This window comes from Macrotis lagotis, chromosome X, assembly GCF_037893015.1.
Source record: "Macrotis lagotis isolate mMagLag1 chromosome X, bilby.v1.9.chrom.fasta, whole genome shotgun sequence".
NCBI lineage: Eukaryota > Metazoa > Chordata > Mammalia > Peramelemorphia > Peramelidae > Macrotis > Macrotis lagotis.
This window is the reverse complement of record NC_133666.1, coordinates 427,855,020-427,999,198: the sequence shown is the minus strand read 5'-3', so window position 1 is coordinate 427,999,198 and position 144,179 is coordinate 427,855,020. Positions and strand designations below refer to the sequence as shown.

Genomic DNA, 144,179 nt, shown 5'->3' with positions numbered 1-144,179 from the left:
CATTGACACATTCCTCTTGCACAAATCAGTATATTGAAACCTAAAGAGGTGAAATGGTTTGCTCTTGTTCACAGTGATAGTGGTCATGCCAGGATATCAGTCTAAGCTTTTACTTCACTGCTTTTTGTGCTACACCATATTCTCTCTCCATGTGAAAATTAATAATAACAGTTGCTTGGAAAGACAGTGTAGAGGAAAAAAACTGTGTTCCAAATCCCACCTCCAACACTTACTAACTGGATAACCTTAAACTAATTGTTACCACATCTAATATTCTTCTCTTGTATAAAATTAGGGTAGTGATGCACCTTTTTGCAGAAGTTTTATGAGACAATTATTCTATAATATTCAAGTACTATATAAACATGAGTTTAATTATTATTTTAAGACAATAGTATTTCTGCTTGTTTAATGACTGATTTCTTTCAGAATTCCCTGAAATATTTTTCTACTTTGTAATAAAGGCCTGGAAATTCACACACACATACACACACATATATATGCATATATATGATTTATCCGTATATGTATATGTATATGTATATGTATATGTATATGTATATGTATATGTATATGTATATGTGTGTGTGCGTGTGTGTATGTGTATGTGTATGTGTATATGTATATGTATATGTTTCTCCTTATATATACATCTATGTTACTGTAGATATATATTACCTTAATCTTTTCCATATTAATTAAAATTGCTTTTTGATTAAAATGTCCATTAGAAGTTGAAAATCATTATAAAACTTTTAAAATAAGCCAAAGCTGGTAAAATGCTGAGAGACAGGCTATCAAGGGAATATCTGTCACCTTAAATAATTTCATCCCCTGGGATTTTTTTAAACTGCCAGAGTAAGACATTGTTTTCCAAACTCTGCATCTTCCAGAAGTTATACTGTGGGAAAAGATGTGTCATCCCAGACAGCCAGAAGCTCCATGATATTTTGAGAAGTGGCATTTTTATGGGTTGTTTCCTTGCTAATGATCCTATGTAGCAAACTGGTCTCTGCAGAAGAAGAGAAATGACATTTATGTTATGAATTAACAAATGACTTTATGTGTTGACACTTAGTGATGTATTTCAATAATAAAAGTAACAATAATATAATTTTTATCATCAATAAATAATTTATGCAACACTTTTCTCATTTTGGATTGTGTGATTATGAATATACACCTGAAAGTGAGTATCCATGTTTGTGGAAAACATAGAACATTCTTTCATTTCAATAAAAATCCTTTTTTTAGAATGTTTTAATATGAGTGGTATGCGGGTACATGTCAGACAATCCTAGAGGTTCTCAAATGAATTTGATTTGTTTTGTGTCATTACCAACTATGACTTTTCAGTGATTTCCTATTGATTCTAGGAGGAAAAAAAATCCAGTCCTTTCATCTTGGAATTTAAAAACTCTTCACATTGTGACTCCAGTCAACTTTTCCAGAATTATTTCACATGATTCTCCTTCCTGAAGGAGAAAAAGATTGGAGTGGGAAGAGATGGATAGTATACACAAGGGAGGTCAAAGCACTGCCATTACCTTGTCTATTACTTTCTTTCAGATTTCAGTGTGCCCACTAGTCCCCAAAAAATAGTTCTAGCATGAAACCAGAAACAAAAATCCTTATCCTAGACTGGCCCCTACAACTATTTTGAATGGAAGAAACCCTTTATGGATAAGGTTCCTTTTATTCTTGCTATCATTAACACCAATCATTAGCCAGCTGCCATGAATGGGTAATCCCAAGGATCCTAGAAATAAAAGTGGTCCCCAGACTAATAGCCCTATTTAATACTGGTCCCTGCAATCATCATTCAAAGAAGCAACCCTTGTGGTGGTACAACAGCTACTGCTGTAGGCACTACAGTTCCTGTCTTCAAAATAGACATAGCCACAAAAGATCTAGAAGAAAGCTTTATTCCAAATTCCTTGGCACCTTCAAATGATTAAATGAATGTATTTTATCAGTGGAAATGACCTTAAAGAAGATTCATTACCATTTGCTTCCTCCTTGCACCATAAGAACAATTGGGCCTTTTTATTTGACTTACATTTATATGTATTGTCTCTAATATTAGAATATGAACTCTTTGAAAACAGTTATTCTTTTGCTTTTTTATGTTTAACTCCAACACTTGACTGTATACATAGTAAGAATTTAATGAATACTTTTAAAATTAATTCATATAGCCATATTATAAGCAAAATAACCTACTTGTCCCCTTACTCAACTTCCCATTTCCTGCTTCCCATATCCCTTTGCACAGGTTATTTTTGCATTCTATTTTTACTCCTTAGCTGTTTCCTTTCAATGCTCAGCTCAGGGGCTATGGAAGCATTTCTTTTTTTTTTCGTTTTTAGTGAGACTGTAATGGAAAGAGTCACATGCTGTACAAACTTTTAATCAGTCTGAATCAGTTCCACAATGACATGCTCTCTTTCTTAAGTCTTTAAATCATAATTTTAATGATTAATATACTTATAACCCAAAATTATACACATTTACATATATGTAAAACATCAGTATAGATAAAGGAGAGATAAGAGAAAAAAGAGAAAGAATAGACACCCAACTGAGGAGGCTAGGGGAAGTCCTGAGATGTCATGATAGCCTCCAGGATCTCAATTGGGAAAGTCCCCTCAGCAGAGTGTCCTCTCTGAAGGGATGGACTTCCAAAGTCCACTTTCCCAAGTGAGACCTTTACAATGCTCACACGAAAGTGTCACAGATTCAAGCGTTTGAAAGACTGAACTCTGTGACCAATGGGCTCTTGAATGAACTCATTGATCAACAAGTTTTGGCCAAAAGACCCCAAGATTTTTCCTGGTATCTTGTGGATAACACATAGGGATGGGCCAAGTCTCCAGGTGTGGATCCCAAACATGTGTACTTGGAATATTCCCCAGCATTCCCTGCCCCAGAACATGTCTTGTTCAATCATGCCTCAGTTCAATGTGCCCAGGAAGTTCCTTCTCCTTGGACCATGATGACTGATAGGGAAGATCTCAATTTACCAACCTGCCCAAGTTCACATAGCTATTAAGTATCAAGTGTCTGAGGCTAGATTTGAACTCAGGTCTTCTTGACTCCAAGACTGGTGCTCTATCCACTGTGCCACCTGGCTTCCCCTTGAAACATTTCTTGATCTTCCTAATAACTAGTGTCCTCTTCTTCCCAAAATGGCATAGTATTAACTGTTGTATCCCACTTAGACTGTACGTTCCTCAAGAACAGGACTTGTTATTTTTGTCTTTTTCCCCAGAGGCTGGCACAGTGCAATGAACATAGTTGGTATTTAATAAATATTTGTTCTGAAGACCAAAGGTCAATAAAACTGCATAGCTTTTGATCCAGTAATACCACTACTATATCTGTATCCCAAAGAGATAATTAAATTAAAGAGATAATTAAAATGGGAAAATTATCCACATGTATAAAAATATTTATACTAACTCTTTTTTTTGTAGTGGCAAAGAACTGAACACTGAGTGGATGCCCATCAATTGAGAAGTGGCTGAGCAAGCTAAGGTTTATGAATGTAGGTTATTGCTGTTCTTCAAGAAAACATGGGAACTTCTGGGGTGGCATCAAGATGGCAAAGGTGTTAATAACTGATATTAAACAGTGTGGGGAGAATAACAACAAAATTAGAGATCTGTTCTGATTATTTAATGAATCAAAAATGTCAGACCAGTTACAGAATACCTGAACATGCTTCAACTATTCAAAGTCACTTCCAATCATGATCACTATGTCTTTTTGGAAGAAAGATCTTCATTCTTTTTCCATATGAGGGATTGTATCAGCTGAATATGCTGATAGCTGCTCTTTCCTTACATCCATATACTCAGTCTTACTTCTTGTATTTTGAAATCAATCACCTATTCAGTCAAGTACTGAAGATAGTGTGGGAATTAGGACAACAAGTGATTAAATGTGGGAATTCAGTGAACCATAATAAATTCATATATTCATAATATATTCATTTTGTGACTCAGTTCTAGAGCTATCTTGGTTCCCTTTCTATTTATGAGTCTATTCCAATTTCTATTTTATGAGAAAATTCCTTTTTCAAATGTGGGAATTGGGAGATATGATATTGTATTGTTTTAACCTAATCCTATATAGCCTGGAAACTGGACATCCTCTCTTGCTATTTATAGACCCTTACTTAAGGACCTAGGTTATGCTGACCAGAAGCTCAGTCATCCCAAAAGCTTGATGCAAGAAATTTTTTCACAATTATATATCTTATGCAAGCCATATAATTTATCTCAAAATTGGTCCCATTTGATTAATCAATTATTATTTCTCTGTTCCTTTGATTGTTTGTAGATACTTGGGGGCAATGAGATACCTCTTTTTACTGATCACAGGGAATTACACTTATTCACTCCCCCCCATTAGAAAGTAAGTAATCTTTTATCCAATTATACATTAAATTGCCTAACATTATATTGCTTCCTTTAAATTAATTGTTCTTATATGATTGTTTTTAATGTATGAAAATTTATCTTCCCCTATTTTAGGGATACATTACCAATGCTGAGGAAGGTGACTAGTCCCAATTTATTGAATAATTGTCATGTATTGCTTAATAAATCAACATTCTCAAAAGTTTGAGTTTGTGTTTCCTCAGTCATTTCAATGTTTACCTGCCACAGTACCCAAGTGGGCAAAGTGATATACTAAGATTTGATTCTTTCTTTATAAAGAAAGATCTAAGATTTGATTCTTTCTTTATAAAGAAAGATCATATAAAACAAATAAGTATAAGTAAAATTAGTTCATCTGTGCTTGATTTCCTTTGCATAAAGGAAGCTGGAAAAGTCCCATCATTTCAAGGTATAAAAGAGTTTTAAGAGATTGCAGCCCATTCCTATTTCCTTTCCCTTTTCCTTCCTAAGACAAATGCAAAAGTAGATATTGGCCCAGAAGTCACTGGATGATGTAAAATTGGACTCTAAGACAAGTATATCCTATAATTTACATGGTAGTTTGTGTGTGTGAGATTATCATTTGAATTTTTTTCAAGTTCTCATTTTAAGTTCAAAGTAGAGAAGGGGTTCCATGTGAACAGCAGCTGAACATGGATCAGTCAGTCCTGAGAGATAGGTGAGTGGAAGGGAGAGGCAATGGCCTCCATTGCCCTCAGTGAATTGAAAGGGAATTAGGTTCAGATCCTCAAATCTAGAGTGACAGGAGTCATGAAGAATCCAGTATGGTAGCAAGCAACCCTTGGGAAGCTGGTGGGAATCCTGGTGAGAGTTCTCTTTTCTTTGTGAAGGGAAGGGCTACCATGGAACAATTTTGCCCCACAGGATGGACCCCCACTCTGGAAAGTATCACAGTTTGGTCAGCATCCAGTGATCAAAGATGGAAAGACTGAGAAGAATGCCCATACTTACAATTACACCATCAAAAGACAGGTTAAGATGTACCAGGTTGTTGAATAAGATCCAAAGATGATCAGATACCACTGTGGCTCTTACCAGCACAATTCAAAGATGGTAGGTCTGAGAAGAAAGAATGTACTGATGATTAGCCCATCAAGAGACAGATTAGCATTACCAGGTTTGTCATGTAGTGCTTATCTAGCATTGATGATGATGTGCCATGGTGCCTCACTGATATGGGAGAAATTGAAACCATGAGACCAAGGTACTTTTGCAGTAGCCAGATCCATCTCCAATAGTCCTGTTTCCTAAAAATAAATCCCTGGATTGCAATGTTATGGTAAAGGTAAGTGAGAAGGATGTCTTGAATAGCATACCATTCATTATAATAAACATAATTGTGAAACTCTTGCCTCATATCATTTGGTTGGTTGGCATGGTAATTTTCATTATGAAGGACTAGTAATTGTCAGTGTGAAAAGAGATGTTGGAAAGGAGGAGGAGGAGAAGAGGAGGAGAAATATAATCATAGATACATATAAGATGGAATTAGAGAGCAAAAAATCAAGAAAAGAAAATCCCAACTGAAACCTAATATTCTATGTTAAGTCCATTCAAAAATCCCAATATTTGAATTTCATTTCATGGAGAAAATTTCTCAGAAAAAATGATTTTGAAATATGCTCTAGCAGAAGAAAAGGAAGCTACAGCAGTGATTTGGGATATTTTTCTAGATACAGGAGACAGTAAATGAGATAATTTGGAGATTTACATTAAAGAAATAGATGGAGTTAGGTAGTTTTCAGAAATAAGTTTGATTAGAACAAAGAGAAAAACAAATCAAAGCTTTAAGAGTGGTTACAAGGATAGGATAATGTTGGGAATTCTTTAATTGAAAGAATGAGAAGATTGAACTTAATATGGAGTATTTTAGGGTGTCTTTGAAGGGTTTCAGATCAGAGTGGCAAATAAGAATTATGGAATGATAATAAAATGCTAAAGCAGAAACAGTGGGCTTTTTGGTTCCCCCCCCTCGGTTTTGTTGGAAAAGGATCTCTTGCTCCATTTTGTATTTTGTAGGAATTTGCCATAACTACTAAAACCTAGAAATAGAACCAAGAAGTCTCTTTTAATTGAATTTTGTTCTACTGTTCTATGACAATTTTCTCTTTATTTATATTGAATAATGCATTTTTCTTATTTTAAAATGCATTTATAAAACATAGAATGATTATCTTATTAGCTTCAATTTTCATGAAAAGATCATGACTGCCTAATACTAAATGAAGTGGCTAAGTGGAAATTAACCTTACAGTTTAGTCTGCATTGGCTAGCACTACTCAGTAAATTCAATTTTCTATAATTCTATCCTTGGAAGTATTACTTCCGGTAATAGTGATGAATTATCTATATATTTAATAGACTATGCTCATTTGACCTCTTTTTTCTCATTAAATTTCCTTCACTGTCCTCTTAGTCTACTCCATCCTTATCCACACACTTAACTCTGAAATAAATATTGCTGTTATACTTTCTTTACAATCCAACTTAATTCCACCTTCCCTTAATATTTTTACTCTCTAGGACCACAATCTCTTGAATTTTGGGGAGTACTTATGCAGCATCTTCTCTGGAGTTCCCCCAACCCCAGTCTGCACTGGATTGGCAGACTAGGCTTCCAGAAAACATTGACTTCTAATCTCAGGGTTCACAGAGTGATCTTGATTGGCTAAGGTTTATAGTATTATTTTTCATGAACCTCCTGAAACATTCCCATCTGGTATGAATCCTGTTGTTCATCCATGCATCAGATATGTTCTCATCATATGAAGTATTCAGTAAATATTGCCAATCTGATAGGTGTGAGGTGGTACCTCATAGTTGTTTCAATTTGCACTTCTCTAATCATTAATTTGGAGCAATTTTTCAAATGATATATATTGTTTTAATTTCTTCTTTTGAAAACTTACTATTCATATCCTTTGATAATTTATCAGTTAGGGAATGACTTGTAACTACATAAATTTGATTCAGTTCTCTATATATTTTAGAAATGAGACCATTATCAGAACTCCTAGCTTTGAAAATTGTTTTCCAGTTTTTTTATTTTCCTTCTAATCTTGGCTACATTAGCTTTATTAGTGCAAAAATATTCTAATTTGATATAGTCAAAATCATCTGTTTTGCCATTTATAATGTACTTTATTGTTTAGTCAAAAATTTCTTCCCATTCCAAAGATCTGACAGAGAATCATCCTTTATATCTAAATCATGAACTCATTTTGACCATGTTTTGGTATGAGATGTGAGCCTGTGCCATACTATTTTCTTATCCTAGAATTAGTATATTTCAGTGTGTCAAACAATAGATTACTATAGTCATTTACTAACATTTCTTTTGTACCTATTCTAATCTCATCCTTTATTTCTTAATCAGTACTAGACAGTTTTAATGACTACTGCTTTATGGTGTAGCTTTAGATCTGTTACAGCTAGTCCACCTTACTTTGCAAATTTTTTCATCAACTCTTGATATTCTCTTTTTTTAAAAGTTTTTTTTTGGCAAGGAAATGGGGTTAAGTGACTTGCCCAAGGCCATACAGCTAGATAATTATTAAGTGTCTGAGGTCAGATTTGAACTCAGGTACTCCTGACTCCAGGGCTGGTGCTCTATCCACTGCGCCACCTAGCTGCCCCCTCCCTTGATATTCTTGATCTTTTATTCCTCCAGATGAATTTTGTTACTATTTTTTCTGGCTCTGTATAATAGTAGTTTTGTAATTTGCTTGGTATGGCACTGAATAAGTAATTTAATTTGGACAGAATTATCATTTTTATTTTATTAGTTTGGTCTAATCATGAGCAATTGACATTTTCCCAACTATTGAGTACTAACTTTACAGGAAAAGTATTTTGTAATTGTGTTCATACAGTTTCTAGGTTTATCTTGGGATATAGATTCCCAAGAATTTCATGTTGTCTACAGTAACTTTACATGAATTTTCTCTTTGTATCACTTTCTATTGGGCTGTCATTCATATAAAGAGCTGATGTTTTATGTGGATTTATTTTATATCTTACTATTTTGTTGAAGTTATTGTTTCAAGTAGTTTTTTGTTGATTTTCTAGAGTTCTCTAAATATACCATCATATCATTTACAAAGAGTGAAAATTCTGCTTCCTCATTGCTAATTCTAATTCCTTCTAGTTTTTTCTCTTATTGCTAAGGCTAGCATTTCTAATACTATATTGAATAGTGGTGTTGATAAGGGGCATCCTTATTTCAACCTTGATCTTATTAGAAATATTCCTAGTTTATCCCCATTACATATAATGTTTGTTTATGGTTTTAGATAGATTCTGCTTTTTTTTCTTCCCTAAGGAAAACTCCATTTATTTATATACTCTCTGGTGTGTTTTTTTTAATGGAAGTGGATGTTGTAGTCAAAGTCTGTTTCAACATTTATTGAAATATATGATTTGTGTTGGTTTTGCTATTGATATGTTCAACTATATTTAGTGTTATCCGAATATTGAACCATTCCTACCTATCTGGTATTAATTCTCCCTGATTGTTAGAGGCCACTCAAGCAAGTTTGGGATGAGAGGTCAGTTATGGCCAAATAACCTAAGCTCTGATGACCCTTGAGTTGAAAACTTCCATGGAACTCTGATTTGATAACACAACTGCATCATTCCTGGTCTCACCTGGTGTCAAGCCCTGTTTCTGAACTTCTTGACTTGGGTTACATCCTGCTGGGTTAAATCCTGCCCAAACAAACTTACACCATTGTTTTTATCCTGTATGCTAATTTTATGGTTTTCTTCTATAAGAACCATTTGATGTTTTCAATAAACTGGCTCTGTCAGTTGTCCTGCTGGTATTCCCCACCTGGATGTATGTGTATTTCTGTTCTCTCCTGAGCTGAATGAATCTCTTGCTGGACAGGTGATCACAACACCTGATCATGGAGAACTATTCTAATAATAACTTATAATCTCTTTGCTAAAATTTTATTTAAGATCTTTTGTTTCAATGTTTATTATTTATCTGCTATCTGCTTCTGTTTTATGGGAGTGTTCATCCCCTTCACATTTACAGTTAAAATTCCTAATACTGTAATTCCCTTCATGATATCATTCCCCCTTTATATTTTCCTCTTTCCTCTTACTCCTTGGCAATGTTTTTTTTTTCCTTTCCCCTTTGAGTTTTCTTTAAAATTTTAACTTTACTTTTATCTTCAAATTCCCTTTTATCAATTTCTTCCCCGCCCCCTTTCTTTCCATTTCCCCCTTTCTTCACTGTAGGATAGGATAGATTTTTTAAACCCAATTGAGAATGAATATTATTCCCTCTTTGAGTCAAATCTTTTGAGAGTAGGATTTACTCAATGTTCATAGCCTTTCTTCTTGTCCTCTTCTATAATAGGTCTTTGTGCTTCTTCACCTGTTTCATTCTGGTCTTTTTAATCAGAAAATATTGAAAGTCCTCTATTTCATTGAAAATTCATCTTTTACCCTGACAGAATATGCTGAATTTTGCAGGTTAGTAAATTTGTGGTTATGATCCAAGCTTCTTTGCTGGGCAAAATATATTCCATGTCCTCCAGTCCTTTAATTATGAAGTTGACAAGTCCTGTGTAATTCTAATTGAACTTCCTTTGTATTTAAATTGCTTCTTTTTGACTATTGAAGTATTTTCTTCTCTAGCTGAGAATTCTGGAATTTGTATATGATAGCCCTTGGAGTTTTTATTCTGGGCTCTCTTTCTATTTTGTCTTCCTGACCTAATATATTGCAACAATTTTCCTGAAAGATATTTTTTATCCTAATTTTTTGATCCAGGCTTTCTGGTAGACCAACAATTCATAAATTATGTCTCCTGAATCTATTATCCAGGTCATTTGTTTTTTTTCCAAAAGATTCTTTACATTTCCTCAATTTTTTTCAGTCTTTTGATTTTGTTTGATGGAATATTGGTGTCTCATTGAGTCATTAGTTTCCATTTGTCCAATTCTAATTTTTAGGACTTTATTTTCTTCAGTTAGCTTTTGTGTTTCTTTTTCCATTTGATTAATTTTACTTTTAAAATTTGTTTCATTCCTTTTAAGTTCCACAATTTCCTTTTTTTGATGAGTTATATTATTTTTCTAGCTAGTTATTTGTGCCTAGCTCTCATTTTTGTACTATTTTTTCTTCCTTTCTTTGATTTTTAAACTCTTTTTGAAGCTCTTCCATGAGGTTTTGAATTTGAGTTTGATTCATAAAATCATTTGAGAGGGCATTTTTTCCCCATCTTTGTCTGAATAGTAGCTTTCTATGGTTAATGCCCTTTTTTGTTTTTTGTTTTTGCTTATTTTGATAGTTGACTTCTGGGGTAGAGGGTATGGTCCTGAGCTTTTTGTGCTGGGACTGGGGTTTAGTCCCTGGCTTGTTGTTTGCCAAGATGTTGTCTATGCAGCCCCAGCATTGCCAATGCAGAGATTTATTTCCTCCTTTATGTCTAGACTTTGCCTCTTCAGTGGTTTGTTTCCTAGTCCTTTCTGTTGCACAAGTGCTCTCAGGGCTCAGGCTTTGTCTGGGGTTAGAACTTTCCTTGTTGACCTGCTATCTAGCTGAGTTGGGACCAGAGTTGCTATTTAGCTGCCAGGACCTGGATTGTTGTCTAGCTGTCAGGATCTGGATTAGACTGGACTGTCTAGCTGCCAGCACCTGGACAGAACTTCACTGAAGATCCTCCATGATGTCTAAAGTTGAGAATTTGTTTTACTCTTTTTTTAAAATGTGATTTGTAGTTTTAATGTCTATGTAGAGGTTTCATTTAACATATATATATATATATATATATATATATATATATATATATATATATATGTGGAAAAGCTCTGGAAGCATTCTAGCTTCATGCAGCCATCTGTGTTCTACCCAGGAAATCCCTAATAAATGTTTGTTAAATTAAATGGGAACTTTTCATCTTTCAAATGAAGATACTGAGTCCATGAGAGGTCATGTGTTTTATCTAAGATCATATATATATATATATGTATATATGTATTAGAGAAACCCATTTCTCTGATGCTCTTTCCATTGTACAGATATGAAATGGGGATCAAATTGTATAAATGTGGAAAATTAAGAGCTCTATATTAATAGAAGATATTGTTAACTTAGAATTTCATTCAGCATTCTCACCACTGAATCTGTACCTCTTTTCCATGTTATTATTGTGCCTACAAATGTAAGAATTTCAGTTGATTGGAACTTATATATATATATATAATTATAGATTTAATACAGAAAGGGGGGGTAAAATAATTTAGTTCAGCTTTCTTATTTTATAGATGGAGAAAATGATTACGAGTATGGTAATAGTCCTTGTCCAAAGTCACTTGTCAATGACAGAATTATGATTTGACTTTGGGTTATTCATTCAACTTCTCTTTCCACTACACATAATGTAACTTTCCTCATTAAGAGGGTTCTTGATTATCTAATATTTCAAGCTAGACACAGTTTAAAATAGCATGATTGGCAGGCAATCAGGAAGCTTAGCATACACAATGCCTTTATTTTCTCAATAATCACATGATAATAAAGTATATCTAATAACAGGATTTTTTTTCTAAACAAAATAATTTTTTTGACTCAGTGTGATTAGCCAGTTTTTGGTTTAAACAGGAGTCTTATCAATGGCCAGACAGTTGCTTAAACTATGATATGATCATATAGAGAAACAATTATTGTAAGACTTCATTCAATGGTGTTTAGAAATGAGGAAAGGGAAACTGTCTTTGGATCAAAAAGACTTCAAAATATTTCAGAATTTTGAGAATGCAGAGTAAGCCATTATTACATGAGCAAATGGAAAAAAACAATTTAATAATGTACTATATATATTTATATATATTTATATATATTTATCATAATATAAAATGTTTATAACTGAAAAGATTATATATAATGTTCACAAAATTATTGAAAGATATTCACTATGAGTAGACTGTGTCACTATAATAAAAATGATTATACTACCAAATTTATAGATTTAGGACTCTAACAACCAAACAACCAAAAGGTAATTCTATACAACATGATAAAAAGTAATTACATACTTCCTTTGGAGGAACAAAAGGATTAGACTATCAAATGATATAAGGAATAAAAACCAGAAAAGATGGTCACAATAATCCCAGGTTCTGAGCCAAATTATTACATATCAATCATAAAACTCTTTAGTACAGATTAAAACAAAGAGAAATAGAATAGTGAAATTGATTAGATAAAAAAAGACTCAGAAATAATCAGACATTGGTCCAGTGTTGAATGAACATAAAACTATAAACTACAAGAGGTAGAATTAGGAAGAATTCTATTCTTATAATATTTTAATTTTTGTTTTTTTTGCAAGGCAATGGGGTTAAGTGACTTGTCCAAGGTCACACAGGTAGCCACTTATTATGCATCTTAGGCCACATTTGAACTCAGGTCCTTCTGACTCTAGGGCCAGTGCTCTATCCACTGTGCCATCTAACTGTACCATCAAAGGATTCTATTCTTTAAGAATAATTTGGAAGAATTCATAAAATGCTACAAGAATAATTTTTTTTAGGTTTTTGCAAGGCAAATGGAGTTAAGTGGCTGCCCAAGGCCACATAGCTAGGTAATTATCAAGTGTCTGAGACCGGATTTGAACCCAGGAACTCCTGACTCCAAGGCTGGTGCTTTATCCACGAGGTCACCTAGCCACCCCTACAAGAATATTTTTAATGAAAAGTATTAACAGGTCAATGAGAGCCCAGAATTTATCATTATGCTAAATATGTTCTATTTGAAAAAGTCTTCAATGTGAATTTTGGAGCATATATAGATATTCCATAATGGTTTTCTGGTCACTTGCCACATAATAAAGAAGCCTTTTTATTGGGTACCAAACCAGACCTCATGATGCAAGTATTAACTAGATAAATTTGTCTCTATTACCTGCCTGATGAAGATTAAGTCTCCTTGTGGTTTTAAAGTCACATATGACCTCTATGAAATATGGCACTGTTCTAGCTGTTCTTTTCTGCTCTTAGGTAAAATAAAAAAAGTATTGTAGATAAAACAATCTTTGGAGATTTGAAAGTTCAGAAGTGCAATGACTAGAATCCATGCTTCAATTTGCTATTTGTTAAGACCAATGACAATAAAATTCCAATGAACGATCTGTGAGATGTAGTTCAGCAGAGGATGAAGAGAGCAGCATGTCATACCCTTCAAGAAAACAAGCCATTCTAGGGTGGCTAGGTGGTGCAGTGGATAAAGCACCGGCCCTGGAGTCAGGAGTACCTGGGTTCAAATCCAGTCTCAGATACTTGATAATTACCTTGCTGTGTGGCCTTGGGCAAGCCACTTAACCCAACTGCCTTGCAAAAACAAAAGAAAATAAGCAATTGACTTTTCAAATATTCCTCATTTGGAAGTAAATTTTGTGATATAAATTCTTTTTTGGCAGCCACTTTGATTTTAACCTCACTCCTTCCAAATACTGACATGTGTGGAGAGAGTGTGTTCTTGTTTAGGGGAATATATTAATATTTTTTTCCTTGATATGTCTTCTCAGGAAATATATTTTTGTAAAAGTTAGTTGACATTAATTTGTTAGATATTGATAATTTATTGGGCCAATCAATGTTTTAAATGAATTACAAATCACATGAACCAGATTTCAAGTCAATGGCATTGGAAAGAAACAACAACCATAACTTCATAAAGTCCTAAGAAAGACAAGTAGCTAGTTCTCTAGGTATTGAACTCAGTAGTGGGTGTACCAGTTGTTCTAAGTATATTTAGGCTTCACTAGCAAAACAGTTTTCATTATCTAAACATTATTCGAAGATATCACCGAAATATTTACCTTTTTCAGTGTAGTTGAGCCTCCTCTTGGAGTGATGATGACTCTTGAGTTTTTAATAAGGCTATATTAGTAGAAAACAAGCTCTGATAAGGTCTACCAAGCAAGAAAAGTTTTGACTCAGAAATGTTTGTTATATCCAAATCAGTTTAGCTAATTTTGGAAATATTTATCACCAAAAGGTTGACTAAGAAATGATAATTATCATGAATATTACTAATTAATAATCTCCTAAGGTATGAAGGAGTTGTAGTTCTTCACTACTAAATAGAATACTCACACCAGTCACACCAAATCATACTCAACCACACCCACCTATTCCCTCTACATGCACACACTATGTATATGGAGATGAGTTTGTGCTTAAGTGAGTGTATGATTTCTCAATAGGTATGTTGTCTTTACTGATACAGATTGTAATATTTCCATACTTTCTTATCTTCTCTGTTTCTCCACCCTATCCCTATAAATTCTAAAAACAGAATATAACCATTGTGCTGGAAGTTTTCATTCTGGTTTATATTGCAATGGACCTGTCTTTCATTCTTTCTACATGATAGACACAATATATAACCTTAATAATGCTTTTATAACATACCATAACCTACTTGTATAAACTATGTCTTTTCATTGCTTTATGAATTATTTGTAGTTTTAACTATTTTGAAATCATGATATTTTGTTTTCATAATAAAATAGAATCATTGAAAGAATATTGATTGTTCTAAAAGTAGTTTTCCAAGAATCAAACAATTTGGGTTAGCTGAAAACAGCATAGTCCAAATGAAAGCTAGTAGAATCTCCTCAACTTATTCAGTTCTGATCCCAGTTCACTGTCTGAGAAAACAACCTATTGATTTAGATGGAAAAAAACCTTGTATATTAAGGAACTGATTCAATGGTCTCCATAGCTGGACTATATACATATATATATATGTATATGTATATGTATATGTATATGTATATGTATATGTATATGTATATGTATATGTATATGTATATGTATTTGTCTATAGTTTTCTTTTTTGAATCACTATGGTTTTCACTAGCAATATTTGTAATATTCTGGGGATGGTTTGTATGTATTTACATACATAAAATCTCTATATGTTGAGATACATACACATTCATATTGCAACAAAGTATAATTTTATTAATGTAGTCAACTACATAGTACTTTTTGAGAGTATGATCCTAAAACTATAGCTTGAGATCTTACTTTTATGGTTAATCATTTGACAAAAAATATCTCAAAGGAAAGACATTTGCTGAAGAACAATAGCTATATTATATTCTCTCCATAAAACTGGGATCCATTTTCCCACAAAGATACACAGCATCAATAAGAAGTTGGCATACATATAAAGTTCATTAGTTAGAAGACATACATCTATGGAGCAAAGCTGATGAAGACAACTTGTACTTCAAGACTATGATGTATTATCTTTTTTCTTTTTCGTGGTATCATAACACTACACTGAGATATAACTTTATCATATAGGTCACTCCTTTGGACTCTTTGGGTCTGTTCTTTGTAGCTCATTTCTTTGGGCTTTCTATTTCCTGTATGTGAGCATTTCAAAGAGGGAATATTGTTCATCTGCAAGATATATCATTGGTATTAAGAGAAGGAGGAAAAAGAAATACTTTCACCTAACTGTTTTACTCTAGAAGAAATTCAAGGGGAAAATATGAAGAGTTATTACTTCATATCTGACTCTATTCTGAACTCCCAGACATGACTTCTCAGAGAGGAAATTATTTCAGAGTTGGCTAGTTTGCTTTTTCAAGGTCACCAGATGTATGAATGATCTTATCCAAGCAATAGCTTAACTATCATGTAATTCCATCAATTTGAGAGAGAGAACTTTTTTGTTTTATTGCTTCATTTAGTATTTCTAATACAATATTGAATCATAATAAGGATTATAGACATATTTGCTTTGCCCCTTTTGCATTCAAAAGGCTTCTACTTTATTCCCATAATAGATAATGCTTACTCTTGGTTTTAGATAGGTAGTATTTATCATCTTTTTAAAAAATTCCATTTATTCCTATGTGTTCTACTGCTTTTTTGAAAATAGAAATGGGTTTTTTTTGGTCAAAGAGACTTTTCTGAATTTACTGAAATAGTCACGTGATTTTTGTTTATTTTCCTTTTGATATGTATATTATGCTCACAATGTTCCTAATATTGAACCAGTTCTGCATTCCTTGTAGAAATCCCAACATTCTCATAGTATATGATTTTGGTGATACATTGTTATTTGATTTATAAATTTTAGCATGAATGTTCATCAGGAGAATTGATCCTTCATAGTTTTTCTTTTTTTTGCTCTCCCACATTTTGGTATCAAAATTATATTTGTGTCATAGAAGGAATTTGGTAGGATTCTTTTATTTTTAAAAAATAGTTCATATAGTATTGGAATTCATTGCTCTTTAAATTTTTGGTAGAGTTAGTTTGTAAATCAAGTCCTGGGTTTTATTTTCCATAGGAAGCTCTTTTTTGGCTCTTTTTCTATGACTGAACTGTTTAAATGTTCTATTTCTTCTATTAATCTGGGCAAATTACATTTTTATAAATATTCATTCATTTAGTTTAAGTTGTCAATTTTATTGGCATATAATTAAATAAAATTGTTCTTGATACTTTAATTTCATTTTCTTGCTGGTATATTCAACCTTTATATTTTTGATAGTGGTAATTTTGTTTTCTTCTTCCCATTTTTGAACTTCAAATTAGCCAGTTGTTTATCTATTTTATTGGTTTTTCATAAAATGATCCTAGTTTATTAGTTTATACATATATATGCACATAATGATAGTTTACTTATTATTTGTATGTAAACAGCTAGATGGTGCAGTGGAAAAAGAGTTTGTGCTTAAGTCAGGAAGACCAAGTTCAAATCTGCCCTCAGACACTTCTTAGCTCTGTGACCTTGGGCAAATCATTTAATTCTAATTGCCTTGCCTCCAATCCTCCTGACCCTTATCTGGCCACTGATGGTTCCTAAGGAGAAAGTCAGGTTGGTGACTTAACATAGCACCCCCTCATTTTAATTCAATTCATGTGCTTGTCATGACATCATTAGATGATGTCATGGGCTTCTTGGAGAACAAATGACAAACATCAGCAATCTCTCTCTCTCTCTCTTTCTCTCTCTCTCTCTCTCATTCCTTCTTTAACCCATTCCCAATGAGAGCAGGTTTACCAGCCCTCCTTTCCCATCAAATTCCTCTGTATTAATTTTTCTCATATCTCATTTGTGTGAGATATTAATCTTTTTTGTCTTTTCTTTTTAGTTTACTTTTTAGAATCATATCATACTCCCCTCTACCCCAATCTGTCTTTCAAACTATCTAATTACTAATAACAATCTTATAATAGCCAAATTCTAGAACTCCCAAATAAAGGAGAGGATATTGCAAGCAGCAAAAAGAAAGCAATTTAAATACAAAGGAAACAGAATTGGACTCACACAGGACCTATCAGCCACAATATTGAAGGATCGAAAGACCAGGAATAGCATATTTCAGAGAGCAAAGGATTTGGGATTATAACTCAGAATGTACTACCTGGCAAAATTCAACATATACTGTCAGGGAAAAAGATGGATGTTCAATGAAATATAGGACTTACAGAATTTCCTGACTCAAGGACCAGAACTGAACAGAGAATTTAATTGCCAAATACACAACTCAAGTTGCACAAAAAAGGGAAGAAAAAATAAAACAAAACAAATGTTGGTCATGACCATCACATTGTATGCAACCCTAAAAGGAAAGAGATATAACACTTCTAATTCTTTAGAACTTTACTTCTCTTAGGATAATTAAAGGTAGAGTATAACTGAAGAGAATGAACTTAAAAAAAATAATCTTAAGCATATGGTTTATATTGTAGTTTGTCTTATTGAGTCCCTTCTAATTAGTCTTTGATATTTACCTTATGTTTCTCTTGGTTCTTGTTTGTCAAATTTTCTATTAAATTCAAATCTTTTTGCAATAAAATCCTGAAAACCTGGAAATTCTTGAATACACATTTTTTTCTGAATTATGTTTACTTTTGCCTCATATGATATATATAAAGCAATTCTTTTGCTCTTCACAGGTCCTTTCAATGTAGTTTCTCCTAGGTCTTGTATAATTAAAATAATTTCTTATAGCACAATTGTAGTAGATCATGATCATATACCACAACTTGTTCAGTCATTCCCCAATTGACAGACATCTCCACAATTTCCCATTCTTTGCCAACACAAAGAGGGTTTCTATAAATATTTTAGAACATAAAAATTACCTTCATTTTCTCCCTCAATATCTTTAGAAATAGACCTAGTACTGGTGTTGTTGGTCAAAGGATATACGCAGTTTAGTAACTCTTTGAGGGAGCGTCTGTGGCATAATTCCAAAGTTTTCTAATTTTCCAAAACTGGTTGACCAATGGTGATTTAGTGTCTCAATTTTTTCACAATTCCTTCTACATTCCATTTGGTTTTTGTTGCTGTTGCTGTTGTTGTTGTTGGTTTTGGTAAAACTACTGGAATGGTTTGTAATTTCTCTGTCCAGAATCACACAACTAATAAGTGTCTGCAATGGGATTTGAACTCAGGTCTTCCTTTCTCCAAGCCCAACACTCTATGCAATGGTCTACCTAGCTATCTTCTTACTGCTTATCAAAATCCTTTTCATTGTCTAAGTGTCAACTCAGGTCCTACTTATTCATAAAGTTTTCTCTAATGCCTTCAATCAACAATCCCTCTCTTCCCTGAATCAGCACATATATAGTCTATTTCACACAATTTTTCAGTGACATGTAGGAGTATTTTTAGTATACACCAGTTCTTAAATCATGTTAGCTTTTCCTCTTTAGGAAATTGCAATCTTTTTAAGGAAAGAAACATTATCTTTTGTTTTTTCAATGTACAACTGTAGGGCATAGTAATTCCTTAGCAAAATTAACTTGGTGGAAAATTGATAATTTTAATAATACCACATTTATTTTAATTTGTATTTCACAGTTTATAAGAGATATACAGAGTCCTAAGTAGATGGAAATAAAGAGTTCCAAGGTGCCAGATTTATCCAAGGAAACATACATCTTCCCTGGTGGGATGTGCTTCCTACCTTCAATGGAGGGCATTTCTGCTCCTTAATAACATGTGGGACATGGATTAGCACAGATCACCCTGTTCCAAACTGATATCTCCTTGCTCTATTGCAATACTCCTAAACCGTCCTTCCTAATCTCTGTATGAATTAGATCTTGGATTCTGGTGGACTAATGAGCACCAGCTGATAAAACCATGCTCATGATGGGATTGCCATGTGTGTACTCTCCATTTTCTGCACCAGTTGCCATATTCTTCCCTCCCCACAACCCAGATGTTGTTTTCCTAGTTATGACTCATTATATAGATTTTTTTTCAGTTTTGTTTTGTGTGTTTCCTAAGAGACTTTTCAATCAAAAAGGAAAATGGAGATCATAGCTCATATGACCATTTTAATAAAGCTTTCCAAGTACTTTTCAAGGATCCCTCCAATCCTATTCCTGACAAAGTGGGATGAATAATATTTTGGACCAAAAAGGAACCTTAGAGATGATCTAGTTCTATCCTCTCATTTTTAAAGAGGAGGAAATTGAGGGTCAAAAATGAGCATATATTTGTCCAAGGTCACACAGTTAATTCATGATAGAACAAAAAATTCCATTCAAGTTTCTTGACCCTCAGACTGATGTACTTTCCCCAGACAGCTAGCCTTGAATTAGAAATAGGATGTTATTTGAATGGTAGATTTAATTGAACAAATGTTTCCAATATAATTCCCCTTTCTGTTTTAACATAGTACTCTGATTTTCCTCCTCCATCTGCAAATTTATAACAGCTATTAAACCTCAGGGTCAACACCCTCCCAAACAATAAAATTGTAATAAACAGAGTGAATGGCCCTGATTTTCTCTCCTTGAAATTAGGAATTATATATGCAGTATTGAGTGAAAAAAAATGGAGTACATTTCTTTTCCTCTTAAAAGTCCTGGGCAGCAGAAGACATTTTTAATTGCTCATAGGCTCTCCACCTAATAATATTAGAGAACCATATATTTAGAACTGGAAAAGAGCTTAGAGGTTATTTAATTAGGGAAGAAGACATTTAATCCAACTAACTAACTCATTTTATAAGTAAGGAAACTGAGGTCTAGAAAGGAGAAATGACTAGTGAAGGTAACTAAGGCAGAAGTAAGCAGAGTTGGTATGGAGACACATACATTACATTTGCCTTTAAGGAAGGCTGGACTCAGTATCTGTCACTGAAATGTTAAGTATATACAAAGTTGGTCTATTGAGATATTTGATTACTTAGGGGAGGATTTTGCATGTATTTTTTTAACCATTGGTAGAAATCCATTGTGCATAAAATGAGAAAGGCCAAGATATAATTGATTAGGAAAAAAAACACATTTTTATAGTTTTTGCATCTATCTTTTACAAATAAAAATGAACAATGATTTTTGGATGCAATTTTTTAATGCACATATATGTAGATGACTTTGAATTCATAATAAAATAATCACTAGTAGTATTTATTAATCTAAGGTAGGTTTGCAAAGAACTTTATATGTGCTACCACCTTTGATTCTCAAAACCCTTCCATGTTACAAATAAGGAAATTAAAGCTAGAAAAGGTTAAATGATTTGCCCAGATCACTGAGTGTCTGAGGCAGGATTCAAATTCAGTCCTTCTGATTCTAATTCTTACACTCATTCTCCTATATCACCTGGCATTTATGGAAGAAAGGAAAGAAGGAAGGAAGGAAGGAAAGAAGGAGGCACTTCATAAATACTTGTTTCTTCCTTCCCTCTGATAGTACATTCATTCCCTCCTTCCCTTCCTTCCTTCCTTCCTTCCTTCCTTCCTTCCTTCCTTCCTTCCTTCCTTCCTTCCTTCCTTCCTCCCTCCCTCCCTCCCTCCCTCCCTCCCTTCCTTCCTACTTCTTTCCTTCTTTCTTTTCTTTTTGCATTCCATAAATGCCAGGTAACATAGAAGAAAGACCCTTACTAACAGTGTGACCCTGGGCAAGTCATTTTACCACATTACCTCTAAAAAACAAACATAGAAATGGGTCAAGCATTACTGGAGAAATGATCTTGGGGGAAAGATAATCATATAATTACTAAATATGGAGCAAAATTTAAAAGACACAGATTATGTGCAGAATATGCACAGGTTATAATGCAGCAGCTGCTGAAAAAAATTTTCTCTAAAATTACTAAATCCTTATTATTGAATACTGAGTTCCCAAAAGGAAATAAGTACTCTGGAATTCATGGAGAGTTAGCTCTTTATATAAGTAACTTGAACTCACATATGTGGAAAAAGATGTAAAGATTGAAAGGTTAATAAAGACACATGTGATAAGAAAACAAGATTTAAGAAAACCTGAAAAACCAAACTACAGGGCAGATAGTTGGAGATTTATTAAACACATCAACAAATAATATTTTGCTCTGAATTACAGGGCTCTTTTAAATTTAAAAATCCTTTGGAATTTTTAATGGTGCTAACTTACAAGTAATTACCTTATTAAAAACGCCCAGGACAAGTAAATAAAGCTAATAGGTCAGCAGCCACTGATAGCTGAAAAATTATTTTAAATGATAACAAATGAGAAGTTTGGGAAATTGGAAGCTGTAGATAGATCTACCTTAATCACAGAAGGCTTCTTATCTGGCAGGTAAGTGGTTCAGTGGGTAGAGCACTGGACTTATACTAGGGAAGAGGAGGTCAGATAGAGGTTTAGATTCTTACTAACTGTGTGACCCTGGGCAAACCATTTATTGGATGTCTGCATCATATATCATCAGTTGTAAAATTAATATCTTGATAGCATCTACCTCACTGAGTTGTTATGAAGAAAAAGTGAGAAAATCATTGTAAAGAGCTTAGCATAGTATCAGATACACAAGAGTTATTATATAAATTCTTCTCCTCTTCCTTCCCTCAATATCAATAAATATCAATAAATTTGAAATTAAATGACCTAAGTTCAAATCCTGGGTCTGGATCTGTCATAGCAGTGTGGTCTTGGGAAAGTTAGTTCCTCTTTCTGGGCCTAAATTGCTCTATTCCTTGTGTGTGAACCAGGCAATCATGGAATTTCTCTGAACCTAAAGTTTCACATCTTCCAGTCTAAATCTATAATCATAGACATTTAATCATTGAATTTTGTAACAGTCCTCATTATACAGAAGTTGAAGTCATCTTTGAGTGAAGTGATTTGATGTGATTATATAGAAGAACCAGTACCCAGATTGTCCGACCTCTAGTTTAGAACTCTTTGAACTCCCCTGTGATGCAGGACAGATAGGAGAGAGAGAGAGAGAGAGAGAGAGAGAGAGAGAGAGAGAGAGAGAGAGAGAGAGAGAGAGAGAGAGAGAGAAATACAGAGAGACAGAGAGACAGAGACAGAGAGACAGAGGCACAGCCCCTTAACCTTTTCTTGGTTTCTTCATTTATAAAATGGGTATAATATCAACACTTGCTTCTCAAAGCGGTTATGAGGATCTAATCAGATAATATTTGTAAAATACTTACTGATACATAACAAGTGATCTATAAATAAATCTTAGCTTCCAACATCATCACCACCATTATCATCATCATTATAGATAGGTAGATAGTGTAACAGTAAGTCACTTATATTTTGTATGCCTAAATCTCCTCAACTATAAATTTGGAATTATAATAATACCTGCTATCTGAGGCTACTGTGACAATTGAAATAATATTTGTAAAGTGTTTATCATAGTGACTGGTGCATGGTATATCCTAAATAACTGTTCTTCTCCTTCCTTCTTTCTCTCTTCTAGGGGAAGCTAAATCATTCACCTCTTTTTCCATATAGGGAATGAAGTAATTGGGAAGTAATAGACATAGGAAGTAATATGGAAGGGATAAAAGAGATAATGCTCCTCCTACTGAATGTGTGATTCCTGGGATTAGCAGAAAATATAATCATACTGTATAGACTAACTTCATGGAATAGTGGAAAAGGACATTGATCACTGAGTCAAAATACATGGTTTTGGGGGTAGTTAGGTGGTGCAGTGGATAGAGCACTGGCCCTCGCATCAAATTGGACCTCAGATACTTGATACTTACTAGCTGTATGACCTTGGGCAAGTCACTTTAATCCTATTGTCCCACAAAAAATTAAAAAAATGATGTGGTTTTGTGCCACAGTTCTAATAATTGCCCAATAATTGCTTAGCTTCTCTGAGCTTTGGTTTTTTCTTCTCAAAGAAAGATTAGGTAGAATCCTGAAACTTAAGAATCTTTAGGAGATAATGAGTTCAAAAAAGAGACAGGAAACTGAAAATGATATTCTGATAACACAAATACCAATGAATCTGAGGGATATGAGAGATAGATATGGGATGCATAAAGAACTCAATGACCAACATGTTTCTTTTTTTAAAATCATCAATAGAAAACTGAAACAATTTCATCTAGCCAAAGATTAATTTTTTTAATGTTAAAAGCAATACTTATTACTATGATCAAATAGATTTTTATATGATCCTGAATTTTTTACAAATAAGCAGGTCCAGAAAAGTGACATGAATTTGGTTATAAATGACTCCATAGTATAAAAAATTCATATTTTCCATATTTGATTCCAAATTATACTGCCCAACATTTGAGTCCTGTCCCTAAATGTTCTCATAAAAAAGTCACAAAATAATTTATTTTTATTTGGATTTTTTAATTATTTGGATTTTTTAATACAGCAAAGACTTCTAGGTTCAAATCAAAATCTAAAAAAATTACAAATGCATATATGAATAACATTTGTAGAAGTCACACTAAACAAAATAGAAATAAAGCAATCTAAGTATAATCTATATTTTACTGATACAGAATAAATGATTTTGCCAACTCAGTAGTAGAACTGCAAATAAAATAGGCTTCTTGATCCTTTCTACCTATTAGCTAACAGAAAGTAGAAATATTTATGTAAATATATGAACATAGCATTTAAATTATTCCAAAGTTTTGGAAAATTCATAGTCATTATACTTTTTTCACCCCCAAAAGCTGAGAGCTAAGTTTTCATTTCAGACAGAGCAATAATATAGTTCAGTGTCAACTAAAAGACTGATCTGTATATTTAGATTGGTAGATTTCTACACATTTAAGTTGGCAGGCAGACATACAAACATGCTGCTAAGGAATTTAAATTTCTTTTTTTTTTCCCCAAAAATGTTTACTCTACTGAAACTAGGGCTTAGTTCTTACATCTCTAGAGTTATTAAGGCTTTAGTCCTATCAAAAGTCCCTTCAACAAATATCTTGGCTCAGGCTATCATATTATGTCATATTATAGAAGGATGGAACTAGATCATTCCCATGGGGTATTCTGATAAAGTTTCAATTCAAGGATATCCTTCAACTTCATATTCTGGTTTAGAAGTACCTTAATTCCAGTGGAGTGGTTCCATAAAGGAAATTGTAGTATAAGAGAATGATTCTTCATTCATCACTATTTCAAACATATATATATATATATATATATATATATATATATATATATATATATATGTATATATATGTATTTTCAAATTCTATTGATCCTGTGTTTAGATGTTTTGGATTCAGGAATCTAACTTGATTTGTTTCCAGGATTTAGAAGAATTTTTTTTATAATGTTCCAGTTCCTGGTCTTTCTGGGCTCGCATCTCATCAACTTCAGTTTCTGCATACTGGGGGTCTTGGGCTGGGTCTCTAGTCTCTTTGGATGTACTGGCACTCTTTGGTGGAAAGATTTTTTTCATATACTTTTTTCTACAGCTCCATTGGTGTTTGTGCATGAAGCTTCAAAATTTCATTCTCAGAGACAGGGGGAGACCCTATTTGACTTAAAGAATCCAATCCTGCTGGGATAAATAGTTTATTCTGGTCCACAGATATTGATGTGCTTTTGTCAATGCCAAATGCTAACTGATTGATAACACCACATATTTTCAGTAGGAGAGCTTCTGATTTACTGGCAAACATCAATGTAGCTCCATAATAATGGGAAACAAATCGAAGTGTCTTGCAGATTATTTTTCTCTTCTCAGAGTCAAAATCCTGAAAAATATGATATTTACTTCCAATTATCACTAAGGGAATTGGAAATGGGTCAATCAGTTCACGATCTGGATGGTCCTTCTGTATATTACTCCATATCTTCTGTTTCATTTCAGCAGCTGTTTTAGGATTGGTCTTGCCCAGTTTCATTATGAGTTTATCTACATGGGATTTTGTGACTTGCAATAGATTTTCCATGGTTGGTCAAAGGTCATTAGGTTTTGAAAGATCCAAAACAAGAACTAAAGAAAAAGTCCGCAAAGTCTCATTTGTTATTGGGATGCTGATTAAGTCCAATAAAGAGGTTCCTCCACCCAATTCCCAAAAATGAGTAATGTCTTTAGGTGTGTTATGGCCTTTTTTGCCTTTCTTCCATAAGTATACTCCAAAGCTAAGGTTGGTTTTGGTGGCTCATCTCTGTCAAGACATCTTAGAATAATAGTTGTCTTGTCTCCCCATTTTTACTGCCAATGAAGAATACGGATTTTCCACATATTTCTATCCCGTCTCCACCATTTTCAGAAATTTCTTTCTTTTTCACTTCAGCTTTTGCAATTTCCCAGAGTGAATCACTGGGCATCTCGGCCTCCTCTACGGCACCGCTGAGGTGATGTCCAAAGGTTAATTTTTTGAAGAGGCTAATGCTTCTTTTATTTAAAATGTTTAGAGGGCTAAAGTTCAATAATTGATGAAGCTGGCAAAGAATATTGAGGTCATATTTTTTTCCTCTTAAAGATTTTATTTATTTTGAGTTTTACAATTTTTCTCCTAATCTTATTCCCTCCCTCCACAGGAGGCAATTTGCCAATCTTTACATTGTTTCTATGATATACATTGATCCAAATTGAATATGATGAGAGAGAAATAATTTCCTTAAGGAAGAAACATAAAATGAAAGCGATACCAAGATCAGACAATAAGATACCAGGTTTTTTTTTTTCTAAATTAAAGTTAATAGTCCTTGTTCTTTGTTCAAACTTCACAGTTCTTTCTCTGGAAACAGATGGTATTCTCCATTGCAGACAGACCCAAATTGTCCCTGATTGTTGCACTGATGGAATGAGCGAGTCTATCAAGGTTGATCATCACCCCCATGTTGCTGTTAGGGTGTATAGTGTTTTTCTGGTTCTTCTGATCTCGCTCAGCAAATTCCTCTACACTTCCCTGAATTCTCATACCTCCTGGTTTCTTAGTTTGTTTTTGTTATTTTAGTTTTTTTTTGTCTCATGGTTTCTAATAGAACAATAGTGTTCCATGACATACATGTACCACAGTTTGCTAAGTCATTCCCCAATTGAAGGACATCTTCTTGATTTCCAATTCTTTGCCACCACAAACAGGGCTGCTATGAATATTTTTGTACAATGATGCTTTTACCCTTTTTTCATCATCTCTTCAGGGTATAGACCCAGTAGTGGTATTGCTGGATCAAAGGGTATGCACATTTTTGTTGCCCTTTGGGTGTAATTCCAAATGAGAGCCTATTTTTTTTAAATAGAAGGTGACTTTCAGATAAATTGAAAATGAATTGGGTAATAAAAAAAGAATTGAACCTCAATTAGATAGGCAGAGATGGAACAATAAATGATAATGAAGACAAAACAATTTAAATCCAATTTCATTTGTAGTGTTTTTTCCTACCAAGAAAATTGACTTCTAGATGGTCAAATCAGGTCATTTATTGAACTTTGTATCAGGCACCATCCTTGGCAGTGGAGATAAAGTAAAGGCAAAAATCAGTAACAGTCCCTAATCTCAAGGAGTTTACAGTATATACATATATATATATATATATATATATATATATATATATATATGAAAACAACATGCAAATGTCTATGAATAAGCAAGATTTTATATATATATATATATATATATATATATATATATAAAATAAGTAGTTACCAGTTTACAGAGGGAAGGCACTGGAATTATGAGGAATCAGGAAAGAGTGACAAAAATGATAATGAAGATAGAATCAACAGGATTTGGCAGTAGTTTGGATCTAGGAATTGAGAGATAATGAAGAGCCAAGAATGGCACAAGTGACTGAATGGATGGTTGAACCTTCAATATCAATGGCAAAGTTAGTAAGGGAGACAGGTTTTAGATGATAAATTCAGTTTTTGACAAGGTGAATCAGAGAAGAGAAGGGAGCCCAGAACAGAACCCTCGGAGGAAATATTCAATTAAGGGTATAATCAGGATAAATATACAGAAAAGAAAACTGAGGAATGGTCAGACAGGTAGGAGGAGAAACAGTAAAGTGTTCTGAAAGCCCAGAGAGAGGAGAGGATCAAGAAAAGATGATCAACAGACTTAAAGACAACACAGGGGTCAAGGAAGATAAAGATTGAGGAAAGATCAATAGATTTCATAAATAATAAATGATAAGTAACTTTCAAGGGAGTTGTTTGAGTTAAATGATGAGGTCAGAATTCAGAATCTAGAGAGAAAAGTAGTTAGGATACATAGATTATAGACAACATTTTCAAGGATTTTCATCACAAAAGGAAAAAAAGAGAAGGGATGATAGTGGGGTTGGATAGATTAGGAAAGAGACATGGGCATGTTTGTAGACAGTAGGGGAGCAACCAGTAAATAGGTAGTGATTGAAAATAAATAAGATATTGAGGATAAAAGAGAGGGCATTCAACTGGAAAGATAGGCTGCAATGAAATCACTTGTACATGTAGAGTTTTCTGTGCCAGGAAGAAGTACTATTTCTTCACGGAGAAAAAGATGAAGGAGAAGATAATGACCAAAGAAAACTGAGTAATATGAAATAAGGAATCAGGGAGAAGAGGATGATCTTAGCAAATGAACTCTTTTTTTTGTTAAGTAGAGGAGTAGAGGGGGAGTAGATTTGGGAAGGTTTGAGAAGGGATGAAAAGGTTTGGAGGATTCCAGAAAAGTGAAGTGGATAGAGTTTCCTCAAGATAGACCCACAAGTACAAAAATATTTTTAGTAGTTCTTTTTGTAGTAGCAAAGAATTGAAAATTGAGGGGAATCCATCAAATGGGGAAATGACTAAGCAAGTTATGATATATGAAAGTGATGGAGTACTATTGCTATGTAAGAAATCATGAGTGGCTGGACTTTGGAAAAACCTGAAATGGCTTGCATGAACAGAAGCTGAGTGAAGGGAGAACACTGAACACATTAGTAGCAGCATTGTGAGATGGATTGACATGATGGATGCACCCTCTCTCAGTAGTTCATAATCAAAGACAATTCTGAGAGATGTTATGGGAAATGACATCCATATCCAGGATTAGAGACTTTCATATGAAATTTAGATGATGATTTCCATGGTTATTGTAGAAAGGATTCCTTTTTTCAAGTATGGATTGGATTCATTGATTGAGTTTTTTCCTAGCTTTAAGATTCTATCATTCTGTTATCTATAAAATGAGAGGATACTATTTATACTAATAGCCTTAAAGGATTATTTTTTGAGAACAGTATTTGCAGATTTGAGAAGTTGTTATTACAACCCAAATTTCCATACAAAGTTATTGCTATGAAGTTGAATCATATTATCATGATCTGGGATTATTGAAAGCTGCCTATTCTATAGACCTTGGGTCTCCCCTACCTTTCCTCCTTTTCCTCTAATTCTATTTTTTTAGGTTTTTGCAAGGCAATGGGGTTAAGTGACTTGTCCAAGGCCACACAGCTAGATAATTATTAAGAGTCTGATGTTGGATTTGAACTCAGGTCCTCCTGATTCCAAGGCCAGTATTCTATCCACTGTGCCACCTAGCCACCCCACCTTTAATTTTTTTGACTAGAAAAGGATCTTGTGAATTTTGAAGAGTCCAGAGGATTTAGCATCCTAGAACAGATGAAAGTATCCTAATTGTGACTCATAAACTGGACACAGATTCATGGTTCAACAAGAAGCCTAGAAAACAAATCATACCATGCTGAGGGGAAAACTCTTAAGCATCCCACAAATGAGAGATAAGAACTTCCAGCAATCAACGGCTGTTTGGTATCCATTCACCACATATATTCTCTGGGTTTGATCCACTTTTCCCTGGACTCTACATGCACCTACATGCACTTATGGAAAGTGTGTTCATATGTAAGGGAGAAACCATCAGAGAAGGGACTGAGAAGGATGCTTTGAACCAGTTTTTCTTGTACCATTTTTGTCAGCCCATCCCCCCCCCAAAACCCAAAAGTACTTAAACCTGGATGAATAGATTGATTCTCAACTGATTTTATTTCAGTGAAACATACCTTAGGTTTAAGCTGATGACATTAAGAATCACTTCTAAGTCTTTAGGGGTTCCTCTTGAATCCTGAGAATTAGATACAACTTTGCCAAAACTCAACTCTTTTGTAGGGGTAAGAGAGCTAGACTAAAGATTCTCGTGGGTTATATAATGGGAGAATTTGAGGCTCTGAGTGTTTTGCCCAAGGTGAAGTGAAATGAAGGCTTAGTGATTTAAAGTCTTATTCACATAATACTTATATGGGGCAGCCCCTAAACCATTCTGTTCAAGCAGCATCCCATTTTTTCCCCTAAAGATATTTTCAGTTATTCTCTGGTTTCCCTTGTCAGTCTCTCTATGGTAGATTTCTTCAGCATTATTCTGAGTCCATTAATTTAATCACATAACCTGTGGACATAGAGCTCTTCAAATATCCTTCATCACGTATGGAACAAATTTCTGTCTATTCAGAGACTAAAACTGTGTTAATTGTTGAATTCTCCCAGGTTATTTCTAGGAAATGTGGATGGACAGCAACTGTCAGATTAAAAAAACAGCAAAAAGTTATCCTGTACAATTCAGTCCTACTATAAGAACAAGAGTCACTCAATAAGATTAAAATCGTTTTACCTTTATAATTCCTTTTAAGTCATAATCATGAGGAATATCACAGTCAGCACAGCTTAAGACCTACATTAATTTTTTCAGTGGTTTGCAGTAGACTCTCAATTGCCGTCAAAACAAAGGTTATTTATTTTTATTTATTATTACAATGATTTAAATTATTCACAATGATACATCATTACCTGTCAGATGGGTACCAAATCAGCTACTTAAACTGTGAAGTGGGCAGGGGCCTCTGACATTTTTCCTCTTTGTGGAACACAATGAAATCTGATGTCTAGTTAAGGTAATTATTACAGATGTTAAGTACAAGATGGTTGCCGAACATAAATCGAAGGACAGCATGTTCTATTAGTAACTACAGTACAGAGCTGCTCCCTCAGGGAAGGTGAGGCAGAGAATTAAAGCAATTGTAGGATGAATGAATAATGTTAAGCTGTGGAGTCATGGGTTAAGTCCAAATAGCACACCCTTGAGATCAAGAACCAGAGCTATGTGCAGATGGGGCTAGATGAGAGTAGAGATATTAACCCTTTTAGTTCATTGTAATTTACCTTATGCTTTTGCCAGAGAACTTTCCCAACTTTTTGGATAATCATTCCTGTTAAATAAAGGGTATGATAAATATGGATTAAAGATAAAAGGAAAAAATTATTATGCTAAGAAATGTTTCCTTCATTAATAGCTGATTTTGCTCTCTAAGGACTTTCTGGTCATATGTAAGGCACACTGCCAAACAACAAGATTCTTGGCCAATTAAGGATAGATAGGTAAAGCATTTCACAGGAATAGTGCAGAAAGGGGTTCAAGTAAAAAAAGAAAGGGAGATATTTGGAATGTAACAAGCTTGATTTATTATGCAAATAAGGAAAATATAGTCTTTTCCAAGGCTAGATGACAAAGAAAAATGACCAAATATTTTTACAATTATGAATGAAATCCTTTTAGAGCAAACTGCTAGATCTCTTATTCAAGGACAGCAAGTATTTGTGACAGTGAATGAGAACCAGGGGAGCATAATACATAGTAACATTGCACAATGATCAACTACAATAGACTTAGCACTTCTCAGAATGATTCAAGATAATTTCAAAAGATTCATGATGGAACATGCTACCCATATTTAGCAAAAGAACTATGGAGTCTGAATGCAAAGTGAAGCATGCTATTTTCACTCTTTTTTGCCTTTGTGATTTTCTCAATTATTCTGTATCTTCTTTTACAACATGGCTAATGTGGAAATATATTGTACATATATAAACTATTTTAATTACTTGCCATTTTGAGGAAGGAGGGAAAGAAAAAAATTGAAATTCAAAGTATTATAAAAGGAATGTTGAAACTACATTTGCATGTAATTAGAAAAATAGAATTTTATATTAAAGTGATTGAAACGATTAGCTTCATTGCTTTACCATGCCCTTGCATGTTTTGTTAATATATTTGTTCTTTATTATGGGTTTAGAAATTTTTAATATTCAATCTGCAGTTGAGATATTAGCACTTCAAGATGTGGCAAAATAATTATGGTTCCTATTCCTCCACACACATCTATTATGGTATAGCAGGATGGTAAGACGAGGGGGAAGACAATAGTTCAGAAACTCTCATTTAGGGTATCTGTGGGAACTAGTGAAAAGAGAACAATCAAAATCAGAAAATCATTGTCCTGGGACCAAGAGTTAGGTCTGATCCACAGATGGAATATCTATCATCAAAGTTTCTGTTATCTTTTGATATTCCTCATCATCACTGTCAAGCCATTGTCATCAATATTATCATTCTCAAACTAATATCACTTTACATATAAACATCATTTCAAAGACCTTTCACATGTGTTAGTATTAATCATAGTTTATATTTTTATGAATTTTATGTCCACAAAGGTGGTTCATATTAGAATGTTATTATTAGCAGATGACATATTTAATCTATTATGAAATTTTAATATAAATTATATATTACATGATATAATATTGTACAAAATAACATCATATTATGCTGTTATATATTATAATAATATATCATGTTATGTCACATAAAATATTACAAAATATATCACAACACAGCAATATTATATTATGCCATTAATATAATGTACAATTATTAAAATAATAATACATGTTTTATATTTTAACATATCACACAATAATATATTATTATGATAATATATAATATTAATACTTTTAATTTAAAATTTTAAAATAAATATCTAATATTCTCCAAAGCTTGAAATGTAGGTACTATTTTTACCGACATTTTTAAGTTGAGAAAACTAAAAGCACCAGCTGTTAAGTGACTTGTACAGTCAGGACATCTTTTTTTTTTTGACAATATATATTTGAGCCCTTTACCTCTCTGGTCATACCAAGATTTTATGTCACTTGGTCTTCTTGTATAAAACTACTTATTTTTTAAGTTGAAAGTTTAATTCAACACATTGTATTCTTTTTTAAAATTTAACTTTAGAAAATACTTATTGTGGTCTAGTGAATTTACCAGAGTTAAGAAAGAATTATCATCAAAATAATATTTTTAGGCAATTCAATGAAACAATTCTTTCAGAATTCACTAAACATAAAATTAGTTTTGAAAAAAGCTAAATTGGAAAATAAAAAAAATGACTATTGAAATGATTAGCAATTGTGGTTTTTCTGGGTGGCAAGATAATGATGCAAGCTAGGAAGCTCTGCTGCTCCCAGAATTTTTCTGGAAATTGAAACCTCTAAACCAGGGGTGGTCAATCTTTTTCCTGCCAAAGGCCATTTGGATATATCTAGCATCATTCATGGACTATATTTGTTCAAACATTTAATTAATTCATCCCTAAAAAAGCTACAGCATTCATTGAATTTAGAGTTCTGTCTGTGGTTGTCTTGGCAACATCCTGCTCTATGTGAACCCTAAAGTGATAGAACCCACAAAAACAGTGCTGTAAGTATTCAACTCAAGATATATAAGAGCTCTCCATCTGAAAAGAACTGCTAGGAAAAATGGAAAATATTATGACAAAAACTAGGCATAAACCCATCTCCCACTCATACAAAAATAAGGTCAAAATGGGTACAAGATTTAGTCATAAAGGATGATACCATAGGTGAAGTTTATGGCCAAATAAGAAATATAGAACATTATAAATTAAAAAATGTATGATTTCAACTACATTAAATCAAAAAATATTAATACAAACAAAACCAGTAAAGCCAAGATTAGAAAGAATGCAGAAAGTTGGGAAATAATTTTCATAGTGTTTCTGATAAAGAACTCATTTCTAAACTATATAGAGAACTGAGTCAAATTTATAAGAATGCAAGGTTTTTTTCCAATTGATAAATGGTCAAAGGCTGTGAACAGGTAATTTTCAGATGAAGAAATTAAAACTACCTAGAGTCATATAAAATATTTCAATCATTACTGATTAGAGAAATACATATTAAAACAACTCTGAGGTATCACCTCACACCTATCAGATTGGCTAAAATGGCAAAGAAGGAAGATGATCAATGTTAGAGAGAATGAGGGAAAACAGGGACACTAATGCACTGTTGGTTGAGTTGTGAACTGATTCAATCATTCTGGGGAGCAATTTTGAATTAAGCTCCAAAAGGCAATAAAACTGTGCATTCCCTTTGATTTAGAAATATGACTACTAGCTCTATATTCCAATGAGTTAAAAAAGGGGGAAAGACCCACAAGTACAAAAATATTTTTATCAGTTCTTTTTGTAGTGATAAAGACTTGAAAGACATTCATCATTTGGGGAATGTCTAAGTAAGTTATAGTATATGATATAACAGAGTACTATTGCTCTGTAAAAAATCATGAATGGTTAGACTTTGGAAAAACCTGAAATGACTTGCATGAACAGTTGCTCAGTGAAGAGAGAACACTGAACACATTAATAGCAACATTGTGAGATGAATCAATTATGATGGGTGCACCTTCTTTCAGCAGTTTAGTAATCAAAGACAATCATGAGAGATGTGATATGGAAAAGACATCCATATCCAGCAAAAAAAAAAAAACACTAATGACTTCAGAGCAAAGAATACTATGTTCACTTTTTAAAAAATTTTAATGATTTTCTTTTTTTATCATAATTTTTCCTCTTTAGTTCTAATTCCTCTTTCACAACATAACTAAAATGGACATAAGTTAAACATGATTGTACAATATAAAATTTTAAAAAAAATTTTTAAAGTTTTTTTTTTAAATTAAGGCAATAGGGTTAAGTGACTTGTCCATGGTCACACAGTTGGGTAATTATTAATTGTCTGAGGCTGGATCTGAACTCAGGTACTCCTGACTCCAGGGCCGGTGCTCTAACCACTGTACCACCTAGCCACCCCAAATGTAAAACTTTTATCATTGTTCATTACCAAGTTTTATAAACTTGAAAATGGATGAATATTGAAAACTACCTTTGCATGTAATTGAAAAAATAAAATAATTTTAAAAAAAGAAATGATAACAAAGGAAATTGAGTTTCAATATTGGGATGTGATAATAGAATCCATTTTCACCAGAGCTATTGTTCTTGAATAAATTACATTGAATTTAGAGATTAAAACGTTTTAGAGCCCAATGTTTTTTATAGCCAAATCCCTAATTTCAAAAAAATTATCTTTTTTTCAAAACAGTTTTCGAAGGTAAAACTAATAAGTATAGATAAAATATATGAAGTCTTGTATTTGCCCTCAAGTATTAGTGATGAATTCTAATGTGAATGTCATATGCATTCTTATGGGCTACTTCTAGGGCCCATTGCAGGAAGAATTACAGAATCACCTAATTTGGGAGTAGAAACTGATTTCAGAGATTATCTCATCTCACTTATACACAAAAGATATGTCCAATATAACATAGTCAAGAAGAATTTTATAGACTATTCCTGAAGACCTGGAAGGGTGGAGAATATACCCCTTCTTTCAGAAAGCCATTGAAATGCATTGATAACTAAGTTTTGGGAGGGTAGCTAAATGGAATAGTAGATAAAGTGCCACACCTAGAATCAGAAAGACTGTTCTTCCTAAATTCATATATGGCCTCAGACATTTACTCTGTAGTCCTGAGCCTCATTTAACCCTGTTTGTCCCAGTTTCCTCATCTTTAAAATGAGCTGAAGGAAATGGCAAACCACTTCAGCATTGTTGCTGAAGAAAATCCAAATGAGATCATGAAGAATTAAACACAACTGAACAATTTAAAAAAAATTTTTTTGTCTTGTTAATATTTTGTTTTTTCCAATTACACAGAAAGATAGTTTTCAACATTTGTTTTTGTAAGATTTTTTTTTGACTTCCAAATCATGGCCCCCTTTTCCCCCTTTCCCATCTCCAAAACTAGCAAGCAGTTTGATATAGGTTATGTATGTACAATCATGCTAAACATATATTTATGTTAGTCATATTGAATAAAAGAGAAAATCACAAGAAAAAAGCAAAAAATAACCAAAAAGTGAAAATTTAGTTTGCATTCAGACTCCATAACTATCTCCATATGTGAATGACATTTTCCATGATGAGTCTTTTTTTTTGTAGAAGCAAAATTTTATTTGTTTTTTTTTTTTAGTAGATGCAAAAATTTCAAGAAGCCACCCCAAATATTTTCATGGACTATTTGTGCCTGAGATCTGCAATAAAAAGCATTCCAAGATCATATTGGTCTCTCAGTCATAGTCAGAAACACATTAAATTGATTCTAAGATAGTGATGACATCACATTTTGGTCCTTGTTGAGAATGTGGGTAAACCATATCTATCTATCTATCTATCTATCTATCTATCTATCTATCTATCTATCTACCTACCTACCTACCTACCTTTCTATCATCTATCTACCTTTCTTTTTTTAATTTATTTTTTTATTCTCATTTTGTACAAATGTTTTTTACATTAATAAAATATTCTTGTTTACAAGTAAACAAAACACCCCCCCCCCAATGAATATATATAGACTTGCTTGGGCGAAAAAAGTAAAGGGGAGAGAAAAAAAATTAAAATTAAAAAAAATAATAGTAATAATTGTAGGTATGCCCAGGTGGCGCAATGGACAAAGCACCAGCCCTGGAGCCACGAGCACCCGAGCCCATATCCAGCCTCGTAAACCCAACAATCACCCAGCTGTGTGACATGTAAGTCACCCAATCCCCACTGCCCTGCAAAAACCAAAAAGAAGAAAAAAAAGACCCCAAATAAAATAAAATAGTAATGATAGTAGGGGTGGCTTGGTGGCAGACAGAGCATTGGCCCTTGAGCCAGGAGCACCTGGGTCCAAATCCAGCCCCAGACACCCAAAGATCACCCTGCTATGTGGCCCCAGGCAGGCCATCCAGCCCCACTTGCCCTGCACCCTCCCCCAAATAATAATAACAAAAAATGTGCTTGAGTCTTTGTTCCAACACCAACAACTCTGTCATGGGTGGATCTCATTCTTTATGATAAGTCCATCACAAAAGTTACTTCCATATTTTTCCACCACTGCCATTGCTGATTACAACACCCTCCTTTCTTATTTCTCCACTACCATGTACTATATTTTCTCTCTCCTTTCACTCTGACTCTGCTGTAGGGTCGCTGAGTGGCACAGCAGACAGATCCCTAGTCCTGGGGCCAAGAAGCCCTGAGCCCCCATACCACCCCTTAGGCCCAGAATCCACCTGGCCCTATGGTCCTGGGCAGGCCTTCCAATCCCAGCCCCTTGCAAGAAGTAAGAAAGAAAATGTGTTATATCTGACCACTGTCCCCCCATGGTCCATCCTCTCCTCCTTTATTCACATCCCCACCCCTTCCCCCTGCTCCCCCCTCCTTCTTACTCCAGATGTCTATACCCCATTGAGTATATATGCTGTTTCCTCTCCTAGCCATCTCTGATGAGAGCAAAGGTTCCCTCATTCCCCCTTGCCTCCCCCTTCCATATCATTACAATAGCTCATTGTAATAAAAAAAAATCTTATGTGAAATATCTTGGACTATTCCCCCTCTCCTTTTTCTTTCTCCCATTCCATTTCCCTTTTTTTCTATTGACTCCATTTTTTACACCGTATTTTATATTCGAATTCAGCTTTCTCCTGTGCTTCAACTATAAAAGCTCTCTCTACCCACCCTATTACCTGAGAAGGTTCATATGAGTATTATCAGTGTCATTTTTCTATGCAGGAATACATGCAGTTCATCATCATTAAGTCCCTCATATTTTCCTGTATCTGAAGATCAAACCTTCTGTTCAGCTCTGCCCATTCCAACAGGAACATTTGAAATTCCCCTGGTTCATTGAAAGTCCATCTTTTTCCCTGGAAGAGGACATTCAGCCTTGCTGGGTAGTTCATTCTTGGCTGCATTCTAAGCTCTCTTGCCTTCCAGTATATTGTATTCCAAGCCCTATGAGCTTCCAATGTAGTTGCTGCTAACTCCTGTGTAATCCTGACTGCAGCTCCACGATATTTGAACTGTGTCCTTCTGGCTGCTTGTAATATTTTCTCTTTGACTTGGGAGTTCTGGAACTTGGCTGTAATATTCCTAGGGATTGGTTTTTTTGGGATCTCTTTCTCTGGGGGATCGGTGGATTCTCTCCATTTCTATTTTGCCCTCTGCTTCTAGACTATCAGGGCAATTTTCCTGTAGTAATTCTTTAAAACTTTAAAACTTTAAATACTTTCAGGTATTCCAATAATTTTTAAATTATCTTTCCTAAGTCTGTTTTCCATATCAGTTGTTTTTTCAATGAGATATTTCACGTTTTCTTCTAATTTTTCATTTTTTTTGGTTTTGAAGTATTGATTCCTGATTTCTGGTAAATTCATCAATCTCCCTGAATTCTATTCTTTGTCTGAAGGATTTGTTCTCCTCAGAGAGTTTTCTTATCTCTTTTTCCATCTGGCCAATTTTGCTTTTTAAAGCATTCTTCTCCTCAATAACTTTTTGAACTGTTTTATCCATTTGACCTAAGCTGGTTTTTAGCATGCTATTTTCTTCAGCATTTTTTTGGATTTCCTTGACTAAGCTGCTGACTTCATTTTAATGTTTTGCCTGCATCTCTCTCCCTTCTTTTCCCAGTTTTTCTTCCAACTCCCTTATTTGATTTTCAAAGTCTTTTTTGAGCTCTGTCATAGCCTGAGCCCAATTTCTGTTTTTTCTTGGAGTCTTTAGATGCAGGAGCTTGTGCTTCCTCATCTTCAGACTGAGTATTTTGATCCTTCTTGGGCTCATTTGCAAAATATTTCTCAATAGTCTTCCTTTTGTTTCTCTGCTTGCTCATTTTCCCAGCCTGGGCCTGGTTTGGGGGTGCTTCCTGAGCTTTTGGAACACTCCCACAAGGGTCTCAGTGTATGAGGCTCTGTCCTCCCTCCTGGTCTGTGAATGACCATAAGTGCCCCCCCTCTGCCACGGGGCCAAGGTGGGGGGGGGCCCTGTTGTTCTATGGGGGGGCCTAGGCTACGATCAGGATCTGAATGTGGTCAGAGCCCCAGAGTCCTGTTCCAGGGGCAGAGGACAGAACTCAGTAGTCTCTCTCTCTCTCTTCACTCCCCTCCCTCAGCTCAATGGGCTCATGCCCTGGGGGCTCCTGCTTACTGGCTCCGCCTGCTTCTGTTTCCATCTCTGGGCTGCAGAAAGACCAAGCTGCTCCCTGTGTGCCCTGAGGGCTGGGCTCCATGTGCTCGCTCTGGCAAAGGTCCCCTGCTGTTCCCCCACTTTGTGCCCGGTACTCCTCGGGGTGCAGCTCAGGAGACTCCCCCGCTGCTGTGAGCTGAGACTCCCAGCGCCCCGGGGCTGCCTCCGGGAGGCTGAAGTTCTTTGGCTCTGGCAGGCCACCCCTCTGGCGGGCCGCCTCTCTGATCCCGGGGAGTAGAGCCTTTCTGCTCTTTTCCAGGTTACCCTGAGTAGGAGAACTGTCTCACTGGGTCCCTTTGTGGGTTCTGTCTCTCGAAAGTTTAGTTAGAGTCCTTAGCTGATGAGTTTTATCAGAGAGCTCCTAAGACTGGATCCCTTCTTGTCACCATCTTGGCTCCGCCCCGCTTTATCTCCATGATGAGTCTTTTAAAATGGTCTTTGGTCACTGTATTGCTGAGAAGCATTAGGTCAATCACAGTTGATTATACAATGTTGCTTTTACTGAGTACAAAGTTCTTCTGGTTCTCGCTTCACTCAGTATTAGTTTATGTAAATGTTCTGAAAGCTACCTGCTCATCATTTCTTAGAGAACAATAGTATTTCATTGCTTTCATATACCACAACTTGTCAATCATTACGTTTGTTGCAACAAAAAAGAGCTGCTATAGATATTTTTGTACATATAGGTCTTTCCCCCTTTCATATGATGTCTTTGGGATAGAGAACTGATTGTGGTATTGCTGGATCAAAAGGTATGCACTATTTTATTGCAGTTTGAGTTTGGTTCCAAATTGCTCTTGAGAATCGTGAGATCATAGTCATTCACAATTCCAACAGTGCATTAGTGTCTCATTTTTTCATACAATCCTCCAACATTTATCATTTTTCTTTTCTTTCATGTTAATCAATCTGATAGATGTAAGGTGGTACCTCAAAGTTGTTTTAGTTTGAATTTCCCTAATCAATATTGATTTAGAACATTTTTATATGACTACAGATAGCTTTAATTTCTTTATCTGAAACCTATCTGTTCATAGCCTTTGACCATTTCTCAGTTTGGGAATGACTTGTATTCTTATAAAGTTTATTCCATTCTCCATATATTTTGGAAATGAAACCTTTATCAGAAACACTGACTGGAAAAAATTTGTTTTCCAGCTTTCTCCTTTCCTTCTAATCCTGCTTGCATTGGTTTTATTTCTGCAAAAATATTTTAATTTAATGTAATGAAAATTATCTACTTTATATTTTATGATGTTATCTATCTTTTGTTTGATAAAAAATTCTTCCCCTCTTCATAGATCTAAAAGGTGGACTATTCCTTGCTTTCCTATTTGGCTTATCATATCACCTTTTATACATAAATCATGTAGCCATTTTGACCTTATCTTGATTTCAGGAACAACAATTATTTAGAAGAGTTTCCTGACATGGAACATGAATTTATTTTATTGTAGTTTCCTCCCATTGTTTCTGATTCTTTCCTAGAATGCCAAAAAGAAAAAGTCTACTTCTTATTCCACATGACAGTCCTTCAAATACTTGAAGACAATAATATTCCTCCTTGAATCTTCTTTTTTCCAGAATAAATATTCTTGGTTCCTTAAACCAGTCATCATATGGTGTAGACTCAATACCTATTACCATGCTGATTGTTCCTGTCTGGATGCTCCAGAATTGAACATTATACTCCAGGTGAAGTCTGATGAGGTTACAGTGGAAAGCACTGTGAACTTCCTTATCCTGGGAGCTATGTCCCTCTAAGAAAGACCGAGAGTGCACTCATATTTTTTGACTATCACAAAATAAAACTGATTCATATTGAGTTTGTAATTTGTGAAAACTCATAGATCTTTTTCAGAATAACTATTTCCATCCTCTACCATTTTATGTTTTTGATGATGATTTTTTGGACTGAAGTTCAGATTTTAGTTTTATTTCTATTGAATTTCATTTTATTAGGTTTCGCCTAATTGTTCCAGCATCCTGATTCTATGCTTTATTTGGTTCCATGGCTTGGATTAAGCAAATCCATGAATCTGATATTCCTAGAAAACGGGTACTCAAGAAAACTTTCTTGTTATGAAGAACAGCAATCAGTAAAAGAAGGCATATACATACATTAAGGCAACATAAATAAAGCAACGAATGTGAGGCTGATATTTTGGAGAAGAAACACACTTGATGTAGGGGTTGAGGTGGCAAAATTATATACTTTAAGAATGGGCTTGGTCAAGAACAAGTAATCAATTCTGTATATAGGAGGAAGCATTCCTAATCACACATGAATGTGGTGAAAATGTTCTTGAAGGTCCCTTAATACAATATAAGGCAGGTAGGGGCGGCTGGGTGGTGCAGCAGATAGAGCACCAGCCTTGTAGTCAGGAGTACCTGAGTTCAAATCTGGCCTCAGATACTTAATAATTACCTAGCTGTGTGGCCTTGAGCAAGCCACTTATCCCCATTTTCCTTCAAAACAAACAAACAAACAATATGAGGCAGGTAAATCTATGCTAAAACTTTAACTTATCTGAGTTAGTAGAAGGAGAATGACTGAAGATTAGCAACACCAAATTGGATTCCTTCTTGAGGGGAGTTTATGGGTTATTGTGAAAGCTTTATTTGTTTCCTACAATTGCTTTTGTTTTCTAGTGTATTATTTGTGCCTTTTGCACATTTTCTGACTCAAAATAGAGGGACTTTCTATTTCTACCCATTATGTTTCAAAAATGTGTTTATATATAAATTATATGACATCTATTAAATATATTATATATATATACACACACATTGTGTGTGTGTGTATATGTGTGTGTGTGTGTGTGTGTGTGTGTGTGTGTGTGTGTGTGTATGTGTGTGTATGAAATATGCTACTTTAAAAGTCTAAATAGGAACTTGGGAAAAACTTGGTAAACAATGGTAAAGCAAAAAAAAAATATGCAACAGGGGACACAACTAGACTACTTTTGTTACTAAGTTGTTATGGTATACGTGCATCATTACTTATATACACCATTACTGAAATTAACTTGTTCTAAGCCAAGGGATGACACAAATGTCCCCTCAAGTCCATGAAGTTCCTTCCTTGTTCAGTTTTTGGGAGTTTATTTTAGATGAATTCTGAGTTCTCTCTTGTCTTACATTTAATAGATCATAAAGTGTATCACTCAATCTTCAAGGTAATTTATCTAAATAGCATTGCCCCTGTTATGTAGATGGGAAAACTGAAGTTCAAGGAAATTAGATTATTTTCTCAGGGTCAGCAAAAGAGTTGATCTTTGATTTTAGTTCAAGTATTTAATTTACCTTCCATATTCTCTCTTTTATAATATTATCTCTTTTATCAAATGACTGAATAATTCATTTGTTGAAATAAATATATAATCCAATTAGCAAATTTTTGTTATGACAAAGATCTATAGTAGTCATACAAATAACATTAATAGGAGAAGGAAGAAGATTGTTGATAAATAGCTTATCAACCTAACGTGAAAAATTCTGAGTTAGGAGTACAGGTATTGAATATGTAACCCATTTAAGCTATCCTAATTTTATCCAAACTTCTCTTAAAAATGATTTATAGTCCGTAAAGCAAGATTTTGTTCCCCAAACTTCCCTTCCCTGTGTTCTAAGGCTATGACAGAGGGGTCGGAGTCAGTGCATAATGTCATCATCTCCAGCCTCCATTTTTATATTCTCCCTTCTCCTCTCCTAAGATTATCAGATGAGAATAGATTTGCTCATCCATCTTTAAATTTTTTAAAGTGGTATTATTCAAACCTAAATTAGTATAATTAGAAGTTTTGACATAAAATATCCAGGATAGATCTGTGACATAACATTGCTTCAAGTACATGCATACACTGAGGAAAAATGGGCTCAAGGTAAAAAGAGTATACATTCCTAATTGCTGATAGTTTTTCAACTTCAGAATGTTTAAGAATGGTATAGTTTATTTTATGGGTTCCTTATAGAGCTATGAATTTACGTCCAATCTTTCTTTGGCTCCCAGTGCAGACAGAAGCAACAATTGTTGCTTTCTTCAACCATCATGTGTGGATGCAAAGATCATGTCCAAAATCATTCTGACCCATTAAAATTCTCAAGATCTTCAGACCTAGCCAATGCCAATTCTGAGGCCTCTATTTGATTTTCAGGCAATTTATCCTAAGGAGGGGGAATTTCATAAATCATTTATTCCAATTACTATAAAGCAATTGCCTCTCATTTCTATTGACAATTTATAGATAATCTCTTGGCTCCAATAAAGTTTTCTTAAATTATCTAAACTGGATCTTGACAAAAATTGTAGTTCTTTTTGAACCTTTAGTCTAAGGTTCATCAATAATTAATTGATTGAGAAGTGTTCTCACCCAGGTATCAAGGCTAATATGTTACCAAATAGTTTTAAACTTATGCTGACACATACTTGTAAAATAATGACAGCAATAGGAATAGATTTAAGAACTGGGATCCCTGTAAAAACATATCTACAAATATTAGGTAACTTTTTTTCCAATAGGATTAGTAGTATGCAATGTAGTAAAATTAAATTGTCATTGAAATTTAATTATAGTCAGCTAACAAGAAAATTTCAAGCCCAAGTCAAAGGATATGAACAGTTTTCAGATGAAATTAAAGCTATCAATAATCATATAAAACGTTCTAAATCACTATTAATTAGAGTAATACAAATTAAAGCAACTTTGAGGTACTCTCTCTTACCTTTCCCACAGGAGGAGATATGGGACTAGTACCTTGTTGGAGCAGTTGTGAACTGATTCAAATTTTCTAGAGAGCAACTTGGAAAGAGATAAAAGAATTGCCATATTCCTTGAGGGGGGAAATATCATTTTGCATCAAGAATATTAATTTGTGGGATATTTCTTTTTTCCCTTTTTATGTGATTTTTATTTATTTATCTTTTCAATTTTACTTATTTTTGTAAGATTTTGAGTTTCATGATTTTCCTTCTCTGTCCCTTCTCTTTAACAGTGAATAATCTGATGTAAGTTATACATGTCCAACTATGATAAACATATCTCCATAATAGTCATGCTGTGTAAAAGAAATCAGAACAAAAGTAAAAAAAAACAGTGAGAGAGAAAAGAAAACAAATCATTAAGCAAATTTTTTAAAATGGAAAATGATATGTTTTGATCTACATTTGGAATTGTACTGCTGAGAACTGTCTAATATGGTTGATTACACAATGTTGTCATTAATTTGTTCAGTATTCTTCTGGTTCTGTTCACTTTACTCAGCATCAATTCATGCAAATCTTTGCAAGTTTTTCTGAAGTTGATCTGCTCTGATTTCTTGCAGAACAATAATATTTCATCACATTCATATACCACAATTTGTCTAGCCATTCCCCATTTAATGACAATCCCCTCAGTTTCTACTTCTTTGCTACTACAAAAAAGAGCCACTATAAATATTTCAGTACATGTGGGGCATTTTCCCCTTTTTTATAATATTTTTAGTATGTAAATCTTGTAGTGGTATTGCTATATCAAAGGGTATGCGCAGATTTATTGCCCTTTGGGCATAATTCCAAAATGCTTTCTAGAATGTTTGGATCAATTCATAACTGCACCAACAGTACAGTACAGTAGTCTCAGTTTTCCCACATCTCTTCCTGCGGGAAAGGTATGAGATAGTACCTTGGAGTTGCTTTAATTTGTAGTACTCTAATTAATAGTGATTTAGGGCATCTGATATGATTATAGATTACTTTAATTTCATCTGAAAACTGTTCATATCATTTGACCACTTATTAATTGGGAAATGACTTGTATTCTTATATATTTAACTTAGTTTTCCATATATTTAGAAATGAGTCCTTTATCAGAAATGCTAGATGCCCCCCCCACATTCCTTCTAATCTCGATTGTATTGGTGTTATTAGTGGATAATCTTTATAACTTCATGTTATCAGAATTAGCATTTTTTCATTTTAAAATGTTCTCCATGCTTTGTTTGGTCATAAACTCTTCCCCTCTCCATAGATCTGACATATAAACTATTCCTTTTCATCCTAATTGGCTTATGGTATTACCTTTTATGTCTAAATTATGCACTTGTTTAGACCTTATCTTGTTATAGGTCTTTGCCTAGTTTCTGCATACTATTTTCCAGTTTTCCCAGTAGCTTTTTTTTCAAATAGTGAATTCTCCCAGAAGTGGAGTCTTTGGGTTTATCAAGCAGTATCTTACTATAGTAATTTGCTATTGTTTCTTTTGTATCTAATCTATTTCACTGTTCTCCCACTCTATTTCCCAATCAGAAACATATAGTTTTGATGATTGTTGCTTTATATATAGTTTTAGATGTTTCCATGTGATATCCCACAGTCCATTGTAAGATTCTTTAGGATAAGGACTTTAAAAATTTTTTTTAATTCCATCTGATACTAGCATAGTATTTTTTCTGTTCATAAAACTTTTATTCTATTTATATCAACTTAATATACTAACTCTTAACAATTATGCTTGAACTGTTCCTGAAAAATTTCATGAAATTAAACAAAGCTAGTCATCACCTCAAGTTATTTCCCTGCAAAATTTTTCTACAGCACGTGCATATTAGGCAAGTATCTCAAAAATCACAAAAGCAAAAACCATAAAAAAGTCAAATACATGGGTTTTTTGTTTTACTCCTGTGCTTGATATAGTGACTTTATGAATATCAAGCAAATCATTTTACTGTATTTTTACTTGTATATTTGTCCTTAGGTTACCTAAACCATTTAAAATCACTCTGGGTGACTTAAATGCTAGAATAGACTCAGATTAGCAGACATGGCAGGGAGTTCTTAGAAGGAATGGAGTTGGAAACAGCAACAGCAATGGTCACCTTCTACTGAAGACTTGTGTATTTCATGACCTTATCACAAACACTTTCTTCCATTTACCTAAACACAACAAAACTTCCTGTATGTACCCTCATAGCAAATATTGGCATCTATTAGACTATGTGATTGTAAGGAGAATAGACAGACAATATATGAGAGTAACAAAGGCAATGTGTGGTGCAGAGTGCTGGAATGATCACAGACTCATCTCAAGGCTAGATATTCACATTCAAACACAGCAGCGATCACAAGGCAAAATGACAACTAGAAAAAATTTAATGTCAAGAGATTAGAATGTCTTTTGAGTGGGAATAGTTCATTGCTAACTTGGAGGGTAAGTTGAGCCAACACACATTTGGCAACAGTGGAGCAGAAATGAATGGGAAGCTTTCAGCATCTGTGTGCAGCACTTCATTTGCTCATTTGAGCCAGAACCCTCACAAACACCAAGACTAATTTGATGAAAATGATGGGGAAATATAAAAGTTGCTAAATGGAAAACAAGAACTCCACAGGGAGTTCTTAATTTTTAAGAAGGCAGCATTTAATTCCATCAAAAGTAAAGTGTAGCTTAGAGAGTAGGACTCTTGGTTCAGTAAGAAGGCAGATGAAATTCAGTTTTTTGCAGACAGCACAAGCCAAAATTCTTTTATGATACTCTGAAGGCTTATGGGTCAAAGACTTATGATGTATCTCAACTACTCAGTGCTGATGGGTCCACATTGATCAAGGATAGGGACATGATCCTAAAGAGATGGGCTGTACACTTCCATAGTATTCTTTTTTGTGTGTTTTAGGTTTTTGCAAGGCAAATGGGGTTGTGGCTTGCCCAAGACCACACAGCTAGGTAATTATTAAGTGTATGAGGTCAGATTTGAATTCAGGTACTCCTGACTCCAGGGTCAGTGCTCCACCTAGCCACCCCAATAGTATTCTTAACAGACCATCATCTATCAATTCAGAAGCCATTGACCGTTTGCCTCAAGTTGGAGTCAACCAAGCCCTAGCTGAAATTCAAACTAAAGAAGGGGTTTTGAATGCCATTAGGCTCCTTTCAAGTGGCAAAGCACCTGGAGCTGATTCTATTCAAGCTGAGATCTACAAGGTGAGGGGGTTCAATGCTCATCCAAAAGTTGATTGAAATTTTCCAGGGTAAATGGCAAGAAAGTGTGGGAGAGAAGAGGTATTAGACTGACTACTAAATTGAAGGTATACAGAACCATTATGCTGTCTCTCATTGATGTATGCCTGTGAAACCTGGACAGTCAATCAGTGCTATGTGAGGAAAATGAATAGCCTCCATTTAAATTGTCTTAGGAATATTCTGAAGATCACCTGGCAGGAGAAGTTACCAGACATTGAGGTCCTTTCTTGAACAAAACTTCCAAGTATTCCAACATTACTACAGAGAGCACAACTACAATGGGCTGGACACAATGCCAGATGTACACTTGCCAAAATGACTATTCGATGGAGAACTCACACAGGGAAAGCAGTCATGGGGCACTGGGAGGGGGGCAGAAGAACTACCAGGATACCCTGAAGGTTTCTCTTAAGAACTTTAGAATTGATTGTGTAGCATGGAGACATAGCACAGAACCACCAATGTCAAGCCCTCATCCATGAGGATACTGAGCTCTATGAGAAGGGCATAATTGAAATAGCTCAAAGGAAAGTAAGTTTAGAGTACTTACCCCAGGTGTTCACATAAACTATTTTTGCTTGACCAGTGGTAGAGCATTCTGAGCTAGTATTGGTCTGATCAGCCACAGTCAAACGCACTGTAATTTGTCTCAAACATAGTGATGACATTTTGGTTTTCTTTGATAACTAAAGACAAGAATCAACCAACCAAAGCATTTATTTGTAAAAGAAGAATAATTACTTGTCTCATAAAATAAGTTTAAGCTTGTATTAAATGTGAAATGCAAATGTGAGCTATTATTAGTTTTGCATGAATATATTAAATTAATGTTATGGTTTTCAAACACACTGCAATTCATCAAGCCTAGTTTGCAAATATATTATGTTCTTTGATAAATCTCATTCAGAATGGTTTATAAATTACCTGACTGTTTATAATTTTTATTTTCACAAACTTAATGAATATTATTCTTCCCTGTCATTCCATAAGAGTATTCAAACTTCAAGTAGTCATTAAGAATTATAAACAATTGCAGATCTTTCCAACTTAAGGGAATTCAAATAAAAACCTATTTGAAGTGATTTTCTCTCTTTTAAAAGAGAAAAAAATTCTTTAGAAGTTTTGGATTTCCACTATATTAGATGACCTATATACTCTTCCAAAGAGATATTTGTCACGGGACTTTGAGTTCTCTGAAATAAACAATATTTCCAGTATCCAGTATTCTGAAATTTGAAAAAATATTTCAGAAAAAGGAAGGAGATATAACTATGTGGCACAGTGGATAGAACTTTGGAGTCAAGAGGACAGGTTTGAATCTTGCTTCAACTAACTAGCTGTATGACCTGCACAAGTTACTTAGCCTTGATTGTCTTGCATCCAGGGACATCTCCAGTTGTCCTGATTCATATCTGGTCATTGAATCCAGATGACTCTGTAGGAGAAAGTAAAACTGGTGACTTAGTACAGCCCCACCCCCAATCCAAAACATGTGCTTGTCTTGGTATCACCCTCCCTGAAGTCATGGTCTTCTTTGAGAATGAAGGACAAATATCATCAACTTGAGAAAATAATCATTAGCAATAATTTTACTTTGACCTTTCTCTTATGTTATCTTTGTCTACATCAATTTAGAGTAATTGTCCCAATGGCTTAGACTGTAATATTGTTCTTGAACTTGCAATTCTGTTTCTAATGATGGTTTTGTTCTCTCAGATGTCATAGAACTTTATCTTCTGGGAGGAGACTAAATGGAATCTAGTCCTGCTCTCAGTTAAAATAGTAATTATTGATGTGCTGAGAGATTTAGAAAATTTGAAAAGCAATTAGAAATTAGTATTAACTTTCTATCAAAGTCCCATAAAGGTGTCAAATATGTAAAACAATAATCACTGATGTGTGAATTATTTAATTAAACTCTTTTTAATTGACTCTATTTCAAACCATTGTAGCTAGGTAGAATAATATAACAATTTAGGTGACATTCAACTTGAAAGAAAACATAAAAATAAAATTACCCAATGATTATAAATTGATCTGGGGAGACCAAAACATATGTATATGAAACAATTAGAGAAAATTTGCTAAGCAGCACAAAATAGGTAAGGGGACCCCACCCTGTTTATGAATAGTTATTGTTCCAAATATCAGTGTTGTTTATAGAGTACAGACTGGGATGCAGAAAAACCTCAATAAGAATCTCACTTCTGACTTTTATTCTCAGTGAGGCCCTAGGCAAGTCACTTAGCTTCTCTGAGCCTCAGTTTCATCTTTTGCCAAATAGGAGTAATTATTGAGGTTCTTTTGAGGTTCAAACACAATATCATAGATAGCTTTAGCACTCTGAAGACTTTAAAGAAATGTGAACTATTATTATTTGTGAATTAGTTAAGTGGAATTCAAGGGGGAATCATATATTTGGACCTGCAAGATACTTTGGAGGTTATTTATTCCAACTTTTGAATTTGATTGACCCCAAACTAAAGCCTAGGAGGTTAAGTGATCTACCCAATTGTAGCAGAGCAGAGAATCTGATACAGGTTCTGTAGACAAAGCAAGATGCTAAAAGTAGATTTTCAAATGGCTCATAGAATATATCTGAAAGATAATATTTCATTTTCTTATGATTAAGTGAATGAATGGGTGTAAAGACATTGATTGTTTGCTACATGCTAAAATCTATTTTCAAGTTTGGGGATACAAATTCAAAATTAAGAATAGTTCCTGCCCTCTCAGGACTGGCATTCAAATAAGGGAAGACAGCACACTATGGGAAAATACAACATGAATTAAATAGGGAAATAGTCACTTTGTCACAGCATCATCACTTCTGGTCTTTAAATATAGGGACAATTTAAGGACACTTCTTACCTTTATCCCTGAGGGATGCAAATACTGATTGCTGATTCATAGTCTGATCTTTTCAAGTTGTGGTCATAAGAATCTCTATCATAATGATGGTGTGAGCAACAAGACAAATCTTCTATCAGATGGAGATTTGAAGACAATGGTTAATTAGTATAGCATATGTTCCTCTCTCAGAATATACATTATTTAACAATATGACACAGCTTATATTCTTTTAGTGAAAAGAAACAGAGAATAAGGGGGTGGCCATAGGCAGAAGTCTCTTACCACAAACTTTTTGCTCACTGGTGTAATGATAGTAATATGAATTTGAGATATAACATAGAGTTGTAACAGCTAGCTGTCTGGTTAGAGCTGAATTCACCTTTTTTTAGGTTTTTTTTTTTTTTACAAGGCAATGGGGTTAAATGGCTTGCGCAAGGCAACACAGGTAGGTAATTATTAAGTGTCAGAGATTGGATTTGAATTCAGGTGCTCCTGACTCCAGGGCCAGCTAGCTGCCCCTAGAGTTGAATTCAAATGCAAACTTCCACAATTTCTCTCTGTGTGACCCTGAACAAGTCTTTTAATTTCTATCTGCTTCCAGTTTCCTCATTTTGTAAAATGAAGATCATGATAACAATAGCTCCTACTTCATAGCAAGATTGCTAAGAGGAGCAATAAGATATTTGTAAAGGACTTTGCACATAATATAATAAAATGCTTATTTCCTGCCTTCTTTAGAGTGTCAAATTCAGAGTCAAGGAAACTGGGGTTCAAATCTCTTCTGACTCTGATACAATAGACATTTAACCTCTCAGTGCCTCCTGCAGTTTTCTGTGTCTACACAATGATGAACTGATGGCCTGTTGTGGTAAAGGGAGTTTCAGTCCCAACTTAAAGTCTATTCAATTTTATGGAATATTTTTTCTTCAATTTTCCATAAAACATCCCTGAATGGCATAGTAATGTGCACATTTTCTCCATTTATCAAAGAAGTATTCTCATATCACCAGAGGCTAAAGTTTCTGTAGATCTTGATACTTATGGAAGTTATTGATAAAAAAAAAAGCCTTATCTACAACCTGAGGCAGAAGCAAAGAACCTAAAATCCATGCAGTGCATGCTTATTTTGAACTTGACACCAAATAAAGCAGCCAAAGGCAGTAAAGAAGATTGGATTTAGAGTCAGAGGTCACTGAATCTCATGTCTTAATTATTTCCCACATGTTCTTTATTAAGCTACTTAGCCCCTCTGGGCCTCTGTCTCTGGTTGTCAAATGAAGGAGTTAAACTTAATGATTTGTTTCTGAAATCCTTTCCAGCTCTAAAACCACGACACTGTGAAAGCTTAAAAGAAAATATCGTAACAATTTGAAAAAAAAGTACTACAGGAGAATTTTAAGGAAGATGAAGTCTATCTTATTTCTCCTACATTCTTTCCCAATTTTTCATTGTGTCCAAACAAATATCTCATTTCTGTTAATCAATATGATTTTAAATTTGATTTACATTTTGAAAGATTGCAGAGAGAAGATAGGATTTCTTTTTTTAACCACTATTTTTATTTTATTATTTTTTTCAAAAAATTATTTATTTATTTTGAATTTTACAATTTTCCTCCTCTCACCCCCTCCAAGGTAGTCTGTTAGTCTTTACATTGTTTCCATGATATACATTGATCTAAGCTGAATGTGATGAGAGAGAAACCATAAAGGATATGATTTCTAATACCACTAAACTCCTATTTCAGGTGATGAATGAGGGGACTTATTTGGAGGAAACTGGATATCCCTCAAATTATATGTGGCTGACTAGTTATTCTATTCATTTGCAAAGGTAGCCATATAAGGTTTATTTTAACAAGTGTTTTATTAATGTATTCTGATTTTATAACACATTGACTTACACTTTTCTTTTCCTTGTACCTTCAGTACACTCTCCCTTTTAAAAAAGTTTTAGAAGTTTTTACTGATGTCTTTTGTTTTTTAACATCAATGTAGTTTTCTCTAGTTTCCTTCTGTATCTCCCTTCAATAAAACCATCTCAAATAAGACAAAAAATAAATAATAAGAAAAAGCAACACAACCAGTCAATGAATTAAAAATTTGGAAAATACATGCAATGTACAATGACTGTGGACCTTTAATCTTCCAATATTAAATATTTAATATACATAAAATGCATGTATTATATATAGCATATGTAAAACATGTTTTATATGAATACTTAGCCAAGATTTCATTCTATAGCTCTACACAATCCCCCCTCCCTAATAAAATATCATAAAACAAAGAATTCTATAAAAAAGTAGAAGGGAAAAAATTAAAAACCATTAATATATTGGAAAAAATCTCATAATATATGCAACAATCAACACATGTAGCACACTTGCCCCAACATCTTACAAAGAAGTTGGGAGAAGAAGATATCTTTTAATCTCTCTTCTTTGGAGCTAAGTCTTAAAGTTCAAATCCGACCTCAGACACTTAATAATTACCTAGCTGTGTGACCTTGGGCAAACCACTTAACCCCATTGCCTTGCAAAAAACCTAAAAAATAAAAAATAAAGAAAAATTTCAAATGTCCACTGCTTGTTCTTTCATTTTCATTGTTTTAGTAAGATTTGGGGGATTTTTTTTTGTTTCTGCTTCTCAGCTTCTCGAGGAATTATATATAAGACTTTTCATATTACTTCATATTCATCATATTCACCAATTTTTTACAGCATAGTAATTCTAAATTACTTTCCATTATATTCTCATTATTGTATTCATTCTACCATGGTTTGTTTATTCTTCAATCTATAAACATCTACTTTGTTCCTAATTTTTTGCTACCAGATAATACTATTATTCGTATTTTTGTATGGGGTTTTTCTTCTTATCAATGAATGCCTTGAGTCATGTGACTAGCAGTGGAAACTCTGGGTCAATGGATATGGGTATTTTGGTTATTTTATTTTATAATTCCAAATGACATTTCTTTTTTTTTTTTTACTTTTTCTATTTTCCAAATGGTATTTCTACCAATGCACAGTTCCACCAATAATACTTTATCTGCCTCTCTTTCCATAACCTTTCTAACACTGACCTTTCCCCAGATTTGTTATCTGTATCAATTTTTTTGTGGAAATGACACATCACAATTGTTTTCATTTTCATTTCTCTTATTAGTTTTTTAGAACATTCTTTTTATGTTTTTAATACTTTATAAATCTTATTTTGAGAATTATTTTTCATATTCTTTTTCCACATATATTGAGGAATGAATTGATCACTTATACTTTTATTAATTATTTAAATGGTCTTTCATAACAAAGCCTTATCTGAGAAACCTGATGCAGAAATATTTTCACATTTGACCCCTTCCCTTTTTATCCTAGATAGACAAATTCTGTGAAAGAGTTTTTCAAATATATGCAATCAAAAATGTATATTTAATGTATATTTTATCTTTCACTGAGGCTTCTACCTCTTTTTTGGATAAAAATACATATGCCCATAGTTGTGAAAGATATATAGATCTCCATATTTCTCACTTGGTTGCTACTGCTAATAATTCTAGAACTATATCAAATAAAAGTAAGGAGAGTGGGCCTTGGTTCTTTACTATTATAATGATAAAGCTTGCAGTAAATACTTGTTGCATATAATATTAGCTTTTGTTTTTAGATATGTTTTTATATTTGTCTATTTTCCTGTAATTTTCAGTGTCTTTTCCTTTATGATTATTTGCACTTTATCATTTATTGATAATTAAAATTTTCTATTTTTTCTAAATAAAAATAAAAATTTGTATAATTAAAATATTTAGATTCAATTCATTCCATTTTTTCTGTTCTACTGATGTATTTTTTAAAAAAATACACTTTGTATCCTGAAAACTGATTTACTTACACTTTCAAAATTTTAATCCTTGTTTCATCATTTTTATTTGCCTTTATATTATCTGTTGGGGGAGGGACTAAGGGATGTGGCTAGCTTGGCTGTATGAAGTACCTTATAAGGAGATTTCAGAAGACTTATGTATTATTGGGTTAGAGGGTGGGAGGAGGTGTGGCCTAAGACATATAGGTGGCTACACATCCAGGTGGGGGGAGAGAGATCAGCAGCAGGGAAATGTGATCACACGTCAATAAAACACCACCTCACTTCCTCGGGTGCTCTGTCTGGTTATTCCTCTTCGGAGGCCGGTGACGACCGAAGACTTACCATGGGTAAAGGTAAGTGAGAGGGCAGGGGATTTACCCAACCAACCTTGGTCGGCGGCCCCCAACATTTTCTGGCGCCCGAACAGGGACACAGGGCCGACCCCAAGGGAGGTTCGGTGGGACTGCCTGAGTCTGTTAAAAGACTCTCCAGACAGCCTCAGTAACAGAGAGTTGCTGGGAGGATGGAATGGGTGCGCAGGGAAGTGTCCCCGCGTTTATGCCCGAGGAAAAAGGGGTGGTTGCCGCCCAACTTTATAAACTGTGTGCTAAGAGCGGCCTTAAAGTCCCTCTGAAGCTATCTACAGGGTGGTAGATGCTGTCCTGAACCCGAAGGTCGTCCCCAATTACCGACCGATTGGCACCCAGGTCGGGGACTCGTTAGCGGGCTCAGATAGTGATAGTTCCGAGGGGGAGGGGGGGAAGACCCCCGCCCATGTACCGGTGGGAGGAGCTCGGGAAAGCTCACAAAAAATCGGCAGGGAGTGAGGGGTCGAGCACAGATGGCGCCGCTGCTACCGCCCCACCCGTGGATTACCGGAAGAGAACCCGGAACCACTGGGGCGTCAGCGTGCCAAGACAAGCAGACAAGGAAGTGGATGGTGACGCAGCAGAAAATCAGGGCGTTGGCTCTGTGCTACAGCCAGAGGTGTGGGAGGTGAACTGAGGTGCCTTGCCTCCCCCTGCCCCCACTCCCTCTGGTGCACTAGAGACTCGCCGTTCCGCTGCCCCCTCTCAGCCCCGTGGTTTGGCGGCCTGTCGCGCGACATTAGGGGCTCGCGCTCCCCGCCCTAGTCTCCTGGCAGCCAGCGCTGTTCGCGCTGTTGAGTCCGGCGAAGACGTGGAGTGGGACGATTGGAATATTTGCCCACTCTTCACTGACCCTTTCACTGGACAGGTCAGTTATGCTCCTGTGCTCCCTTTCGACCCCCTTTAAGCCCTGTGGCAAAGGGGTGTCACTCACGTGGGTCGTAAATTTATCCACGTTTCGGTGGACACTTTCTCTTCACTTATAAGAGAATTGTCCCACCATGCCCAACCTCAATAACGGTTGAGGAGCTCTTTTCATACCCACAGGTACCCTGACTGTCTTCGTGACCGTTATCTTCCTAAGACTGGGACAGGGAGCGGCGCCTGGAGGCGAAGAACAAGTCTGGGGGATACTGCACGCCCTCCCAGCGGTGTTACCTGTGTCCAGGGAGGCAAGTCTTCCCCCAGTTCCTGAGTACCAACGCGAGCCATGGGCTGCCTACAGCGTACATCGATACACGGATCCATGTGTGGGTCTATTTCTACAACAAACAGCATCCCCGGCGAGCCAGAAAGGTTAACAAGTCAGGGGACTTACAGCCTGGCGACCCCTGGTGAACCTGTCAGCCTCTAGAGACTTCTCAATGCCGCGGTGGTCTCCACCCTGTGAGTCCTTGGCGGCAATGCCAAATGGCTGGGGGGTATCCCTTACAAGGAGAAGGGGGAAAAGGACTTGTATTTGCAGGATTGGGCTGGACCCTTAATGGCAGTACGACCCTTATTGAAGACCCCTTCAAAGACTGGCTGCTTTGTGGGACGGGGGGGGGGGTTGCTCCCTTCTGAATCCGCTTGCATTTGTGTGGGGAGGGGGAGTGGTCGAATTTGGTGAGGTTAATGCCACTGTCAATGATTCTGCTACCATTACCCCTAAAAGCAATGTGTCAGTTCCGGCCACCCCAGCCTGTGTGTGGCCCCCTTTTATTTTCATCTTGACCAATGACACTGAGGAGACCCTTTCCTGCACACTTAGTCAATGTTGGAATGGGACGAGACATGCAAGGGCCGTTGTTGCCCGAATACCCACCTCCATTCCTATCCCAGTGTTGAATATCAGATGGATAATTTGTGGGGGGCGCTTTCCGTGGGGTGCTGGAACAACTACCCCGGGCTTTGCGTAACGTCCCATCCATACCAGAACCACTCATTTGCCGCTGTGGAATAATGACTTTGATCAGCTGATTTGGGAGCTGCGGCTCGCTGTTAACAGTCTCAATAATAAGCAGATTGATTTTGACATTCAACAGGGATTAAGTAATTGGTTTGCGGGAGTCGGTAGGTGGTTCGCTTCATGGGGGGGCCTTGGGGCCTCCTGTGCCGTGACACTTCTGATAATATGCTTCCTTGTATGGTGCCTCTACCGACTTCGCCACCAACAATATGGATATAGGCTCTTGACCCAGAAGGCCATCATGGCCCTAGAGACTGGAGCCGACCCGTAGGTTTGGCTTGCCTCCATGGATGACATGTGACACCCCGGGAATAAGACGGGAGCGTCTGATGACGGGCAACCTCTCCCGCCCGGCCGCCTAAGACAGGGCCCGAGGGTGTCGGGTTCCTAAGACGGGTAAGGTTCAGGGTTGAGGAGATGACCTAAGACAGGATGCTCCCGCTCCCGTGGCCACCTGCGAAAGATTCTAAGCTTGCAACGCAGCGCTTCAAGGCCTACCGTGGGGATTTCCCATTGTTTAAACAAAAAGGGGGAGATGTTGGGGGAGGGACTAAGGGATGTGGCTAGCTTGGCTGTATGAAGTACCTTATAAGGAGATTTTCAGAAGACTTATGTATTATTGGGTTAGAGGGTGGGAGGAGGTGTGGCCTAAGACATATAGGTGGCTACACATCCGGGTGGGGGGAGAGAGATCAGCAGCAGGGAAATGTGATCACACGTCAATAAAACACCACCTCACTTCCTCGGGTGCTCTGTCTGGTTATTCCTCTTCGGAGGCCGGTGACAACCGAAGACTTACCATGGGTAAAGGTAAGTGAGAGGGCAGGGGATTTACCCAACCAACCTTGGTTGGCGGCCCCCAGCAATTATCAATGTTTCTGAGAGTTCTTTAGCACACTCATTATTTAGGATTTATTGTTGTCTCCACTTTGCTAATCACAGCATCAACAACAACAACATTTTTAGAGCATACTATGTGCCAGTCTGGTGTTAAATATTTTACAATTATTAAATGCTAACAACCCTGAAGCATAGGTGCTATTATTATCCCATTTTTATATATGAGGAAACTGATGTTAAATGATCTGCAGAATCACACAGCTAGTAATCTGAGGCCAGATTTAAATTCAATTCTTCTTATTGACAAATCTGGCATTCTGTACTCTGAGTCAACTATCTATTTCTTAGATCGCTGTCTTCTGTTCATATTCCCTGAATTGATTATTATTTTTATTGTATTATAATCTATAAGGGATATCTGTTATTTTTACCTTTTGTTAATAGTTAACTTTTCTTCAAGTTTCATATGGTGTTAAGAAGAACATGTAAGTTTTAAGAATCCCATTTAAAGGTATCTAGGTGGCACAAAGGGGAGAGTTCTGGTAGGAACATGTGGTGAGGTGGAGGCAGAGGAGTCACCTCTGATTGCAACGGATTCAGTGCATTTACCTTTGACTTTCCTGAGTAAACTCATCCCTGAGTGCTGGACTTTAAGTAAGGAAGAAGTAGGTTAAGATCCTGCCTCAGACATTAGCCATGGCATGGGGTAAATCTCAATTCTGTTTGAATTTCCTCTTCTAAAAAATGGATATAATAACAGCTCTATTTTATTCCAGCATTATTATGATCAAATGAAATTGTATATGCAAAATACTTTACAAAAACAAAAACATTATATAAATAATAATTATAATATGTTATACATAATTTATTTCTAAGTTCTCCAATAATTTCTTCAACTCCATATTTTTCTTTTTGTTCTTTTTTCTGCCAGATTTGTCTGAAATTGAGTGAGGAATATTAAATTTTCATTCTTTTATTGTAGTACTATCTAATATAGTTAATTTTTCCTTAATGAATTTATGTGTAAAGTCTACATTTAATATTGATACTAATTATCTATAGTTCTTTTCAGTATAATGTAATTTTCTTGTTTGTATTTATATTGTGAATTTTTTTTGGGGGGGGAGGGATTTACCAGATGCACTTACCAGTTGTTTCAACCCTACTTTTTTCTGCTGTGCATTTTATTTTTATTTACATGTATATCTTGTGAATACCAGATTGTGAGATTTTGTTTTCTTTTCCATTCTGTCATTCTCTTTTGCTTTATTTGTTGTTCAACACATTCACACTTAAAGTTTTGAATGTTAGGTTAATATTTTCTTTCCTTTGTCTTTAATATTTTTTTCTGAATCAATAATTTTTTTCATCATCTAATTTAAAGAAATTATTTCTCTACTTCCTGTTTAACCTCTCTGAGACAATCCTATTTCCACTGGTTTTCTTCTCTTCATTATTTAGCCTTCTTTTCCATTTGTCACCATCCCCACCCCCCCCATTTGGAGTTTTTCTTATTAATTCCTTTTTTATTAAACTTTATCTAGCTATCAAATTTTCTAATTTTCCCTGGTTAGTTTTTTATTTTCTGAATCTTTCTCTTAAAAGATTTCTTTATTTCATTCTTTTTTATTAGAATTATTAAACCTATTTTTACTTTTTACTCTTTATTTCCCTTATATTTCTTTATTCGTTCTTTAATTTCTGTGTTCCTCATGAAATTAAAGCTTCTAAAATACCTGTTTTGAGTTCTATCTTTTTTTTAGGTTTTTTTTTTTTTTGCAAGGCAATGGGGTTAAGTGGCTTGCCCAAGGCCACACAGCTAGGTAATTATTAAGTGTCTGAGGCTGGATTTGAACTCAGGCACTCCTGACTCCAAGGCCAATACTCTATCCACTGTGCCACCTAGCTGCCCCCTTGAGTTCTATCTTCTAAACAATTTATGTTTTATTGCTTAGTAGATTGCATCCTTTTTCCTCTTCTTCTATTATTCTTTTTCTATTAAAAACATCATGTACTATAAGATATGAAGAGGATAGTATTGCCTCACAGTAGAAATTTTCCTGGATTCTTGAGTCCACCTTCACCCACATTATTTGTTATTTTTTTCAAGTTTTCTGTGAAATTTCTATTTTGGGACCCTGTCCTTCCACCCTTATGGATTCTGTTTGCTTGCAGGAATTCTGACTCCCTTTCTGCTTTTCAAAGGAAGCATAACATTTTCTCAGAGTTGGTAGTCTCTCTGAAAGTTCCAGTTACAGAATATCACTCTCTCCTCATTGGTTTTATTTTCAGTAGAATCCCTTCCCCCAACAAATCAACATTTTCCCTTTTTCTGTTTCAAATTTCCCCCTTTGCTAATCCACTCGTAGACTTTCTTCATCATGAGTAATTACAATTTCCTTTTTTTCCTCTTTACTTTATTTTCCAACACTAACTTGATTAGGTTACATCCATTTTATCTTCTATCTCTATCACCCTGTTCATATATTCCATTCTGCAATTTAGTCTACATCAAAAACATGATTTATCTGTAAAAGGAAGCACTGTAGTCTATGGTGTTTTAGAATTGTTCCTCCACCATTACTTCTATTTAAGTCCTGCTTTCATCTCTGTATTTCTGTACTTTTAAAGAGAAATTTCTTAATGACCTTTTTGGTTTTTTTTTTGTTATTGTTTTAATCTACAGATATCTATTTCTTGCTGTTTTTTGTCTCTAGATATGGAATAATTTATTTTGTTACTATTTTATATTTATATTTTGGGGGTATTTTAAAATTGAATGACATTTAGAGCTTCTATATATTTTTGGAGAAATGTTTGAAATTCTTTTTTAATTGAATAGTTATATTTTATTACTTAATAGACTCTTGTTCTTGCTTTTCATTTTTTTTATTTTGAGCTTTTATGCTTTTCTGAATATGTTAGTCTTTTTTTTCTGTTGGATATAGAATAGTGTTGTTCAAATTTATTTTCCTCTACATTTGAATGTATTTCTCCTGGGTATTTGAATAATTTAATATTTGTCATTATAATTGTTAAATGTGTCTTGGTGTTTTCAACATAGTTTTCCCAATTTCAGGCAATCTATTGATTTTTTTTCAAAAGCCTGAATCTTTTTCTATATTCAGATGTTCTGGGCAGTTTTAAATTATTGTTTATTGCATCATGATGCTAAGGGTTTTTTTATTTGCTTATTATTCTGGATGACCTATGAGTTTTTAATTTTTTTCTGTGCATCTTGTCTTCCAGATCAATGCATTTTCATTAAATTAGTTCTAATATTACCTTACTTTTTGTATTTTCTAGATTCTTACTTTAGAGAATTTAGATGCAATATTAGAGAATATTGGAGAAAATACTATTGTAAATTCCAGTCTTTCTTTTCTACTGATTATTTCTGCTATAGAAGCCATAAATTCTACTTGTTCCCTTTTAACATCATTCATATTTCTCTCTTGAACAGCACCACACTCTTTGAAATTCAGAGATCTTTGTCTTCTCAGCAATCTATTTCCTTTGACAATATTTATTTAGTTTTTTTAATGCACTTAACTGTTAATGGCCTACTCTTTTGATTATATGATAGTCCTTAAATTCCCTACCAATGAATAAAAACTGGTTTCTGGTGATCATCTGTCTTGTGTTACAAGGCAGCTCTCAATTTCTCCAGGATGATGTCCAAGGGCAGGGAAGATTTTTCGATACATGTTTGAAGCATTCTACCTAGTCTTTGAAAGTCTGTTCATATTTGGCTTTCTGTCCATTGATCTCTCTGAGACCTCTCCTGATTCTCTCAGAATTTCTGAAATGCTTACTATGAGCAAAGCACTGTACTAAGCATTTGAGATGGAAACAGAATGCCAATATAGTTGTTAGTGTTTCTGGTTCAAATTTTCTTGTACTTATTTCACACTTATTTTGTATATACTTACTATGTGTATGTGTTACCTCTCCCAATAGAGTAAATAAGCTTCTTAATGTTAAGACCTGATTTCTATTTGGATTTGTACTCTTATACCTAGAACTAGACCTGATACCTATTAGGTGCTCACTGAATATTTGTGCTTTGATTATTGATCAAATACTGTTTCTTCTCACATCATAAGGAAAGCTGTACTGGAGTCAAGAATATTGAAAGTATAGAATCTTTAGGAGATATTTGAGAGGAAGATAAAAGGAAAATTGTGGAGGACATTATCCTTTAAATGATAATTTAAATGGCAATTAAACTGCATTCTCATCTTTAAAAAAGATTTTTATGTTCAGAAAAAGAAATTGAAGAAACCATCAATAAATTCCCTAAGAAAAATTCTCCAGGTCCAGATGGATTTACAAGTGAATTCTACCAAACATTTAAGGAACAATTAATTCCTATTCTACATAAACTATTTTCAAAAATAGAAGAGGAAGGAATTCTGTCAAACTCTTATTATGACATCAACATGGTGCTGATAACTAAACCAGGAAGAACAAAAACAAAGAAAATTATAGACCAATCTCCTTAATGAATATTGATTCAAAAATCTTAAACAAAATTTTAGCAGTGAGTCTACAGCAAGTTATTACTAGGATAATACACCATGATCAGGTAGGATTTATACTAGGTAGACAGGGATGGTTCAACATTAGGAAAACACTCAACATAATTAGACATTTCAATAGCAAAACCAACAGAAATCATATGATTATCTCACTAAATACTGAAAAAGCCTTTGATAAGACACAATATACATTCCTGTTAAAAACATTAGAAAGTTCAACTTACCTTAAAATAATAAATAATATCTATCTGAAACCATCAACAAATGTTATATGTAATGGGAATAAATGAAGAACGGTTCCAATAAAATTAGGGGTGAAACAAGGATGCCCATTATCACCATTACTATTCAACATAGTGTTAGAAATGGTCAAAGGATATGAACAGATAGTTTTACCATGAAGAAATTAAATCTCTATATAATCATATGAAAAATGCTCCAAATCCTTATTGATTAGAGAAAAGTAAATTAAAATAACAATGAGATATCCCCTCACACCTATCAAATTGACAAAGATGAGAAAAAGGCAAAATGATCAGTGTTGGAAAGGTTGTGGGAGGATTGGAACATTGTTGCATTGCTGGTGGAGTTGTGAACAGATCCAACTATTCTGGAGAGCAATATGGAACTAAGTCCAAAGAGCAATAAAACTGATCATTTCCTTTGACCAAGGAATTCCAAATCTAGGTCTATATCCAGAAGAAATTATAAAAGGGGAAAAGTTCTACATATTCAAAAATATTCATAGAAACTCTTTTTGTAGTGGCAATGAATTGGAAATTGAGGGCATGCCCATCAATTGAGTTATGGCTAAAAAAATTATGGTACAGGAATACTATGGAATACTATTGTTGTATAAGAAACCATAAGTGGTCAGACTCTAGAGAAACATGGAATGACTTACAGGGTCTGATGCTTAGAGAAGGGAGTAGATCCAAGAAAACAATGAACATATGAACAACAACATTGTGAGATGATCAACCTTGATGGAAGCAGCTCCTCTCAGCAGTCCAGAGAGCTAGGAAAACTGTATTAGATCAGCTATGGACAATGTTATCCTATCCAGAGGAAGAAAAACAAAATAAAACAAACACACGCACACACACACACACACACACACACACACACACACACACACACACAAAACAACCCTTCAGAATCTGGTGAACACTTTAGACAAATGATCTCTTATGTATCTCTTTCCCTTAATCTTAATTCCTCAGATCAAAAATTACTAATCTGTAAAGATGTTGATCAAAATATGTATGTGCAAGGCTAACCTGAATGTTCACCACTGAGGGTAGGAGAGTGGGAAGGGAGCCTGGAAGAAAATTTTGTAACTTAAAAATATACATGTGCATATGGATGGAAATAAATAAATAAATAAATTTAAATTTTAAAAAGTGAAAGAATAAAGACCTTTTCTGTCTCCCCCCCCAAAAGAGATTTAGGTGAATCCACTACCTATGGAGAGTATCCATAATGAATCCATAAAGGAATCATCAGACTTTCACAATGATTATTTATTATACAATGCATTGTTATAGACACAAACCTGACTAAAAGGGACAGATGATATAAAATTCTGTTAGGTTACTGCTTGTTGATTGCAGAAAAGTTAGTTATCTTTATGAATCTAAATGGGGCCATCAAATAAAATTCCTTGATAAATGAAAGTACTACAATTTTTGACAATATTCTAATTATTAAAATAAAGTGAGTCATAAAATAGGCAAGTATATACTCACCAAAGGTTTTTACCACTATCATGAAGGTAATATTCTATAGGGTCGACATGGAAGGAGGATGCTGCAAGAGATACTGAGGTCCTCCAGATGTACTTCTTTGTGTGTAACTTTGTGTTGATTGCATCAAAGAACACTGCTGGATTTCTAAAATACTGGGTCAGTTGTCTTCATTTTCTGTCTCTGTACAGCTCAAGCTATACAAGTTTTAAAAAGAAAGAAATTAGACCAGTCATTCACTTAGGAAAGGGCAAAAAAGGAATAAAATACACATTATACAGACTGTGTGAAAGACAGTTGGATGGTCCACCCATTGTGATAGTACATCAATATATATCTGGGACAAACAGGATGGACAAAGTGTTGGACTCAGAAATGAATGAGGAAGAAAGAATGTTGGATTGGATTTGAAAATTTGTGCTAGGATTTGGAAGATACTAAAGTATTCATTACTTTAAAACTTCTTTTTAACTCAAATGTGTTCTAAGAGATGGTGTATGGATGTAAATCTTGAGAAATAACCTTTGAAAAATTAGATAAAGCACCATAATTGTCAAGAAAAATTCTAAATTTGAATCTTATTTCAGATACTTACTAGTTTTGTGACTTTTGATAAATTATTTACTCACTGTCAACCCAAATGCCTTCATTTAGAACATGATGAGAATAAAAGCAGCTATTCCATTTGTTTATTGTGAGGATTAAATGAGATAATATATATATATATATGTATACATACATATATATATATATATATATATATAAAAAGACTTTGTAAATCCTAAAGTTTTATAAACATATGATGATGATGATGAAGATGATGATGTTTGTAAACTCTAAAGTAATGGAGAAATTCATGGTGGCTAAAAGTAAGATATAATATAATTTCATTGATGATCTATTAGCCATCTATTATCATTTATAATGATAATAATTAGTATTTGTAGTATTTTGAAGTTTGGAGAGTATTTTTCAAATATTATCTCATTTTATTCTCACAACAACCCTGGGTGTAGGTGCTGTAATTATCCCCATTTTACAGATGAAGAAACTGTGGCAGGCTGCCAGTGAATAACTTGCTCAGGGTCACAGGGTTGAGAAGTGTCTGAGATACCATAAGTCCAGTGATCTGAGAAAGAATGACAACAAAATATGTCAGAGTTGAAAGAGGGTAGATTGTATATGTAGTGACCATAATTAATGCTGTACTAGTAAGCATATTTTTTTTAAAAAGATGTAGGGGACAACTTTCAGAATGTTGGCTAGACTGTTTATGGGAAATATATATGAGAAAGGTTCTAGAAGAGTAGATAGTGTGGCTAAATTGTGATCTGCACTGAATAATTAATTCCCACTTGGATAAGATATCATATACATTGGTTTGTAATTAGTTTTCACAGTTGTCAAATTACCTAGCAAAGCTCCAAATCTCCATTTTGTACTGAATCACCAAGATAGCAATCATACTCAGATAAAGATTACAGAGAAAGAAGTTAGGTTTAAAACTTAATGAAATTGTCAAAACAATTTTAAAATACTGTATATTAGATTTTGATAAAGCTGCAAGGAGAGAAGTAAAATGAAGCCAGTTTCTGCCTTCAAGAACCTTACAATATAAGGGTGGGACAAATTTGTTTATTTTTTCAAAAATTTCCTTTCAAACGTAGATTTTACATTTGGGTGAAAAATAAAGATTATTCCCAATAAAAAGAGCACCTTGAGATATGGAATCCACTGGATAGAAATGAATAAAATGATAAATTTCACAATGCTTACAAATTTCAAGGTCATAGAAGTCAGTCTTTTAAACAATATTTTCCTAATGCTAATATAGTTGTGTATTATGGACAATATTAACAGAATTAAAATAGCAATAAATAGCACAAAGGTGTCACAAGACTACAGCATATTACTTCAATTGACTTGCACAAAGTAAATTATATGAAAACCTAAGGGACTTGTGTGAATGGAAAAATTGGACTGACAAATGGAAAAGATACGTTGGTAACCCTTACTCCCCTGTCCCACCCTCAAGGTCCTGAAAGAATAAGTACATTCAGTAGATCCTCAAAAGGTTTATGGGGAAAACATGGAGAATAATTTTATAGCTGATAACATGTTGGAAGAATTAGAGTATGTATCAGTAAAGGGAATAAAATCATAGATATAACAAAGTATACTACTATGTGTAGCAGCCCTGGCAGAACTGTACCACCTATTATTAGTGCAACTTTGAACATGCCTTTTAAATTTTCCTCATGCTTCAGTTTCTTTATCTTTAAAAATAAGGACTAGTTAATTGTAAGGTCACTTAAAGCAAAACTCTAATTTATGGAGTGATTACAAGTAGAAAAAGTTTCAACCCTAAAGGTGATGTTTTGCTTGAATATTGTCAATGGAGATAAGTATTTAATTATAATAATAGTACTTTTTAGACTTTAATAATATTATTTTTTCACATCATTTCCCTTACAATGCTGTAATTAAATGAACCGTCTACTGAGCATAATGATAAGCACCAAAACATTTAGATTATCTTGAACTAGACCTTTGCACTGTCCAATGACATTATACTTTTATGGAAACCAATGAGTTCAACCTAAATACTCAGGTAGGTTGCCAAGGCAATTTCTCATTAATAAACACATGAGAACAGTTGGTGGCTCATAGGAACAAAGAAAAGGATTTGGAATGATGTATCTACTTAGCAGTCTGGCTGAAATTTCACAATAGAGAAAAGCATATTCAGTCACTAAGTGGTTACCATGAAGTCTTTCAGACAAGACACAGGGTAGCCATACCTAAGTGAGATATGTGATAAACACCCATAAGATCAGCTGGGACTTTTGTGCCACAAAATATCATTGCCAGTAGGTCTCCATTAAAAGATCATTTTTATTTTGTCATGGATTGGTTGTGATAAAAGTATCTAAGTTTTCTCAAGTCCATAAAAAGGTAATTAAACTCTCTGCTGAATCTTAGAAAGAATTGAAAAGGGAGGAAAATGAATGGAGGTATATTTCATAATTAAGACAAAAGGAAGAATTGTTAACTAAATAATGAAAAAAATAAGAAGACAACTTCTACAATTAGGTAAATTTATCATGGAGGATCTATGTGAAAAAAACATAGAAGTGTTATGTGAGAGTAAATGATGTAGATGAGAGACAATAATAAATGATAAAATAGAAAAAAATTATTACATTGGACAAAATTATTGTTCCTAAGGTAAAAAGCAAATCTATAAATTGGAAGAAAATATCTTTGTAACATTTATCTCAGATATGGTCTAATATCCTATATATACATATATATATATATATATATATATATATATATATATATATATACACACTTATAAGGCCAAGGGCACTTATCAATAAAGAAATATTGAAAGAAAATTAATGATCATGAAATATTTCAAATAAACAATAATGAGAAATACAAATTAATAAAATTTTGAGGTTTTATCTTACATGAAGAAAATTGGCAAAGACAGAAATGATTGGAGCATCTGTGGGAAGATAAACATAGAAATCTAGAGTTTATTTTATATACTATCCAAAAATTGGAACTAAAAGAGATAATCTTTATCTGAGTAATGGCTAAAAAATTGAGGTACATTAATATGAAGGAATATCATGGACAACAAATATGGACAAATTAGGGAAATGAAAAGTTACATAGAATGATGTAGCAAACCTAGAAAAATTATATACACAATGATTACACAACATAAACAGAATGAGCAATAAAGAAAAGTTGAAAGATAGGTCATTATGATAATTAAGCTTGGTCAAGAAGAAGAGGAGCAAAGTGGTTTATTGTGGATGTAGACTATTGAATACTCTTTAAGATGTGGTGCAAGTATTAATAGGCAGGGGTATGCTTTTTAAAAAATCCTTTTTATAAGAAAACGATACAGCTAGGTGGTACAATGGATAGTATACAAGCTTTGAGTCAAGTATATTTGAATTCAAATATGGTTTCAGACACTTCAGACTAGCTGTTTGGCCCTAGGAAAATCAATTAACCTCTTTTTGTTCAGTTTTCTCAACTGTGACATGCTTGTAATAACAGTATCTACTTCTTTGGGTTGTTGAGAGGATCAAATGAGATAACACTGTAAAAAAAGTAAGTGAATTTCAGGTATTACTATTATTATGTAGGAAAAATATTTTGAAAGCTAATTGATATTAAAAATTAAAACTTTTAAATTATTAAAAAGAAAGGTATGAATTTTCCATCATATATGAAAAACTATATTGCCAAGTGCAGAATAGTAAAAAAATATACTGACTTTTCTCAGAAGCAAAATATTATCATATGAATATTCCTTATAAGATCTTGTTTTTATGGTGATATACATATTACACATGGGTCATACAAACTATTACACAAGTTAATCAAGTATTTGCCAGTCAATTTCAATTGATTATTAAGGAATAAATTGATGTGATTTATATTTAACACAATTCAGTTATGAAGCTAGCCAAAATATTCTGTTGTAGAACCAAATAACTTGAGAGGGACAAGGAGAATATTGACCGAAATGGTAAAATACTTAATGGTTTATACTTAATATCTATATCTATATCTATATCTATATCATCTATATCTATATCTATATCTATATCTATATCTATATCTATATCTATCTATATCCATATCCATGTCCATATCCATATCCATATCTATATCATCCATATCTATATCTATATCTATATCTATATCTATATCTATATCTATATCTATATCTATATCTATATCTATATCATATCTATATCCATATCCATATCCATATCCATATCCATATCCATATCCATATCCATATCCATATCCATATCCATATCCATCTATATCTATATCTATATCTATATATCTATATCTATATCTATCTATATATCTCTCTATATGTGCATATTTAATATCTGAAAAGGAACAATAATTTAGTAGATTTTCCTTGTGATTAAATGTTTTTGAATCTAAGGAAAGAGTTTCTTTTAGAGAATGGAAAGTGTGGAGGAGTTGGGGTGAGGGGACTTTGGTTAAAATCCTGACTCTGGACTTACCCTCTGTGTGCCTTGGATGTTCATTCATTTCTCTAGTTGGAATCTATTACTTATTTTTAATTAATATTTTATTTGTTTTCCAATTTTATACAATGTAGTTTCTACCTATCATTTTCTGTAAGGTTTTTGAATTTTACAATTTTTCCTCCCCCCCATCTTCCCTTCCCCCTTCCCCCCCAAGAAGGTAGTCTGATAATCTTTACATTATACATTGATCAAAATTGAATTTGTTGAGAGAGAAATCACATCTTTGAGGAGAAAATAAAATATTAGAGAGCAAAATTTTTCAGTACATAAGACACTTTTCTAAAAAAAATTTGAAAGTAATAGACTTTGGTCTTTCTTTAAACTCCAAAGTTCCTTCTCTGGGTCCAGATGGTATTATTTGTTGCAAGCACTCCAAAATTGTCCTTGCCTATTGCATTGATGGAATGAGCAAGTTCATTAAGCTTGATTGTCGCTCCCATGTTGCTGTTAGGGTGTACAATGTTCTTCTGGTTCTGCTTGTCTTGCTCATTATCAGTTCATGCAAGTCTTTCCAGGTTTCTCTGAAATGCCACCCCTCTTGGTTTCTAATAGAACAATAGTGTTCCATAACATACATATACCACAGTTTGTTCAGTCATTCCCCAATTGATGAACATTCACTCAGTTTCCAATTCTTTGCCACCACAAACAGGGCTGCTATGAATATTTTTGAACAAGTTTTTACCCTTTTGCATGATCTCTTCAGGGTATTGACCCAGTAGTAGTATTGCTGGATCAAAGGGTGTGCACATTTTTATTGCCTTTTGGGCATAATTCCAATTTGCTCTCCAGAAAGATTGGATGAGTTCGCAGCTCCATCAACAATGTATTAGTGTCCCAGATTTCTCACATCCCTTCCAACATTGAACATTGTCCTTTCTGGTCATATTTGCCAATCTGATAACTGTGAGATTGTACCTTAGAGTTACTTTAATTTGTATTTCTCTAATGAGTAATGCTTTAGAGCAATTTTTCATATGACTATGGATTGCTTTGATTTCCTCATCTGTAAATTGCCTTTGCATATCCTTTAACCAATTGTCAATTGGGGAATGGCTTTTTTTATAAATTTGACTCAGCTCTCTATATATTTTAGAAATGAGTCCTTTGTCAGAAGTACTAGTTGTAAAAATTATTTCCCAATTTACTACATTTCTTTTGATCTAGGTTACAGTGGTTTCGTTTGTAAAAAAAGTTTTTTAATTTAGTGTAATCAAAATTATCTAATTTGTTTTTTTCAAGGATTTGTTTTTTTAATTTAAGGCAATGGGGTTGAGTGACTTGCTCAAGGCCACACAGCTAGGTAATTATTAAATGTCTGAGGCCAGCTTTGAACTCGAGTACTCCTGACTCCAGGACAGATACTCTATCCATTGCACCACCTAGTTGTCCCTCTAATTTGTTTTTAATAATGTTCTCCATCTCTTCCTTGGTCATAAATTGCTTCCCTTTCCATAGATCTGATAACTAAAGTATTCCTTGATCTCCTAGTTTGCTTATAATATTGTCTTTTATGTTTAAATCCTGTACCCATTTTGATCTGATCTTGGCATAAGGTGTGAGGTGTAGGTCTAATCCAAGTTTCTGCCATACTAACTTCTAATTTTCCCAACAGTTTTCATTGAAGAGAGAGTTCTTATGCCAAAAGCTGGACTCTATTGGTTTATCAAACAGCAGGTTACTATAACTGTTTCCTGCTGTCTCTTTTGCATCTAGTCTATTCCACTGATCCACCACTCTATTTCTTAGACAATATCATACAGTTTTGATGACAGATGCTTTATAGTATAATTTTATATCCAGTAAGGTTAAGCCACCTTCTTTTGAATTTTTTTCATTAAATTCCTAGATATTCTTGATTTTTATTTTCTCCATATGAATTTAGTTACAATGTTTTCTAACTCATTAAAGTAAGTTTTTGGAAGTTTTACTGGTAAGGCACCAAAGAAGTAGATTAATTTATGTAGAATTGTCATTTTTATTATATTAGCTTTGCCTGTCCATGAGCAGTTGATATTTTCCCAGTTATTTAAATATGACTTTATTTGTGTGAAAAGAGTTTCATAGTTGGTTTCATAGAGTTTCTGAGACTGTCTTGGCAGGTAGACTCCCAAGTATTTTATATTTCTGAAGTTACTTTAAATGGAATTTCTCTTTCTAGCTCTTGCTGTTACATCTTGCTATTAATATATAGAAATGCTGAGGATATATGAGGGTATTTTATATCCTACAACTTTGCTAAAGTTGTTATTGTTTCTAGTAGCTTTCATATGATTTTTTTAGTTTTCTAGGTATCCTATCATGTCATCTGAAAAGAGTGAAAGTTTTGTTTCTTCCTTCCCAATACTACTTCCTTCAATTTCTTTTTCTTTTCTTATAGCTGAAGCTAACATTTCTTATATAATATTGAATAGTAGTGGTGATAATGGGCATCCTTGTTTCACCCCTCCCCACTTCTTATTGGGAATGCCTCTAACTTATCCTCATTGCATATAATGCTTGTTGATGGTTTCAGATAGATACTACTAATCATTCTAAGGAACAATCCATTTATTCCTACACTATAGTGTTTTTAGTAGGAATGGGTGCTGTCTATTGTCAAAGGCTTTTTCAGCAGCTATTGAGATGATTATATGATTTCTTTTTTGTTTGTCTTTTTTTTTTTTGGTAAGGCAATGGGATTAAGTGATTTGCCCAAGGTCACATAGCTAGGTAATTATTAAGTGCCTGAAGTTGGAGCTGAACTCAGATCCTCCTAACTCCAGGGCTGATGCTCTATCCACTGTACCACCCAGCTGCCCCTAATTATATCATTTCTGTTAGGTTTGCTATTGATATAGTCAATTATACTAACAGTTTTCCTAATATTGAACCAACCCTGCATTCCTGGGATAAATCCTGCTTAGTCATAGTGTATTATCCTAGTGATAACTTGCTGTAATTGCTTTGATAAGATTTTATTTAAGATATTTGCAACAATATTTATTAGGGAAATTAGTCTATAATTTTCTTTACCTGTTTTGACTCTTCCTTATTTAGGTATCAACACCATAATGGTGTCATAGAAGGAGGTAGGCAGAGTTCTGTCTACATCTATTTTTCCAAAGAGTTTATATAGAATAAGAACCAATTATTCCTTTAATGTTTGATTGAATTCACTTGTGAATCCATCTGGCCCTGGAGATTTTTTTTCTTAGGGAGTTCAATGATAGCTTGTTGAGTTTCTTTTTCTGAGACAGTATTATTTAGATATTTAATTTCCTCTTTATTTAACCTGGGCAATATATAGTTTCATAAATATCCATCCATTTCATTTAGATTATCAAGCTTAGTGGCATACAGTTGGGCAAAATTATTCCAAATTATTATTTTAATTTTCTCCTCATTCATGATGAAGATTTGATTTATGATTTATGATTTGATTTGTGATACTAATAATTTGGTTTTCTTCTTCTTTTAAATCAAATTAACCAAAGGTTTATCAAGTTTATTTTTTTTCATAAAACCAACTCTTGGTTTTATTTATTAGTTCAATAGTTTTCTTTCCTTCAATTTTATTAATTTCTCCTTTAATTTTTAGAATTTCTAATTTGGCATTTAATTGGGGTTTTTTAATTTGTTCTTTCTCTAATTTTTTTAGTTGCATTCATAGTTCATTGATTTCCTTTCTCTGCCTTGACTATATAGCATAAGTTTTGGTATGTTGTCTCATTATTGTCATTATCAAGGATGAAATCATTAATTTTCTCTGTAATTTGTTTTTTTGATCCACTCATTCTTTAAAATGAGGCTAGTTAGTTTCCAATTAGTTTTGTTATCTCTTCATGGCCCATTATTTCACATGATTTTTATTGCATTATGATCTGAGAAGGAAGCATTCACTATTTCTGCCTTTCTGCATTTGATTATAAGGTTTTTATGCCCTAAATAACATGTTCATTTTTTGTGTAAGTCGCATATTCTGCAGGAAAAAAGTGTATTCTTTCCTATCCCCATTCAGTCTTCTCAAAAGGTCTATCATGTCTAGGTTTTCTAACATTATATTTACCTCCTTAACTTCTTTCTTTGTTTATTTTATGGTTATGTTTATCTAAATGTGAGAGAGGGAGTTTGAAATCTCCTACAGCAGAGTTTTGCTGTTTATGTCTTCCTTTAACTCTGTCAGCTTCTCCTCTAAGAATTTGGATGCTATACCACTTGATACATTCATATTTAGATTTGAAATTGTTTCATTGTCTATGGTACCTTTTAAGAGGATATAATTTCCTTGCTGCTTTGTCTGAGATAAGGATTTGCTACTGCTTCCTTTATCACTTCAGCTAGAGCAAAATATATTCTGCTCCAACCTTTTACCTTTACTCTATATGTCTCTCTCTGCTTCAAATGAGTTTCTTGTAAATAGCATATTGTAGGATTCAGTTTTTTAATCCATTCTGCTATTTGCTTTCATTTTATGAGAGAGTTCATCCCATTCACATTCAAAGCTACAATTACTAACTCTTCCTTAACCTCCATGCTATCTTCCCTCTGTTTGTATTCCCCCCCTTTTTTTACTTTATCCACATTCCCAGTATTTGACATCTGAAAACCACCTCTTTCAGTGTGTTTGCCCCCTTATATCCACTCCTCCTCTCTTTCTTGACCCATGTTAGCTTCCCTCTCTTTGTATTCTTCTTGACCTCCATGTTATCTTCCCTCTGTATTTTCCCCTCCCTTTTTTACTTTATCCATATTCCCAGTATTTTACATCTGAGTACCAACTCTTTCAGTGTGTTTGCCCCATTATATTCACCCTTCCCCTCTTTCCCTTTTCCCTTTGCTCTTCCTTCCCTTCCTTCTGTTAGTTCCCCTTTTCCTCCCCCCCTTTCCCCTTTGAGTATTTGAAAGGTTAATAAGTTTCTTAACTTAACTGAGTGTGTGTATCTTAATCCTTTTTTTTGAGCCAAATCTGATGAAAGATTCATTCAGTTCTTACTTCCTCCCTTCTTCCCCTCAATTGTAATAGGTACTTTGTACCTCTTCTTGTAATGTGATTTACCCCATCCAATCTCCTCCATCTTCCTGTCTCTTTACTGTTCCCCAATTTTTAAGGAGATATTGTTTTTAAATAATTCTGAGTCACAGACAAGTTTTCAGTGCCCATTACTTCTGGCTAGGTATATTCTCTCTTATAGAGTTACAATTCTCAAGTTATGAGAATCTGTCTCTCAGGCAGAGATATAACCAGTTTTATTTTATTGGATAGTGATTTTTTTTCTTTTCCCCCTTTACCTTTTTAAGTCTCCTGAGTCTCCTGTTTGAAGTTCAAATTTTCTATTACACTCTGGTCTTTTAGCCAGGAAAACTTAGAAGTCTCCTATTTCATTAAATGTCCATCTTTTCCGCTGGATGAGAAAGCTCAGTTTTGCGGGATAGTGAATTCTTAGCTGCATTCCAAGCTCCATTGCTCTTTGGAATTCCTGGCCTTTTGATTCCTTAATGTTGATGCAGCCAGGCCCTGTGTAATATTTATTGTGGTTACTTGGTATCTAAATTGTTTTTTTTCTGGCTGCTTGCAGGTTTTTCTCTTTTATCTGATAGTTCTGAAGTTTGATCACAACATTCCTTGGTGTTTTCATTTTCGAATCCCTTTCAGGAGGGGATCAATGTATTCTTTAAATAAATATTTTGCCCTCTGATTCCATGATACCAGAGAAATTTTCCTTCAAAAGATCATGATATATTGAGTCCAGGCTTTTTTAATCCTCAATGTGTTCAAGAAGCCCAAAGATACTTAAGTTGTCTCTCATTGTTTTATTCTCTAGGTCAGTTGTTTAGCTGATGAAGTTTTTTTATGTTTTATTCTATTTTTTAAATTTTTTTGGTTTCATTTAACAGATTCTTGTTCTCTCATGAAGTCATTAGTTTCCACAGATTCCATTGTTTTTTTTAAGAGGAGAATATTCTTCATTTACCTTTTCCAACTCCTTTTTGAAGAGATTTCCATTTGCCCAATTATGGTTTTGAGAGAATTATTTTCTTTTTGTACTTTTCCAATTGTATTTTCCAAAAATATGTTTTTCTTTTTTGCAAGGTGTTAATTTTTTCTTACAAGGTGTTAATTTTCTCTTGGGTTTCTTTTCCCGATTTTTCCAATGGATTTTTAAACTCCTTCCTGATCTCTTCTAAGAAGTCTTTCTGGGCTGGAGACCAATTCATATTCTATTCAGAAGTTCTAGCTCTCTCTGAGTTAGTCTTTGTTCTCAACGTGGCTTTCAATGGGCCCCCCTTTTCATTGACCTTTCTTCATTTTCCTAGGATCTTGTGTTGGGGTAGGGTCTCTTTTATAGATCTTTGCTTCTGAAAACCCTAGATGCTTTGCTCACTGGATTTCATAACTCCAAGTAGGCCAGCCACTACCTTGCTAGACGCTTTCTTTGGAGTGTCCCCAGGTCTAGGGGGAACTGAATCATCCTTGAACAAAGTGGGCTGTATCCCCAGGCTCCACAGTTAATCTTATTATTCACTCAGTACTAAGAGATCTGCTGCCCACACTTGAGCCTTGGGTGGGGGTGGGTGGAGGTGTTACTGTGTTCTGGGAATAGTCCCTTTCTCTCACAAGGATGGGAGAGGCTTAGCAGGTAACATAGGGACTCCACTAAAAGTATGCCTGTGGCACTGGCCTTCTAGGCCAGCAGAGCTGACTAGATTGATGTGTAGCCACTGTCCTGGAACTGTCTTGCCCAATTACAAAGCCAAAAGCTTCAGTGGCTATTCAGAGGTTAGTCCTGGATCTCATCCTGTTGCCCCTGTGCTGTCTCTCTGTCCCCAGCTCACCCACGTTTCCCTGAGATAGATCTTGTTGGTAGATGTTCTCCTACTTTGTACTTTCTGGATTTTGTGGATTTAAATTCTGTTAAAAGGCTTGTTTCTTATTAGTCCTGAGGAAAAGCCAGGAAACCTTAACACAGATAGCTTTTCTCCACCATTTTGAATGGAATTCTAAATTGTATTACTTATAAAATTCCTTTTATTTTTTTTTGCAAGGCATTGGGATTAAGTGCCTTCCCCCAAGGCCACACAGCTAGGTAATTATTAATTGGCTGAGGTCAGATTTGAACTCAGGTCCTCCTGACTCTAGGGCCTTAGCTCTATCCACTGCGCCACCTAGCCACCCCCCTTTTAGTTTTGATTCTGTCCTCCATTATCTAGTGATTATAATCTTTATTCCATAAAGGGTAATATATTGAGCCTGACAGGAATATTTATGCTTCTGGTGAAATGCTCGCTTCAATTATCTTTATCATTGTTAAAATTTTGCACCCTTCTAATACTCCAATAATTTAAAAGGCCCATGATTTTTTCATGGTGTGTTCACTCTCCATCTCTAGACTATAGATTTTCCATAATTTGCCTGAATGTGGCTATTGTCAAAATTATTATTAATTTGGCCAGTTTTTTTTATTGAGTTTTTTAGAACTTGGACTGGTCCTCAGGTACCAGATGAAACTCTTAGTCTTTTGAATTTAGTAAATCCTATAAGTGACAAGTTTTTTTGTTTGTTTTTGTTCATTTTGGTTTTTGCAAGGAAGTAAGTATTAAATATTTAAGGTTGGATTTTAACTCAGGTCTTCCTGACTCCAGGGCTGGTACTCTATTCTAGCTGCCCCTGAAAGTGGCAATTTGTAAGAATCTATTGCTATCTTCATGTGCTATGTTATGTCAGACTTTATGACTGGCCTTAGTTCCCTATCTCAAGACACCATGAAATCAAAAGTTGAACAAATAGAGTTGTGTGTGTGTGTGTGTGTGTGTGTGTGAAAAGTAATATCAACAGACTGAAGTCAGTGTAAACTGTTCTCTGAGAGACAACAGCTAAATTTTCAGTATGAACACTTACAATTCAGAAATTCATGAATGTTAACAAGGCTTGATTTATTGTTTCATTTACTGTCTAGACTTTAAGCAATGAAGAATATGTTAATAATGCAGGTCAAACTTCAAAGTATGTTTCATATAATTTTTTGAAAGTCAATTGTTAAATATTTGCCAGCAAATCCTTGCAAGTAGCTAAATCATATCCTTAGCATTCAACTGTTTGATCTCTATGAGTCACAATAATTGCTATTAGTGACCCACTAAAATTTATTTTTGAGCTCAAATGATCAGATTACATTATTCAGACTCATCTAATTTCTTCTAGATTTTGAGTTCATTATTTGGAGAATCAATGGATCATATTGTTCTACTTATACTCTCTTCAGATTCTTATAACTTGTTTATACTTTACAAAATGTATTTATTAATGATAAAAACAAAAGTATTATGCAGGGAAAGGAGCAAGTACTCTGATACTGTATAAATAAGAACAGAATACTAACTGGGCAAGGTGGCACACATCTATAATACCAGCTACTAGGGAGACAGCCTAGTGGATCTCTTGAACTCAGAAGTCCTTAGATGCAATGGGTTAAGATGACTAGATGAATGCATTAATTTTAATATTAATTAGCTGAGCTGCCACGGGAAAGGATCACTAAATAACAAAGGAGAGGTAAACTGGCTAAGGTTTGGAATGGAGTGGGTCAAAGCTCCTGTGTTGATGGGATGAGCCTTTGATGAACTTCCTACTTTAAAAGATAGGGAAATCAAATACTTGAAGTAAAAAATAAAACAAAAAAACAATAGAACTGTAATCAAAGTCCCCTCTGCTACTAAGCATTTAATAAATGAGTCTCTTTCCATTAAAATTTCTGAGAAAGATTATGAGGATAGAGAAATAAGGTAATAGAAAGAAAAACTGGAGAAGCTGTTTGAGTGGTATAGTGAGGCACCATGACATAATGGTTAGAGTTTTGACCTTTTTGAATTAGGGATACCTGGATTCAAAATGTGTCACATACCTACTACTAGTGTGACTGTTTAACAGCATGGGCACTTTGGGTGAGCTTAAGTTATAATGGTCAACTAAAAATGATAGAGTCAGGAGGGGAGGGACACTAAGAGGGCAAGGAAATATAGATGTGGATAGAATGCTGTGGTGTTATAAAAGATGAATTTAGACGGTTAAAGATAGATATTCTGGAGTACTGATTTCAGAAGTATGGTCAGAGAGCTTATAATAAATTAAGTTTGAAGAATTTGATGGGAAGTGACCTTGGTTTTTGTAGAAAGATAATAATAATAATAATAATAATAATAATAATAATAATAATGTTTGTCATTCATTTTCAAATAAGACCTCAAGGAGGTGATTCCATGACAAGCATGTGAACTGGATTTCAGTGAGAGGGAGCTGTGCTAAGTCACTAGCCTCTCTCTTTTTTCTCCAGAACCATCTTGGTCTAGTGACCAGATATGAATCAGAATGACTGGAGATGGCCCTGGATACAAGACAATCAGGGTTAAGTGACTTTCCCAAGGTCACACAGCTAGTAAGTGGCAAGTGTCTGAGATCAGGTTCGAACTCCTTTCCTTCTGAATCCAAGGGCAGTGCTCTATCCATTGCACCACCTAGCTGCCCAAGTGGAAAGGAATTGTGGGATGGAGATGCACAGAGAGATAGAGAAGGTCAGCAACAGAGAGGGACAGAAATAGAGGGATAAACACAGACAAAAATAGGGACAGAGGAGATACAGAAGGCAGGGAGACAAGGACACAGAAATAGAGAGACTGAGACAGGGAGGGAAAGGAGAGAGAGAGAGAGAGAGAGAGAGAGAGAGAGACTATAAAAAGTTAAAGAAATAATTCTATGTTTGTCGGGGGCCAAAAAAGACTCAACCAGAGCTGGTTCAGATTATTGAGCCTCAGTAAAGAATTATGATTGTTTTTTTAAATTTTGGACCTCCAAATTTAATGGATAAGGAATCCTGGTGAGGAAAATCCCTCAACCTATGCTAATTGACTACTTCTTCCTAAACTAAAGAGAGACCTGAGAAATTGCATATTTATCAAGATCAGAGTTGAAACTTGAAATTAATTCTTCCTGAGTCCAGTTCTCTATTATATCAGAGTCTAGAAATAAGAATAACTGACACTCACACTACTCTTTGGCAAAGTACTTTATGTACCTTATTTCATTTGGTTTAGCAGTAACATTGTGAGGCAGGCATTCTTGGTATTATAATCCCCATTGTATAGATGAGGAAATAAAGGTTTAAAGATGTTAAATGACTTGCATGTGATCACACAACTAATATTATAGTTGGAATTTGAACCCATGTGTTCTTTATTTCAAGTCCAGAATTTTATTCCATTCTGTCTTTCAAAGAACCTCCATAAAGCCAAAGAGTTATAACTAGTGTCTTACTTTCCCATCCCTCCCCCAGAAATTATATCATCAATGTGAGAGCACAATGATAGTTTTTAAGAGCAAATTCAGTCTGAGAATTTTATCTGAATTGTGTATTTCTCAGCTCTTCTTAGATCTGTTTCAGGAAAAGATTACCTAGGACTACAGAGTAGAGGGACACAGGTTAGATAATAGTAGAAATATCTAAAGGTTCTGACAGATACAGCTTGAACTAAAACAGCCAAATGCTTTCTTAGTTTACTTTCTCCCCTGCACAGTGTCATGTTCCCACAGCTTGGCTACATTTTCCCTTCAGGTTTCTAGGAGTACCTCTGAGGCATCAGTGGTTGATCTTTAATGTAGTTCATTGAAACTATCAACAGTGTGCTTTCCACCAAGATTGTCAATTAAAAATCTCTTAGCTAGTCAACTTTATGTAATGTTTTGCCTGTTTCTTTTTAGACACATATTCTTCAAATATTTGATAGTGTGTACTTGTAAATCCATCTACTACTAGGAATTTATTTTAAGGAGCTCATTTATGGATTTTCTAAGATAAGGTCATTTAAGTAATTTATATCATCTTTTATTGATCTAGGCAATTTATACTGCTAGAATTTTTTTTCTAATTCATTTGGATTGTCAATTTTCTTGGTATATAGTTGGAAAAATATCACTTAATATTTACTTTTTAGGTCTTCATTAGATGTGCAATAATATTTCAATTTTGATATATTTAATTTTCTTTATTTTAAATCAAATTAGATGATGGTTTATGTTATTTTTTTCATGAAGTCATCTGTTTATTAGTTAAACTTCTAAAATTTCATTTTATTAACCATTCCTTTGATTTTCAGGCTTTCTATTTTGTTATTTAATGAGATTTTTGAAAAAGTTGGGAGTTTTTAAATTGCATGCTCTGATCATTGATTTTCTCTTTTATTGTTGTAAATATTCAGAGATAAAAAATATTTCCTAAAATCTACTTTGACTGATTCTCACAAATTTTGATATGTTGTCTCATCTTTAATGGAATGGAATCAATGGTTGTTTCTATGACTTTCTTTTAAACTACATTCATTCTTTAGGATTAAATAATTTAGTTTCAAATTAATTTTTAATCTATGCTTTTAGGACCTTTACTGAATGAAACTTTTGAACATTGTGGTCTTTAAAAAGCTACATTTAATTTTTCTACATTTGTGAGATTTTATACTTAAATATATGATCAATTCTGTGAGGTGCCCTGCACAGTTGAATATGTTATATTATATAGAATAAATATATTATATATAAATAAATATATTCCCTTCTTTTTCATTCGATATACTACAGGGATTCATTATATAGAATTTTTCTAAAATTCTAATTTTTTAAAAAATTTCTGAATTTTCTAAAGTTCTAGAATTCAGTTTATTTATTGTTTATTTTGTCAGATTTATCTAATTCTGAGAGGAGTGAAATGAGATTTCTCAATTGCAAAATAGTTTTACTATTTATTTCATGCCACAACATTCAATTTTCCATCAAGAATTTGAATTCTATATTATTTGGGCAATATATTCAGTATTGATATTCATCTTGTTTGTTTGGTTGTTGTTGCTGTTGTTGTTTAGTTATTCATAAATTTTTGACTTTTTTGTGACATATTGACTCACTCTTACATCATCTTTTGTCTCTGTATACTCCTAACTATCCTAATAATAATAAAGTTCTTAGGAATTATATATATATATATATATATATATATATATATATATATATATATATATCATCTTCCCATTTGGAATGCAAACAGCTAAACTTTACTGAGTTCTTTAATAATTACTTTATACTTTAATAATTGCTTCTTTTAAGTTTGATATTTGAAAGTCAAATTTTCTATTCAGCTATTGTTTTTTCATCTGGAATGCTTGAAAATTCTGTTTCATAAATATGCATTTTTTTTCCACAGAAAGACTATACTTAGTTTTGCTGTATAAGTTATTTTGGATTGTAATTCTAGCTCTTTTGTCTTCCAGAATGTCATATCACAAGCACTTCACTCTTTTAACATGATAGCTACTAAATCATTTTTTATCATAATGGTGACTTCATGATATTTGAATGATTTCTGTTTTAATTATTTTCTATTTATCCTAGAAACTCTAGGATTTAGATATAATATGTCTGTTAGTTTTCATTTTGAGATATCTTTCAGCTGTGATGTGTGGATTTTTTTTCAATTTCTATTTTTCATGTTGATTCTAGAGCACAATTTTCCTTTAGAATTACTTGATAAATGATGTTTAGATTATTTAAACATGGCTTTCAGATAGATCAATAATTCTAAATTTATTACTCTTTGGCTTATTTTCCTGTCATTTTCCCAATGACTCATTTTCATTTTTTTCTGATTTTTTTTATTCTTTTGGCTACATTTTATTTTTTCGTGATGTCTCTCATATAGTTGTTAGGTTTCAGTTATCGGATTATACATTTTAAAGAATTATTTTCTTCAGTGAGTTTATGTTCCGCTTTTGTCCATTTGACTAATTTTGTTTTGTAAGTAGTTATTTTAATCAGTGAAGTTTTGATCCTCATTTTATCACTTGTCCAATTCTGCTTTGCAAGTGACATTTTCTTGCATCTTTTACCAAGTTGTTAATTATCTTTTCATAATTATTTCACATTGCTTTCACTTCTTTCCCTAATTCTTCCTCAACCAAAATAATTTTTTAGTTCTTCTAGGAATTTTAAGATTGTGTCAAATTTAATTTTTTCTTTGTCGTTTTACTTGTAGTTATTTTGATATCATTGATGTCATGACAGATTCCTAGAAGACCTAAGTTTCCTCTTCTGAGTTTCTTGTTTTCCCTGTTACCATAATAGCTTTTTGTGATTAGGATTTTGTTATTGTTGTTTGCTCATTTTTCCAAGATATTTATTGCCCATGAACTTTATGCTAAAGCTGAACACTATTCTGGGTGTTGGGGTGGAGTTGGTATTGTCTCATGCTTCAGGCTTTATTTGTGCTGTTGTTTTCAGATCTAGTTCTGGGGGTTTTTAGTACTTCCAAGATTGTGTGGTCCTGGTAGAGGTGTGGTCACTGTTCTCCTGGTCTGGACTCTGCTCCTTACCCAGGAAGAACCCTTGATCCCTTGAGATTATAATCAGTGTTGCTCCTTGGGGTGATTAGATTAGTTCCTTAGTATGGCAAGTAATACTATTCCTCAGGTCCCTAGTATTCTTCATGTCCAAAAGTTCTCCTTTCTGTCTTTGAAATGGGATCTGGAAGAGGTAAGGGAGTTGCCCAATAGCACATGTTTCTACATACCTTGCTAACATAGGTGTCTCATTTAATCTCTTTCTGACCCTTTGCCAGATTGCTCAGCAAATCTAGTCTGAGAGCATACAAACTGCTTCTGCTTCTGTTTTCACCACTAAATCCTATCACTGATGGATCCATGTGATCTCCAGTCTAGCCTTCATCCCCCCATCACAGATTACTCCTTCCTATCTCCTAAATTATCTTAGAAGAAAAGAATATCTTTGTATTTTCATTGGCTCTGCAGAATTTTATTTTAGGCATTATTAACATTGTTTGGAAGGTTAATATTCAGAAAACTTGGCTGAGTGCTTCCTCTATCCCATCATCTTGAATCCATACTTTCCCTCTTCCCAGGATCTTTTTTCTTCCCAGTAATTCAACCCTATATTCATCCCTGGGTGATGGATTGCTCCTCACTCCCACCAAGGCATGATGCTACTATCTAGGTCAGCTCTCATCTCATTGTTCTCAGAATTTCTACCTTCTTAAACTACCATGAGCTGGAAAAATGAGACAGGGAGAAATTTTCTTCCCTGTCTCCTGCCCCACCTCCCCCAACTCCAGTTTTCAGAATTCAGTTTGATACATTTTCTGTGCTTAGTATGGAAGAAGTTCTACATTTCACTCCACCATAGGGCTATTTAAAAATGCAGCTGGAAAGTCTAAAACCTTCCGACTACTGAGAGCATTCAAGGTTTTCTTCTGGCCAACTGAAGGAAAAGGGAGGAGGAATCTCTGATCATATATAAAGCAGAAGCCTATGCTTCCCTTCCTTTTTTTTGAATTATAAAGATTTTATTTATTTTGAATTTTATAATTTTCCCCCTAATCTTACTTTCCTCCCCCACCCCCCACCCCCACCCCATAGAAGTCAATTTGCCAGTCTTTACATTGTTTCCATGGTATACATTGATCCAAATTGAATGTGATGAGAGAGAAATCATAGCCTTAAGGAAGAAACATAAAATATAAGAGATAGCAAAATCAGACAATGAGATATCAGTTTTTTATTTCTAAATAAAATATACTTTTTTTTTTAGGTTTTTGCAAGGCAAATGGGGTTAAGTGGCTTGCCCAAGGCCACACAGCTAGGTAATTATTAAGTGTCTGAGACCGGATTTGAACCTAGGTACTCCTGACTCCAGGGCTGGTGCTTTATCCACTGCGCCACCTAGCCACCCCTAGTTTTTTATTTCTAAATTAAAGGTATTAGTCCTTAATCTTTGTTAAAACTCCAGTTCTTTCTTTGGATACAGATGGTATTCTCCATTGCAGAGAACCCCAAATTGTCCCTGATTGTTGCACTGATGGAATGAGTGAATCCATCAAGGTTGATCATTGCCCCCATGTTACTGTTAGAGTGTACAGTGTTTTTCTAGTTCTGCTCATCTCTCTCAGCATCAGTTCATGCAAATCCCTCCAGGCTTCCCTGAATTCCCATCCCTCCTGGTTTCTAATAGAACAATAGTTTTCCATGACATATATACATATATATATATATATATATATATATATATATATATATATATGTGTGTGTGTGTGTGTGTGTGTGTGTGTACACCACTAAGCCATTACCCAACTGAAGGACATTTACTTAATTTCCAATTCTTTGCCATCACAAACAGGGCTGCTTTGAATATTTTTGTACAAGTGCTGTTTTTACTCTTTTTCATCATCTCTTCAGGGTATAGACCCAGTAGTGGTATTGCTGGATCAAAGGGTATGCTCATTTTTGTTGCCCTTTGGGCATAGTTCCAAATTGCTCTCCAGAAAGGTTGGATGAGTTCACAGCTCTACCAACAATGTAATAGTGTCCCAGATTTCCCACAACCCTTCCAACAATGATCATTGTCCTTTCTGGTCATAATGGCCAGACTGAGAGGTGTGAGGTGGTATCTCAGAGAAGCTTTAATTTGCATTTCTCTAATAATTAGTGATTTAGAGCAATTTTTCACATGACTATGGATTGCTTTGATCTCCTCATCTGGATATTGCCTTTGCATATCCTTTGACCATTTGTCAATTGGGGAACGACTTGAAGTTTCTTCCATGCTAACTTCCAATTGTCACAGCAGTTTTTATCAAAGAGAGAGTTTTTATCCCAATAGCTGGACTCTTTGGGTTTATCAAACAGCAGATTACTATAATCATTTCCTGCTATTGCACCTAGTCTATTCCACTGGTCCACCACTCTATTTCTTAGCCAATACCAGACAGTTTTGATGACTGATGCTTTATAATATAATTTTCGATGAGGTAGGGCTAAGCCACCTTCTTTTGCATTTTTTTCATTGAATCCCTGGAAATTCTTGGTTTTTTATTTCTCCATATGAATTTACTTACAACTTTTTCTAACTCATTAAAGTAATTTTGTTTTGATTGGTAGTTTAGTTTTGGTAGAATTGTCACTTTTATTATATTAGTTCAACCTATCCATGAGCAGTTGATGTTTGCCCAGTTATTTAAATCTGATTTTATTTGTGTGAGAAATGTTTTGTAATTGTTTTCAAAAAGTTTCTGAGTCTGCCTTGGCAAATAGGCTCCCAGGTATTTTATATTGTCTGAGGTTACTTTGAATGGGATTTCTCTTTCTAGCTCTTCCTGCTGTATTTTGCTAGTCATATATAGAAAAGTGGAGGATTTATGAGGGTTTATTTTATTTCCTGCAACTTTGCTTAAGTTGCTAATTGATTTTAGTAGTTTTTTGGATGATTTCTTGGAATTCTCTAGGTATACCATCATGTCATCTACAAAGAGTGAGCGTTTTGTCTCTTCCTTTCCAATTTTAATTCCTTCAATTTCTTTTTCTTCACTTATTGTTGAAGCTAATATTTCTAATATGATATTGAATAGTAGTGGTGATAATGGGCATCCTTGTTTCACCCCTGATCTTATTGGGAATGCCTCTAGCCTCTTCCCATTGCATATAATGCTTGTTGATGGTTTCAGATAGATACTGCTTATTATTCTAAGGACCAATCCATTTATTCCCACACTCTCTAGTGTTTTTAGTAGGAATGGGTGCTGCATTTTTAGCATCTATTGATATAATCATATGATTTCTGAGAGGTTTGTTGTTGATATAATTAATTATACTAACAGTTTTCCTAATATTGAACCAACCCTGCATTCCTGGGATAAATCCTACTTGGTCATAATGTATTACCCTAGTGATAACTTGTTTTAATTGTTTTGCTAAGTTTTTATTTAAGATTTTTGCATCTAAATTCATCATGGAGATAGGTATATAATTTTCTTTCTCTGTTTTAACCCTTCCTGGTTTAGGTATTAACACCATATTGGTGTGATAGAAAGAGTTAGGCAGAGTTCCATCTTTCCCTATTTCCCTCAACATATCATCCCCATTTCTGCCATTGCATTAGCTGTCCCCCATCCTTGGAAATTCATAATCCTTATTATGGTGTTATTCTTTTTATTTGACCATTCTTCCAATCTATTTCCTGAATTTAGATTTTATGTTAGGATGATTTCTGTATATTCATGAGGGACTTTGTAGGTCAATTCTGCTGCAGCTTTCTTGTAAGTGTTGCATGTTGTTATACAGGACTTGGGTGCCAGGTCAAGCTGGAGACTTGAAGGTTTTCAAAATTATATTATTTAGAATAATATTTAATTGTTCATCCTCCATCATAATCTGAGTTCTGCAAGTTTCTGGCATGGCTTTGATTGATGTACTTGTATTTTCAGTAGTCTATTATTGAACTCAACTACTAACAGACAGCTTAAATGCTTTTCTGGTTCAAAGGCTACAGGCTTGCTTTTAGTCTGGGATTCCTATCCTGGTTGTCCCCACACAGATCTCAGACTTTGCTAAGAACTGCAGCAGAGATCTCCCTTCACTTTGCCTTCTCCAAGACACACATCTATTTTTTTTGTTTCTGAATGTGCTATTAGATTAATAAACTACCTAAGGCTTATCCTTACTCCTGCCACTGCCCTGAAATGCTACTCCTAGGTACAGTTTGCTTCCACAGTCTGCCTGGAGCAAGGCTGTGAGAAGCAGAGATTGTAGTTGGTACATGTATTTGTATATTATAAATGTTGTCCCTTGATGCTGGCTGTGTGGCTTCTTGTCTTGGTGCACAGTCTCCCCCTGTGATGGAATATTAGTTGCCTAGTGATACTTTGATCCCAATGTTAACATATCACATCTTTCCTTTTAAGACTTGGGATGGAAAAAAATGATTTAGTGTGAATTTTATTCTTGGATTTTTCCCCCATGATTCACTTTGGTGGATTTTTAGATTTGTTTTGGAAGAATTTTGTTGGGAAGGGTAGGAAATTGGGGTGAGGAAAAGTAGAGCTTGCTGACTTTTTTCTTCTTCACCATTGCCTTTTAGTCTGTGTTGATTTTTAAAAGAAAAAAAATTTGCTGGCCAGGTCCTCTAATGGAGATATTCAGATAAGAGAATTTATATAAAACAATGAGAACTAATCAAGAAGTCCAATAAGCTAAATAAAATTAGTGGTTATGCAGACATTAAGTATTAGGATTAAAAATTACTGATAATAAATAATCTTTATCTTAAATTTGGTAACTGTGGTATTTAAATCAGTGGACTTCAATTAAACTTTGCAAAAATGTTCATGCTACATTGTAAGTTAAGAGCTATTTCATTTAACCATTTTCAGAGAGAAATGGGCTCTTTAAATGTTTTAAAACTATAGAGTATTTCCTTAAGATATTGACTTATGCCATATTTGTATCAGTCAAATGAAATGTTACATTTATGATTGAAGTGTTTTTTTATGTATTGTTTCCCCATGAAATTTAATGAAGCTTTTACTCTTTGTTTAACAGCTTTTTTTACACCATATGCAATATCTGTTTTGAGTCATTATGTTAATAATTTAGTGTGAGTGCTGCAATGGGATTTGGCAAAAAACATCAGTTTATTAAAAAATTTGATGGAATATTATAAAATTCTATTTCAAGGTCATCCTGCCCTGGATTCCCCATCATTAATAAAAATTATAGTCAGGAAGAAAACCTTGACTTGGAGAGACTTTAGGTTAAAGAGAGATTGAAAAATTGTTTTGCATAAGCTGCATATAACAAATATATGTCCTCCCTCCTGAATAGCCAGGGTGGTTTCTCACTGGGCAGGCAATCTGTTCTAGCCAGGGAGCACATCTGGAGAGTCCATCTATCAATAGCATAGGCATTGGTGGGCAGAAATCAGGAGGTAGAATTTAATAAGTGTATGTATAGGACAATATGACTGGGAATATATTGGCAGAAATGTGGTTAGTGTTATGATGACCACCTATGGTCACAGTGAATAATGCTATTCAAAGATAAATAGGAAAGTCAAAGAAAAACTAACAAACTTTTATTAATGTCATATTCATTGATGAGTTAGTAATTCAGACTAAACAAAGGATTCTAATACTCCAAAGCATTCTACTTCTCCACCTTTCTTGCTAGATGCAAACTCTTTTCCCATTCTGCTTTCCTCAGCTAAACCAGAAAAAGGAAGAGGAAAGGAGAGAGAGAGAGAGAGAGAGAGAGAGAGAGAGAGAGAGAGAGAGAGAGAGGAATAAATATTTCCATTTCTCACTGGAACTAATCCTTTTAGTCTTTGCAAAGATAGGAGACTGGGGCAATGTGAAGAAATAGACATCATCCTCTTCCTCGACCAGAACTCTAATACTTAATATTGGCCATATAAGTTCTGAGGATGCATATCATCTCAATTGTTATTCTCTTGGATGAGTCTCATGTCAAAAAGAATGACTATATATCTTTCTCAGTGTAATAGGGGTATTCCTAAAGAGTCAGAGATAATTCTCGAATCTCATTAGCTCAAACCTCTACTGTTGTGTTTGTGCTTCACCTCAACTCCCTGTGATTATTAGTTGAGAATCATTACTATTAATACTCTCAAGAAGTTCTTTGAAAGGGATATTTATCAAAGTGCTACAACAAGCACAGTTGGCACAAGACGTCTTTCCTAAAATCTTAGACAAACTTTCCAACAGATAAATCAGAATTCACAGCAAAATTAAGTTCAAACTTTTAGAGACCACACTTGGTAAAGGATAATTCATAGATCATGTTTTCTGGAAATCCTGTTCTTCCATTCATTGGAGTCTTAAGAAGTTCCCCTTTTCTGCTCTGCTTGTAGAGAACACAGATTTAGCTCCTGATACAGACACCACCTCCAGCCACTGCTTTCCTTGGAGGAAAATGCTAAGACATAGGAATATGGTAAATCCAAAAATTTTCAAATGCTTTGAGGCTCAGAAGGTCCTCCTCCAAACAAAGATGGGGTGGAAAAGAGACCTGATCAAAACTAAATCCAAAGTGTCTCTTTCCCAAACCTCAGGGGTTCCTCAATGGTGTGAAATTTTGTTGTCTAGAGTAAATCTATCTCAATTGGCTTTCTAATAATTCATCATTGATCCTCATGGCATGATCAAGTTTCCTTCTTTCCCTATCTAAAGGTGATTCTTGTGAAACTTCTATAGCAGTTCTGTTCTAGTTGGTTGTTGTTATGTATTTTTTTTGCACTAAATACATAGATAGGAAGACGGGAAGTTGAAAATCCTCCAGATCCTATCTTTTCTTTAGTCAATCTCCTTAAAAGAACCAAGGTTATAAAGGAGAGTTTTTAATTTTTCCAAGGAGATACATTCATCCTAAACTGTTTTTTTTCTCACTCTTAACTTTTATATTCCAGCTTCTCTCCTATTCAGTTTAATCCCCAGGTTACACTAAATGAACTATTTTCTTTATATTATGACTCTATCTACCTCAAAGCATACCCATATTAAATTAGCCCTGTTAGCTGATCCACATCTGATTTTTAGCATTAGTCTCTAATAATGATTGTTAATCAGAGTATGGTCACAGTTGTTTCTTTTGTATGGCTAAGTTGTCAATTTTAAGTGAAGGTGAAACAAAATGAATGGGACATCATTGTGCATTGGAAAATAAGTTAGATTTGGAATTAAAAGACAGGTTGAAATTTTATTTCTATCACTTGATAACTGTTCACACTTTGACAAGACATCTGTTATCCTCACTGGTTCACATTTTCTTCATCTACAAAATTAGGGGAGTTGGCTAGTTAGCCTCTAATATTCCTTATCTTGAGAAATCTATAATTCTCCAATCTTTAATGTTAATTTCAGAGCTAAGCATTTTCAAAGTTCAGAATGAAACAGGGAATTCAGAGAGTTGGATTTTTTTATTTTAAATTTTCACCAAGTATAATGAATGGTTTTCCAATTATGTTAATAAGTGGATCTTGGCAAGGAACAGATTTTTTTTTCAATGATAAGGAAAATGAAAATAAATGGATATTCTATTTTTGGAATCATCAACAATAACATAATACATCAGAGATGACATTTGGAGTGCATTTTAACATTTTCAAGCTCATTTGAGGTGATGTGCAGATGTGTTTTCAATTGACTTCAGTTCAGAGCTGCATTCAAAGTACAACTCTAATCCCTAAAGATAAAAAAGATTTGTAAATTTACATATCTTTTTTGAGCATAAAAACTCTATTTAAAATTAGATAGAATGATAATTCACATTTACATATCATTTTATGATTTAAGAGTACTTTTCTTACTACATTATAAAGAAGGCAGTAAAATCATTTCTATTTTTCATGCTGAATAAACTCAAGCTTATATAGGTTAAATTATTGCCAAGTTCATATAGCTAATAAGGATAGAAAGCAGGCTCAACATGATAAAGTCCTATGCTATTCTTCTAGACCAGAACTTCATAACCATTTTCTATATCATGGAACCCCTTGACAGCTTGGTGAAATCTATGCCTCCTTTTCAGAAGTGTTTAAAAATAATTTTATGAAATGCTAAATTTAGAAGTTAATGAAAATAAAGATTAATTTTTTTCCCTAATATTTCAAGGGCTCCCTAAAAATCTATTCATGGACCTCTCGGCAGTACATGAACTCCAGGTTAAGAATCCCTAAACTAGTCCATCGTTTTTAAAGTCACTACCGATGCTTCTGGTAAGTGAATTGCTATAAATCTGCTTGCTGTCAAGCCATCTGTTAGGGAAAAAAATCCCTTACATAATATGTTCAGCTGGCACAAATTATATGGTACAGCTGATTCTGTTCTTGGGAATTGATCATAGAATTTTCTGCTCTTCTGACTCACCTACAGGATTGCTTCTGTGAGAAAAAGCATTCATTTTCAAGAGAAGAAAAGGACAAAGATGGGCAAGTAGATATATTTTACTTTGGAGATGAACTCAGTAACCCCAAATACAATCTTAGAAAAACAGAGATTAGAGGGAAAGGGGTATAGTTATTTTATGAAATGATTCTTCATTATACTAAGAAAAAATTTTAAGTTTACTTAACATTTCAAAGTGTTTAAAATAAGATGATGCTTGCAAAAGAAAGATTCACATGCAACTTTTTTATTTTTTAATATCTTATTTTCTCTCAATTACATGTTAAAACAATTAGACTGTTTTTAAAGATTCGAGTTCCAAATTTGACCCCTCTCCCCCAACACCTGGGATGTTAAGCAATCCAATAAAGAGAAAATACCTTTGTAGTAAACATGTATAGGCATTCCCTGGGTGTAGAACTGGAAATTAAGAATATATGTGGGGGTGGCTAGGTGGCATAGTGGATAAAGCACCGGCCTTGGAGTCAGGAGTACCTGGGTTCAAATCCGGTCTCAGACACTTAATAATTACCTACCTGTGTGGCCTTGGGCAAGCCACTTAACCCCATTTGCCTTGCAAAAAAAAAACTAAAAAAAAAAAAAAAGAATATATGTGCCTGGAAATAACATAATTGTATTTTCTATATATCTCCTATCCACTTTAATATAGTTCCATTCCATAGGTAATGCCAGTAAATTGAGCAAGGGATGGTAGAGCTATTGAGAATTCATTGTGAATAGTTTATGTTTGGAGAACCTCAAACAAGTCAATTATGTCTCTTCTCAACCACCTCCTCCTTAGTCTCCTAAGGAGAATGACTTATTTGTTCTGCTCTTCTCTTCCTCCTCTAGTTTCTAAGAATCACAGAATCTCAAATGGAAAGGGAAATTAAAGCGCATCTTATGCAAACACTAACTCACTGAGAATTCCATGATAACAGAGATTACCAACTTTTAAAATTTATTTTTATTCAAATTCTCATGAATCCCGTTTAACAACAAAAAGAAGTACCTTGTATCCCCAAGGAAATTTAATATACTACTCATAATATTCCTTTAGATTTATTAAGTGATCACAATAACTACAATGATAATTTGTGTTGGGAGCAATGATATATCTTCCAAATAGTAACCAACCTCAATTGTAAATTCCAAATTAAAATAATATTATATCATTATGATTATGAAATACAAATTTATCCTATTTAATTATTAAATTCTATTTCTATTAAATTTTAATTAGAAACTATAATTACAAAACAGTTATGAATATTCTATGTGTGGCATTTTATAAGAATTAAAAGACATAATCTAGCAAGAATGTATATGCTTATTTGAAAGATCATATTATATTTCTTTATTTTATGAATTTTGTTGAATATAAATAATATTCTAATGAAAATGCTATAGCATGGAAGATTTTTAGTATAATATAAAATCATATTTAAACTTGATTTCTGTAATACTTTTAATTTGAACAAAGATTGCAAAATTTGCTTCAACACAAGACAGTCTAAAATCAGATTCTGCATTGTTTATTTTTTAATCCTCACTTGCTATAATAATAAAGTAAAATGTTGATTGTAAAATATATATGTTTAAAAATGTAGGATAATTTTATGATTTTATGATTTTTTCTCAGAGGTAAAAATTCATTTTTTAAAAAATTTTTAGCCAGATAAATAATCAATGAAAATGAATAGCTAATTATCATTTAGACTATTTGTTTATCTATTAGCTAATAGCAATTGCTTTATTAATTGTTAAATGTCCTTACATTCAGTTGAATTTTAGGAATATTTGTATTTTGTATGAAATAATCTTTTTATCTTTAGATAGTTTTGTAAGGAAAAAACTATCTTTAGATATGATTTTATTTTCTTCTATTGGCACAGTGGTTATTCTTTCACAGAAATTCTACTGAATGATTGATCGGTATTGGCAATTTGTTCAGTTGAAAACCTTCCAGATAGAAGGAAAATAACACAAGTGGAGAGTAATTTTAGATAAAAATGTCTTGATATTGCCATTTGAGGAAATATATTTACTTCAGCACAGTTGTGAAGGTCCATGATAATTTCAAATGTTTATAATATTCAGGCCTAGTAATCTTAGTTTTAAAATAGTCTTACATTTGTCCTGCAAGAAGACATTCATAGAACCATTACATAATGCATTAAGTGTGCTCACAGAGTTGAAAGAAGAGAGTGATGAAACTACTCTACTTAAATAAACAGAGCATAAATGAGGGTATGCATATTGTGCCTGTTTCTTTTGAAAATGAGGTACTGTCCAAGTGATATATTCTTATAGGGCTTTGGAAACAATTTGATGTCAGCTTCAGAAAAGAGCCATAATGATACAATTTGTCATAAGGGGTCAGAGTTTGATGAAATCACTAAGAATTCACTGGGATGTAAATCAGACATATAATCCTTTAAATATGTAAATGCTTGTCATCATAATTGGGCAATTATTTACTGCTTTAAGCAAAATGAAAGAATTTTTTTAGCATAAATTCATTTGTTGCTGTGAATTCTAAAGAATTTAAAAATGATTTGATGTGAAATACTTCTCTCCAGAATCCCCATCAAATGGTTATTCAGTCTTGCACTCTTACAAAATGTTTTTTGAAAGGGAAAAGTGAAAAGATAATTAAATTTGTAGTCAGAAAAATCTGGAGTAGAACCATATTATATAACAGAATTGATCAGTAGGCTTGAAAGGATCTTTGGGTTTGAATCTTCATGTTAAGTATCCTAAATGTGTAACCTTATTCATGTCAATTCACTTCTTTGTACTTAGTTTCTTGAGGGGAATAATGGAGGTAATAATGATTATGCCACCTACTTATCATAATTTTGGCGAGGAAAGATTTTTGTAAAACCTTAAAGAGCCATTTAAATATGAGCTATTAACTTTTTTTGCAACCTTAAGAAACACTGGTTTAATTCATTTTGTGAATGAAGTTTGTCCATTTTTAAAAGAAGGGGTTAGAACTATCCCTAAGATTCTTTTAAACATTTCTTGATGAATTACTTTTTTGAGTTAGCCTTTTCTCAGTCTCAAGCAACCTGCAATATTAAAGAGGATTTAATAAGGATTAGTTTTAAGATGATTTAATTTTCTATTATTTTTCTTTGGAAATGCTCATTTAGCTACATTCTGGTAAAATAGTTTTTTAGGTTTTCCTGGGGACTTAATACTATTCACAATTTTGTTTCTCTGGAGAAATTGCTTTCTGAGTTCTAAATACGTGATATATAAGGAAGTTTTTTCTGAGTTGGTAGCTTCTTGAATGATATCAAGGGTAAAGCAACTTTTTTAAAAAACCTAATTCAAGGTGTTTGAATATTTTTTTCTCAGAGTTAATAGTGAGCTTTTTAAAACTTCCTAGCAGATCTTATTTCTTAAACTGTCTATTTTTATCTTAGTTAAGAATCTAAATCTAAGACCTCAAGATTTCATAAGACTGATAAAATGTCAGTTCTTCATAAGGAAGTTTGGGTAATCCATCTGGGATTGGCTTGAGAAGGAAAAAGTATAAAATTTTAAAGTGGAAGATCATAGAATAAACAATAAACTTGAAACATATTATTTTGATTTAATGATATATTCTCAATAGAGGACATTTATAATTATAATTTTGAAGAATATTTCTTACTTGTCATATATAATTAGTGTTTCTAGATTCCAAGTATAGATTTGACTTGAATTTAGTTAGTACCTCTTAAAATAAGTGTTCCAATAAAAGTTCTATTTGAATTTAGAAATTCCCTCATTCTCTTAGTAATTATTACCCATTAGATGTCAGTCCCTTAGAGTGTTCTTCCATTAATATATCATTTGGGCATTATCAAAAGGAAAATGAAAGTAGTGGAAAGAGCACTGAATTTAGAATAAGAAGGGCTAGCAGTGTCAGCTTCTTAAGTCACTGATTTTTTGTCCTTTGGTTTCTTCATTTGTGTGCTATATAGGTTGGTCTAGATGATCTCTAATTTCTCTTTATGCTTTAATATTTTGGATTATGAGGTCTGTAAATAAAATTTCTAGGAAATATTTATGAGACAATTTTCTGTCAATCATTTATCTCCCTAGCTTCCATTAGCATGGAAACAATGAATTAACACTTTTGTAATGTGTTTAATATTCCTGTTTAGAAGTTTTCTCAAATACTGTCTACTTCTTTATATGCATTATAAATATATATAATGTGTATTTATATATGTACATATGTATAAATATACATCCATATTTATATGTACCAGGGCATATATTTTATAGTATATTCATTTCATGGAGCATATACGTGTGTGTATGTGTATGTGTATGTATGGGTGTGTGTGTGTGTGTGTGTGTGTAGAGAAAGAAAAAGATTGAGAATGAGAGCAGAGAGCATGCGTGAAATAGATGTTATATTTGGCTGCATTGGTTATGTTTGTCCACATGGGTCCATCTAGATATGGCTCTCAAGGAGGCAATAATAGATTTAAAGTTTTAAATCTATCAATCTATATACATGCATATAAAACACATATCTACCTTATATATAGAAATTAAATATGTATATATAAAAGTGTATATACTATATATTAAAACACAATGCATTTGGGAATATAAACAAGATAATGCAGAGTCAATGAGCTAGATAGAAGTCAAAGTGGATTCTGTAAGCAGAAAACAACGTCAGCTTCACAGGATATCAAAATCAGATTACAAACTGAGGTTAGGAACACAGGAAATTAGATTCATCCTCCAATCAGTTGTCAAAATGATTTTCTAAAGTGTAGATTTTATTATATTACCCCAATGATATTTAATAAATACTAGTGTCTCCCTCTTACCTCTAGGATCAAGTTTAACAATATTTGGCATTTAAAGCTCCTCCTGTCAAGGCCCTTTGATACCTTTTCTAGTTTTCTTATATCTTAATATCAAGACTTCATGAATTTTACTATCTAGTGATCCTGGCTTCCTTATTGTTCCTCATACATTTCCTAAATACTTTTGGAGTCATTGGATGATCCTCATTCCTAGAATGATTTCTCTCATCTCTACTTTTTGACTTCCATCTGATCCCTTTTAATATTAATGTCTTCTTTCTGCTGATTAAATCCAATTCATTTGAATATTGTTTGTGAATTCCCCGACAGAACAGACTTTTTACCTTTCTTTGCTTTATTGTATAGCATAGTGCCTATCACATACAAAAGAGTTTAATTAATGACTGTTGATTTGACTTGGTGGTGAGTAAGGAAACCAAGTGAGAGTTAATAGAATCCAAAATTGTGGGGTAACAGTATAAGTGGAAATTTAGATTCCACTGCTTTTGGAATTCTCATTGCAGCAACCTTTTCCCTCTCATTCAGTAGAGATTCTCTTTAGTTAAGGTTCCCTGGGGGGCGGCTAGGTGGCGCAGTGGATAAGGCACCGGCCCTGGAGTCAGGAGTACCTGAGTTCAAATCCGATCTCAGACACTTAATAATTACCTAGCTATGTGGCCTTGGGCAAGCCACTTAACCCCATTTGCCTTGCAAAAACTAAAAAAAAAAAAAAAAGTTAGTTAAGGTCCCCCCCACTGGTTATGCTCAAGAAGAAAATTATTGGAGAAAGATTATATGGTTCACAAAAGTTCATCTCTTTCATCAGACCACATGACTATGTGGTTTTTATACTGATGAACAGAAAACAAACTCCACATTTGAAAAGGATGAGAGATGTATAAGATGAGTTAAAGATAGTTCACATTTTTATCTTTCTTTGCCATATAAAAAAGCATTTTTTCACAACATTTTGAGATAGTTAATGTAAATCATATTATTTCTATTTTACATTTAAGGAAGCTGTTGACCAGAAGTTAACTGACTTATCCATGGTGATATATAGAGCTAGTAAATATCAGATCAGGAATTAGAATCCATATCTACTCTCTCTAAGACATTCTTTTTGTTTGAGGTTTTTGCAAGGCAATGGGATTAAGTGGCTTGACCAAGGCCACAGCTAGGTAATTATTAAGTGTCTGAGATCGGATTTGAACTCAAGGTACTCCTGAGTCCAGGGCGGGTGATCTATCCACTGCACCACCTAGCCACCCCCAAAATGTTCTTTGTATCACACTATGTTGGCAGGCTCAGTGATTGGGAAAAGGACCATCAAAAAGAATAGAAAAGTTAGAAGAGGCAAGTGTTTAGTTTGGGATATTTTTAATTTACAATGCAGATATTTGGAAACAGTACTGATTATCAAGGGAGAAATCAAAGCTAGAAGTAATCATTGAAATCATGGGGATTGATTGAGATCATCAATAGAGTACACAGAAAGAAGGCTTTACACAGAGCCTTGACAGACACCACACACAGGGACTAGAGAAAAGCAAAGAAACTAATAAAAGACACTGAGATTGATCATTCTAATAAGCAGTAGGAGATCCAGTAGAGAGCAATGTTAAGGAAGACATAATATCAAGGAAGGGGATATTCAAATGTCAATAATTTACCATATTTATTTAATTAGTATCTTTATCTCTTTGTGTTACCAGAAGTATGGGATGAGAAGTTTGAAGAAATAAATCAATAATAAATCAAGCATTTATTAAGCATCTATTGTATACCATGCACTGAGATAGGTATTAGGAATGCAAAGACAAAAATGAATCAGTCCCTGCCCTCAAGTAGATTTGATTATGGGGATAAGGTGTACCTCTACATACAAACACACACAAACACAATTTATATACAAAGGAAAATAGAAAATAATAGCAGCTACAAGAATCTGAAAAGACTTCATGTAGAAGCTATGTGAACATCCAGAAATGTGAGATAATACCATGTGTCTTCTGCATTAAGATTTAGAGGGGCAGCATATAATTATTCATACCTGAAGAGTTCTTAATCATTAAATCAGGTCCTTTCTAGTTAAAAAGTGCTATCAACCTTTTGCAACATTCCCTTATCAAGTTTTGCCTTTGGAAAGTTGGTGTTTGTAATATAGTAACTGAATAAAATAGTATTTTTTTATCTGTTGGTAAAATCCAGTGGCTACTATATACTCTTACACTGGGATGAGATAAGGCCAGAAAAATCAAAGAATCAGCAGCAGAGGCATTGGTATTATCTTAACTCCAACTGAGTCTCTCTAATAGATTATTATTATTTATTATTACTGTTATTTCTGTAGAAGTTTGCAAAGTGCTTCACAAACACTCCCATAGAAGAATCTCTGAAAGAGATGAAACGGGCTCAGATAAGTTGGCCTGGCTAGTACTAGATATATAGGATTTGAACCCAGTCTTTCTAAATTCAATTCCAGGACCCTATTTACCTTTCAGCACTGCCTCATTTTATGTCCCTAGCACATAGGAATTAAACCTACATGCTCAGATTGCCTACTTTCTTACTAGGTCCTGACAGATTGCAAAGGTACCTCTGAGGATTATGCTTTTAATTGTATTATTGATACTTTTTCAGGACAGAAAGTGGTCAAAATTTTTGGAAGCATTAGCAAATAACCTAGCATTCTTATAGGATAGGAGTCTTATAGAGTCCTTTCCGGAATTTCCTTCATTTTCACATATTCTCTTTCTAGTATAATCACTTAATGGTGCTATATAGCAAAATTTGAAGATTTAAGGTAGAAAGCAAACATAATAGAGAACATACAAAGCACGAAGGGGAGAAATGGAATTTGGGGTTTATCAACCATTTTCTCTCTCATTCCTTAGAGCTACTGCTTAGTTACAGATTTTATACTTCACTGGTCATTCTTGTGGAGAAAATTATGGAGAACAATATATAGTTCATAAATATCCATTATTTTCACCAGACCATGATTCCAGGTGTGTGGTTTTTATCCTAAAGTATAGAAGATAAACTATAGATCACATCTACATTCTGCTTTTTGGAAAGTTTATCAAAAGTTTCCAATTTTAAAAAATTATAAGTTTTGGGGTGGCTAGGTGGTTCAGTGGATAGAGCACCAGCCCTGGAGTCAGGAGTACCTGAGTTCAAATCTGGGCTCAATCACTTAATAATTACCTAGCTGTGTGGCCTTGGGCAAGCCACTTAACCCCATTGCCTTGCAAAAGCTAAAAAAAAAAAAAAACTATAAGTTTCAACAAGATTTCCTTTCAGAGCTCAGAGTCTCTAAGGTAGGCTAAGAAAAAAAAAAGCTTAGTAACTTTAGACAGGGAAGATCAGACCTCTGTTTTTTTTTTTTCTGTTTTTTTTTTTTGCACCGTGAATAAAAGTTTATTTATTTCATAGACTTGAGTGCCTTAGTACAGAAGACCAAATATAGAGCTGATACATGTTTATACTTCAGTATTTTCAAAAATTAAAATTCCACTAAATATGAAATAAACAAGCTTCAAGACAGACTATTTTAAAAGTTTTCCTTTTAATGAATTATTTTCTTATAAATAACCAACAGAAAACAAAAAAGAAGAAAGACTGGTTTTATTTTGAGTTTTCCTTTTGATAAATTATTTTCATATAAATAACCAATAGAAAAAATAAAAAAGTGCACTGCTATTTCATAGGGAAGGAATCAAAACCAAAGGCAATAATGTTTTAAAAAGTCAGTGCAAATGTTTATAGCTGTTGTCCTAAAGGGAGAAAAAGAGCTTCAAAAAGTAGAAGGAGGGAATGGAAGAGAAGGGTCTGAAAATGAAGAAGGGACAAAAAGTTGATTCTCTCAGTGCAAAGGGAAGGTTTCAAAGTCTTTAGAAGATAAGGGAAAAAAACCACAGTGTATCTAAGAGAGAGAGAAAGAGAGACAGAAGACATCTGAAAGGAAAGGAAGAAGGCCTGTAATTTAGCTGCCATTTGCAATACCATCTCGAAGCACATTACATAATATACACACACAGTTGGCCTGGATGAAAAGAGGGACTGTTTGACTTGGGGAACCTGGAGACTTCCACAGACAGAACATTTAAATAGATAGGTGTGTGTGGCAGGGCTGAATGGAAAGCCCATGAAGCCTTCAGGCTCATGAAGCCTTCAGTTTCATGATAAAGCTACCTTGTTTTGTTTTATAGTTAATTTCAAAGCAAAGTAAAAATGGCCTTATTTTTATTTCTAAAATTCTCATAAGTATCATTTTATCTAAATTCACATTTTGGTAAATTTTTTTGTATATGAACCTGAAGATTTCTGGAAAGAGATTTTTTTTCCCACTGGGCATGTGGGCTATAGACAGAATCTAATGCAGTTATTCTGCAGGTAAGTTAACATATTTAAGTCTTGGAACTTAAAGACACATTCTTGGTGGAATAGAGACCTGTCTTTTCTATTACTTTCCCCATAAAATTTGACTATAATGAGAATTAGATATTTATTTCTTTTAGGCATGCTTGGATAAGGGAGATTTGGATCTAGGTCACTTTGAACTGCTAAGAAGATTAAATAATACTATGATTTTGGTTCAGTTGTCTAGCCTGGGGATCTCTGACTTGCAAATTAAAAGTTCCAAGGAAGTAGTTTTTCTTTCTGAGTAAATGTGAAGTGTCAAAGAGAGTCAAATCTGTTCCTTCAATTTACTCAGCATTGTGTAAGTGGGACAGGGTATTAGAGGACAGATGTGGCAGCACCAAAGTCATCTTCCCTTTCTAGACAAGTAGAGATACTTTCTGGTACTACAGCCTAATCCTACTTCTGAGTAGAGATAATGAGAAATGGAGAGTGGTGAGAAGACAAAGTACCAATCTGAATTTTAACTTATTCCAAGAATGTAAAAACTCCAGTAAGGAAAAGATGTCCAACAAGAGCAGGAACAATTCTACCTGCATCCAGTCCCCCCTGCTTGGGAGATAAAATAAAAGAAATTTTAAGTCATAATTCTCTCTATCTCTTTTCAAACTCTTTCTACAGAGAGCTTTCATCTTACACTAAAATAGGGATAAAATCACAATGCCATACATAAGATGAACAGAGGCTGTGTTCAGGCATCACAGTCTGAAACTCTCATTAGCACTGAATCACTTGAAAATGAATTTCTCTTTTTAGAAGGCTACATACTCTGCTCTCTTTTATATAAACATGATGCACTCTTTCCCTTTGTTTACAACAAAAAGAAAACTTCATCAAATATAATACCAAAGAAGGGGAAGCCAGGGAGTACAGGGGGAATTGATGGAAGATGAGAAGGGTTATTACAAAGTAGCATCCAAGTTCAGACATAGGAATCTTCTGAGAACAAATGAGATTATTCATTTTAGGAGAAGTGGTTTGGTTTATTTACATAGTGATTTTTTTTTCATTTTTTTGTTCAGTTTCTTCAGTGTGTCCAGTAGTTTCTTTGGGATGATACATGTGACTCCTATTAGCACCTTCTACTTTCCAAAAGCTTCATAAGCACATGGCATTTTGTTCAAGTTCATAGCCTCAAGTTTGAAAATGAAGATGCGAGGACCAGTTCTGTACTCAGTAGGGACCTTGTTCTTTGCCAGTATTCATAATGGGCATTGACAACATTGATATTGAAAGAAACCGATGAGTGAGTAAAGATATAAAGGTAGTGCTTGGTAGTAGGTTCATCATCAGTAGTGTCCTTTGTAATGTCTTCACTTGCTGGAGCTGGTAAGTCTGCTCACTGATGTATTCCTTCCACTCTGGCTTACTTCTGTAATACAAAGTAGAGTCTGCCATGATAAGCATTCCCAGGCAAGTTATGTTGGTGACGATGTTGCTGGGCTGGGGGGAGGGGGGATGTGTGCATGCTAAACACATTTGTTCAGATTTTCTTCAATGATGCCACTTTTCAGGAAGATGCAGATCTTGTCATATATACTGGTATTTTCAGTCAGCAAATTAGGAACAAAATTTCATGGGCAATTCTTGATCTTCTCCCTGTCAGCATCAGTGCCTGTTACTACATACTGTTCAGCATATTTTATTAACAGTAATTATGCCTCAGGAGTGCTTCTTGAAGCTCTCAGCAAGGTGTAGAGTTGATTGAATACTTGCTAAATTCTTTCTGGTGTTGGAGCATTTTCTTTAGCATCTGTGATAGATCCATCATAATAGGCTTTTCACCTGTGTTCATTCTTTCGTTGGAAGAAAAGTTCAGAGAATGAGTGACCTGGGAAAACTCTTCAATGAGTCTGTGGCTCAAAGCTATGCATAGATCATCATGTTCATCCTGAAGAACTTTTGTGTTCCCACTTATCTCAGACTTGTAAGCATTATTCTTAATGGACAACAGATCATAGTTCATAACTCGAAAAGTCAATTCATGAAGCACAGCAGAACTGTTGTGAAAACCTGGATCCAGCATGAGGAGGTAAGAACAAGCCTTATCTGGACATTTTCCTATAGTTGGGTCATCAGCTTTGTAGGCGGCTAGTTTGTCTTGAATTGCCTCAGTCAACATAGCATACTCCTTGATATTATACATCTGGAATTTCCTTCAAAGTGGTGCATAGAGTTGCAATCTGTTCTGCCAGTCATTCCAGGATTGGATTTATCACCTGGATCTTGTGTGGGCGATAGAAGCTTTGAGAAGAGTCAGTAGATCCAAGGTATATACCTGGGATTTACATGGAAGGAAGGCAAAGTTGATTTCTGTAAGAGTTTTGATGATTTTGATAGCCCATTAAACAGAGCATCTGGGTAAGAGTCAATGAAAAACATGTGCAACCCTATCGTTGACAGCAGGTCCTAAAAGTCATGAAGGGTGAAAGGATGGACTTCTCAGAGGGAGTGATGAGATACACAGCTTCCAGACCGGGAGTGGCCCTCAATGATTGTTGATATTTTACACAATTGTTACCCCTTAGTTCATAATTTCCAACATTTTACAATAGGATGAGAGCATCCTCATACTGCTAACCATCAACACCTTCCACACATTCCACCTTTATTTTAAACCTCTGAGAACCACTTTCAATTCAATGGAAGCCATAGTGGTTAGTAGTGAGGATCTGGCAGGGGTCCCCCTCTTCATATGTTCTAGTAGCAGTGATAACTAGGGTGAAAATAATTCCAGCCCTGGCCTAGATCTCTGCTTTTCTTTTTGTGCCAATCCCAGCTCTGTTTATTATCTTGCTCATTTACAAAACCCATTCCCTCCTGTTAACAAGAGCATACATTGATAATATAATACTTAGGACTAGTCAGATTTTTAGTTAAAAATAATTAAAACAGGAAAATAGAGGTTAAGTGACTTGCCTGTCACATAAAAAAGATAAAATTGGAAGTAAATTTCTGCTCCCCTCAGGAAGAGGTAGCAGGAAGAAATATTGCAATTACTTCTTTGACTTTTCCAGATCTCCAGGGCTCGCTACAGTTCAGCAAGCTTCAATCTGATTCAGTCACACCTGTCAAAGTTTTACTAAGGGTTCTCCATGGTTACTGGAGCCAATCCAACAATGCCCAGACTCGAGTTTTTGAATATTTGTTGCAAAAGAGATTCTGAAGGTGTAGGTAGATGCATTGATTAGAGCACCTGGAGTCAGGAAGACTTGAGTTCCATTTTGGACTCAGTTATGTGCTAGTTAGCCTGTCAATTTGCCTCAGTTTCATCAATATTAGCACTTCTTAAAATGAGATCGTTTTAAAGTGCTTAGTACAGTACCTAGTAAATAATAAGAGTATATAAATGTTAGAAACTGTTGTTGTCATCATCTCTCTGTCCCTCTTTCTCTCCATTTATCTATTTATCTCTTTATTCCACTGTCCATCTCTGTTTGTCTTCCTCTCTCCTTTATTCCTTGACCTCTTCCCCCACCTGCCTCAAATCTCTCCTATCTCATATCCATTCATCTTGGTTCAACTCCCACACTCTGACTTCCATTGCTCATTTTCAGAATCTTCCAATCTCCACAGCTTTAATTGCCCTCATGCATTTTGTGTGTGTGTGTCTGTGTGTCTGTGTGTCTGTGTGTCTGTGTGTCTGTGTGTCTGTGTGTGTCTGTGTCTTGGCCTCCCTCAGGATACATCAGCATCTTTTATCCAGGTTTGTGACAACTCTCTGTTCTAACAAATTCTTTTTTTTATTAAAAATAACATGCCTTGAATTTGCTTATCTTTCTTTTTAGTATGAAGAATTTCTAATTATAAAAAGTATATTGTTTTATGATTTTAAACATTTTCAAATGAACTATTTTAGCATATAAAAGGAATATTTGTTTAATACTTTCCAATTTTTCCCAAGGCTACTTTGTAAAACAACTGTTTTTATAAATCAATAAAGAGAACTACATCTATTTATAACATTCATAAACCGTAACACTTAGAGGAAAATTATAAAAAAAGCAAAATGTTTTATTTTAGAATTTTTTTGAAGATGTTAATTGTCATCTTTAAGCAACTTAGATCAGTAATGGAAAACAAATAGAAATGGGAGTATCTAAGTATCTCTGTAAGTGTTGTATTGCCTTAGAAAGTCATTGCATTTTATTTATATTATTAATGTATTATTAGGCACTGATTCATTATAATGGACATTTTGACTCTAAGAGGTAATTTGTTATTATAGCTTATTGAAATCATTAAAACAGTAATGATATTTCTTTTATAGAATATAATATTCATGTCATAAGAATGTGATTTTAGTAGTGCTATTAGACAAGTCTACAAAGATTAGAGTCATCCACATTTACTCAACTGTTTCCTCTCTGTGTACAGTAATATGAAAAATGTGGCTTCAACAAAGCTTATAGACACAAAACCACAACTATAGCAATGAAAGGAATAATACAGTCATTTATTAAAAGATAGTTATTTTACAATTGAGAAATCTGAGACCCAGAGATGTTAATTTACATCCTAACATTTACAGAGTTGTTAAGTTGCACAACTTGGATTCATCACTTTGAACTCTCTAGCACTGTACCATAACCAATTGATATTGGCTAATAATATACTTAGAGAAAACAAAATTTAACAAATAAGTCTATCAACAAGCATTTATTAAGTATTTAACATTTACTTGGGAGTGCAGTAGGCCCTGGGGATACAAAGACAAAAAATGAAACAGCTCTAGTCTTCAAGGAGCTTATGGTCTAGCCAGGGAAAGCTAACAAGAATGAATATTTTTGTACAAGTAATGTTTTTGCCCTTTTTCATGATCTTTTCAGGGTATAGAGTCAGTAGTGGTATTAAATGGCAATTTTATTGCCATTTGGGCATAATTCCAAGAAATTAACCTCTGTGCACATTGCACTTAGTCAACTTCCTATACCTGGAAAACAAAAAAGAAAAAAGTTTTGAACCATTGAAATAGATAAGAAGTGATTATTATGGACTTGGTTCAAGTAAAAAAATGTATTTTACTGAGGGCAGCTAGCTGGTGCAGTGGATAGAGCACTGGTGCTGGAGTCAGGAGTCCCTGAGTTCAAATCCAGCCTCAGACACTTAATAATTACCTAGTTGTGTGGCCTTGGGCAGGCCACTTAACTCCATTGCCTTGCAAAAACTAAAAAAAAAAAGTATTTTACTTATTTAGGTCAATTTTAGTAAATATTATTTTATCTCAAACATTTAAATTATTGTTTACATATTTCATTCAATTTGGGCACTTTTAGATAAGCCGTAGCAAAAAGAATTTCAGAGGAGAAACAAAAGCTATTTTTTTTTTATCAAGGAATATGCCCAAGTAAGATTTTGATAAATGTGTCAGGATCCCAAAGATTGTTAGAGTACTGAGATATCATGCACAAGAATACTTGAGGTAATGAGGGAATTAAAAGGTATTTTCAAAGACTCAGCTGCCACTGATCTTTTAATGCCACCATCCCTGTATAGTCCTCAATATTTTTGAATATTCTAATACATAAAATTAGATTAGAAGCACATGAAAACAGATTATTACATCCATAGTCTATTTTTTAGTTTATACTTTTTATTTATTTATTATTATATAAATATTTTGCTTCCCAATTATATATAGTAATAGTTTCTATCTATCATTTTTTGGTAAGATTTTGAATTTTACACTTCCCCCTCCCCCACCAGAAGGCAATCTGATAATCTTTACATTGTTTCCATGTAATGCATTGATCAAAAACTGAATGTATTGGAAAAAACATGTGGAAAAAATAAAATATTAGAGATAGCAAAATTATGTAATACATAAGACAGTTTTTTAAATAAAATATTGAAGGTAATAGTCTTTGATCTTTTTTTAAACTCCATGGTCTTTCTCTGGATACAGATGGTATTCTCCAACATAGATACCCTGAAATTGTCCCTGATAATTGCACTGATGGAATGAACAAGTCCATTAAGGTTGATCATCACCCCCATGGTGCTGTTAGGGTGTACAGTGTTCTTCACATTCTGCTCATCTTGCTCAGCATCAGTTCCTGCAAGTCTTTCCAGGATTCTCTGAAATCCCATCCCTCTTGGTTTTTAATAGAACAATAATGTTCCATAACATACATATATCACAATTTGTTCAACCACTCCCCCAATTGATGGATATCCCCTCAGTTTCCAATTCTTTGCTACCACAAACAGAACTGCTATGAATATATTTGTACAAGTGATGTTTTTACCCCTTTTCATGATCTTTTCAGGGTATAGACCCAGTAGTGGTATTACTGGATCGAAGGGTATGCACATTTTAATGCCCTTTGGGCACAATTCCAAATTTCTCTCCAGAAAAGTTGGATCAATTCACAGCTTCACCAACAATGCATTAGTGTCCCAGATTTCCCATATCCCTTCCAACACTGAACATTGTCCATTCTGGTCATATTGGTCAATCTGACTGCTGTGAGATGGTACCTCAGAGGTACTTTAATTTGCATTTCTCTAATCAGTAATGATTTAGAGCATTTTTCATATGATTATGAATAACTTTGATTTCCTCACCTGTAAATTGCCTTCGCATATCCTTTGATCATTTGTCAGTTGGGGAATGGCTTTTTTAAAAAAGTAAATTTGACTCAATTCTCTATATATTTTAGAAATGAGTTTTTTGTCAGAAACACTAGTTGTAAAAATTTTTTCCCAATTTACTACATTTCTTTTGATCTCATTACAGTGGTTTTGTTTGTGTAAAACCTTTTTAATTTAATATAATCAAAATTATCCAGTTTGTTTTTTAAGGATGTTCTCCATCTCTTCCTTGGTCATAAACTGCTTCCCTTTCCATAGAGCTGACAGTAAACTATTCCATGTTCTCCTAGTTTGCTTTTAATATTGTCTTTTCTATCTAAATCCTGCACCCATTCTGATTTAATCTTCATATAGGGTATGAGATGTTGGTCTAATACAAGTTTCTGCATAAACTTCCAATTTTCTGCATATACTTCCAATTTTCCCAACAGTTTTTATTGAAGAGTAAGTTCTTATCCTAGAAGCTGGACTCTTTGGGTTTATCAAGCAGCAGATTACTATAATCATTTCCTGCTGTCTCTTTTGCACCTAGTCTATTCTAGTGATCCTCTACTCTATTTCTTAGCCAGCACCAGACAGTTTTGATGACGGAAGTTTATAATATAATTTTAGATCTGGTAAGGCTAAGTTGCATTCTTTTGCCCTTTTTTCCCCATGAAATCCCTTGATACTCTTGCTTTTTGTTTCTCCATATTAATTTAGTTAATTTTTTTCTAGTTCATTAAAGTGGAAATTCTATTCTTACAAAAAAAGATGACTTGTTTGGTTCTCTTATTTTCTCTTTTTTTCTAAAATACTTAGTTTCACTGTAAACAGCAAAATGTCAGTCTCACTAACCCAGACTATCTCTATTTTTTTACTATCTACCTAAAAATAGCCTTAGAAGAAGGAAACAGAGGATATCATTATCAAAGCTCTTTGTAGCATCTACTTCTTTCCTGCCTCATAAATCTATTGTCTTTCCTGACTGATTTTGATTAGTTAGTTTTTCTGTGATCAAAAAACTTCAGTACCATGATCAAAATTCTTGGTGAGCCAGATTGAGGAAGTATTTCATTCAGCACTGAGATGCTCCATAGCACCAAACTATTACCAAGACATGGGAAATATGGTACTGAGATTTTTGTTTGCTTGTTATGGACCTGAGTATATAGTTTTTTTTGGTGTGGTGAACACCATAACGAGTAAATTTTTTTAAGTTTGTTTTTTTTTGCAAGGCAATGGGGTTAAGTGGCTTGCCCAAGAACACACAGCTAGGTAATTATTAAGTGTCTGAGGCTGGATTTGAACCTCAGGTACTCCTGACTCCAGGGCCGGTGCTATATCCATTGTGCCACTTAGCTGCCCCCTGAGTAAATTCTTTAACTGTGCAGATCAGCAACTGATTTTGTTTAAGCTTTGCCTAGAAAAATGAGAGGTTTAAATGAAATGCTTAAAGTAGAATTTTCAGTGTTATTATTATTATTACTAAATTAAGTAGAAAAATGTTAAGTAGAAATATTGAACCCTAATAGTTCACATGAACTATTAATATAATGGCCTCCTAATGGACTATTTGTTCCTTTTTGAATTGTAAAATACATAATGGGTTCTAAAAATGGCTTTATGTATTAAATTATATAACATGGATTTTGCATGCATGCTTGTCTATTGAAAGTCTACGAGACTTTTATCTTTCATACAGTCCTTTGTGCCACAGTTGGAGTCATGGATAATGCACATATTTCAGTCATATTATACTGTAGTAGAAAATTGTGATGTTTGTCATTACTATTCAGAAAGGAAATATTCTATTAATGAATTAAGAGAAGAGAGAGTATGATATAATGATAAAACAATAAAAATATTTTGAATAGTGAAAGTCAGGGCCCTTTTGCAACACTTCTTTTGATTCACAATACAACAGCAAAATATTTGGGTAGTAAGTATTCAATTTCTATTTTTGAATAAATGAATATCAAGTCATGACATTCATCTTTTTTTTCCAAAATTCTTCCCCTAATGTCTTCCTCCAAAGTCTCAGAAAAGTGTGAAAATCACTCTGTTCTTAAAAGCTAATTTAGTAGCATACATATGTGTAATGTAGCAGGTAGTGCAAATAAGTGTGACAGGTCATATATTAATTCAGAAAAATGACATTTTTATGTAAAGATGCTATCTGGAGTCTTAAAGCTTATACTGAGCTCAGATCAATGAACTAAGTTAGGCATGTCAAAAGAATGATTTCTAAAAAGCAATATAAAAGTAAAAGAGAAAGATGAAAGAAGTAAATGGATTGTTCCTGAGGGTGAATGGGAATCACTTCAAATTAATTCAAGGAAAATATACCTAATATATATCATATATTTTGTTACTTATTAGCACTACCCTCAGAGTATTTATGGTCTATTTAGTAAATATAATATCAATTCAGATATATATATTTCACATACATATATGTATTTTTATTTATATATCTTTATATAGATATATCTCAAAGTATATTTTGTGGAAGGTGATAACTTTCCTGATGTTTATATTTATTAGAGCTATCATGTAAGAAGGTTTATATAAGGTCTTTATATATTAAATTATATATTTACATGCATGTTTGTCTATTGAAAGGTCTATAGAGGGGTGGCTGGGTGGCGCAGTGAATAAAGCACCAACCCTGGAGTCAGGAGTATCTGGGTTCAAATCCAGTCTCAGACCCGTAATAATTGCCTAGCTATGTGGCCTTGGGCAGGCTACTTAACCCCATTTGCCTTTCAAAAATCTAAAAAAAGGTCTATTGAACTATATTTTGAATGAAATTATGCATTCTATAAAATAGAGCTGAGTAGGAATGTCATTCAAGGCATAAGAGTTGGTTTGTACAGTCACAAAGGGGGAAGAGATGTGATGCCATTTATGAGGAGTTTTCAGCCTGCCTGAAATATAGAGTTCTAAGTGGGAATATTGTGACATAAATTTTGAAAATTAAATTGAAAGTCATAAATACTAAAAGAGGTTTTTTTTCCCTTTTAGACAATAAGGAATCATTGAAGCTTCTTGAGCAGAGTAGTAATTATGCAAATCCTTGTTTTAGATGAAAGAAGAAATGAAGGAAAATAATTAAAAGAAGGTAGACCATAAACTATATAAAGTATTGGGAAGTTTACCTGTCAAGATAAACCCTGGATCTATATAAAGACAATTACATGACACTTTTCGTACAAATAAAGTCAGATCTAAAAACTTAGAAAAGTATCAGTTACTCATGGGAAGTCAACCCAATATAAAAAAGCATGACAGTTTTACTCAAATTAGTTTTCTTATTCAGTGACATACCAATCAAACTATCCAAAAATAATTTTATAGAGCTAGAAAAAATATTAACAAAATTCATCTGTAAGAAAAAATGGTTAATAATATCAAGGGAATTCATGGAAAAAATGCAAAAGAAGGTGACCTTGTAGTATCAAAACTTAAATTATATTATAAAGCAATGATCCTAAAAACTATCTGCTATTGTCTAAGAAATAGAGTGGCAGGTCAGTGTAATAACTTAGGTACACAAAACACCATAACAAACTAGTGTTTGATAAAAGACTCTAGATTCTGAGATAAGAAATCGCTATTTTTCAAAAATTTGAGGGGAAACTGGAAAACAATGTGGTGGGAATAGAACAATATCTTACACTTTATTAAGTCAAAATTGGTACATGATTTAGATATAAAGAGTGATACTTTAAGCAAATTAGGAAAGCAAAAAGAATAGTTTACCTGTCAGATTTATGAAAAAGGAAATAACTTTTGACCAAACAAGACAGAGAGCATTATGAAACATAAAATAGATAGTTTTGATTATATTAGGGTTGTTTTTAACAAACAAAAGTAAGGCAACCAACAGTAGAAGGAAAGCAGAAAGCTGGGAAACAAATATCTCTGATAAAAGTCTCATTTCTCAAATATACAGATGAGTCAAACTTATAAGAATGCAGACCATTCCTCAATTGAGGAATGGTTAAAGAATTTGAATAGGAAGTTTTCACATGAAAAAGCAAAGCTATCTAAAGTCATATGAAGAAATTTTCTAAATATTTTGATTAGAGAAATGTAAATACAAACAACTTTTAGGTACCCTCACATCTATCAGATTAGCAAATATGACAAAAAGAAGAAAGATAATTTTGGGGGGGAGGTAGATGTGGGAAAAAAATATGGGAAAATAATACACTGTTGGTAGTATTGTTAAATGATTCAACCACTCTAGAGAGCAGTTTGGGACTACTCCCAAAGGGCAATCAAACTCAGCATACCCTTTGGTTCAGCCATGCCACTTGGAGGTGCGTCTCCCAGAGAGATCATAAAAAGGGGAAAAGACTCACATACACCAAAAAAATGTTTTTGTGGTGGCAAAAATTAGAAATTAAGGATGTCAGTCAATTGGTGAAAGGAATGCAATTGCATACTACTGGGCAACAAGAAATGAGCATGCAGATTTCAGAAAAACCTGGAAAGACTTAAATGAATTGATGCAAAGTGAAATGAGAGGAACCAGGAGAACATTGTACACAGAAATGGAAATATTGTGTGATGATCAATTCTGATTGACTTAGCTTTTTCTCAGTAATACAGTGATCCAAAACAATTACAAAGGATTGATGATGCTATCCATATCAAGAAAGAACTGATGGATTTTGAATACATATTGATACATACTATTTTCTCTTTATTTTTTCAGGTTTTTTCTTTATGGTCTATTTCTTCTTTCACAAACCTGACAGTTATGGATATGTGTTTTTCAAAATTCCACATATGTAACCTATATAAAATTGCTTGCTATTTTAGGAAGAGAGGAAGGATGGAGAAAAATTTGGAACTCAATACTTTTCAAAATGAATATTAAAAATTTTCTTTACAATTGGAAAAAAATAAGTATTACATAAAACAAAAGAAAGTAGAAATGAAACACTTGTCAACTGATTAAATATTGAAAATTCCTGATGATACAGACAAGGTTGTGTTCCTTAGTATTTACATGCTTCTATTTTCTCAATCAAATATAATAACAGTTTAATTGAACAAGGATAGTACAAAAAAAGTAACTATTAAAGTATTGAAATCTGACAAAAGTGAGATAATAGTAAAAGGAATGGTCTCAATGAGTTCAAGTCACCATACTCAGATTATCTCTGTCCTAGAATATTGAAAGAACTTACATGTGACTCTTGAGACTCTCAATAATCATTGAAACACAATGGGAAGTGTTTGAGTTCTCAAAGAACTGAAGAAAGAAAAATGTTTGGATTTTCATAAAAAGGAGAAAATAATAGTGTCTTCAAATTATAAACCAATAATTTTTATTTTAATCACTGGGGGGAAAATCTCAAATATATTATTAAAGGGATGATCATATAATGTAGCAATCCCCTGTCCACCAGAGGATGGATTTGTCTCGGAGAAAAGAAAATACATTACACTCAGGTGGGGGTGTCATCAGGACATCTGACAGAGCCAGTTTATTGAAGACATTAAACAGTTCTTATAGAAGAAAACCACAAAATTAGCATACAGGATGAAAACAATGATGTAACTTTGTTATGGGCAGGAATTAACCCAGTAGGATGTGACCCATGTCAAGTATGGAAACAGGGCTTATCGAATAGAGAGGGCGAGAATGATGCAGTTGTGTTATTAAATCAGAGTTCCGTGGAAGCTTTCAGCTCAAGGGTCAACAGAGCTCAGGTTATTTTGGCCAATAACTGGCCTCTTGACCTCGAACTTGCTTGAGCAGCCTCTACACGTCCCTCTTTTCTGTTTACACAACAAGCTCACAATTTTGCAGCCTGATGCTTAACCTGGGTAACATGATCCTGAACTCTATTAATGGCATATATAGTGGCTCTGGTTACAGAAAAAAAAAGACTTTGAAAAAAACTTTGTAAATAACAAAAGAGAAACATAAAGAGAATTAATATAAGACATAATTATATAATTCTCTGGGCCCAATGCCTGAAGAGGGTGGGATGATGAAACCATTTAATTATCTTAGGAGCTGTCTTTTCAGGAATCATATCTCATTGGGAGGCTATTTGGATGTCTTTAGCCAATTTATTCAAATCTTCAATACCAAAAAATAGTTTTTTAAATGAGAGAAAAACAACAAATGATCAATATCATAATTACAACAAAGCTGAAAATAGAGATAATACCATGTAACTATGTACCAATTACAGGTGGAAAATACAACCAATCATACAATTTGGTGCTCAAATCTATATATCCTTCCCCAATACAAATTGTTTATTACAGAAATTTGTAATCAAATGATATTTTCAGTCTTCTTCTAAGCCTTAAACATTTTTCTCTCAAATCTTGAGTAAATTTTGCTTCTATCTTTTCCTTATTCATAACTTCTTTACATACATATGCTCAAATAATGCAATTGTAACAGTTAATATTATTTCCATTTTTTTTCTCAGTAATGATCATAAATTCCTCTATATGGGGTGTGATACTATTTAAATCAGAAAAATTATACCTAACTTCTCAGCAGCTCTTCTTTGATATTTTCAATAGCAACTTTGTTATATCCCAAATAAATTTTCAACTTCCCCTATCAAAATAACTTCAGTCAATCTTTTCTCTCCATAGTATAGTTGTTACCAAGGGAGGGTTTTGCACATAAGTCCAATATTCAGTTCCTTTTGCAGTTCAGAAATTGGCTTTCCTTTTGCATGGTCTGTCTTTACTTCTCTTAGGCTTTCTTTTTGGATTTCTTAAGTGTAAGTTGTTCATTTTCTGTATTACTTGATTCATCTGGTCTGCATGGTCTGATGTTTCTTTTTGACAGAAAGTTTCTCCATCTGTGGACAAAACAAAAGCATATACCCTCGACCCCAGGTTAGTAATCGATTAAGTCTTTTCCAATGTCTGTTTTTTGTATCCTTCCATATTATGAGTACTCTTAGGGGTGTTTATTATGTTATCTATGGTAATTTTGTAATCAAAGTATTTTTCAGCCAAGGTTTTATTTTTATCATCCAAAGTCAAATAATGATTGAATACAAAGCTTTATTTAGGCATCATCTGGTATCTGCTTCCCCATGTTCCCTTTTTTTCTGTTTATGTGGGAACATTTTTAATGACCTATTTTTCTTCTCAACCATAGGCTTGATATGGGGGATATGAGGAATGCCTGTAATATGTTTTATATTGTATAGACAGAATTATTTAAATGCCATAGAAGCATATCTAGGACCATTATCTGTTTTTATAAATTTTTGTATCTCTGCAAAACAATAGAATAAATGAGCAATCACAGCTAGAGTAGCCTCTGAACTTTGTGCTGTTGCCATTGTATATGAACTAAATGTATCTATGTAACATGAATAGATTTCATTTTTCCAAAAGATGCATAGTGAATCACATCTATCTGCCATAACTGATTAGGAGTCTGGCCTCTAGGATTCTTAAAATAGTTTAGAGGGGTAGGTAAATACCCCTTTGTGGACAGGATTTTACTATATTCCTAGCTTGCTCTCTGGTTATATTAAATTCTTTCATTAGTAAAGAAGCATTCTGATGAAATTTTTGTAAAACTGTTAACTTACTCTTCTACTAAGCTTATAAGGAGTGGAAGGGTTAATTGATTAGTCCTATGATTACCTTCATATATGTAAATCCAGGTAATCCAGGATAGGATTTTTATATGTTCAATAAAAAAGGAATTATATCCATTTCTAATAACTTCTAGTAATTCATTAAAGAGTTGATGTAATACTACATTAGTGCTATGATTGATAAAGGCTGTTATTATGCATCTGATGACATGATAATCATACTTAGTATCTGTAAAAATATTAAAGAGTTGTGGCTGTTCTCTTAATACCAATAATATAGCATATGATTCATTCTTTTGTATTGATGTAAAAGGAGTATATAATTACTTTTCTATTATTGTATATATATATATGCTTGGACCTATGGGTTTAGAATAAGGTCCATCATATTGTTTAAAATTTGCAGGGAACCCAGAGGGTCATAACTTCTGACATTTTCTCTTATGATCTCTACAAAGCAATCAATTGTTAATTCTACGGTTAGATATTACAGTAAAATAGCTTATATAGACAAAACTAGATCACATAACTTTTTTAACATCTTGCTCATCAGCAATTTACCTAATTATGGGTTACATAATTTTCAATTTCCCAACCTTCTTTCAAAGTCCCTCCTATATGTTCAATATTATTGGAAATAATTTCAAAAAATCCAATGTAATTTTTTCCAAAGCCAGTTTTACAAGATACATATATAGTTTTTTAATAGATATAATTCTTAAATGTGAGATGAAAAGACTTTTTACAAACTTTTACAAATTTTTTACAAACAAAGGCCAAAAAGACCTTGAGAGATATAATCTGTTGGCAAGGATTTCTCTAATTTTCTTATAACAAATCTTTACAAATGTGATGAATGATAGTTTTGTTATTGTAAAATAATTTTAAATTTAAACAAGTTTGAATCTGTTCTTATGCAGTTTATTAATTATACATAATCACATTTTCAATTTAAAGTATATTCCCTTTACTCCCTAAAACTTTGAATTAAAATAATTCTTAAAATCAGATGTTTCAAAGAATTTTTATGATTATAAGATTTTCTTTATAGTTCTCTTAATAATCTTATAGATTCCAAAATTCATATTCAAAATTACCTTAAATCATTTTCTTTTTCAAAATATAAAAGTTTGAAAATTCTTTTATTAATTATAAAGCCTGATCAAAAACAAATAACTCAGGAGCCAAAAATATTATAACTCAAAAGTTATTATTATTATTTTTACAAATCTCTTAATTCAGTTATATGTATTTCCAGATAACTTTGTTCACTGGATTATTATAGAGTTAACCAATTTGAAGAAATAGTTAATATTTACTTTGCAATTGCTTTCAAATCAAAACTTTTGACTTTATGGGGTATATTACTTTTCCAATCAATTCATTGCCAAATATTGTAAAAGTGGGGGTTTAATGCAATTTTTAGATTATTTCAACCTCATTTGAACACATATCTCTCTATACTTTCTTCTCTTACTACACTGATTTGTAGATTACTTTTCAAAGTTCTCCAAATCCATCTCTTTATACAATGTCAAACCTGCTCAGAACTTTGTAGATGCTTGAACCAACTTCCCTATTTCACAAATGGTTAAACCCCCCGAACAGTCTCTATTTGCCTTTTCAAATTTCCTTGCAACCCTATTTTCTCTATCCAAATCTTTTCAGAACCCAATACTCAGAATGAACTACTTACTTATTCCCTTAATACATTGTTCCATTATCCTTTCCCATAAACTCTTCGAATAAATTCAGCCAAGCAAAATAATTTCAGGCATAATTTCAGTTTTTACTAGGTCTCTTATAAGTATAATTTGTCAATTCAGTAAGTAAAGCTCTGTTAAACAATCAGATGAGAAAACAAGCAATAGAAGATAAGACAAATTAATAGAACCCCTTCTTTCCCCCAAAATAACATGATTTTCAGGAAAATCTCCTGTGGTGCTGATTGTGAGCTTTTTAAAAAAGAAAAAGATCCAATTTTGAAAAGAAAGAAAGGAAAAAGGATTGACCAATCAAAACACAAAGATAGAACAGCAAGTCTGACCATGCAGTGAGAACTAAGAGTTTTCCTGAACCTGGATTTCAAAACAAACACATAGAAAACACACACAAACAGAATCAGAGCACATTGAAACAGAGAGACCCCCAAACTCTGTGGAAAATCCCACCTAGTTCTCACAATAGAGAAAATACATAGAACGTTTAATATATCACAATACATTTTTTTCATAAAAGGGTATTAATATTTATAATACTTCTGGATTATAACTAGTATAACTTTTAAGAGGGCAAAACAAGTCATTTAAAAATTTCTTAGCCTAATTGGAATATCCCCTGCCCCCTTTCTTATTTTTTTAGGAACCCAATTAACTTCTTTCTAAGGGGACAAGTCTTAAGTCTTTTCGGGGGGGGTGGAATCTTCTCTTGTTAAATCCTTATTTGACCCATAATTTTCTGTAATAACTAACATTATTAGAATCTAGATTGATAAACTCCTGAAGCTATAATGTGATGATATTATCCTGGTAAAAGATTATTTTTGGCATTACTTAGTACCCAAATTATATACTTTAGAATTAACCTGACTCTCTTGTCTTTTTTGGAATATTTATTTCTCCAAAACTTTATCAAATTAAAATAGTATTTATTTTTATGATTTCTATATATTTATTTTTAGTAATATACACTGTCTTTCCTGATTCTTTTAACTCCAAATAAATTTTTCCTTTTTAACACTTGTTTATCCAAATCTTCATAAAGTAATTCTCTCTCTCTCTCTCTCTCTCTCTCTCTCTCTCTCTCTCTCTCTCTCTCTGACTAGTAACTCCAAGGTCAAAAGATAAGAGCCAGACTGCAAAAACAGAGAAGGTGCAGAGAGGGAGAAAGAGGGGGAAATATTCTGGCAGAATTAAAGTGAAGAAGCAGGGAAGAGAAACATTCAACAGTATTTTATCATTTTAATATTCATTTATCTGTTTGGTTCGAAGTATCTTCTAAGCTTAATTCTCCTATCATTGGAAATCATGGAGAACATCATAAACAGTTTTTTTAAATTTATTTTTATTAAAGATATTATATGAGTTTTACAATTTCCCCCCCAATCTTGCTTCCCTCCCTGCACCCCCCCCCACAGAAAGCACTCTGTCAGTCTTTATTTTGTTTCCATGTTGTACCTTGATCCAAACTGGGTGTGATAAGACAGAAATCATATCCTTAAAGAAGAGAAGTCTAAGAGGTAAAAAAGATCAGACAATAATATATCTGTTTTTTTTTTCTCTAAATTAAAGGGAATAGTCTTTGAACTTTGTTCAAACTCCACAGCTCCTTATCTGGATACAGATGGCACTCTCCTTTGCAGACAGCCCAATATTGTTCCCAATTGTTGCACTGATGGAATGAGCAAGTCCTTCAAGGTTGAACATCACTCCCATGTTGCTGTTAGGGTGTACAGTGTTTTTCTGGTTCTGCTCATCTCACTCAGCATCAGTTCATGCAAATCCCTCCGGGCTTCCCTGAAATCCCATCCCTCCTGGTTTCTAATAGAACAATAGTGTTCCATGACATACATATACCACAGCTTGCTAAGCCATTCCCCAATTGAAGGACATTTACTTGATTTCCAATTCTTTGCCACCACAAACAGGGCTGCTATAAATATTTTTGTACAAGTAATGTTTTTACCCTTTTTCTTCATCTCTTCAGGGTATAGACCCAGTAGTGGTATTGCTGGGTCAAAGGGTATGCACATTTTTGTTGCCCTTTGGGCATAGTTCCAAATAGCTCTTCAGAAGGGTTGGATGAGTTCACAGCTCCACCAACAGTGTTGTAGTGTCCCAGATTTCCCACAACCATTCCAACAATGATCATTATCCTTCCTGGTCATATTGGTCAATCTGAGAGGTGTGAAGTGGTACCTCAGAGAAGCTTTAATTTGCATTTCTCTAATAATTAATGATTTAGAGCATTTTTTCATATGGCTATGGATTGCTTTGATCTCCTCATCTGTAAATTGCCTTTGCATATCCTGTGATCATTTGTCAATTGGGGAATGGCTTTTTGTTTTAAAAATGTGACTCAGTTCTCTGTATATTTTAGAAATGAGTCCTTTGTCAGAATCATAGTTGTAAAGATTGTTTCCCAATTTACTACATTTCTTTTGATCTTAGTTATATTGGTTTTATCTGTGCAAAAGCTTTTTAATTTAATGTAATCGAAATCATCTAATTGGTTTTTGGTGATGTTCTCCAGCTCTTCCTTAGTCATAAACTTCTCCCCTTTCCATAGATCTGACAGGTAGACTAGTTCTTGATCTTCTAATTTGCTTATAGTATTATTTTTTATGTCTGTGTCCTGTAACCATTTGGATCTTCTCTTGGCAAAGGGTGTGAGGTGTTTGTCTAATCTAAGTTTCTTACATACTAACTTCCAATTACCCCAGCAATTTTTTTGACCATTTATTAAGTATTTATTAAATTAGGTGATTAAGAAGATAAAAATACAATTAAGGCATAGTTATTCTCATAGAGCTTATAATTATTTGGGAAATATAAAATATAGAAATTGACAATGTGATGAATCAATATCCAGAACTCCAGTGCAAAATAGAATGCATAAAAAATTAAGATAAGTACAAACGGGCTATTCAAGACCCAAGGAAAGAAAAGTAATTTCTTATTGGAGAATTTTAAGTCAAGCTTCCTGAAAGAGGCTAAATTTTAGAAAAGTTGTTAAGTCTTCAAGAGATGAAAGGGTACAGAGAATAGTGAGAGTAAAGGCCTGGGCTAATTTTTATTCTACCTTCTTGTTGGGACACCACAAAATGAATCAATTTCTTTTCAGTGACAGGTAAATTAAGTAGCCACTTTGTCCCATAAAGAGCTCAACACAAAGTGCAAACTCCTATGGCATACTATTACTTTCTGCACACTTGCCGATAATTAAGCCTTGTTTGGTCCTGAAAGTCACTTAGATATTCTTGGGTCCTTTAGCAGGGTTCCAATTTTTTTAGTTCTATCAAAGACCTAAGTCATGATATTAAGAGATACAAAAGAGAGTAATGAGCCTGTCTTGTTTTAATTTCACTCTTTAACAGATACTCTAATGTTGTCTTTTATCCTATTAATATAAAGAAATTATAGTTGGGTGCTTAACTAGAAAAGAGAAATGCAGCAAAAATGATCCCAAATCAGAATTTCTGTCCTGGCAAAGAGAAAAAGCAAACGTGAATGGCAAATTGTATAAAGCAACTGTTTGAGTGGTGGTGGTGAAAACTGACATAACAAAGGCTGGGTAAAATTAAGCAAGAAATCCAGAGACATCCTGATATTAAAATAAAAAACATTTCCTTCTTTTAATATCTAACTGGAAAAATATGCTTTTATAGAAAGGGATGAGAGGCTTTGGCTAGGAAACAGAAGCACCTGAATAGCACTTCTGGCTTGTCATAAGTAAGCATGAGAGTACTAGTTGCCCTGGGGGTAAGGTTCATCAGTAGGGGAAAATCCTGCAGGAAAGTAGAAGTGTGCCAGACTAGTTTTACAATTTTGCCCTGGTTGAACATTTTGGCTATCTGGGAAACAAACAAAAAGAAAACCCAACTACTTACTTTGTTTCAGCTATAGCCACAATGTCATACATATTGGAGAACTCTAGTTCCTTTGTTGAATTAACTCTGAAGTGAAATGTTTCTCTGCTTCCTGACCACTAGCTTATCAAAAACCCCATGATCTAATGACTGTTACTCATATCAGTCTTGTGAAACTGTTCTCTGAAGTTAACAACTACCTCCTAATTGCCAAACCCAGTGAACTTTTCTGTCCTCTTCCCTTGCCTTTTATGCAAAATCTGGCTTGACATCCTCTTTACTCTTTGGCTACAAGGGCTTCATTCTCCTATCACCCCTTAAATGCAAAAACTTTCCCTTGATCTATCTCTGCACCTTCCTTTCTTGGATTCATCTACTCTCAGAACCAGCCCCTATGCCAATAATTCACAAATCTCCTGTTCCAAGATACAATATTTGTTTACTGCACAGCTCCAACTAGACATCATAGACCAAATCAAACTGAACTCATTCCTTTTTCCCCATAAAATTCACCATCTTCCTAATTATTTCTTAATAGCACCATCATATTTCACTTTCCTAAAACTGGAATCTTGGGATCATTTGACTCTCCAACCTCCCAAGTAAATTGCTATGTCTTATGAATTCTATTTCTGACATCTCTTGAATGATCAATACTGTCACCAATAAGTTCACTGTCTAGGTTTTTAAACTCATCTCTAAACTTGTTTCTCTGTCCTAATTTAGAGAGCTACTAGTCAGTTTCTTAACATATAGGCACATTACTCATATCTCTCCTTTGCTGAAAATTTAATAATCTCATTTTTTTCTGGATTAAAACCCAGATTCCTCAGTCAGACATTTAATATTTTTTAGCCTTATCCAAATAATCCTCCTTAAGGAACCCTGATAAAGGGGTAATTCACTAGGCCTTGAATTTTTCCCACCTCTCTGTTCAATGTTCTTGCAAGTTTCTATAGCTGGAATGCTAACTGACTGTGTGACTTTGAAATCCTCTTTCTGTTTCTTCATTTGTAAAATGAGGGATTAGATTTAGTGAACTCCAAATTCTTTCCTAGCTCTAAAATGTTGTTGTATATTCTATTGGGGTACACTTATATCTCTTATGTCCTTACCATACCAAATGCTCTTTGATAGTAGGAACTTATCTTTTATTTATCTCTCTGACAACACCAAATAGTTCCTTGCACACAGTGGCACTTAAATGTATGTTTAATTGAACTGAATTAAAACAGCCTAAGTTAAATTAAACATTGCTCCCTGACTTTGCTGTTGGAAGGTCCCACACACAATTTACTGAGATATATGCCTAGTGAAATATTCATTCCTTATTTATCTAAGTAGCCTGTACACATTTTGTGAGATCATCATACATATTATATGTATTCTCACAGCCTAAACTGTACTCCACCAAGTCAAGTGCTCAGCACAGGAAGGCAAAAACATTTCTGTCTGTCTTTTTATTCCCACATAATACTAAGTTTGTAACACATACTGGTCTGGACCATAAAGGGCCAGTTGAAGGATGGCAGAGACTTCAGGGAATGTATCAGTAGTCTTCAAAATATTAGCAGCAGTCTTAGTGCAAAACGCATGAAGGATATTGACTGTGGGTAGAAGCTGTAGTGGAATGATCAGCTTTCCATGGCAAGGAAGGAATCAATACAGTAAAAGAGAATTTGGTACCATTAGGAAGGAGATGAAAGGATAAGTAGATATTCTCTAGTATTTCCTATTTGTCTACCACAACCTCAGGGCAGAAAACAAAATGGCTCAAGTAAGAAGGCAAAGTTGGCCACTGAATGGAATTCAAAGCAGACAGCAGGAAAAAGAAGCCAGGTGGCCTGTGGATCAAAAGTGTTCTTAGATAGTGGCTGCATGCTTTCCACAAGAAGACAGACAAGTTGCTCCAACTTCTCAGCAGCAAGGCGCCCAGCCAACAGTACCTCTTCGTGATTGGCTTTCTCCCGGCTTTCATAGTCCAATACTGATTTGTTTGTGATAAGGGAAAATCCCAAAACTCGAAGGCCACAATGCCTGGCCACAATCACCTCTGGCACTGTGCTCATGCCAACAGCATCAGCTCCTAGTCTCTGCAGAAACCGACATTCTGCAATGGTTTCAAAGTTAGGCCCTCCCACCATAACATAGGTTCCTCCCTGCAGTGGTCGTTCCTGGTCCATTTGCCTCCATATGAAATGGGTATCCTGTCTCAGAACCCGGTCATAGGCATCAGACATAGGAGGAAACCTTTCTCCAAACCTTTCACCATTGGGCCCTCTGAGTGGATTATTACCACTGAGGCCTGCCAAGAAGATATGATCTCGGATCAGCCTAACATCCCCAACTTCATAATCAGGGTTCAGCCCACCAGCAGCATTGGTGACAATTAAGGTGTGTATGTTCATTAGTCGGAAAACCCTCACAGGGAATGCTACCTTCCAGAGAGGGTAACCTTCATATGAGTGGAATCGGCCCTGCATCATCACACAGCATTTGTCATTTAAATATCCAAACACCAGTTGCCCTGCATGTCCTGGCACTGTGCTTTCAGGGAAGTTGGGTATGTCACTGTAATCAAAGGCCTGGGGTTGGTTCAATCTCTCTGCCAAGGCTCCCAATCCAGAACCACAGATCACTGCAATTTCTGGTTGATGTTTAGTATGGGATAACAGCCAATTTGCAGTTTTCTTATAATCCTCATACTTGAATTCATTCTCCATGGCTCCCTCATGGTATTCTCCTTCCTCTGCCTAGGTCTACTCTTCACTGCTCTGCTTGGCTCAGCAGCACTGCAAATGTATCAGTCAGCAAGGACTTTATTCCAGCAATTTTTATCAAAGAGGGAGTTTTTATCCCAATGGCCAGACTCTTTGGGTTTACCAAACAGTAGATTACTATAATCATCTCCTGCTTTTACACCTAGTCTATTCCACTGGTCCACCACTCTATTTCTTAGCCAATACCAAACAGTTTTGATGACTGATGCTTTATAATATAATTTTAGATCAGGTAGGGCTAAGCCACCTTCTTTTGCACTTTTTTCATTAAGCTACTGGCAATTCTTGACTTTTTATTTCTCCATATGAATTTACTTAAAATTTTTTCTAGCTCATTAAAGTAATTTTTTGGAATTTTGATTGGTAGGGCACTAAACAGATAGTTTTGTTTTGGTAGAATTGTCATTTTTATTATATTAGTTCTACCTATCCATGAGCAGTTGAGATTGCCCAGTTATTTAAATCTGATTTCATTTGTGTGAGAAGTGTTTTATAATTGTTTTCAAAAAGATTCTGAGTCTGTCTTGGCAAATAGACTCCCAAGTATTTTATATTGTCTGAGGTTACTTTAAATGGGATTTCTCTTTCTAGCTCTTCCTGCTGTTTCTTGATAGACATATATAGAAAGGTTGAGGATTTATGAGGGTTTATTTTTATAACCTGCAACTTTGCTAAAATTGCTAATTGTTTCCAGTAGTTTTTTGGATGATTTCTTGGGATTCTCTAGGTAGACCATCATGTCATCTGCAAAGAGTGAGAATTTTGTCTCTTCCTTCCCAATTCTAATTCCTTCAATTTCTTTTTCTTCTCTCAATGCTGATGCTAACATTTCTAATATGATATTGAATATCGTGATAATAGGCATCCTTGTTTCATCCCTGATCTTATTGGGAATGCCTTTAGCCTCTCCCCATTGAATATAATGCTTGTTGATGGGTTCAAATAGATACTGCTAATTATTTTAAGGAATAGTCCATTTATTCCTACACTCTCTAGTCTTTTTAATAGGAATGGATGCTGTATTTTGTCAAAAGCTTTTTCAGCATCTATTGATAGGATCATATGGTTTCTGATAGGTTTGTTGTTGATATAATTGAGTATACTAACAGTTTTCCTAATACTGAACCAACCCTGCATTCCTGGAATAAATCCTACTTGATCATAATGTATTATCCTAGTGATGACTTGTTATAATCATTTTGCTAAGATTTTATTTAGGATTTTTGCATCTATATTCATCAGGGAAATAGGTCTATAATTTTCTTTCTCTGTTTTAACTCTTCCTGGTTTAGGTAACAGTACCATATTGGTTTCATAGAAAGAGTTAGGCAGAGTTCCATCTTTCCCTATTTTTCCAAAGAGTTTATATAGGACTGGAACCAATTGTTCCTTAAATGTTTGGTAGAACTCACTTGTGAATCCATCAGGCCCTGGAAATTTTTTTTTAGGGAGTTCAATAATGGCTTGTTGAATTTCTTTTTCTGAGATAGGTTTCCTTAGTATTTAATCTCTTCTTCATTTAACCTAGGCAACTTATATTTTTATATAAATATTCATCCATTTCATTTAGATTATCAAATTTATTGGCATAGAGTTGAGCAAAATAATTTCGAATTATTACTTTAATTTCCTCCTCATTGGTGGTGAGTTCACCTTTTACATTTATGATACTAGCAATTTGGTTTTCTTCTTTCTTTTTTTAATCAAATTGACCAGAGGTTTATCAATTTTATTGGTTTTTTCATAATACTAACTTTTGGTTTTATTTATTAATTCAATAGTTTTTTGCTTTCGATTTTATTAATTTCTCCTTTAATTTTTAGAATTTCTAATTTGGTATTTATTTGGGGATTTTTGATTTGTTCTTTCTCTAATTTTTTTAGTTGCATGTTTAGTTCATTGATTTCCTCTTTCTCCAATTTATTCATGTAACCATTTAGAACTATAATATATCCCATGAGGGTTGCTTTGAATGAATCCCATAGGTTTTGGTATGTTGTTTCATTATTATCATTAGCTAGGATAAAATTGTTAATACTTTCTATAATTTGTTTTTTGGGCCACTCATTTTTTAAAATGAGGTTATTCAGTTTCCAATTTGTTCTGGATCTATATCTCCTTGGCCCAGTATTGCATATGACTTTTATTGCATTGTGATGTGAGAAAGATGTATTCACTATTTCTGCCTTTCTGCAGTTGATCATTAGGTTTTTATGTCCTAGTACGTGGTCAATTTTTGTATAAGTTCCATGTACTGCAGATAAAAAGGTATATTCCTTTCTATCCCCATTCATTTTCCTCCATAAGTCTACCATATCTAATTTTTCTAACAATCTATTTACCTCCTTAACTTCTTTCTTGTTTCTTTTATGATTCGATTTATCTAGATCTGATAGTGGAAGGTTGAGGTCTCCCACTAGTAGCGTTTTGCTATCTATGTCTTCCTGTAGTTCGTTCAGCTTCTCCTCTAAGAATTTGGGTGCTGTCCCACTGGGTGCATATATATTTAATATTGAAATGACTTTATTGTCTATGGTACCTTTTAGCAGGATAAAGTTTCCTTCCTTATCTCTTTTAATGCTATCTATTTTTGCTGCTGCTTTGTCTGAGATAAGGATTGCAACCCCTGCTTTTTTTACTTCAGCTGAAACAAAATGTATTTTGTTCCATCCTTTTACCTTTACTCTATATGTATCTCTCTGCTTCAAATGAGTTTCTTGTAAGCAGCATATTGTAGGATTCTGGTTTTTAATCCACTCTGCTATTTGCTTATGTTTTAAGGGAGAGTTCATCCCATTCACATTCAAGGTTATGATTATTAATTCTTTATTGCCCTCTGTGCTATCTTCCCTCTGTATCCCCCCCTTTCCCCCCCTTTATCCATATTCCCCAGTATTTTGTTTTTGAATACCACCCCCTTCAGTGTGTTTGCCCTCCTAAATCACCCCCTCCCCTTTCCCTTTGTCCCTTCCCTTCCTTTTGTTATTTCCCCTTTTCCCCCCCGCTCCCGTTCCCTTTCTCCATCCCCCCTCCCCTTTTCCCCTTTTAATACTTGAAAGGTTAGATGTTTTATAAGTTAACTGAGTACGTGTAGGTTGACTTGAAGCCAAGTCTGATGAGAAGAAGATTCAGGTCTTTCTCCTCTGCTCCCTTCTTCCCCTCTATTACCATAGGTCTTTTGTACCTCTTAGTGTAATGAGATTTACCCCCATTAACTCCCCTCCCTCCTCCAGTCTCTTTCCTATCCCCCTTTTTAAGGAGGTAGTGTTTTTTTAGATCATTCTACGTCATAGAAAATTCTGAGTATATGTCCCTTCTAGTTCATTATATTCTATTGAATAGAGTCAAAATTCCTGAGAGTTATTAGAGTCTTTCTCCCAAGTGGGGTTAAAGCCAGTTACATCCCATTAGATAGCAGTCTCATGGATAGGTCATTAATGTCCATCGTTTCTGGCTAAGTGTATTCTCTTTGCTAGAGTTACAATTCTCAGGATTTATGAGAATCTTCCCCACCCCATGCTGGGATATAGCCGGTTTCAATTTACTGGATTGCACTTTTTTCCTTTTACCACACCCCCTGTTTTTTTTTTTACCTTTTCATGTGTCTCTTGAACCTCCTGTTCGATGTCCAAATTTTCTGTTTAGCTCTGGTATTTTCATCATAAATTTTTGGAATTCTTCCAACTTGTTCAATGTCCATCTTTTTCCCTGGAAGAGAAGGCTCACCTTTGCAGGAAAATAGATTCTTGGCTGCATTCCAAGCTCCCTTGCTCTTCAAAATATCTCATTCCAGGCCCTTCGGTCCCTTAATGTTGATGCAGCCAGGTCCTGCATGATCTTTACTGTGGCTCCTTGATATTTAAATTGTTTCTTTCTGGCTGCTTGCAGGATTTTCTCGTTTATCTGATAGTTCTCGAGTTTGGCCACAACATTCCTTGGTGTTTTCATTTTAGGATCTTTTTCTGGTGGGGATCGATGTACTCTTTCAATAACTACTTTGCCCTCTGATTCCATGATATCAGGGCAGTTTTCCATCACTAGATCCTGTAATATTAAGTCCAGGCTTTTTTTCTCTTCAATGTTTTCAGGAAGTCCTATAATTTTCAGGTTGCCCCTCCTTGTTCTATTCTCGAGGTCAGTGGTTTTGTTGATGAGGTATTTTACATTTGCTTCTATTTTTTTCTATTTTTTGATTTTGTTTAACTGACTCTTGCTGTCTCATGGAGTCATTAGTTTCTGTAGACTCCATTCTTTTTTGGGGGGAGGAGTTTTCTTCATTAACCTTTTGCAACTCCTTTTCCAATTGGTCAATTCCACTTTTGAAAGAGCTTTCCATTTGACCAATTGAGGTTTTGAGAGAATTAATTTCTTTTTGCATTTGCCCATTTGAGAATCTGAGAGAATTATTCTCATTTTGTATTTGTCCAATTGAGGATATAAGAGATTTATTCTCATTTTGTCTTGGTCCAACTGATGCTGTGAGAGATTTATTCTCATTTTGTAATTGTCCAATTGATGATCTGAGAGATGTATTCTTCTTTTGTATTTGTCCAATTGTACTTTCTAAGGTTTTGTTTTCTTGTTGCAAGGTATTAATTGTCTCTCCCAAATTTTTAAGCTCCTTCCTTATTTCTTCAAGGAAGTCGTTCTGTGCTGGAGACCAGATTGTATTCTCCTCAGAGGTTCCAGGTCTCTCTGAGTTAGGGTCTTTCCCTTCCAGGATTTTTTTCTATGAATCCCCCTTTCTGCTGACCCTTCTTCATTTTGCTAAGACCTTAAGTTGGGGAGGGGCTGGTTCACCAGGGCTTGGGATCGCTAAAGGCTTTACTCCCTGTGTGCAGTTTCTTTGCCTGGCCAGTAGGAGGTGTTGGTTGCTTTCTCTGGAGTGTCTGTGACCTTGGCTGAGGCCTTCTCTCTTTGCTTGAAGGGAGAGGTTGGAGCTATTGAATTCTTTTGCCTTCAATCAATGGTGGGCTTTACCCTAGCCTGAGGTCATTCCTCAGCTGGGCTGGTTCTTCTGCTCACACACCTGGGCCTGAGGCAGAAGTAGTTTGCATTTGTTTGATTGGGAGGAGGTCTGAGTTGTAATGGGACCAGAGGAGCCCAGGATGGTGTCCACAGCTCTCATGCACCAGAACTCTCCCCCCAGCCCCATGGCCAAGCTCCAGGGGGACAGTACCAACATCAGCGCCTCTGCTCCCCTGTGGACCCAGGCCCTTGTTGTCCAGCCCCACCACTGATCCAGCAGGTCCGGCTCTCAGGCCCTCAGACTGCCAGTTCCAATTCAGCTCTTAATCTGGCTGATCCAGGGCTGATCCTCCCTCTAAGCCCAGACTCACCCGCCTTAATTCAGCTAAAGCTGCTGCCAGAGACAAATCCTGAGGTAGATCTTCTTTCTCCTGGCTTTTCTTTCTGGGTTTTGTGGGTTGGATTTCTTTTAAGAGGTTTGTTTCATGTGATAGATCGGGAAGAGATCAGGAGACTTTAGAACTGTACCTGTCTTCTCTCTGCCATCTTGGCTGGAAGTCCTCCATCATAAACAGTCTGTAAAAAACTTATCTCATTTGTTTTTTGATAATTTCCAAGCTCTTCTCTTTAGCTAGTTTCTTTAAGATTTTAATGTCCTGTCCTGGCTTTTTTTAGTTCTTTGGAGATTTCCTTTCCCATTACACCTGGTATACCTGCTTGGGAAAAAAAATATTAAAGAGCTGCGCTGCTCACAGCTCCACCCAAAGCCTTCCCCTCACCTGATCCTAGGACTCCTTGCAGCTTAGCCAGGGGGTTTTCTTCTCCTGAAGGATCCTCTCAGTCTCCTGACAACTTCAGGTCACACAGTTGCCCCACATAAGGACACCAAATGTAGCGATCCCCTATAGGCCAGGGGATGGATTAGACTCAGGAGAGAAAAGAAAATACATTACACTCAGTTGGGGGGTGTCATCAGAACATCTGACAGAGCCAGTTCATTGAAAACATTAAACAGCTCTTATAGAAGAAAACCACAAAATAAGATACAGGATAAAAGCAATGATGTAACTTTATTATGGGTAGAAATTAAACCAACAGTATGTGATCCAATTCAAGAATTTTGGAAACAGGGCTTATCAAATAGTGAGGTCAAGAATGATGCAGTTGTGTTATCAAATCTGTGGAAGCTTTCAGCTCATGGGTCAACAGAGATCAGGTTATTTTGGCCAATAATTGGCCTCTTGACCCTGAAATCACTTGAGCAGCCTATACAATATAAGTCTTTATATTTTATATTTTTTTTTGCAAGGCAATGGGGTTAAGTGACTTGCCAAAGGCCACACAGCTAGGTAATTATTAAGTGTCTGAGGCAGGATTTGAACTCAGGTACTCCTGACTCCAGGGCCGGTGCTCTATCCACTGCGCCACCTAGCCACCCCTACAATATAAGTCTTAAAAAAGGACCTAGTGATCTCAAAAGCTAACATGCCTTCACTAAGAGTATTCATGACATAAAAGGTAGCACAACTTTAGGAAAATAGATAAAGCATTTAGTCAACTTCATTTAGACAAGTGATTCAAGTCATTCTAGGCATAATCAGGTTAGTAAACTTCATTTGATTCAGGTATACAAAGTTGGTAAACTTCCTTTTCACAATGCCATTGTGATCTCTAAAACAGATTAGAGTTGGAGCCCTCTGTTGATTGATTGAACCAAAGTTCCTCCATCCAACTTGTCCTTGTGAATTTGACCAACAGTAATCATATAAAGGGCAGAAAGTCAGAAAACTTATGCTTTTGAATGGGGCATAAATCTCACCATATACCACAACCTGTGCTTGCTCATGTGAATGAAAGACTGAGGAAACATACATTGGTGTGCCTATGAGTAATTAACTTTTCTGAGTTAGGGAGGAGGGGCACAGATTATAGATAAATGTTCATCATGGCCAATTCCAATGCTAAGATGTTATGCTTCTGTGTGGAGTTTATTTCTCATGGAAACCAATTTTATGGTTACGTGTTTAGAGTATTCCTTCCTTAGAATTCAAAATTTTATTCTTCCTTATGAATAATGGTTGAGAGAGATAAGGATTACATTATGTGCTTCTTCAATTTGTAATAAAGAAGCTGTTGATCTCCATTCATCTGAAAGGAATGAGTGGCAATAGTTCTAAAGAGTTCAAAAAGCTATCTTTGAGAGTTTTTATCTTAAAAAGCATAACTTCAAAATGAATGCTGTAAAATATACTTTCTTAACTAATAATTTCATTTAGATATGGATTTTGTAGTCCATGTTGGCTAAATTTGAAAATACATATTTATAAATGTCATAATTTTCTCAGTCTGCTTGTTTTATACATTGGTTAATTTACTGCTTAAATAGCAATCCCCCTGATAAAATTCTATAAAAATGATTTGTCTAGAAAATTATATCATTTAAATTCTATCACTTCTGTCTTACATTTCTAATGATTCATAATGTTGCTCAACCATAGAAGGTGAGGTCCTTCTCTGCATTCTAAAAATCTACTGTTAGTTTCTAATGTTGAACCTAAAATTCCATCCCTCTAATTACTCTTTTGGGATGGATTAATAGGGGTGAGGTGGGAGCAATGTAAAGAATAAAGCAAACAGACTCTAGAAATTGTTTAATCTTATAGAAGAGTAAAAAGAAAGGTATAAGGGATAAGGCCACCTCAATACAAAATACCTCTACTTTGAGCCTTCCTCTGAGTTTGAAATACCCTGGATACCAGACACATTTCAAAGATACTAATTGTAAAGATTTTTCCCTAATCTATAGCTTCCCTTTTAACCTACCTACAGTGATTCTATTCCTGCCAAAGTTTTGTTAATTTAATGTTATTGTAAGTTTATTTTAAATATTATGATTTCCAATGTCTTTTGTTTCATTTTTTTCTAATTGCCTTCAATTTTTATGACATGAACTTTTATTTCGATGTCAAAAATCTATTTATAACATTGTACCATATGATGAAGAGAAACTTTTTAAAACATAAATCTGCTTTTCAGTTTCCTAAGCTATTCTTATCAAAATGGTAGTTAGAACTTAGGTCCTTATATTCCAAGTATTTAAACCCTTGATTATTGAGTTTAGTTGTTTCTGATTCTTGCTGTTCTAGTCTCCTCTACTGATCTAGAGTATCATTTTTTAGTAGTACTAAATAATTTTCTCGATTATGCCTTATAATGTATTTTGAGATGTGGAAATACTATTCTCCTTTCATCCTTATTAAAAAGCTATTCCCCCCTTAGATTTTAAATTTTTTGTTCCACCAAAAGAATTTTGATGTTATTTTGCTTAATTCTGTAAAATATCCTTTGACCATTTTGTTGTTTCTATTGTTGTTGCTTAGTTGTAAGCCTGTAAATCAATTAAGGAAATATCATTTTTATTATATTGGCATAGTAAAACATGGAGAAATGAATATTTCAATTATATATTTCTATACAGAGTATTTTGTAATTTTATTTATACAAATAATGAATGGATATTTGTACAATCTCTCTCAAACATTTTATGCAGTTTACTGTTATTTTGAATTGATTTCTGTTCCATCATTTCCTCCAAATATTTTTTATTATGGCATGCATATGTAGATATATCTGTGAATATATTTTATGCCCTCTTGTTTTACTGTGGATTTGGAATTCCCGTCTGGTTAATAAATCTTCTTGATTGTTTGATTCACTAGAATTATGCTGTCCTGATTGTGAGAGCCCATTATACCTAGCTAGATCTAGTTTTCCCACATCGATGAGAGGTCAGTAGTTTGGGTACAATTATAAACAAATGGATTCTCACTAATAAGGATACCATGACCAAAATGAAATAAACAAAGGAATAACATGACTGAGAGAAGGAATTCTTTTAGGCCATAATTTAGAGGAACAAATGAATATTGTTCTGGTAAGAAAAGTCAAAAGTATTTTGTTATGAATATGTTGAATTTAATGTTTGGATAAAATCTAGTATAAAATATGGTTGGAGGAACTGAGGAGAGAATAGGGTTAGATATATCCATCCAGGATTCATCTACATAGTATAATAATTAAACCAACATAAACCAATGAGATCATTAACAAAGAGAAAAAGGGGTCTAGGATAGAGCATTATGGTACACCAATAGTTATAAGTTGTGATATGGATGAATATCAGCAAAGTATTCTGACAGGCAGTAAGAGAGCAAAGAAGGAGCACAAATAACCACACAGAAACACTATCATTGTAACTTATAAGGGTACATCAATTGACTGCTTTAAGATTCATCTTTCTATACTTTTGTCTTCCTGAATGAAGATACTCTTTCCTGGTCCCAGTACAAGTATACATGGATGAATGTATGTATGCATATATGCATATTTTATACACATGTACATTTTATCTATATCATATTATTTGCATTATTGCAATCTATATCTATTTTTATCCCTCCCCTTTATAATGTACAATTCTTGAAGTTAAGACTGTTTTTCTTTTCTCATTGAATCTCTGGTACTTAATGTCTGTCACACAAGTACCATAAGAAAATCATTTACATTCACTTAGTTCCAAGTCTCTATATTTTATAAGAATAATGCCACATATATAAATAGTGATGTTTGTCTTCTCTTTGCTAATCTTCATGTCTTCAAATTTTATCTTACCTATTTTCATTACTGTATAAAATGATAGTTGAGAGAAGATATGACCATGGAATTTATTATCTCATTTTATATTTTTCTATTAAATGCTTCCTTTCAGTTTTAGATATTTATTTTTATGATAAAAAACTGGCCCATCTCTGCCTTTGGATTTTTTAGAATTTGCTTTGATTTTTTTAGCATAGCTGAGATTATATTTCTGGAATTCTTTTTTCTGCATCTATTGATGTGATCATGTGGTTTTAGTTTTCATATACTTATTAAATTATTTTCATAATATTGAACTAAAACTGTTTCCCTATATTCACCTAAATCATACTGAATCATTTTGGGATGACATGATATGGTCTTTCTAATTGGATTTTACTTAATTTTTTTCTTTAGAAATGATATTTTTTCACAAATTAGTAACATTTATCTCATAAAAGGAGTTTAGTGGGTTTTTTCTCAGTTTTTGAGAATATTTTGAATAAAGGGGTAATAAACTGCTTAAATAATTGATAGAATTGACCCATAAATAATGTGTAAAAATCAGATTTTTTTAGTAGTTCCTTTATAGCTTGTTTAATTTGATTTTCTTGTACACTGTGGCTTGAGATATCTATTTCATATTCTACTAATTTGAGTATTTTATATTTTTGTAGGTAATTATCTACTTCCTTTAAACATTATTTTGTTAGAATATAATTATATATATATATATATAGTTCCAATAATTTCTGAAATTTTTTCTTTCTTTGTTGTGAATTTTTCCTGCCTCATTTTAAAAAATGGACCATTTGATTTTCCTTTCTAAAATCTATCTAGTTAAATGTTTATTGAATTTGTTAACTTTTTTAAAGAATCAGTTTTTATTTTGTAATTTATAGGTTTTCATGTTCTATTTTTTAAATTTGTCCTATAAGTTTTAAGATTTCTTGATTTGTGTTAATTTTGAATTTTTAAATTTGTTTATTCTCTAGGAATTTTTAATTGCACATTTTCATTATACCCCTGTGATTTTTCCTTATTTTTAAGTCAATATTATTTTGCAACTGAAAAGAATGCCTTTCATGAATGTCGGGTTGAAATATTTTTCTAGATATCTAATGATATCATAAGAAGAGGTTTAGAAGCATAAAAATAAAGTGACTTGCCTAGGATTTTGCCCAAATAGTAAGTGACCAAGGTTTGAACTAAAGTCAGGTTTCTATGATTCAAAGTTTAGCTCTCTATTAACTAACATTTTGCTTTCTTATATAGGACCAGAATTCTAGGTAAGTGTGGAAAGGCTCATAATAATGTTAGGTATAGGCTGATGAATTTATTTTCATATTAAATCTTGAAGATCATCTACTAAATCATAAAGCAGTTGTGACATATTTCATATGTATATATATGAAGAATATCAAATACATTGAAAAAAAGTTTTCAATGTGTAAACCTATCTAGAAATATTATTTGCATATATATGTAATATGTATGAATGCACATTTTTACACATCATATGTATGTGAATATACTTGATTCATCAAAGATTTACTCACACAGCTTTTCTTGTTTGCTAAGTATCAGATAGCATACTTACTATTAGGGCTATGAAGATAAAAATGAAAGTATCCTCAATTAGATTTCATTCTATTGGAGGAGACGTGTACATATGTAATTATATACAAATAAAAAACAAATAAATTCATACTTTTAAGGGAATTTCTTGGTAGAAAGACAATAGTAGCTTAAGGGGTTCAGGAAAAGACTCAAATGGAAAAATGTCTTTGAGCTAAGCTTTGAAGCAATTCTAAGATATTTTTTCCAGGCTTGGAGGTAGCCAGTGAAAGAAAAGGACATGGGAGATAGGAAGTAATGTGTCAGAAACATCAAGAAGTACTGTTTGGCTATTTTGTAGTATAAGTACAGAGGAATTAAAAAAAAAGAAAGACTAATGATAAGGATAAGAAGGTAGATTTGATCCAGGTTAAAAACTTAAAATAGTATGCTTTGCTCTGCATTCAGACTCCATAGTTTTTCCTTCGGATGTGGATGGCATTTTCCATCACAATTCTTTTAGAATTGTTTTTGATAATGTATTGCTGAGAAGAATTAAGTCTATCATAGTTGATCATCAATGTGTCTGTTTTTTTAATAAATGGTCTTTTATTTTTGCAATTACATATAAAGATACTTTTCAACATTCATTTTTAAATTTTTTAAAATTTATTTAAGGCAATGGGGTTAAGTGGCCTGGCCAAGGTCACACAGCGAGGCACTCAACATTCATTTTTGATAAAATTTTAAGTTCCAAATTTTTTCTCTCCCTCTCTACTTCCTCCCAAAATGACAAGGAATCTGTTATAGTTTATATATAGTATATACATATAGTTTATATCATATTAAACATATTTAGATATTGGTCATGCTGTGAAAGAAGAAATGGAACAAAAGGGAAAAATCATGAAAAACAAAAAAAGTAAAAATACTATGCTTTGATAAGCATTCAGGATCTATGTTTATTTCTCTGTATCTGATTAGCATTTTCCCTCTTGAGTCTTTGGGAATTATATTGGATCATTATATTACTGAAAAGAGATAAGCCAATTATAATTAGTCATTATACAATGTTGTTACGATGTACAATATTCACTGGTTCTGCTTACTTCACTTAGTATCAGCCTATGTGATTTTTAGGTTTCTCTGAAATCCACCCACTCATCATTTTTTGTAGCAAAATCATATTCTTTGTTATATTGCTCTCTCTCTCTATTGCATCCTTATACTATAAATTGTCAAGTCATTCCCCATTTCATTGGTATACTCTTAATTTCCAATTGTTTGCCACCACAAAAAGAGCTGCTATAAATATTTTTGTTCATATAAGTCCTTTCCCCCCTTTTTATTATCGCTTTGGGAGATAGATCTAGTAGTGATATTGCCAGATCCAAGGGTCTGCACAGCGTGACTGCTTTTTGGATAAAGTTTCAAATTGCACTCCAGCATAGTTATATCACTTCACAGTTCTCTCAGTTATGCATTAATGTTCCTGCTTTCCCACCTCTTGCCCAACATTTATCATTCTCCTTTTCTGTTGTATCATCAATCTAATAGGAATGAAGTGGTACCTAAGAGATGTTTCAATTGGCATTTCTCTAATCAATAGTGATTTAGAGAATTTCTTCATATTGCTATAGATATTTTTATTCATTTGAAAGCTGTCTCTTTATGAGGATGAACTAAATTGATGACTATCTAAATGAAGATGGGGGATGAATGTGATAGTTGTTATGGACAAAGGAATGACAAAACTTGGAAACTTATTTAATATATAGTGTGAGAAAGAGTGAGAAGAGAAGGATGACTCCAAGATTTTCAACCTGAGTGATAGGTTTCAAGGTTTTGATCTGGAACAATGAAGATAATATTTTGGGGAGGGAACAGTTTAGGGAGTAAAGGTAATGAATGTATTGTGTTTTAAGTATGTTGAGTGAGAGATACTTATAAGACCTCACATCTCAAATGTCTAAAAGGCAATTATTTTTTATTCTGAACTATAACTCAGGTAATCCTGGAGATGGAGAGTTAGGAATTTGAGAATTAGGAATTAAAGATTATCCCTCAATTCATGAGACTAAAAGAGTCATTTAAAAAAAAGGGAATGCAAGGTAAGAAAACCCAATTTTTAGGAACAATCAGAGATATCAATATTTGTGTTTATATGTTTGTGTGTGTGTGCATATATACCTGCCCTATAGGCATCTAAACACTTATGGATAGATATTTCTCTATATATGTCTAGACCTCTTGGAAAGGAAATATACCTTATAGACATAGATGAATAAATGTTTCTGTATATTTGTACATATATACATACATTCATAAATATGCCTCAATGTGTATGTATACACATGCACATGTATAACAAATGACTATGTTTTACATAATATATTATATATACACATATATACATATAAAAATACACACACACACACACACACACACACATAAAAAGTAACATTGAATTTTGGGAACTATAAAAGTCCTCCAATGTTGTCCAAATGAAGTTTTTATAATTTTACTGCTAAGAAAAGTACAATGAAGGTTAATTTCATACTATACACATGTAAAGACACCCATCCCTATGTGTATAGGCATCAATGAGTTATATTTGATCAAGATCTCATTTTAATGGTATGGTCTATATTCAGAGTTAATTTTATATTCAAAGTATTATAGTCTTTTGTATAATATTACTTATACTCACTGTATTTGAATTTGTTAAGGTTACTATTTTCCCCAATATAAAGAAAGCAACATAAATTCACATTCCTGATATAAATTGTATTGTGTATATATATATATATATATATGTATATATACATATATATATATATATATTTAAATTTGTCTTGGTTAAATAGTATTTTATGTTCCCTTCTCCCCAAATATAAACAAGAATATCTGTTCCCCCTCCCCTGGTTTACTTCAATCTTCTGAAGAGGTAATGAAATTTAGAATTTTCATAATTGGTTTCCCCAAAGTTAGCCCTATATTTTCTATCTATTGAAGAAGATTTAGTTGTAGCCTAAATTTTGAGTTTTGCAATCTTAAAAGTTTGAAGACCAATATTTCAGTCAATGTAGAACTACCTTCTATGAGGTTTCTGGAAGGTAACTTTTCAATCTTCTAATTGAACAAGGATGTCATTACAAGACAGCTCAATCTACTTTAAAATAGATCTAAGGATCAAGAAATTCATTTTCTAGATGAGTTGAAATCTGCCTCCTTATATCTTTTATGCATTACCTTTAATTCTATATTTTGAGCCATAGACACTATGACCAACCCCCTTTTTTCAAATGATTTAGAAAATTGTTTACAAAGACTGTGCATTCTAAACAAAATAAGTATTAAACACTTGTAGATTGAAGTGTCTGAAGAAATCCTACAAACTAAACACACTCCTTTCAAAGTGAAGGACCCTTGACGATGATTGACCTACAGGACTTATCAAGAAATATTCTACAAACTAAACATGACCATTTTAAAATGAAGTGTACTTAATGACTTAAAGGATGGAGTGGTGCAAAATAGCTTTCAGTCTTTTCATAAATTCTCACATGAATTGGTATTGAGTCCACTCACCATTCTTGTTCTCCTCTTGTATTATATTGGCCAAGAAGTCAATGTTAGAAGCAGCATGAACTTGACTTTCTCTTTTGATGACTTTAGATTTTCTGATCTCTTCCCAGTGTAGTGCTAGAATGTTGGTCCTTGTTCAAAAAGTTATGAGGGATTATCATGTGGAATTCTTATTCTCCAGAAAATTTGTAGTACAAAATTCAAGCAACAAAGCTCCAAAAATATATGAAATATCTGGAAGGTAAAGAATCCCTTTAGATGACAGTTGGTAGGGAGAGGAAAATCAGTTTGGAAAAGCAATCTGAGCTTTACCTACATCATTTTGCTTCAAACAATATGTTTAATTTTTCAGTAGTAAACCAGAGGATTTCAGTAGTGTTCATTCATAGAGCCATCATCATCATCATCATCATTCAATGTTAGATATTTATTCTCATAGGAGTAAAAGTATTTGTGCTTCTGTACAAACACAGTTATTAAGGAACCCTGGTCAATAATTTGGCATGAATCTCACTGCCAGACATTTAGTATTATATAGCAACAGTTTAGTGTCATGTCAGCATAATTTAGTGTTCTCTCTTATATACAGGTAACATTGCCTATCTAGTCTCTAAATTTTGCCCTATGGGGTAATTTGGGTAATACAAATAAGTTATTTATAAATTTGGGCAGAGTTAGCATCAACTGGTGAAGCAAAAAATGCTGAAGCTTCCAATAACCTATTTCAGTCTCTAAATACCTTTTCATATCTCTCTAATATACCCATTCAACAAAATTAACACCTCCCTTAAACTTTCTACCTTCTTAACTATGTACCTTCTTAACATCTTTGTATTTTCCTTAATTTTTTTCTTCCTGATGGGTGAGGTGCTTTTTTGTACTTTTATTTGTGAGTATGCACATTCTTTCCTCCTCTAACAAGTTCAGATGAGAGTGAAGTTCAAGTATTGTCCATTTCTTCATTTCTTTCTCCTTGTTGAATAGACTTCTACAGGCATACTCATTAATATAAGAAATTTTTCTTCATTCCTTTTCTCCCTTTCCCTCTCCTAATGTATTACTCATGCTTCCTTTTCTACTCTTCTTTTAAGAGCATTTAACCCTAATAGAATTTCTCCCAGGCCTTCTCTATAAATAGATTTCCTCTATGACATCTGATAATAGAGATCTGATGAGATATATGTATCATCTCTTCATATAAGAGTAAATAATATAAGATTGTTTTGTCCTTTATGATTTCTTACCCATTTTTACTGTTTTATGCTTCTCTTGAATCATGTATCGTATGATAAATTTTCTACTCTTTTCATCAAATTCCTCTATTTCATAAAAATCTATTCCCTCCTTCCCCTATCCTTGGAAGGATTATATTCAGTTTTTAAGTGGTTTCTTTGTGGTCATAAGACTAGATCTTTTGCATTTTTCTGCATCATATTATAAGCTCTCTCTTCTTTTAAAAATTTTCCTGCTAAATCCTGCATGATCCTGTCTGTGGAACCTTAATATTTGAATTGCCTCTTTCTTGTTTAATTTCAGTATTTTTTTCCCTTTGACCAGGGAGACCTGAATTTTTATATAATATATTACTGACTTTAATTTTGAAATTTCTTTCAGAAGGTGACTCTTTTGATTTGTACTTTGATCTCAGGTTCTAGAATATTTGAGTAATTTTCTTGTTTTGGGACTTAGTTTTCAGGTATCCAAAAATATATACATACATACATATATATATATATATATATATGCATGTATATACAGACACACATGCATGTATACACATAGTTATGTATGTGTATATGTATGTGTATGTGTATATGCATATATATATATGAACTCTCATTGATCTGTCATGTACATCATGCTATCAGTTTTCAATTCTCATAGAGCATTCTTCATCAGAATTGCTTATTTCAAGCCAAATGACTCCTCTTATAATTGTTTTCTGAGTTTCCATCTCCCTGTAGCCTTCCTGGCCAACATCTCATGGGCTTCAAAGTTCCCTAGAATATACCATATCAAAGTATACTTTTTTCCTACCGTGATGGCACTGAATTCATTGGCAAAAGAGTTCTTCCAGTTACCAAGATTTCTGGCTGCCTTTTGAAGTGTGCCTTGTTTTGAATGAAAAATTTTATTAATTTTTCTATCATATATATCTATATCTTATTTATATTTGTATTTTCATAGATATTTGATCTCATGCTCTTTTAAATATTTTATAAATTATATATAGGAGACACTATTTTAACTAAAAGTTTTAAAACAGTTTTATGCAGAAGTTTAACTCAAATAAATTAAAGAGAATAATGAGGAAACCAAAAAACACAGAAATGATGTCAACCAGCAAATAATTATCTCCTTGTCAATTAAAGAGATATGACAGCAGAGGGCAATTGTCATTTAGAACGCAAACTCATTTGTAAAGTCTTTTAAAAAGATAGTGAGATATTATAAGTACTATCATAAAACAGGTAGAAGTAGTAAAAGGGGAAGAGAGGTTTAAAGAAAATTTAGCAAAAGAATCAATGTAATAAAGACATCTCAAAGACATTTAATGATGTGATTAGAGGAAAGATAACAGGCAGAAAATTATCTGTTAAGGATATTTATAACAAGCTCTTTTAACCATCAAAGAGAGTAGAACCACCATATTTGTACTCTAATATCATAGTCCTAGATGTGCTGCCTGTGAAAGTGGAATTATAACTAAAGAAAACAATAATGGGAAATGCAACTGGACTAGATCAATTATACCCAGATAGTCCTATTACGACAATATAATTGCAAAGATCGAAGAAGCAGTCGCAAGGTATCTGAAAGAACTGATGTCATGAGAATACAGAAGACTTTCACGAACTATTTTTTGCAAAAAGTAAAAAAAATTGAGCTATATATTGAAATAATGTTCAAAAACTTCTAGGGTTTTTTTGAGAAAGTAAAGGAGAAAAAGAAGAGAAAGGCAGACTTTTGAAAGTGATGTTCTTATTTAGATCATGTAATTTTTTGTTTTGGGGTATTGTGTTTTTTTAGATCATGCATGTACTTTCAAATACATAATTTGTTAAAAAATGTAAAGAATATAAGATTCTAGTGATAATTATTGTGTATTAAAAAAGTGTATTTAATTGTTTAGAAGCAGCCAGGGGGTACACTGTATTCAGAAAAAAACTGAATTCAAATCTGACCTCAGACATTTAGTAGCTGTGTGAGCCCATGGAAAAGTCACTTAATCTCTGCTTCAGAGTCTTCATGAATAAAATGAAGGTAACTATCACTCTTCCCAAGGTTGCTGTGAGAATTGAATGAGTTAATATTTATAAATCAGTTTGAAAATCTAAAGTGCAATATAAATATTTTAAAGTAAAATGCCACTCAAAACAGACTCCTTAACCTGGGGTTCATGAACTTGTTTTAAAAATACTTTGATAATGTATTTTAATATAATTTATTTTCTTTCTAACATTATATGTTTTATTTTATTGATTTAAAAAACATTCTGAGAAGAGAAAGATCCAAAGATGTCAACAGATAGGTAAAGTGATCCATGACACAAAAACACCCTTTCGGAAAAATGATTGATTGATACTTGTCCTTTATCCTTGAAGAAAACCAAGACATGAAGGAGGTAAAGATATGACAAGCACATGATTGGATTTGGGTGAGCTACAAATCATCAGCCTCATTTTCTCCTCCAGAGCCATCTGGGTTTAGCGGTCAGATTTGAATCAGGATGACTGAAAGTGTCTCTGAATGTGAGGCAATTAGGATTATAAGTGACTTGCTCAAGGTCACACCAATAGTTAGATTCAAGTGTATGAAGACATATTTGAACTCAGATCCTCTTGACTCCAGGGCTGGTGCTCTAAGCATTGCACCACCTAGTTGCCCATTGTGGCAGGAAAAATCTGAAATAACTGAAGAAAGAAATGTTTGAGCTTCTGAGCCTATTGATTTATTAAATAATGCATGCCAATTGAATAACATAATGAAATCAGGCCTTCTCAACTTGGAACTAAGCTCCAAATACAGGGGTAGAGAGGGATTTTTGTGCATAAAGTGAAGAAAATTATTAGAGTATTAAAAAACAGACTATAAGATTAGGTAATCTGATTTCTATTTGGAAAAAGCATTAGTGTCTTTCTAAATTGGTAGGGGAAAGAATGAATTTGAAAGATGAAAGCAGAGAAAGCAAATAAATGTACTTATCTGAATATTAAAATAGATGTCCCTCAATTCCCATGAGTAATAAGCAGGTAGAATATACAGGAAAATGAATTGTATGAAAATGACTCAAAATGGAGTCAGTTTTACAAGATGGGGATGTTTGGTTTGAACTATTCTCACTTTCCATATTCTTTGATCCCTTGGAGAGGAGGCCAGCTCCCTCCCTTCTTGGATCATCTACCTTTAAGTCAAATTTTTAAGATTTTAAAGTTCTCATGCTTACCATTAACATTACATCCTAAGAATAGTAATGATATGATATAAACCTTGTCAAATAGACTATAGGTAAACTAAGTCAGGCTCCACATCAAATTGAGAGATTTACATGTCACCAATATAACTAAGAAAAGTCAGCAAACATAAACACTTGAAACAAAAAATCAAAGCAGTATCATTAATATTAACTAAAATCAAGTCCCTTTGTATCCTAGTAACCCATTTCCTATGTCCATTTAATCATTCCATTTTGAGTCCTAGATGTCTCATGTAGTCATCTGGTTCCTGAACATATCTTTTCTTGGAAATTCTGAACAGCTTGTAAGGAAATTCTGTTGATCCAGTTTCAAGTGACTTTCAGAAAGTCCTAGGTAAATCTGCTAAAATATGCCAGGAACAATATTTAATACAATTAGTAAAATCTTTCAAATTTGGCTTACCAATAACTACTTCATGTGGTGAATACCAACTAAAGTCTCATGGTTCTGAGTCTATTAATAACAGAGTTTTAAGAAGAACATGAAACTAAGAACCCATAATTCATCAGAAACATCAGAGCATTTCAGTTTTTACATGCCTCTTTGTTAATTTTTTCTTTACCTAAATCATGTGTCTGATAAAAGAATCATTAAAAAAATTCATGGTTGCCTAATTTGTAAAGTCAAAATTACCAAATATATAAAAATTATCAAACACAACAATTATAAATATAATTTTACATGTAAAATCATTAATGCAATTTTGAGAACTTATTACTAAGACATAATCAAAGTCTGAATTTCCATATTAGATGTATTGGCTATCAATCATATAAATATTTTAGTAACTCAGATATGTTTACTATATAAAGCTATTAATAGATTTATTATTGTACTTGTAAAACTCCTATTCTACTGTCTTAACTATAGAAATTTGCTTTGAAGAGAAAAGGAGGGTCATAATTATATCAATGTTAAGACTTGTCTCCTCAAAGACACAGATGAATCTGATCTACAAAATTAGAAGGAAAGCAGAAATCTGGGAAACAGTCTTCACAACTAGCAGTTCTGATAAAAGTCTCATTTCTAAAATATATGGAGAACTGCATCAAATTTTTAAGATTACAAGTCATTCCCAATTCAATAAATGGTCAAAGGTTATGAATTCTTTAAATGAAGAAATTAAAGCTATATATAATCATATGAAAAAATGCTCCAAATCATTATTGATTAGAGAAATGCAAATTAAACCAAATCTGAGGTATCCCTTCATGCCTATCAGATTGACTGAGATGAAAAAAAGGGATTAAATGATCACTGTTGGAGAGGTTGTGGGAGGGTTGGCACATTGATGCATTGCTAGTGGAGTCATGAAGTGATCCAACCATTCTGGAGAGCAATATGTAACTATTCCCAAAGAGCAATAAAACTGATAATATCCCTTGATCCAGCAATTCTAATACTAGGCCTATATCCAGAATAAATCATAAAAATTGAGAAAAGTTCCATGTGTTCCAAAATATTCATAGCAGCTCTTTTTGTAGTGGCAAAAATTTGGAAATTGAAGGGATGCCCATCAAGTGGTAAATGGTTAAACAAGTTATAGTAAAGGTATATTATGAAATACTATTATTCTATAAGAAACCATAACAGGTTGAACACTAGAGAAGCATGGAAGTTCATAAAGGATTAGGTTAGGTCAAGCTTAAATAATAAAGCTAATAAATAATAATCTCATGCTGAATGAAGGGAGCAGAACTAAGAGAACAATGTATACATGAACAACACTGTGAGATTATCAGCCTTGATGGAAGCAACTCCTCTCAGCAGTTCAGAGAGCTAGGACGACACTATTTGACTGATTCTGGACTTTGCTATCCCCCATCCAGAGGAAGAAAAACAAAACAAAACAAAAAAACAAAGAAAAGCAAAATAAAAAAATTTCAGAAAGCATTCGCTTTTTAAAAAAAAATATCACTTATGTATTTGTTTCCCTTCAACCCAATTCCTCAGACCAAAAATGATTAATCTACAAACATGTTTCATACAAATGTGTATGTGCAACATTAACCTGACTGTTCACCACTGAGGGGAGAGGGGTAGGAAAGGAGGGTAGAAGAAAGTTTTATGACTTAAAAATATTCATATGCATTTGAATTAATGTTGAAAAACTTTCATAACATGTATTTGGAAAAATAAACTATCAATAAAAAAGAAAAAAAAACAATTGATCAAACAAAAGTCTGCAGATATCATAACTCTTTTTGTTACATACTTCATGCCTTTAATTTTTTCCAGGTACAGACATCCACCTGAAGCAGTTCTCAGACTCCAGAACTTCATTTTCTACTATTGTCTTCATGACAATTCAGACGACATTGTAAATTAAAATATCATAACAATATTACAATCCTATTGTTTCTCTCATCAAATAGCAAAGTTTCATTAACCACAACTTAGGGTTTGAATATTATTTTCTCATATTTCTTTAACAGTTACATGCTTTTCTTATAAGTTAGAACTAACCACATTCTGGGGTTTCAGATATAGAACAGTACCTGATGGTTGAATCAAATAAGTGTGTTGAAGTTGCAGTTTCAAAATATTTATAAATGATAGTCAAAATGTTTCAAATAAAAGCTCAATTTTTGTTATTGTAAACTTACAAATCCACCCCACCCCTTAAAAGAAGTGGAAGAGGGGATCCAATTTTCTCAATTTTAGATTCTCTTAAGACTATTAAGATCTTATGATCCTGCTTGAATATTGTATTGTCTCAAGGAACCTCACAGATAAAGCTGTTGAAAGGGTCTGTAAAACTTTCCTCCCAAACAGTAAATTATCACTATCATCATCATCATTATCAACATCATCATCATCATCATTTATTTAACAGTTTTCAGATATCTACTTCTTTACATTCTTTTAACTGCTCATAACAATTCATAATCTCCCACATTAAAAGTGCAGTTGTCTAACAGAATTTCTGATGATAATGGTTTTTCACAGCATTTATGAAATAATATCATGCATTTAAAACATGAAACAAAATTGATTAAAGATCAGATGATGTTGATTCAGCTTAATGTATTTCCAAGTTATTTTATATTATACCCCACCATAGAATAATATGAGGAAATCCCATTTAATTAAAAGTAATGTAGTTTTTTCATAGTAGACCATTTCCATCCATTGTAGTTACCAAATCACATAATAAATAAAAGAAGCAATAACAAAAGTTAGCATTTATATAGTGCTTACCATATGCCAGGCACAGTGCCAAACACTTTTTAATCATTATTT

At 33.8% G+C, this 144,179-nt stretch overlaps 3 pseudogenes; all 3 read right to left on the bottom strand.

Moving 5' to 3' along the window:
- Window positions 1–24,922: 24,922 nt before the first annotated feature.
- LOC141498512 (cytoplasmic dynein 2 light intermediate chain 1 pseudogene) lies at window positions 24,923–26,026 on the bottom strand (annotated as a pseudogene).
- Window positions 26,027–56,165: 30,139 nt separating this feature from the next.
- Window positions 56,166–118,983, bottom strand: LOC141499222 (syntaxin-binding protein 1 pseudogene; annotated as a pseudogene).
- A 1,698-nt stretch (window positions 118,984–120,681) lies between these two features.
- LOC141499221 (purine nucleoside phosphorylase pseudogene) lies at window positions 120,682–124,665 on the bottom strand (annotated as a pseudogene).
- Between the last annotated feature and the right edge of the window lie 19,514 nt (window positions 124,666–144,179).